The sequence below is a fragment of the Pongo abelii genome, chromosome 2 (assembly GCF_028885655.2).
Source record: "Pongo abelii isolate AG06213 chromosome 2, NHGRI_mPonAbe1-v2.0_pri, whole genome shotgun sequence".
Lineage (NCBI taxonomy): Eukaryota > Metazoa > Chordata > Mammalia > Primates > Hominidae > Pongo > Pongo abelii.
In genome coordinates, this window is record NC_085928.1 from 195,989,356 (window position 1) to 196,119,714 (window position 130,359).

The 130,359-nt window shown below is 42.4% G+C and overlaps 1 protein-coding gene across 3 annotated transcripts; it reads right to left on the bottom strand.

The window, feature by feature from the left end:
* Window positions 1-53,670: 53,670 nt before the first annotated feature.
* On the bottom strand, window positions 53,671-116,271 carry ETV5 (ETS variant transcription factor 5). Of its 3 annotated transcripts, none has more exons than XM_002814376.5 (13): window positions 116,112-116,271; window positions 113,005-113,123; window positions 112,782-112,869; window positions 112,605-112,652; window positions 112,461-112,511; window positions 88,215-88,344; window positions 86,985-87,272; window positions 72,984-73,243; window positions 71,585-71,644; window positions 64,756-64,824; window positions 64,408-64,577; window positions 59,371-59,472; window positions 53,671-56,205 (listed from the first exon to the last, which is right to left on the bottom strand). In XM_002814376.5, exons 2-13 carry the CDS (start codon window positions 113,047-113,049, stop codon window positions 55,984-55,986), a joined length of 1,533 nt encoding a protein of 510 aa, XP_002814422.1. In that variant the 5' UTR covers window positions 113,050-113,123; window positions 116,112-116,271; the 3' UTR covers window positions 53,671-55,983. The 3 variants fall into 3 exon arrangements, with proteins under 3 accessions (XP_002814422.1, XP_063578448.1, XP_002814421.4); XM_063722378.1 differs by having other exon boundaries at window positions 116,000-116,113; XM_002814375.6 differs by lacking the exon at window positions 116,112-116,271 and adding an exon at window positions 115,629-115,934.
* Between the last annotated feature and the right edge of the window lie 14,088 nt (window positions 116,272-130,359).

A 130,359-nucleotide genomic window follows, 5' to 3' on the forward strand; every position in this document is an offset into this window, starting at 1 on the left:
CTAGCCCAGAGCCTTCCCCTGGGCTGGGCTCCCTATAGACTCTTCCTGCCTCTATCATTCTACTCCATTCATCTATTCCTTCATTCATCAGAAGAGCATCTGTGGAGCACTTAGTGCCAGACACTGCGCTAGACACTAGATGCACCCGTAACACAGACATGGTCCAGCTGGGGAGGCAGGTAATTGACAGGCAACTACAGTGTCTTGGGGTGAGTGTGATGATTCAGGAAGCCCTTAGCTGGGACCGTAATCCAGATGGGGAGATGTGTTGGGGGGTGGCCTACACACTCCTACTGGTTTCATTGTCCTAAACACTTTTATCCTGTTTCAACTAAAATTGGCCTTCTCTTATTTTTGTTCCTTTGGGTTCAAACTTTGTAACCTGAGATTCTAAGGCCTTTCTTGTCAACCCAGCCCCATTCTCAGGACCCTCTAGCAGAAGAGGTAGTAGTAACTATGATAGTAATAATAGCACACCTTCATTAAGCTTATTTATCTTAAATAACAGGCCCTCTTCTAAGTACTTTTCTTAATGTTAACTCTTTACAACTTTCTCTATGAAGGAGGTACAGGTGCTATGATTAGCACTACTGACAGAAGGGGAAACTGAGGCATGAGTGCTAAAAGGCAGAATCTGGGTTCAAATCCAGGTGGTATGGCTCCCAGGCTGGCATGTGACGATGACACCATTGTGTGCCAGTGTAACCTGGCCGTGTGGACCTCAGACTCTACCATACACCCTAAGTTCTCCCCAAAGACCTTTTTTTTCCTGGTCCCCTCTCCCCTGAGAATGCCCTTCTCTTTCTTATCAAACGCTGTAGAAGGCTTTGTTTACATATAAAAACAGAGCCTTCTTCTATGGAAAAGGAACTGGGTCTGGACTCAGTTCGATGTTCAAATTTTGTTTCTGGCTGCCAAATCCCTTCTTCTCCCTGACTCTCAATTCTTCTATCTCTGCAATGGGAATATTGCTATTCTCCTCACACAGCCATTCTGAGTATGATGTGAAAGTAATGCATGTGAGTGTGCTTGGAAAACTGCAGTCCCATACAAATGTACAGGAATCAACATCATTTTTTTCCTCTGGCTTCTCAAAATAAGAATGTTATACAGTCTGAACTTCACTACAGCAAAGTTTGCTTACACATTCCACTGGGCATAGGACTATCTTTCTATACCTCAGCTTCATCATCTGGGAAATGGGCATAATACCAGCTGCTTTATAGAAAAATTTTGGGAATTCAATGAATTTTTTTTTTTTTTTTTTTTTTTTTTTTTTTTTTTTTTGAGACAGAGTCTCACTCTGTTGCCCAGACTGGAGTGCAATGGTATGATCTTGGCTCACTGCAGCCTCTGCCTCCTGGGTTCAAGTGATTCCCTTGCCTCAGCCTCCTGAGTAGCTGGGATTACAGATAGGAGCCACCATGCCTGACTAATTTTTGTATTTTTAGTGGACATGAGGCTTCACCATGTTGGCCAGGCTGGTCTCAAACTCCTGGCCTCAAGAGATCCGCCTGCCTCAGCCTCCCAAGTGCTGGGATTACAGGCTTAAGCCACTGCGCCCCGCCAACAGTAGTGTTTTAAAAGAATTAGATGCATAACAGACATTGAAGAATGTGTGTTGCCTGTCTCCCCCAAACCTTGGTTTTTCTCTAGCTGCTGGGGATGAATCAGTTTTGATTCTCATTAGAAGGGGCCAGTCCAGAATTATGCCTTCTCTCTTCTTCCATTCTTTTAATAAATGAATGACACCTGTATTCTTGGAGCTTCTGATTTAATTCAGCATCAACACTGAAATATTTGTTTACCAAAGAAAAATACTTTCCATGCTCCTCTGACTGTGTCATCCACACGCGCCACCACCAGCAGCCCAAAGCCAGTTCTGAAGCAGCAGAACATTTTTCGAGCATAACAGCACTCTGTGACCCTCGGAGTGCTTGTTCAGCTGAAATTACTTGTGTCTGGCACAGACCTTCTCTTTTGATTTTGGCAGGACTTCAGGGAGTGAAAAAGCTGGGTTAGTGTTAGGGCTGGGATTAGAATTTGGTACTCAACAGATCATACTGTTAACACTTCTCCTCTTTGCTAACTTTATGAAGTTCAAGAAAAGCTTTCTGGGGAATGGCACCAATTTATTTGCCAAAAGCTGAGATGGGCCAAGGAAGATGTAGTCAGCATTTGGAATCTCCTTGCCTTAGGGTTTAACAGCCAAGGAGGGAAGAAGGATGTGCTGGGGAGCGGGGGAATAGGGGCCATGTGGGTAGTGCTGGAAGGATTTGGGATGCCGAACAGGCTTGGCTCCTTGCGGTTCCACCCCCACAACATCTCTCAAGCCATGCGCCGTCCTCTCCTTTAGCACAGCACCCTGTCCTAATCCTTATCATCCTCACCAACTATAGCAATACTCTCTGATATGCCTCCTTGCCCCTCTTGTCTGTCCTAAGCACTGCTGCCAGTTTTTATTCTTATGCTTAGAAACATTCAAGGCTCCCCAGTGCTTGTCAGATAAGAGCCTCATCTTTTAGCACAGTGCTCAAGGCTCCCCACAAGCAGGTCCCAAGCTCCACTTCTGCCCTTGTTTCTTCCTTCACCTTCCACGAAGACTCTGGCACCTACGAGCTAGATATGTGCCATCCTCCAGATGTGCCATGTCCATGCCAGCCTGTGAGCTTTTGCACGGACTGGTCCCTTAGCCTAGATTGTCCTCCGCTAGTTCCCATCTTTGCCTAGTAGATTCCTCCTCATCCTCGAGGACCCAGGTCAAATTTCACTTCTTCTGTGAGGCCTCTCTTAACTGTTCCAAGCAAAGCCGATGCCTCAAGCTCATCCATGTACTGCACTCTTTTGTGTCTGCCACGAGGGGACCTTGGGGACAGAACAATGCCTTATTTATAATTATGTGTCTTCTACACCACATCGAGTGCCTTGTTCAGTGTCTGTTACTTTATTTGAATTTTTGAAAGCAGATGGCACAATCTCTCTTGATACCAGGGAGAAACCAAAGCAGTAAACTCAGTTTTTGGCTGTGTCAGGCTGACTGGTTCTGCTTTCTTTATTTTTATTTTTTATTTTTTTGAGACAGGGTCTCTCTCTGTTGCCCAGGCTGGAGTACACTGGTGCAATCTCAGCTTACTGCAACCTCCACATCCCAGGCTCAAGTGATCCTCCCACCTCAGCCTCTGGAGTAGCTGGGACCGCAGGCGTGCACCACCACACTTGGCTGGCTGATTTTATTTACTTTTAGTAAAGAAGGGGTTTCACCATGTTGCCCAGGCTTTCTTTCTTTTCTTTTCTTTTCTTTTTTTTTTTTTTTTGAGACAAAGTATGGGTCTGTAGCCCAGGCTGGAGTGCAGTGGTGCAATCTCGGCTCACTGTAACCTCCGCCTCCTGGGTTCAAGCAATTCTTCTGCCTCAGCCTCCTGAGTAGCTGGGATTACAGACGGGCACCACCATGCCTGGCTAATTTTTGTATTTTTAGTAGAGATGGGGTTTCACCATATTGGTCAGGCTAGTCTTGAACTCCTGACCTGAGGTGCTCCACCTGCCTCGGCCTCCCAAAGTGCTGGGATTACAAGGGTGAGCCACCATGTCCGGCCTCAGGCTTGCTTTCTTTAACCTCCAGAATAATGCAGTGCACTGGGTAATGGGTACTGGGTAAACATCTCCTTGTTGGCCACAGGTAACTGCTGCCTGCAAATATGTCATCTCTGAGAAGATGTCCCAACTGGCAAGGATTTTTGGCTCAATTAAGCTCCCAAGAGTTATCCGCATTATGTTAGGTTCTGGAGAGATATGTATAATTGTGACTCTGTCCCTGCCATGGATGTCCTCACAGCTTAGTGAGGAAGACACACACACACACGGCATGAAGCTTGATGGGGTTCTCCGCTAAGCCTGGGAGCAACATGGTAAGTTTCTTGGAGGAGGTGAAAACTGAACTGAATATTAAAGGTTGTATAGGATGGACAAACGCAGTGAGTATAACCAATATAGCCTCAAGCTACCATTAGCATTCAGAACTGACAGATTATGGTGGTGTAGGGAAGGGGATCAGTTGAAGAAAGAGAGATATTGATAGAGAAGATGATATATGAGCTGCGCTTTGAAAGATGACAGGGTTTTGGATACATAGAGATAGGAATAGGATACAGGTTGAAAGACAATCTGGGAAAGGAACAGTGTAAACAAAGGCATAGAGGAGGGATGTAGCTTGCTTTAAATGATCAGCTCCAAGAAGGTTATCACTGGAATATTATTTGAGAGATGAATCATGATGAGAGATGGGGCTGGAGAGAGGAAGGGTCTAGGTTATGAAGGGTCTAAATGTCTCCAGAGTAACTTAGGGTGATGTGATGAGCATACTTTTTAGCTAGCTTCTGATGATCTCCTATTAACAGTGGCATCTGCAGAACTGGGAGACAGAGGGCCTGAGGAATTGGTCAGCTCTAATATTAACCAGCAAGACTGCTGCAGGTAAATCACTTCTTCTTTCATCGTCTCTGTTCTTACATTGATATCATTAAGCTGACTCACTTGTTTGTAGCGGAGTCAAAATTAAAGCAACCCAGGGCTCTGCAATGCTGCAATGCTGTTCAAGGACAAAGCATGAACCTCTCTCTAAAAAACAATCAGTTAAATATCTCTCCCCTGAAAGAACAGCCCCAGCATTCCCTTCCAGGCTAGTTTGTTCTTAGAAAGTAAAATTCCCTATGTCAAGCATTTCTGATGGGTCAGAGACATGTTGGGAATCGAGAGGGCCCCTAGCCTCCTAAAATTGGGCTGCAGGAGTCTTAGGCCAGAGCCCAAAGGAGAGGGATGTGATATTGTCCATTGGTTTTGGAGGGAACTCAAGTTGTTCCAGGAATTCTCTCTCTGCTCTAAGCCCCAGGCTCTGCCAGAAATGAAGATCTATCGGAATGTGGGAATCCTGACAGAGTCTGGCAAACAAGGTGCATGGCAGTCGTGGGGTCCTTGACTTTGGGTTTAATATTGAGCTCCTATGCAAAACATACAAGAAAGTCCTTCTGCTTAGCTGCAAAATAAATAGCTCTTGTGAAAACTGCTGCATTTCAAGGCCTATTTTCGGTGAGTGTGAGAATTTAGATGGGTGAACCTGGCCTCTATAGGTCCAACTGGAATTTTCAAGTGTAACAGTCATTGATAACCCACACTGAGCTTCCCTCATTACCAAAACCTGAGCATCTCTGATGATGACCCAGAGCAAGGGTCCTGGCCTTGCATCGGTAACTGCCCAGGGAAGGGACAAAGGTTCTCCTAGCTACCCCAGCTCTGGGGCCTGATTAGAAATGCCTTCTGGAGGCCGCCTCAAGCTCATCCAAGAAATTCTGCTTCAGTACTTACTGTATGCTGAGCACCAATACGACTGTGGAGAAATGCAACTGCAGACAAGATCTAGTCTCTGCTTTCAAAAAGCATACCATCTAATTGCCACAAGAGAGATGGGGAAAAGGACTTCTCAGTTGTAACTCTTGTCTTTGTACATGCTGAAAATTCTGCCTCATATGACTTAAGCAAAGAAAGAGGCATCAATAGGCACAACAGGGGCCAGTGGCCAGGGGCTAGGGGCTCAGGACCGAGGTCTTCTCTTTCTAGGTTGATGCTGTTCTCAGAAAGGCTTTACCCTTGTAGTTGCAAGATGATTCCTAGCAGCTACTGCGCTACCTCTCTGGCTCACATCTAACGGGAAATAGAGAATTTCTGACTGGCTCTGATTGGTCTGGCAGAATAGCTTTCCCAGTTTCTTTCCTGGGATTATTGGCAAAAACTTAATAATGCATCACTAGCTGTAACCAGGCCATATGCCCATTTCTCAACCAAACATTGCAGTGGTTGGGGAGAGAAGATGATGTGCTGATGAGCTTAGGTCTAGGTTACATGCTCCATCTTTGAACCAAGGATAGGATCCCAGCTGAAGCCATGGGCTGAAGATTGGGAAGGAGAATAGGGTTGTGGTTAACTAAAGGGTGAATGGAAACTGGTGGCAAAAAATGAGATACTCCAAGGTATACTATGATATTGGGACTCTGATGACAATGAACAGCAACCCAAAGCAAGCAGAGAGACAGACAGAATAAAAGGAAAGATACTAGAGGAGTCATAGGATCAAGTGAAGAGGTGAACGACAGATTTTCCAGGACAGTCCCTGGATTCCATGGAGATCTTTGTCAATGATTCTGTAACACAGCTTGGGGCTGTGTTGGTTATACTCACTGTCTTTACCTGTTTAACTCTTGCATGTCTATTAATGTTCTACCCCACTGATTAGACTAAACCAATCATAATGTCCAAATATAAGGGCAGAGTGATGGGAAAAATCCCAGGTCTTTTGTGACGTCCTTCAGTGGCTGTATTAGACAGCCCTGGAGCCCAGCTTATCTCAGGTTGTGTGAGGCATTTAATTTTCTTAGAATTTTATTTTCATTTTATTCATGGTTTGAGTTCAATATCTGCTACTTTCATCTCAAAGATTCCAAATTGGTACAGGCTCAAACAAACACCTTTGGGCTCTGTATTTTATCTGAGTTTCTTTCTACCTGCTGGCTTCATTCCACTACAGAAAGGCTCATAAGTGGCCAGCTCCATGCATATATCTTTTTTTTTTTTGAGACAGAGTCTTGCACTGTCACCCAGGCTGGAGGGCAGTGGCCCGATCTTGGTTCACTGCAACCTCTGCTTCCCGGGTTCAAGTGATTCTTGTGTCTCAGCCTCCCAGGTAGCTGGGATTACAGGGCAATTTTTGTATTTTTAGTAGAGATGGGGTTTCGCCACGTTGGCCAGGCTGGTCTCGAACTCCTGGCCTCAAGTGATCCACCTACCTCGGCCTCCCAAAGTGCTGGGATTATAGGCGTGAGTAACTGTGCCCAGCCCCATGCATATATCTTAATGGCTCTGAAAGATCATGGGAAAGGGCTCTGTTTGGTCTGGGAGCGTTGGACCTTTGGACCAACTGTGTGCCCAGCGGCATGATACATTTGGAATGGTACATTTTAGGTTAATTATCTCTACTCTTGGACTAATTGACCATGGACAAGGGTTAAAGGAGGAAGATAATAGACATTAGTCCTGGGGTGAGTATCCTACTGCATAGTATGCTCCCCAGACTAGCAATGTCTGCATCACTAGGGAAATTGTTAGAAATGCAAATTATTGGACCCTACCCTGGATCTCCTGAATCACAGACTCTGGAGGTGAGGCCCAGCAAACACCTCCACGTGTTTCAATGCACACTAAAGTTTGAGAACCATTGCATCATCATCATACGACAACTAAAACCAGATACCACGGTGGTTCAAAGAAGCAATAATGTCTGGTCAGAAGATGAGGAAAGTCTTAAAAAAAGAGGAATTCTTTGAGACAGCTTTTCAAGATTGGGTAGATGACCTGAAACGAATATTATTTCACGAACAATATTGTAATTGCAATGAAGAATTTTCAAAAATCCTTCACACAGACAAATCAACTGTTTCCTTTTACCTAGGTCTTTTTCATTCTTGGTCAAATATATATATTTATTTGTAACTAACACAGATAACATTTTCTATTTTACTTTTTTTACCTAATATTTTTCTGCATAATACTCCATGGTTTCCATTACATATGCATTTTAACTATTTATAATAAATTTGAGGAAACTAATTAATGAAGATTTTAGAAGTTATCTGTGGACCCACCACCCTAGCCCAATAATTATTATCATTTCCTTCTTGTCTTTTTCTTATGGAGATTATTTATATAATTAGGATAATAGCAGACATGTATTATGCATATATACTTAACGTTATAGTACAAGCAATCCTCTTCATTACTGAACAGTTTTCATGGCCATAAATTTCATTGTGTATAAGAAATCAGCAAATAAACATCATGATTTATTTCACCAATCTCTTATTATTAATCATTTTGGTTGTTTCTAGTTTCTGCTGTGATAAACATCTTTGTGTACGAAGTGTTTTCTCCCACATTTTGAGTGATTTCTGTAGAATAGATTTCCAGAAGAGGAATTACAGGGTCACAGGATACACACTTTTTTATAATTCTTGATACATTTTGCCAGATTTCTTCCAAAAGGTTTGTACCAATTTACATCGCCACCAGCAATGTGTGAGAGTGCCAGCTTTCCCACACCCTTGGCAGTTTTGGGTCTTTTAATAAAAAAAATTTTTTTTTGGCCAATTTAACAGGAGAAGAACTTTCTTATAATTTGCATTTTTATTACTTTACCTAATATTACTTAATAAATTTTTTCCCCGCATTTCTTCAAAGTTCTTAATAAACCCTTTTATGATTGCCAAGCCTTTTTATGGTTGAGATTTGATGAGTGAACATTAAAGCAAGGGCAGTCCAGTAAGAGATCACCAGGCCGGGCACGGTGGCTCACGCATGTAATCCTAGCACTTTGGGAGGCTGAGGCGGGCGGATCACGAGGTCAGGAGGAGCTCAAGACCATCCCGGCTAACATGGTGAAACCCTGTCTCTACTAAAAATATAAAAAATTAGCCGAGCGTGGCCGGAGGCAGTGGTTCACGCCTGTAATCCCAGCACTTTGGGAGGCCGAGGCGGGAGGATTACCTGATGTCAGGAGTTCGACATCAGCCTAGGCAACACGGTGAACCCCGTCTCTACTAAAAATACAAAATTAGCCGGGCGTGGTGACACATGCCTGTAATCCCAGCTACTCGGGAGGCTAAGGCGGGAGAATCGCTTGAACCTGGGAGGCGGAGGATGCGGTGAGCCGAGATGGCGCCATTGCACTCCAGCCTGGGCAACAAGAGTAAATCTCCGTCTCCCTCCACCTAAAAAAAAAGAAAAAGAAAAAGAAAAATTAGCCGAGGGTGGTGGCACCTGCCTGTAGTCCCAGATACTCAGGAGGCTGAGGCAGGAGAATCGCTTGAACCCAGGAGAAGGAGGTTGCAGTGAGCCGAGATCGCGCCACTGCACTCCAGCCTGGGAGACAGAGCAAGACTCCGTCTCAAAAAAAAAAAAAAAAAAAAAAAAAAAAAAAGAGAGACCACCATGAGCAGCAGCACACGGTCAGGAAAGTCCAAACACAGCCTGTGAGGAGCTGAACTCATTGTTTCCAGCAGCCTCCTCCTCCTGGGCCTCCCACCCTAGGAAATAGCACCACTAGCCATCTAATAGTTCACCCCCAAACCTGGGTGTCACTGTGGACCCCTCCCTGCTCTTCATCACCTATAGCCAATCCATAACCAAGCCTCCTAAGCTGCTCTTGAAGCTATATCTCCATCTTTACTGCTACAACCTTAGTTCAGGCCGTATCAGCTTTTCCCTAAACAATTGCACGTGCCTCTTGCTGGGTCTTGTTTTCCTCCAAATCATGCTCCACATTGCAGGCAGACCTATCTTTAAAAAACCCAAATATGACTCAATTTTTTTTTTTAAACAACTTTCAACAGCTTTTAAGATGAAGTCCCCAAATTCCTTAATCCATTTTGCAAGCCCTCTATGATCTGAACCCTTCCCTACTCTTTTCTGAGTAGTGCAGTCGGAAGGTTGTGTATTTCTGTTTTCCCATGAACCATACGGTGACCGTGCCCCACACCTTTGGGGACTACAACCGCATTTTCAAAATGGCCGTCTAGGGCTGGGGTTAAATGATGGGAAACACTACCCAGTTATATGAATGGCGGTACTAAACTTCCCTGTATCCAGACCAACCATCTGGGTGGTGCTTTGGTAGCTGGTTAGTCTGTGAAATGCTTGTTACTGGTACAAGATGGGGTGAATACAGGAATAGGAAGCAGGCATTTAGAAATGGTTATAGCAACTTGATAAAGTAATTTGGTGATTAATATCTAATAAAATGAATTTGTATTTTCTATCTTTTAAAATTTCATTTGTTGGCTGGGTGCGGTGGCTCATGCCTGTAATCCCAGCACTTTGGGAGGCCAAGGCAGGCAGATAACCTGAGGTCAGGAGTTTGAGACCAGCCTGGCCAACGTGGTGAAACCTCATCTCTACTAAAAATACAAAAATTAGCCAGGTGTGGTGGCGGGCACCTGTAATTCCAGCTACTCGGGAGACTGAGGCAGGAGAATAGCTTGAACCTGGGAGGTGGAGGTTGCAGTGAGTTGAGATTGTGCCACTACACTCCAGCCTGGCTGACAGAGTGAGACTCCATCTCAAAACAAAATTAATTAATTAAAAAATAAAAATAAAAATAAAATTTTATTTGTCAAATAATTAAAAAAATTTTCTAATATTTAATTTTGTGGGTACATAAAATATTTAATTTTGTGAGTATATATATTTATGGGGTACATGAGATATTTTGATATAAGTGTACAATACATAATCACATCATGGAAAATGGGGTATTAATCCCCTCAAATATTTATCCTTGTATTACAAACAATCCAATTATGCTCTTCTAGTTATTTAAAAATGTACAATTAAATGGGTATTGATTATAGTCACCCTGATGTGCTATGAAATACTAGGTCTTATTCATTCTTTCTATTATTTGGTGCCCATTAACCATCCACCCCAACCCCCACTACCATTGCCAGCCTCTGGCAACCTTTGTTCTATTCTCTATCTCCATGAGTTCAATTGTTTTGATTTTTAGATCCCACACATTTGTGAGAACAAGCCATGTTTTTCTTTTTGTACCTGTGTCTAATAATTTGATTCTATTGTATTTTATCAAAGTATTGGTATACAATGCAATGAATTGGAAATTTTAACATAAAAGCTCTTTGACCACAGAAGTTTGACTTGAGTTCTCTTGAAAAAGTTCAGTCTGGAATATCTTCCCATAAGTTTATAAATGCACTTTCTGGAGTAAAAAGATGTTTGAATCCCCAGCTGAGAATGTGTGCTTCAAAAATGGAAGAGAATCATAAAAAGAAATCACAACTTTAATTTATATCTTAACGGTTCATGATTTTCATGGAGTAACTGGTTAAAATAGAAATTTCTGGCTTCTGACCACCAAGTCCAGATGTAACAGTATGTACTTGATATACTGAACAGGACGGTAACTTGGAACATTTAAGAAGGGGAATTGGTTTCAAGCACTTCCTCATTTTCTTGGTCTGTAAAATGAAGAGGTGAGACAAAAAAAAACTTTCAATGTTCCTTTCAGATCAGTATAAAACTGCGTACTTTTATAATTTTATAATTGACTATTAAGTTTAAACTTTTCTAATAAAGATATCTACTGGTATATGATAAGGAAAAACAACAGGTCTTCGAAAGAAGTAGATGGATAGTCATTATTGTTAGTCATTGTTATTATTTTTTACTTTCTACAAATGCAACAAATTTTTAGTGGATGGAATTGCCAAATACTGTTATTTATCAGAGACTACGTTTCTTTACCGTTAACTAGCGTGTGACTGAGGATAGATGGCTTCACTTGTTTGTGCCCTCTACTTTGGACGAGGGGATTAAATTCCGTTGCCAGCATCCCTGAAATGTCAAGCAGTGCTGGGGAGAAGGATGGAGGGCCAAGCAGGTTGGGTACTTCTTGGGAGTTACCCCATCCTCAGCCAAAAGAACTTTGTGTTTAGAGATGGGCGATATGGTTTGCCTCTGTGTCCCCACCCAAATCTCATCTCAAATTGTAATCTCCATGTGTTGAGGGAGGAACCTGTAATCCCCATGTGTTGAGGGAGGAAGGCAATTGGATCATGGGAGTGGTTTCCCCCATGCTGTTCTCGTGATAGTGAGTGAGTTCTCACGAGATCTGATGGTTTAATAAGTGTGCAAGTTCCTCCTTCATTCTCTCTCCTGCTGCCATGTGAAAAAGGTCTTTGCTTTCCCTTCACTTTCTGCCATGATTGTAAGTTTCCGGAGGTCTCCCCAGCTATGTGGAACTGTGAGTCAATTAAACCTCTTTCCTTTATAAATTACCCTGTCTTAGGTATTTCTTTACAGCAGTGTGAAAGTGGACTAATACAATGGACTTTTGAGTAACATTTTATTAGAAGGAATACTCGACTCCCATAAAAAGTCTGGGAAAACTGTTAGGCCATATGATTGCCAATGTCCCTACTAGCCTTATGCCTGCCTATTGGCATTGTACCATTTAGTGGCAGATGCCTGAATTGCAGGTATATTGTCTAGGTTTGGGGGTTGAAAACTCAAACATATAGAAGATAGGCAAACTATGTAAGTGAGTGAAGAGGGCTGGATATAAGCCCGACAGGGAGCAGTGGGGATGTGGTGAATTAGGAAGCACATGCCCTGTCTAAAGGGAACCTCAAAATTCAGCTCCTGCCTATTGTTGCCATGAGGGGGCGTGAGCACTGCCTTAGGGGCCATGCATCCAATATGTATTCTGGGAGCTAAATATGACTCATCTGCCTCCAAACTGTGGCTGACCTGAAATTCTTAGATTTTTTTCTATTTTTTTTTTATGCTAAGTAACTAACACACATGATAGCAGGCTGCTAGACCTAATCTTCTTCCCAACTGCTTAGCATGGTATTTGGTGCATGGTAAACAGACTATGGATGTTAGCTGTCATTATTATCATCATCATCATTATTACCTAATAATGATGTAGCAGACTTGGATCTGCTAATAATTGCAATGGAATTGTAAGATAATTATACAATTTTGTGCTATTCAAATTTAATTCCCTTAAAAGCCATATCATAAAACTGGAACATTTTGGAGAATTACTGACAACAGAATAAAAGAAATAAATGAAGCCTCAGTGTGAACTTGAGTCCTAGCCAAGGTAGGTCCTCTGCTACCCTGCCAAGTGTGACCCTTCAGACTCACTGTAGCTCACAATGAAAAATGTGTGGGTGTCCAGCACTACCGCACACTTCAGCATGCTTGCTCTGTGTCTGACAGTCAGACCTACTCCAGTGATAATAAAACAACAGTCACACTGAGTGTGAAGGTGTCTGAATGTTTGGCTTCTTTCTCACTCACAAGATTATTGCAACTTCAAAAGTTAGAATATCTACAGAATAAGGTCTCTTTTCTTACTTTTTTCTAAAAATGTTTTATCTTGTCTTAATGCCAGATAAACTTGCTTACTTATATGCAATGTAAATGCCCAGAGACTGATTTCAGATACCACCGTGAAATCCTGTCTGAGAATTGACTCTACCTTAAAAAACGCCTGTAAAACAAAACATAAAAGGAAATTTTAAAAATGCTCTCTCAGTTCCACCAGCCTAATCATTTCTGATTAGATGCAGAGAAAGCATGATCATTTCTCTGCATTCTCTCTCATACATGCTTTTACATTAAATAAACTAAATAAATCCTGACTTTATTGAACTTGTTAGAGGCTGGTTAAGGGGTGGGTGGTTACAAAAATGAGTTTTCTTATTTTCTCATAGTTTCATAGTTCTCATAGTTTCTACTCTCTGGGGGGTAGGGAGACACTGAGAGGTAAAGGAGAATCTTAAAATGGAATAAAGAGAGCACAGGATGACAAGTGGGGGTGTCTAGGAAGAAGGAAGCATGAAGGGGAAGGCCTGATTAATACCGACTGTGGAATTCTCCAGCCTCGAGGTTCCAAAACCCCTTTGAAACCTGTTCTCACTGTGGGTTTCTTTTTTAAAGCAGATTTTCTTTCCTTCTTTTCTTTTAACTTTTATTTTAGGTTCAGGGGTACATGTGCAGGCGTGTTATGTAGGTAAATTTATGTCACGGGGGTTTGTTGTACAGATTATTTCACCACCCAGGAACTAAGTTTAGCACCCAATAGTTATTTTTTTCTGTTCCTCTCCCTCCTCCCAACCTTCACCCTCAAGGATGCCCTAGTGTCTGTTGTTCCCCTCTGTGTGTCCATGTGTTCTCATTATTTATAATATATTTATCTCCCACTTATAAGTGATAACATGTGGTATTTGGTTTTCTGTTCCTGCGTTAGTTTGCTAAGGATAATGGCCTCCAGCTCCATACATGTTCCTGCAAAGGGCATGATCTCGTGCTTTTTATGGCTGCATAGTATTCCATGGTGTATATGTACCACATTTCCTTTGCCTAATCTGTCATTGATGGGCATTTAGGCTGATTCCATGTCTTTGCTATTGTGAATAGTGCTGCGAATATTCACGTGCGTGTGTTTATGGCCGAATGATTTATATTCCTTTGGGTATATACCCAATAATGAGATTGCTGGGTGGAATAGTAGTTCTGTTTTTAGCTCTTTGAAGAATTGTCACACTGCTTTCTACAATGGTTGAACTAATTTACACTCCTACCAACAGTATATAAGTGTTCCCTTTTCTTCACAATCTTGCCAGCATCTGTTATTTTCTGACTTTTAAATAATTTGCTAAGGGCTTCTAATGCTGGAGACCCTACTAGATCTGAGGGCTTGAGTTATATGTATATACATTTCTGTTTTCCTTTGATGAAATTTTATATTAAGAAGTAGACCATTTATTGTGTTGCTACAGAGAGCCCTCATAATTATTTTTCGTAATCTACTGAAATGTTTTCCTTGTATTAGGTATGTATGTTAGATCCAGTTTATCACAAATATAAATAACACTGTGACCAATATCTTTATACATACAATTTGTTTTCTTCACTGCAATTATTTCTTTAGGATAAATTCTTTGAATTTGGGAATGTTGAGTTTAAAGAGATTATTATTGTGACTCCTGTCATATTGACCAATTGTCTTCCTACAGGTCGTACAAATTTATATTGCTACCAGATTAAGTGGAGTTTTAGTTTTCCTGCAGACTTCTGAGAACTGGATTTTATAGATTTTTGTTTTCATTGTTTTAATTTTTGTTTTAACGTTGGAAGGTTAATAGAGTAGAAGATCTTTAAAAACTGCTTGTGGATTATTATTATTATTACTACTTTTTTTTTTTTTTTTTTTTTTGAGACAGAGTCTTGCTCTGTCACCTAGGCTGGAGTTCAGTGGCGTGATCTTGGCCCACCGCAACCTCTGTCTCCTGGGTTCAAGTAATTCTCCTGCCTCAGCCCTCCAAGTAGCTGGGATTACAGGTGCCCACCGCCATGCCTGGCTAATTTTTGTATTTTTAGTAGAGACAGGGTTTCACCATGTTGTCCAGGCTGGTCTTGAACTCCTGACCTCAGGTGATCCACCTGCCTCGGCCTCCCAAAGTGCTGGGATTATAGGCATGAGCCACCGTGCCCGGCCTGATTATGATTATTTTTTAGTAACGACAGAGTCTCGCTTGCCCAGCTTGCAGTGCACTTGTGCCATCATTGACTCACTTGCAGTCTCAACCTCCCAGGCTCAAGCAATCCTCCTGACTCAGCCTCCCGAGTAGCTGTGACCACAAGCGAACGCCGCCACAAATAAAAGATAAATTTGATGTATGTATAGAAATATATCAAACTAATTTTTTTATTATTATTTTTTATTTTTGTAGAGACAGGATCTTGTCATTTTGCCCAGGCTGGTTGGTCTCAAACTCCTAGGTTCAAGCAGTCCTCCTGCCTTGGTCTCCCAAAATGTTGGGATTACAGATGTGAGCCATCGCACCCAGCTTAGTTTATTATTTTCATTTTTTCTTGTGTTAATTGCCTACTTATGTCTTTCACCATTTTGTTTCATGGGACTGAGGTAATGCTCTCATATATATATTTACCTACTTTTATATGGTATGAGTAGTAACTTTTTGACAATGAAAAAAATAGTCTTACTGGTCAGGTGTTTCTCCTTTTAAATCTTGGTTTAGTTAGGTTTGTGCTAATCTGAATCGGGCTGTCATGTACTTTGTTCGTATCTCACTATGCTACTGACAAGGTTGTGCTGTAATTACTGGTTTACTTGTCCTCTCCTATTGAGCCATGAGCTCCTTTCCACATACCCAGCATCTCCCATAGGGTCTGCTGCATAATATTTGCTCAAAATTGCTTGTTGAGGTTTTAGAGAAAAAAAGAAAAACACATTTGAGCGAAAGAATGAAATGAAGGAGTGTGCTGCAGTGATACCACCATTTTCGATTTCAAGAACTGGAGGGAGACCTGAATTTTCTTCCTTCAACCAGGAAGCCATAGGAAAAACCTCTGGCTGACCCTGTAGGGAAGTTGGAGAGCAGGACTTCCTCTCTCCCCTAGGGCCTCACCTAGGACTCCGAGGCCCTACTTAGAGAGCCCCTGGGGGTCTGGGTGGGTAGCTGCTTTCCTTTGGCGCCACTTTCTGGGCAAAAGGTTCCAGTGTTTGGATTTTATTAGCCAATAAAATTAGGGGAAAATGCTGGAAAAAAATCACAGCACACTGTTGTTACTCTTGTGAATGAATAACATAACTGGCAACTACACTATTAATGTCTAAATGGATTTTCTGTGCTCCAAGCCAAAACACATTTCATAAAGTTACACAGAGATGGATAGTATCCCAGTTAATAAAAACAGTTGTGGGTGAAGGATGCATGGTCCAACAGAAGGGGCACCGATTGATACTAGGTTGCTGGAATTTTTGCATTTAGCTGTGATTTTATTTTATTTTATTTTATTTATTTATTTTTTGAGGTGGAGTCTCACTCTGTCACCAGACTGGAATGCAAATGGCACAATCTTGGCTCACTGCAACCTCTGCCTCCCGGGTTCAAGCGATTCTCCTGCCTCAGCCTCCCCAGTAGCTGGGACTACAGGCGCGAGCCACCATGCCCAGCTCATTTTTGTATTTTTAGTAGAGACAGGGTTTCACCATGTTGGCCAGGATGGTCTTGATCTCTCGACCTCATGATCCGCCCGCCTCAGCCTCCCAAAGTGCTGGGATTACAGGCGTGAGCCATCATGCCCAGCCAATTTTATTTTTAAAAAGTAAACATTCTATTAAATAGTTGAACTTAAACATTATTACCAAATCCTAACTTTAAAAAGTATATTTATTGAGCAAGTGTTTGGAGATACAAACATGTAGATGGAACTTTATGAGTTATCTTGGATAATTTTCAACATTGTATTACCAACCAGTTTAACCCAATCCTGGCTTGCCCCAAGTCATAAATAGGGATGTTTCATTTTAAATCACATTTAATTTATTTGTTGGAATAATATCCCTCCCAGATTAATGTACAGTTTTAGAATTTTAAATCAATACTTAAAGCAAAACAATTCTACAGATTCTGATAGCTGAGGATACTACCTTAGCTAAAAGAATTAGTTCTGTGATCACAATCTATTGTGATAATACATTCCAGAGTTTGCCTTCTTTTTTTTTTGAAACGGAGTCTTGCTCTGTTGCCAGGCCGGAGTGCAGTGGTGCAATCTCGGCTCACTGCAACCTCTACAGCGATTCTCCTTTCGGACTCCCCAGTAGCTGGGATTACAGGCGCGTCCTACCAAGCCCAGCTAATTTTTGTATTTTTAGTGGAGATGGGGGTTTCACCATGTTGGCCAGAATGGTCTTGATCTCTTGACCTCATGATCCGCCTGCCTTGGCCTCCCAAAGTGCTGGGATTACAAGCATGAGCCACCAGGCCCGGCCAGAATTTACCTTCTTTAGGGCTGCCATTATATTCATCCAAAGAAGAAAAGAAAGAATGCAAATCACTGTCTTGAAAGCCTGACAGACCCAGGACTTTCATCCGAAAAAGGTAACTTTTCATTTCATTCTTAGAAATCTTCCCAATCCCAATAGATCTGTTTAGTGGGGATCAGTGGCTGGTGGCTGGATATCGCTTGAAATTGCAGCCACCTCTTCCAACAGGGCTATTTGTAACAATGGCTAGGAAATATGTGGCGCAGGACACAACCTGCTTGAACAAAGTAGGTAGCATCCTACATATATTTAATATATATGGGCCGGTCGCAGCGGCTCACACCTGTAATCCCAGCACTTTGGGAGGCCAAGGCAGGTGGATCTTGAGGTCAGGAGTTTGAGACCAGCCTGACCAACATAGTGAAACCCCGTCTCTACTAAAAATACAAAAAATTAGCTGGGTATGGTGGCGCGTGCCTGTAATCCCAGCTACTCGGGAGACTGAGGCAAGAGAATCGCTTGAACCTGGGAGGCAGAGGTTGCAGTGAGTTGAGATCATGCCACTGCACTCCAGCCTGGGTGACAGAGCCAGACTTGGTCTCAAAAAAAAAAAAAAGTATATATATTTAATATATATTTATATATAAATAAATAAATATATATATATGTAAATAGTAGTCCCTTTTATCACACATTAGTACAGACTTGTGTACTGGGTTTCAGATTTGCTTGGGACCCATGACCACTTTGTTTCCTTCTTCTTTCTTTCTTTTGGAATGGAAGTATCTATTATATGCCTGTCCATCATTGTATTTTGGAAGCAGATAATTTGTTTTTGATTTCACAGGTCCACAGATAGAATTTTTCCCAGGATGTACCATACCCCAACTCTCACTCATAACTGATTTAGATGATGAAATTTGGGACTTTTAAAGTTGATTTTTTTTTTTTTTTTTTTGAGGCTGAATCTCACTCTCTATTGCCCAGGCTGGAGTGCAGTGGCACGATCTTGGCTCACTGCAACCTCCGCCTCCCGAGTTCAAGCAATTCTCATGCCTCAGCCTCCTGAGTACCTGGGGTTACAGACGTCTGCCACCACGACCGGATAATTTTTGTATTTTTTAGTAGAGACAGGGTTTCACCATGTTGGCCAGGTTGGTCTCGAACTCCTGACCTCAAGTGATCCTCTTGCCTTGGCTTCCCCAAAGTGCTGGGATTACAGGCGTGAGCCACCTCGCCTGGCCTAAAAGTGGATATTTAGATGAGATTTTGAACTGGGAGTTGACAGTGGAATGGCTTAAAATTTTGGGATCAGGCAGATGTATTTTTGCATGAGATAAACATGAATTTTGTGGTGCCCTGGGGCCAACTATACAGGGTTAGTGAGTGTTCCCGCCCCCAAATTTGTGTCCTTTCTGGAACCTTAGAATGTGATTTACTTGGAAATAGGGTAGTTGTAGATACAGCTAAGATATAAGTTAAGATGAGGTCATATTGGAGTAGTGTGAGCCTTAATCCAATATGATCAGTGTCCTTATAAGAAGAGGAGAATGACTGGGTGCAGTGGCTCATCCCTGTAATCCCAGCAATTTCGGAGGCTGAGGTGGGTGGATCATCTGAGGTCAGGAGTTTGAGACCAGCCTGGCCAACATGGCAAAACCACATCTCTACTAAAAATACAAAAAAATTAGCCAGGCACGGTGATGCATGCCTGTAATTCCAGCTACTCAGGAGGCCGAGGCAGGAGAATTGCTTGAACCTGGGAGGTGGAGGTTGCAGCGAGCCGAGATCAAGCCACCGCACTCCAGCCTGGGCAACAGAGTGAGACTCCATCTCAAAAAAAAAAAAAAAAAAAAAAAAAAAAAAAAAAAAAAGAAGAGGAGAAGGCAAACAGAGAGGGATACCCAGGAGAAGGCTATGTGACAACAAAGCAGAGACTGGAGTGATGTGTCTACAAGCCAAGGAACACCAAGAATTGCTGGCAACACCAGGAGCCAGGAGAAAAGCATGAAACAGATCCTCTCCTAGAGGCTTCAAAGAGAGCATGGCCCTGCTGACACCTTGACTTCGGATTTCAAACTGTGAGACAATAAATTTCTGTTGTTTCAAGCCATGCAGTCTGTGGGGCTTTGTTTTGCAGACTTAAGAGATGAATACAACTTGTATTTGTGCTTTTATATTGATATGTATATTATAAAGCATACACCGAAACTGATATTGAAAAATGCATAAAGATAAATAAACCAATATTTGAAAAATTTTAATCTTGTTTATCCATAGTATATGAAAGAGTTTTGAGTGCAATAATCTTGAATATGTGCTATTTTAAAATAAACTTTTAATTTTGGAATAATTTTCTATTTCTAGAAAAGCTGTAAAGATAGTGCAGAGAGTTCTCCTGAGCCTTTCCTTGTAGCGTGTGCAGGGCGGGGGTGCGGGAAGCAGATGGTGCTTCCCAGATCGATAGCATCTGTGATACCCAGGAGAAAGTATTGACCTACTCTCAACATCAAAGCCTAGCTTTGCTTCCACCATCTTCCTGCCTCAGTTTCCTCATCTGGAAACAGGGATGAAATTGTGACGATGAGTAGATCCTGCTCTGTCCTATGTTAAGTAAATGACCCTGAAGAAGACATTTGACTGTTTAAGGTGCAGTTTCCTCCTCTGTAAGGTGGAGAAAGTCATACCTTCCTCACAAGGGTGTAAGAAGAGGGATAGTTGTTCAGCTCTAGTCCATTGGTCATCTAATCTTCCCTTTCTTTATCCTTCACTCATGTTTTCCAGGTTTCTCCTTAGCTCTGTTCTTGTTTGTGGCTGTAAAAATGCCAAAAGACAGATCAAATATCCACATGGTATGTTCAGATGCACCATGAAAACTTGCTCTAAATACACAGCTCACAACGTGTGCATTTGTGTGACCTTGTCTCTGTGTGTGTGTGTGAGAGAGAGAGAGAGAGAGAAAGAGAGAGAGAGAGAGAAAGAGAGAGAGAGAGATTGGTGACCCCTTACAGACCTTCCAGTCTTGAGATTATTTGTATCAAGATAGGCAGAATCTAGGCTGGATGCTTTTTATGCTGGAAGTTGTCTTCAGCTCCGTAGTCCTCTGGAAAATTCCAGGAGGAGGCTTCTTCAGTACATATGTCTGAGAAGCGCTGATTTGTTCTAAAACGAGCAAGTGTGTGGGTTGCTACGCACTGCTCCTCAGCACACTCCCCTCGCCCCCACTTCTGCCAGCACCAGCCTTGCCTTCAGCTCAGGAACCTCTGCTACCACGGCTCCTTTCTCTCCAGACTCCCTGGGGGGGAGGGGACACGCCCCAGGGTCTGGTCCTCAGCCCTTTTCTCCTCTGGTTGCAAAGATCACAGAACACCCGTTTTACAGTCAGCTATTCTTAGATCATTTTGTTAATGTGTCTCAGTCCTGGCTACATTCTGGAATCTCTTGGGGGAGCTTTTAACACATACAGATTTCTGGGTTCCACCCTCGGAGATTTTCACGTAATTGGCCTGGGAAGAGGCCCAGGCATTGGTATGTTTTTAAAGCTCGCCTGAAGAGATCCTAAAGTTCCGCCACGATTGAGAACCATTGGCTCGGTCTAGGATTTTGCAGACCACCTCTTACAGAAAGCAGGGATATCTCTCTTGTTCACCACTGTTTCCCCTAGCAATGCAAATATTTGTTGAATGAATGATCAGACTCACTCCTCAAAGCCCTGGGGAGTCCCAGGCAGGGGCCTCTCGTGCAGGGCTGGGGAGAAGAGGGCCAATTTTCTGGTCTCTGGGCCCTCATTCCTACTTTTACAGGAGCACCTCGGTTTTATCTGTTAATTTTCAAGAATGCTTCCAGGTAAGATAGAGAAACTCCTCACTACTGATAGAGTGTGGTGGTTCTACACAGGAGAACAGGGGCCATGTCTCCTGATGGAGCAGAATGGCCTGAAGAACAAGCATTCCTGTGATAAAATTTCAACACATGATCATTTGTGAGTAAAGTTATGTAGTTTAAGAATAATTTCATTATACAATTATAGAGTTCAATATGTTACAGCCATTTTTCATAATAGCCTTTATTTTTTAGAACGGTTTTAGATTTATAGAATAGTTGAGATGACAGTACAGAGTTTCCGTATACCCTGCACCCTGTTTTTCCCTACTACTAACACCTTATATTAGTAAGGTACATTTGTTAGAGTTAACGAACCAAGGTGGATACATTATCATTAACTAAAGTTCATACTCTGTTCAGATTTCCTTACTTTTTGCCTAATGTTCTTTTTCTGTTTCAGGCTCTCATCCAAAATATCACATTATATTTGTAGTTGCCATGTATCCTTAAGCTCTGCTTGGTTATGGCAATCTCTCAGACTGTCATTTTTTTTTATGATGACCAGTTTTAAGGAGTACTGATCAAGTTTTGAAGAATTCCCCTGTATTGGAATTTGTTTTTCTCATGGTTTAACTGGGGTTATGGGTTTTTGGGAGGAAGTCTGCAGAGGTAAAGTGCCATTTTCTTAACATCATGTCAGTCTATTAATATAGTTTGTCACCGTTAATGTTGACCTTGATCTGCTGGTTGAAGTAACGTTTGTCAGGTTTCTCCACTGTAAAGCTACTTTTCCCATCTCCCCTTGACCTAACTGTGCTCTTTGGAATGAAGTTACTGTGCACAGCCCACACTTAAGGAGTGAGGAGTTACATAACCCTCCTCGAGTGGGCAGCATCTATGTACATTATTTGAAATTCTTCTCCGTGGAAGATCCTTTCTTCCTTCCTTCCTTACTCCCTCTCTCCCTCTTTCCTTCCTTCCTTCCTTCCTTCCTTCCTTCCTTCCTTCCTTCCTTCCTTCCTTCCTTCCATCATTTATGTCAATGTGAACTCTGCATATTTATTTTATGTTTTGGTTTACAATCCAATACAGGAATACCTCAAAGATATTGTGAGTTCAGTTCCAGACCACTGCAATAAAATAAATATCACAATAAAGCAAGTCACATAATTTTTTTTGGTTTCCTGGAGTGTATAAAGTTATGTTTACACTATACAAGTTTATAGTCTATTAGGTGTGCAATACCATTAGGCCTAAAAAATGTACATACTTTAATTAAAATGACTTTGTTGCTAAAAATGTCAATGATCACCCAAGTCTTCAGTAAGTCATAATATTTGTGCTGGTGAGAGTCTTACCTTGATATTGATGGCTGTGATTAGTCAAGGTGGTGGTTGCTGCAGGTTGAGGAAGTTGTGGCGATCTTGGGTCACTGCAGCTTCAACCTTCTGGGCTCAGGTGATCCTCCCACCTCAGCCTCCCAAGTAGCTGAGACTACAGGCATGCACCACCATGCCTGGTTAATTTTTTGTATTTTTAATAGAGATAGGGTTTCATCATGTTGCCCAGGCTGGTCTTGAATTCCGGGAATTAAGCAATCCACCCACTTCAGCCTCTCAAAGTGCTCGGATTACAGGCATGAACCACTGCTCCCGGCTGACAATTTCTTAAAATAAAACAACAGTGAAGTTTGCTGCATCGATGGACTCTTCCTTCCATGGAAGATTTCTCTACAGCACCCAATGCTGTTTGATAACATTTTACCCAGAGTAAAATGTTAAATGCCTTCAAAACTGGAGACAAATCCTCTCAAACCCTGCTGCTGCTTCACCAACTACGTTTATGTAATATTCTAAGGCCTTTGTTGTCATTTCAACAATGTTCATAACATCTTCATCGGGAGTAGTTTCCGTCTCAAGAAACCACTTTCTTTGCTCATCCATAAAAAGCAACTCCTCATCTGTTCAAGTTTGATCATGAGATTGCAGCAACTCAGTCACATCTTCAGGCTCCTCTTCTAATTCTAGTTCTCTTGCTATTTCTACCAGTAACCATAGATTACTTTCTCCACTGAAGTCTTGAACTCCTCAAAGTCATCCATGAGAGTTGGAATCAACTTCTTCCAAATACCTGTTAATGTAGATATTCTGAAATCCTTCCATGAATCATGAATGTTATTAATGGCATCTAAAATGGTGAATCCTTTCCAGAAGGTTTTCAATTGACTTTGCCCAGATCCATCAGAGGAATCATTATCTATGGCAGCTATAGCCTTCACAAGATTTATTTTTTTAGATAATAAGACTTAAAAGTTGAAATTTCTCTTTGATCCATGGATGCAGAATGGATATTGTGTCAGCAGGCATGGATACAACATTAACCTCCTTGTACATCTCCATCAGAGCTCTTGGGTTACCAGGTGCATTGTCAATGAGCAGTAATATTTTGAAAAGAAATCTTTTTTTATGAGCAGTAGGTCTCAACAGTGGGCTTAAAATATTCCATAAACCCTGCTGTAAACAGATGTGCTGTCATCCAGCTTTTGTTGTTCCATTTCTAGAGCACAGGTAGAGTAGATTTAGCATCATTCTAAAGGGCTCTAGGATTTTTGGAATTGTAAATGAGTGTTGGCTTCAATTTAAAGTCATCAGCTGCATTAACCCCTAACAAGAGAATCTGTCTTTCCTTTGAAGCTTTGAAGACAGGCATTGACTTCTCTCAGTTGTTAAAGTTCTAGGCCAGGCTTGGCGGCTCATGCCTGTAATCCCAGCACTTGGGGTGTCTGAGGCAGGAGGACTGCTTGAGCCCAGAAGTCAGAGACCAGCCTGAGCAACATAGTGAGGCTTCATCTCTTAAAAAAAAACATTAGCCAGGTGGTGGCTTGCGCCAGGAGTCCCTGCTGCTAGGGAGGCTCCTAGGTGACAGGATCGCTTGTGCCAGTAGACCCAGCTACTAGGGAGCTACTAGGTGAGAGGTTGACTTGAGCCTGGGAGGTGGAAGTTGCTGAGAGCCAAAATCGCACCACTGCACTACAGCCTAGGTGACAGAGCAAGACTCTGTTAAAAAAAAAAAAGAAAAGAAAAGAAAAGAAAAGAAGAGATGGCATCTTCTTCCAATAGGAGGCTTGGGAGGCCGAGGCAGGTGAATCATCTGACGTCAGGAGTTCGAGACCAGTCTAGCCAACATGGTGAAACCCCTGTCTCTACTAAAAATACAAAAATTAGCCGAGCATGGTGGCAGGTGCCTGTAGTCCCAGCTACTTGGGAGGCTAAGGCAGGAGAATCTCTTGAGCCCGGGATGGGGAGGTTGTAGTGAGCAGAGATCATGCCACTGCACTCCAGCCTGGGCGATAGAGTGAGACTCCATTTCGGAAAAAAAAAGAAATTCTGTTGTTTAGTGTAGCCACCTTCACCAACAATCTTAGCTAGATCTTCTGGATAACTTGCTGTAGCTTCTCCATCAGCACTTACTTCTTTGTCTTGCGCTTGTATGTTATAGAGATGGCTTCTTTCCTTAAACCTCATGAACCAACCTCTGCCAGCGTCCAAATTTTCTTTTGCAGCTTCCTCACCTCTCCTAGCCTTCATAGAACTGAAGAGAGTTAATCCAGTTGCTCTGGATTAGACTTTGGCTTAAGGAAATGTTGTGACTGGTTTTGATCTTCTAACCAGACCATCCAAACTTTGTCCATATCAGCAAAAAGGCTGTTTTGCTTTCTTACCATTCATGTGTTCTCTGGAGGAGCACTTTTAATTTCCTTCAAGAACTTTTCCTTTGCGTTTATGACTTGGCTAACTCTTTGGTGCAAGAGCTTTTGGCCTATCTTGCCTTTCAATATGCCTTCCTCACTAAATTTACTTATTTCTAGCTTTCGATTTAAAGTGAGAGATATGCGATTCTTCCTTTCACTTCAACACTCAGAGGCCATCGTAGGGTTTTTAATCGGCTTAATTTCAATGTTGTTGTGTCTTAGGGAATAAGGAGGAGAGAGAGAGAGACAGGGAACAACAAGCTGGTGGAGCAGTAAGAACACACACAACATTTATTGATTAAGTTTGCCCTATGATGCCCCAAAACAATTACAATAGTAGCATCAAAAATCACTGATCACATGGCCGGGCACGGTGGCTTACGCCTATAATCCCGGCACTTTGGGAGGCTGAGGCGGGTGGATCATCTGAGGCCAGGAGCTCGAGACCAGCCTGATCAACATGGTGAAACCCCGTCTCTACTAAAAATACAAAAATAGCCAGGCATAGTGGTGGGCACCTGTAGTCTCAGCTATTAGGGAGGCTGAGGCAGGAGAATCGCTTGTACCTAGGAGGCAGATGTTGCAGTGAGCCGAGATTGCACCATTGCACTCCAGCCTGGGCAACAGAGTGAGACTCCATCTAAAAAAATATCACTGATCACAGAACACTGTAATAGATATAAAAATAATGAAAAAGAATTGAGTATTAAAATATTCTGAGAATCACCAAAATGCAACACAGAGACACAAAGTGAGCAAATGCTATTAGAAAAATGGCACCAATAGACTTGTTTGATGCAGGTTTGTCACAACTCTTGAATTTGTAAAAAACAAAACAAAACAAAAAACAAAACACACACACACATACACAATGTCTGTGAAGCACCATAAAGTGAAGCGCATGGGATAACTAGCTACCCATATGCATAAGATTGAAACTGGATCCATTCCTCACAACTTATACAAAAATCAATTCAAGATGATTTAAAGACTTAAATGTAAAACACAAAACTATAAAACCCTAGAAGAAAACCTAGGCAACACCATACCATTTAGGAGCTAGGCACGGGCAAAGATTTCATGAGAAAGGTGCCAAAAGCAACTGCAACAAAAGCAAAAATTGACAAATGGGATCTAATTAAACTAAAGAGCTTCTGCACAGCGTAAGAAACTAGCAACGGAGTAAACAGACAACCTACAGAATGGAAGAAAATTTTTGCAAGCTATGCATCTGACAAAGGTCTAAAATCCACCATCTATAAGGAAGTTAAACAAATTTGTAAGAAAAAAACAACCCCATTAAAAAGTGGGCAGAGAACAAGAACAGACGCTTCTCAGAAGAAGACATACGTGTGCCCAACAAACATCTGAGAAAAAACTCAACATCACTGATCATTAGAGAAATGCAAATTAAAACCACAATGAGATACTGTCTCACACCAGCCAGAATGGCTATTATTAAAAAGTTTAAAAAAAAAAAAGATTCTGGTGAGGTTGTGGAGAGAAAGAAACACTTTTACACTGTTGGTAGGAGTGTAAATTAAACCATTGTGGAAGACAGTGTGGCAGTTCCTCAAAGACTAGAGACAGAAGTACTTTCCACCCAGCAATTTCATTACTGGGTAAATACCCAAAGGAATATAAATTGTTCTACCATAAAGACACATGCACACATATTTTCATTGCAGCACTATTCACAATAGCAAAGACACAGAATCAATCAAAATGCCCATCAATGATAGACTGGATAAAGAAAATGTGGTACATATACACCATGGAATACTATGCATCCATAAAAAAATGAGATCATGTCCTTTGTGGGCACATGGATGGAGCTGGAGGCCATTATCCTTAGCAAACTAATGTGGCACAGAAAAGCAAATACTGCATGTTCTCATTTATAGGTGGGAGCTAAATGATAAAACACATGGACACATAGAGGGGAACAACACAGACTGGGCCCACTGAAGTGCGAAAGGTGGGAGGAGGGAAAGGATCAGGAAAAATAACTAATGGGTACTAGGCTTATTGCCTGGATGATGAAATAATAGGTACTACAACCCCCTGTGACACACATTTACCTATGTAACAAACCTGCACATCCTGCACATGTACCCATGAACTTAAAAGTTAAAAAAAATTAAGTGAGGCACAATACGATGAGATATTCCTGTACTTGTTAATTTTGTTGCTTAAGTTGTTCCAGCTTCGGCCATTGGGAGTTCTTTCACCTAGTTCTTGTTCCTTTGAAATATGACCACCAATTTTTAAAAATTTATTTATTTTTTAGCGTTTCCTTACTTTCTGGCACTACAAGATGCTACAGTCTCGTGTTTATTTCCTACCCCAGATTGTAGCCATTTATTTGTGTTGTTCTTTTGTACTCCTTAATTTCAGATTAATGTTGTATTTTTTCCCTCAGAATAGCTGAAAAATTAAAAAAATATTAGAATGGTGTGTCAGATAGGGTCTTGTGATATGGGCCAGCTTTAAAGATTTGTAAGTTGTTTTGATTTCTTGGTTGAAGTAAACTTTTTTTTTTTTGAGATGGAGTCTCTCTCTGTTGCCAGGATGGAGTGCAGTGGCATGATCTCGGCTCACTGCAACCTCCACCTCCTGGTTCAAGCGATTCTCCTGCCTCAGCCTCCTGAGTAGCTAGGATTACAGGCACGTGCCACCATGCCCAGCTAATTTCTGTATTTTTAGTAGATATTGGATTTCACCATGCTGGGCAGACTGGTCTCGAACTCCTAACCTCGTGATCTGCCTGCCTCAGCCTCCCAAAGTGTTGGGATTACAGGCGTGAGCCACTGCACCCAGCCGAAATAAACATTTTAACACAAATTTGGTATTTATGATTTTATATATATTTTCATTTGTTTATTTTTGAGACAGAGTCTTGCTCTTGTTGCCCAGGCTGGAGTGCAGTGGCGTAATCTCTGCTTACCGCAACCTCCGTCTCCCAGGTTCAAGTGATTCTCCTGCCTCAGCCTCTCGAGTAGCTGGGATTACAGTTGCCCGCCGCCACGCCTGGCTAATTTTTTTTATTTTTAGTAGAGACGGGGTTTCACCATGTTGGCCAGGCTGGTCTCAAACTCCTGACCTCAGGTGATCTGCTTGCCTTGGCCTCTCAAAGTGCTGGGATTACAGGCATGAGACACCGCACCCGGCCATATATATGTTCCTTTAAAAGAGACCTTTCTGGCCAGGCTCGGTGGCTCATGCCTGTAATCCCAGCACTTTGGGAGGTCAAGGCAGGTGGATCACCTGAGGTCAGGAGTTCGAGACCAGCCTGGCCAATATGGTGAAACCCCGTCTCTACTAAAAATATAAAAAATTAGTCAGACATTGTGGTGAGCACCTGTAATCCCAGCTACTCGGGAGGCTGAGGCAGGAGAATTGCTTGAACTCGGGAGGTGGAGGTTGCGGTGAGCCGAGATCACACCACTGCACTCCAGCCTGGGCAATAGAGTGACTCCGTCACATACACACACAAAAATAATAAATAAATAAATAAATAAATAAATAAAAGAGACCTTTCCTTTGTACTTATGACTTGGATGTTTGTTGCAAGAGGCCTAAAACTTTTATACAGTTATAACTGTATAACTGTATAAACTGTATAACTCTTATAACTGTATAAAAGTTTTAGGCCATAGATATTTCCCTGCTGAGCCTCTGCTGCCCCTTGGCTGCCTAAAGTGAGCCAAGTCACCAAGGAATGAAGTCTAGGCCTTCAACAATCATGGTCAAGAGACAGAGTGACAAAATTGGGACACGGAAAAAAAGCTGATCCAGCCCATAGGCCAGGACAGCTGAGCCATCCCTTAAGCTGGCTGCTGACCACGGGCCTTTGTTAACAGCCCTTCTTTGCCAATAATGTAACTTCAGTTGTTGTATTTATTATTTTACTAACCATGTGGTACTGGTGATTCACTCAATAAGTGTTCAGCGAGAACATCTGCTATGTGTTAGGCATGTCGCTGGGCACGGCTGGAGATAATAAGCAAGACAGGAAACTAGGAAGCTAGGAACCAACTCCTAGAAACTTAAAGTGCAGAGGAAGAGATAAGATAGGAAAGTGTATGGATAATTACAAATGGAATGTAACAGGTACTCTGGGGCCATATAATTCTCTAGGAGAGTCTTATTCTCTTTTGGGGTATCAGGGAAAGCGCCATAGAGCAGGAGATATTTGCATTGGGTCTTGACAAATGAGTAGAAGTTTGCCAGGCAGAGAAAGGGTCACTTCAAGTTGGGAAATGAAGTCAGGCTCTATGAATACAGCTTAGGGTTGTGAAAAGTCCCGCCAGGCACATTAGGAACCCTAGAGAGGTCAGCGAACCCAAAATGTAATAACGATTTAGTATTCTTTCCTAGATTAACAGTTCCTGTGCCAGATTCTTCTTCGTAACTCTAGCACCCAGACAGCTCATGGAGAATAGCAGGTGCTCCACAGCATTTGTCGAGTGAATAAAAGAAAACATGCAACACACATTCTAAATTGACTTCTTCAATGTATGCGAATATTTGACCATGAAGACGTGCAGCATAACGTTAAATACAACAATAAAAACCTCAAAAGAACTTACATTTTCAGGTTGGTTAGAAAAAGCGTGGTATGTTCACGAATACGACAGAATTTGATGTAGCCAATAACAATAAATATTATATTTATGAATATGGAAGAGTATTTAAATATATTGTTGAGTGGGAGTAAAAGGTTACAAAACCAAAAGGTACAATATGAACAAGTTTTGTAAATTATATATTGTGTATGTAGACACATACACACACATAGAAGTATATATATATGTACACAGACACGTATATGTATATATATGAACTACCTGAAAGGATTTTTTGCAAATTTATGGATTATTTTGGTTTTCTATTTTTGGTTTATTACTTTTCCTAATTTTTCTATAATGCATATACATTAAATGTGTAATAAGAAAAATGCTTTTAGAAAACTAAAAATTTTGAGAAAAAGTGTTTACTGAAAGTGTTTGGTTCCTAAATGATGGTTTCCTAACCATTGTCTCATTTAATTCTCACTACAGCCCTGGGTTAGAGGTGAAGCTGGCTTTACTATGAGTGAGAAGTGTTAGTATTGGGAACTGAGGCTCAGAGCCTAAATTCGGCCTTGCCTAAATTCTCACATCTGGTAACTGGCTGAGCTGGAAGTCATCCACAGACCTCTCAACTCCAAGGGCCAGCACATTCTTCTTTTCTATTTCGGAGATTATCCTGGGGGAGGCAGAAAACAGCCACAGCGATATTCCAGGGCTTTTTCCAGACATTGCAGCTTTTGAAGATGATACTGTGGAAGAATATTTGAAAATACGCAAAGAGGTCCACAAACAATTTTTAAGTAAAAAAAAAAAGCAAGTTACAGAAGTATGATCCCATTTCAGTAAAAACTAATGTTTGCATAAACATGGAAAATAAAAAGCGATAGAATATATTGTCAAGTCAAAAAGCTGAATGCAATGTATGCGATATGCTACCTTTTGTAGTAAGACAGGGGTAAAATAAGAATTTATGTTTGTTCTTGTATTTACATTAGACAACATTAGAAGGATGTAAAAACAATCAGAGTTTACCTGAGAAGGTGGGAGTGGGTGGGAAACATGATGGAGGGGGAAGGGGAGGGGCAATACTTCTCAAGGAATATCTCTTTAATGCCACTTTGATTTTGAACCATGCCAAAACCAAAAATTAAAACCATTTTAAACGTGGTAGACATAGCAAAATGCTTATTTTTGGCTAGTAGAGAAACAGAGAATATGTATTCCCTTCTCTTGGTGCATCTATATTTTCTCAATGTTTTACATGTGTAAGAAAGGAGTTATTTTGAAACCTTTTTTTCGAAACTTATTAAAGTCTTTGTACCCATGGTTGAAAAGAAGAGTTAAAGGAGATTTCAAAACGATTTCAGGAAAAAAAAGGCATCCCGTAGGATACTGTAAAAAGGAATCCTTTTTTTTTTCACCTGAATCTGTTTATCCCTTCAGCCTGCCAGGCTGCAAAGATGCATTCTAGACCTGGTTTCCATTTTAGGAATAGTCCCTAGAGTTCCCTCTGGAATTGCATTCAGGATACTGCTTGGCTAAAAGGTGATTTCTCACTACAAGGCTAGTCCTCCCCAACCCCAATGTTGATTCAGATAATGCTCAAAAAAGAATCCCACACCACCTACTTTCAGGGAAATGGAAGACATCCAGTCCAAATATATTCTCTGGGCCTTTAGCATTTTTGATTGATTGTGAATTTAAAGTATTTTTAACTCAATTCAAGTGCTTCTCTCTCCAGAGACTGCTCCTCCTCTGCTCCTCGGCTGTGTTGCCGGAGTTGTATTCGGTGAAGTTTGGCTGGGTGTTTGTTGACACGTTTTCTGGGCAAGGCTATTTGAGAAACATTGACATTTCCCCTAACTTCCTCTCCAGGCATCAACCCAGTTTGTCTCCTCATCCCTGTTGGTGCTCCAAGTCTCTTTCTTGGAAGCAAAGAATCTGCTTTCGTCTTCACAATCACTTTCAGATTTTTTCTTCTCTCTTTCTTTATTTCCTTCTCCAGACTTGTCTCTATTCCCTCAGCTTGGGCCTCTGCCCAGTCAGCTTCCGAAACATGCTGTCTCCCTAAGCACACAGTCCTCTGCTCTCAAATTTGGAAAGGTCCTCGGAAACCTTTTTACTTTTGCAAAATAATCAGGAATCTCCTCTACCACATCTTGGCCAGATGGTCATCCAATGTCTTCTTGAACGCCCCTGATGACAGAGAGCTCACTCTCTTTCAAACCGTTGTTGGTGTTTCCTAAGGAAGCCGAGAGCAAGCTGGAGGTCCCCTTGCTTGCTCTTTAGTTAGTTTTCATCCGAGTGAAAAGAATGGCCCGAGGGAAGGAGGATGGAAAGGAGAAGAGATCATTGCCCAGTCTGGACTAAAGGGGGCAGGTCTGAGACTGGAATTTCCCCCAAAGGCAATGAGGTAGCCTAGAAAGAGCTCTGCATTTGGCCTCAGAAGACAGGACCTCATCCCGGCTCCATCTTTCACTTACTGACCCAGTAATCTGGGTCATTTGTACTGAGTCTAGCTTCTCTTATTTATAAAATTGGAGGTGTAATTACTTCTTAGGACTAATGGGAGTGTTGAATGAAATAATGCAGGTGGAAATGCTTTGTAACTAGAAAGAGTCTTACAAACAAGAGCATAGTTATCTAAGATGCTAGATGCTTAGCTTGGTAAATCTGTGAACTAGCTTAGCCCAAGGAGGTTACAAAGTGGAGAGTTTGTGGATTTACTCTGCCTGTACCTATGTGTCATTGGCAGAGTCAGCTTCTGGCCACCATGGCCTCCTCTGAGGGGAAAACTGCAATGTGATGACAGAATCTGGGCAAGTCGGAGGCTGAGGATGTGAGTTCTCATCTGGAATAAAATGCTCATTTTCAAGATGAATAAGATGGGTTGGCGACTTGCCCAGTCCCGTGGCTCACTACGGTGGGCTGGACTGTGACCCTAGAAGCCTGATTTCTAGGCACAGCTGCTGTGAGGTTTCTGACACAGGCGCAGTTGTTATGTCGGATAGTATAATCTTCATTGTGCAGGACTTCCTGGATCACTGTTGCAAGTTTAACATCTCTGGTCCTCATCCACTAAATGGCAGTTCCTGCCCCTTGTCTTAAGGCTATTAAAAAGGCCCCCACACATCTGCCATTTCTTTTGGGGGCAGTACTTCCCCTGGTTGACAACCACTGGGAACTTCAGTGATACATCCTGTAAAGTGGAAAGAATATTGGATCAGGAGTTAGAAAATAATGTCTGTCCTTAGCCAGCTATGTGATCTAAAGAAAATGATTTCATGTCTCTAAGCATTAGCTTCCCCATCTATGGAAGGAGGGAGCACATCCAGAGGCTCTCTGAGGTCTCCTCCACACCTGTATGCCCCAGGCCTCCCTCTCTGGCCTGCCTGCACCCAAAATGCCTCTATCAGTGAGCTTTCATGTTAGGTCTTGATATGATAGGTGATTTGGGTTCTTTTATATACACCTTTCTATATTATCTAAATGTTATACATTGAACATATATTGTTTTTCATAGTCACAAATTGATATGGTTTGACCGTGTCCCCACCCAAATTTAATCTTGAACTGTAGTTCCCATAATTCCCATGTGTTGTGGGAGGGACCTGGTGGGAGGTAATTGAATCATGGGGGCAGGTTTTTATTTTGCTGTTCTCATGATGGTGAATCAGTCTCACGAGATCTGATGGTTTTATAAAGGGCAGTTCCCCTGCACATGCTCTCTTTGCCCGCTGCCATGTAAGACATGCCTTTGCTCCTCCTTTGCCTCTTGCCATGATTATGAGGCCTCTCCAGCCATGTGGAACTGTGAGTCCATTAAACCTCTTTCCTTTATGAATTACCCAGTCTCTGGTACGTCTTATTAGCAGTGTGAAAACTGACTGATACACAAATACTTCCTCATCTGTATATTCTCTCACTCTAGTTCTCATTCTCTTGTGGACTAGCCTCCCCCCAGCCCCTGTCATTCCTCACCCTCTCCCTTCTACCAGTGGGGATTGTTCCATGGGTATTCAAGCTTCTTTCACTAAAGAAACAAAACCAAAAACCTTTGACCAATATATCTCTCTTTTCCTCATTACAATTGCAGCTGTTTTAAAAATTATGTGCTATTTTTTCTTTTTAATTTTTAATTTTTCCATAATTTCATACTTACAGAAATTTGAAAGACTAGTACAAAGAATTCCCACATAACTTTCACCTAGATTTCCCCAACATTTACATTCTACCATATTTGCTTTAACTATCTCCCTATCTCTCTCCCCATTTTTTTTTTTTTTTTGGAGACAGTCTTGCTCTGTCACCCAGGCTGGAGTGCAGTGGCACAATGTTGGCTCACTGCAACCTCCACCTCCTGGATTCAAGCAATTCTCCTGCCTCAGCCTCCTGAGTAGCTGGGATTACAGGCACCTGCCACCATTGCCCACCTAATTTTTATATTTTTAGTAGAGACGGGGTTTCACCATGTTGGCCAGGCTGGTCTTGAACTCCTGACCTCAGGTGATCTGCCCACCTTGGCCTCCCAAAGTGCTGGGATTACAGGCGTGAGCCCCTGTGCCTGGCCCCTATCTATCTATATCTATATAGTTTAATATAAATATATTAAATATATTAAATATAATTAATTAATTATAATATAAATTATATAATATAAATATAATTAAATTATATTTAATATAAATATATAAAAAATATATATTTTCCTGGACTGTTGCAAAAAGGTTTCACCTTTATCCCTAAGTACTTCAGTATGTGTTTCCTATAAACATAAGTACAATGATTAAAATCAGGAAGCTAACATTAATATAATATTATCCGGTCTACAGACCTTTCTGACTTGTCATTTGTTCCAATAATGTTCTTTATAGCAAAGAAGCATTCGGGATCATGCTTTACTTTCAGTTGTCACATTTCCTTAGCTGTTTTTGATCTGGAACCGTTCCTCAGTTTTTTTCTTTGTGTTTCATGACATTGACTTTTTTTTTTTTTTTTTTTTTTGAGACAGAGTCTCGCTCTGTCACCCAGGCTGGAGTGCAGTGGCGCAATCTCGGCTCACTGCAAGCTCCGCCTCCCGGGTTCACACCATTCTCCTGCCTCAGCCTCCCGAGTAGCTGAGACTACAGGCGCCCGCCACCGCGCCTGGCTAATTTTTTGTACTTTTAATAGAGATGGGTTTCACCGTGTTAACCAGGATGGTCTCAATCTCCTGACCTTGTGATCCGCCTGCCTCGGCCTCCCAAAGTGCTGGGATTACAGGCGTGAGCCACTGCGCCCGGCCGACATTGACACTTTTTAAAGAGTAGAGGCTGTTTTTTCTTTTTTCTTTTTTTGTAGAAAATTCCTCAATTTTAATTTGTCTTATGTTTCCTCATGATTAGAATAAAGTTATGCTTCTTCGGCAGGAACACCACAGAAGCGATGCTGTTTCTGTCAATGTCACATCAGCAGCACGTAATGTTGATCTGTCCTGCCACTAGTGTTATAGACTGAATGTTTTTGTCCCCCCCACAGTTCATATGTTGAAACCCTAACCCCCAGTGCGTGGGGCCTTCAGGAGGTGATTAGGTCATGAGAGTAGAGCCCTCATGCATGGGATTAATGCCCTTATTAAAGAGACCCCAGGGAGCTCTCTCATCTTCTTTCCATCACATGAGAATACAAGGAGAAGATGGCAATCTCAACCCAGCAGATAGTCCTGGCCAGAACCTGATCATGCTGGCATTCTGATCTCAGACTTCCTGCCTCCAGAACTGTAAGACATCAATTTCTGTTGTTTGTAAGCTACCCAGTCAATGGCATTTTTTTTGTAGCAGCCTGAACTAAGACAACCAGTCATGTTAATTGAGATCACTCTGTGGTGTTAGCCAGGTTCTTCCACTGTGAAGTTACTATTGCTTCCATTGCAATTAATAAGTATCTGTAAGGAGGTACTCTGAGATTATGCAAATATCCTGTTAGTCCTCAAATTTTTCACCTACTAATTTCCATTAATAATGCTTAGCTTGAATGAATTATATTATTGTGATGGTTGAATTATAAATGAATTCTATTATATTATAAATGAATTCTATTATTATTTTATTATGACTTACTAATTCCTTCTACATTTATTGATGACTTACATACATGCCCTTTTTATTTTGTCAACTGCCTTTTCAGTATCATAAAAATGGTCATTTTTTCTTTTAGATCTATTAATATGGATTCTACTGATAGAATTGCTAATATTGGACCATCCCTGCATTCTTAAACTTCAAAGTCATTACTTTTTTTTTCTTGTTTCTTTTTTTGAAATTTTTACTTTTTGTAGGGATGGGGTCTGGCTATGTTGTCCAGGTTGGTCTTGAACTCCTGGGCTCAAGCAATCCTCCTGCCTCAGCCTCCCAAAGTGCTAGGATTGCAGGTGTGAACCACCATGCCTGGCCTCTTTTTTTTTTAAGTTGAAGTCTCTCTATGTTGGAGTACAGTGGCTATTCACAGGCAGAATTATAGTGCGCTGCAGCCTTGAACTCCTGGTCTCAAGCAATATTTCAGCCTTAGTCTCCTGAGTAGCTGAGACTACAGTCATGTGCTGCCATGCCTGGTTTATTATTATTATTAATATCTTTTAATGCAGCTGAGGTCTATTTTTGTTAGGATTAAAAAATAGGATTTATTAGAATTTTTTGCATCCATGTTTATAAATTAGATTGATTTATAGTTTTTGTATGTGAAATCTTTGTTATTTATCAGTATCAATGCTATATTCTCTTTATAAAAAGATTTTGCGGGGTTACCTTTTTTCTTTTTTTTTTTTTTTTTTTATTGAGACGGAGGCTCACTCTGTCGCCCAGGCTGGAGTGCAGTGGCGCGGTCTTGGCTCACTACAAGTTCCACAACCCGGGTTCACACCATCCTCCTGCCTCAGCCTCCCGAATAGCTGGGACTACAGGCGCCTGCCACCACGCCTGGCTAATTTTTTGTATTTTTAGTAGAGACGGGGTTTCACTGTGTTAGCCAGGATGGTCTCGATCTCCTGACCTCAGGTGATCCGCCCGCCTTGGCCTCCCAAAGTGCTGGGATTACAGGCATGAGCCACCGCGTCCGGCCGAGGTTACCTTTTTTTCTAAGCTGTGGAACAATTTAAATGGCATTGGCATTATCACATCTCGAAATTATGATTAAAAAAAATCCCTGTGACATTGTCTGAGCCTGCTGCTTTTGGGGTGCCTCTGATAAATTTTTTAACTTTCTTTTTTAAATAGAAACTGGTCTATTTTTATTTTTCTACCTATTTTGGGTTTGGTTTGGGGGACTTATATTTTCCTAGAAACTCACCCATTTCATTCAGGTTTTCTTTTTTGTTTGTTTGTATTCTGGTAACTGGTATGCAGCTAGCATTCAGGTTTTCAAAGTTGCTTGCATATAATTAGTAAAGTAACATAATGATTTTTTATTTTCTCTAATTCTAGGTTTGCTTCTTCCTTGTCATTTCTTATTCTGTAAGGTTAATCCTTGTATTAATTTTCTATTGCCGTGGCTTATTCTTAGTAGCTTAAACAATACGCATTTATTATCTCACATTTCCTTAGGTCAGAAGTCTAACCAGGTGTCCCCAGGGTAAAGTCAAAGCGTTGGCGGTGCTGTGTTCCTTTCTGGAGGCTCTAGGACAGTATCTTTCCTTGCCTTTTCTAGTTTCTGAAGGCCGTCTGTGTTCCCTGGCTTATGGCCTTCTGTTTTTCATCTTCAAGCCAGCCATGGCAAGTCAGATTCTCACATCACATCTCTCTAACCTCAGCCAGGAAAGATCCCCTAATTTTAAGGGCTCACGTGATTAGATTGAGCCCACATGGATAATCCAGGATACTCTCCCCATCTCAAGATCTTGTATCTTAATCACATCTGCAGAGTCCTTTGGCCATATAAGGTAGTGTACTCACAGATTCCAGGGATGAGAGTGTGGACATCTTTGCAGGTGCCACTATTCTGCCCTTTTTTTCTTGATAAAGTTAGCAGTTAGCTAATTTTTTTTTTTTTGAGATGGAATTTCACTCTTCCTTCCCAGGCTGGAGTGCAATGGTTCAGTCTCAGCTCACTGCAGTCTCTGCCTCCCGGGTTCAAGCAATTCTCCTGTCTCAGCCTCCTAAGTAGCTTAGATTACAGGCACGCGCCACCATGCCTGGCTAATTTTTGTATTTTTGGTAGAGACGGGGTTTCACCACGTTGGCCAGGCTGGTCTCGAACTCCTGACCTCAAGTGATCCACCTGCCTCAGCCTCCCAAAGTGCTGGGATTACAGGCATGAACCACTGTGCCCAGCCTTAAGGTTAGCTAAAATCGTATTTCTACTATTTTTCTGCTTTCTAATGCATTAATTTATGCTTTTCTTTCTACTTCAGTTAATTTTGTTGTTCTTTTTCTGAGTTTGGAGTTAGACAATTTGTTTTTCTTCCTTCTTCTTTATTAGTATAAAGATAAAATTTTCTCTGTACACTGCTTTAGTTCCTTGTTGTTGTCTTTATTATGATTGTTTCGAGATAGACTACAATTTGTTTTATTTTCTAAACCCAAGAAGAGTTTAAGACAGAATTTTAATATTCTTTTTATTTTCTGAAGGTAGAAGCGTCTCTTTATTTTCTAATTTTCTTATTATTACTGGTTTAATTGTATGTTGGTCTGAGAATGCTTTTCTGTGACCTAATATTTGGTTAAGTTTCATGAATGTTTTATGAGCCCTTGGGGTGTGGGGAATGTAGTCTATATTTTCACAGTACAGGATTGAAATTTCATCTATCAGAACTTCCTTGCTAATAATTTACCTAGCCTTGCTTATTTGTTTGTCCACTTCACCTGTCATGGACTGAAGGAGGTGAATTAATCTCTTACTAACGTGTTTCTATTTCTTGTTGTATTTTGTATAACTTATAGTATATAATGGTTATTGTTATATTACTTGGTGTATAGATTTCCATAATTATTATATGTTTATTGTAGATCTTTCTTATCTCATTTGGTATGTTTTTTTTTTTTTTTAGAATGGAGTCTTGCTCTGTCGCCCAGGCTGGAGTGCAGTGGCATGATCTCGGCTCACTGCAAGCTCTGCCTCCCGGGTTCATGCCATTCTCCTGCCTCAGCCTCCGGAGTAGCCTGGATGACAGGCACCCGCCACCACGCCCGGCTAATTTTTTGTATTTTTTTTTTTTAGTAGAGATGGGGTTTCACCTTGGTCTCAATCTCCTGACCTTGTGATCCACCCACCTCGGCCTCCCAAAGTTGGTATGGTATTTTCTAATGTACAAAAGCTTTTAGGCCAGGAGTGGTGGCTCATGCCTGTAATCCTAGCACTCTGAGGTGGGCAGGTCACCTAAGGTCAGGAGTTCAAGACCAGACTGACCAACATGGCAAAACCCCATCTCTACTAAGGCTACAAAAACTAGCTGAGCGTGGTGGCAGGCACCTGTAATCCTAGCTACTCAGGAGGCTGAGGCAGGAGAATCGTTTGAACCTGGGTGGCAGAGGTTGCAGTGAGCCAAGATGCGCCATTGCACTCCAGCCTGGGCGACAGTGCTAGACTCTGTATCAAAAAAAAAAAAAACTTTTAAAGTTTTATGTGGCCAAATTTTATCAATATTATCCTTTACGGTTTCTGCGTTTTGTTTAAAGAGGCTTTCTCTACTCTCAGCTTTTTAAAATTATTCAGTCATGCTTCCTTCCAGTACTTTCGTGGTTTTGTTTTTTACATTAAAAACTTTTAAATCATCTGGAATTAATTTTGATGTAAAGAATGAGTAGGTGCTCACCTTCATTACCCATTCCCCAACCTCAGTCGTTTCAAATAGCTTATCAGGTGTCTAAACATCTTTACCGAGTAATTAGTCACAGGAGACATCTGTTGTTTTTGCCTCCTGCCCAGCATCCCTTGTCTCTTCTTTTAATAGTAGCTCCTCTATTTCCCTTGGGGAACCACCTCTCATTATATGTGGTTTGTTTGGAACTAACAATAGTTTCTGCTCCAGGCTTGGGTATGTAAATCAACCTTGGTATCATCTCCCTGGCCACAGGGATAGGGCATGACCCAAGCTAAACCAATCAGAGTCAAGGAGACTAAGTTCTAAGACCTTTATTGGGATTATTTCAGAAGAGATAGTCTTTTCCTGTTGGACTTGAAGCTGTAAAAGTATAAGTGTGGGCTTCCAGAGGCCACTACCATGTGTTCCCAAGAATAAAGCCAACACAGCGAAAAGCAGAGCCTTGTATGATAAAACGAGACTAGGTGCCGGTAAAAGATTACTTGAGCCCCTGGATCCAACTATGTCCTGCCCCTGGATATATTGGTAATGTGTGCCAATTTATCTATCAATCATCTATCTACATAATGTCAGGGGTCCCCAACCCTCGGGCTGCAGACTGGTACTGGTTCACTGGCCTGTTAGGAACTGGGCCGCACAGCAGGAGGTGAGCTTCAGGCAAGCGAGCTAATTCCTGCCTGAGCTCCGCCTCCTGTCAGATCAGCGGTGGCATTCGATTCTCACAGAAGCTCTAACCCTAATGTGAACAGTGCATGTGAGGGATCTAGGTTGCACACTCCTTATGAGAATCTAATGCCTGATGATCTGAGGTGGAACAGTTTCATCCTGAAACCATCTGTGCCCCCACAATTTCACATGTCTGTGGAAAGATTGTCTTCCACAATACCAGCCCCTGATGCCAAAAAGGTTGGGAACTGTTGATAGAGTTTTTTACTTGCAAGCAAAACACCCTTGACTTAAAATAATCCATTGATTTGAAATAATGCTTTTATCATATATAAAATTCTGATATGAATTTGTCCCTCTAATCTGTTCCATTGATCCATTTATCTATTACAAGGGTCATAAACTAGAGGAATTTGTTTTTCAGATGTCTTTTGTTTGGTTAGCTCACTTAAAAACATTCTGAATTTGAATGTTGCTGTGAGTAATGGTGGGTAACGGTTCCCAGTTATCCCCCTTCTTCAGGGAATTGCTCTTGGTGAAACAGGAGCCCTCCCACTGGGGAGGCTGTGCCCTCCAGCCACCCCCAAACTCTGCTAGCAACTGAATTCCATGGGGTCCAAAAAGGCCAGTCCTCTTGTCTTCAAGGGAGACTAACTGTGTTCCAGAGCATTCTCGCTTTGCTTTTCCCCCTTGCTGGAGTACCGCTTTTACTCCCTGTCTCCTAAGAGCACTTCCCAATAAGCCATTTGAGGAAGAATCCCAGCCTCAGGTTCTTCTTCTAAGGAATCTAAAGGAATCTAAAGAAAGGAATTCTTTTCAGGTTGTCATAAAACTCATGCCTAAGAACTGTCACTAACTGGAAGACGTAGCCCCCCTAACAACAGAAGCAATGTAGATTAAGGATGTTGATTCTTTTAAATGTATACACTTAGTTTCCTGGATCCAAGATATATCAGATAATCAACACTGGGCAACCATCAATGTGTAGCTTTCTTTGGGTAAGAAGATCATCAGTGGGTGCTAAGACCATTGGGTGAAATTTAGTTGGGAAATTGGTTATTATTAATCACATAGGGAAAAATACGCTTTTATAATTAAAAGAATTGGCATTACCACCTTAACAAAGTGATCAAACTCAGCATCAGTGATATTGGAGCAAGCCAACATTACGTGCCTCTCAGAGGGATGATAGGAAATACACAATAACACTTAAGTAGCATTCCTGCCAGAAATATTTAACCTGAATCCAATCATTAGAAAATATCAAACAAATTCAGCTTGTGAGACATTCTACTAGGCAACGGGCCTAGAGAATGTCCTTGTGTTTGGGAGCTGAAGTTCATTAAAAAGTATATAAATAGGGCCGGGTGCGGCGGCTCGCGCCTGTAATCCCAGCACTTTGGGAGGCCAAGGCGGGTGGATCACAAGGTCAGGAGCTCAAGACCAGTCTAGCCAAGATGGTGAAACACTGTCTCTACTAAAAATACAACAACAAAAAAAAATTAGCCGGGCATGGTGGCGGGTGCCTATAATCCCAGCTACTCAAGAGGCTGAGGCAGAGAATTGCTTGAACCTGGGAGGTGGAGGTTGCAGTGAGCCAAGATGGCGCCACTGCACTCCAACCCGGGTGACAGAGCGAGACTGTCTCAAAAGAAAAAAAAAAAAGTGCATAAATAGACAGGATAGATGAGTTTAAGTATTTACATGTGTTCATCATACTATTCTTTCTACTTTTCATAATTTTGAAATTTTTCAAAAACAAATTTGCAAACAAAATATTCTTTATAAAGGTACACAAAATATATGCTATATAAAACTCTCATGTGCTTTCAAATTTGGTGTGTGTCATTCAGTTAAAACCTATTTTATCAAATCATATTATGAAATGTGCATTACAATTACAGTCAATACTCCTCTTATTTCAGCTTATAATAAGGTTTCATACCTCCTATTAACAAAAAATAAAATTATATGCTAGCTGCTGGACCAATTGATTTCTTTTTCATTAAATACATGGAAAATTTAATTTTAAGGTCTAATGAAATTAATGGAGCTGTTTTGGCTTTTTTAATGCATTACTTAATTACATTATCCCCAAAAGCTGTCTACCAGAATTCAATACCTACATGAATACACATTTACTAAAGGAGTACCTTGTCTTCTGTAATACTCATCACATTAATAATAATAATTTTAGCCACACATCACACTAGATAATTATAAAATAATCAGAACTTACGTTATCTTCTTGTTTAGGTAACTTGGATATGACTACTTACATGAGATCTGCATCAATTTAATCTTGACCTGGCTGCTTTAGTAATATTTCTTACAATATATGCTCCAAAATGCATCTTTTCAAGTTTTAAAAACATTATTCCTTAAAATTTGTGTTTAACACATTTTTTTTTTTTTTGAGACACATCTTACTCTGTCACCCAGGCTGGAGTGCAGTGGCGCAATCATGACTCACTAGCAGCCTACACCTCCTAGGCTCAAGCGATCCTCCCACCTCAGCCTTCAAAGTAGCTGGGACTATGGGCGCATGCCACCACACCCAGATAATTTGTATTTTTTGTAGGAGAGGGTTTTGCCATGTTGCCCAGGCTGGTCTTGAACTCCTGGGCTCAAGCAATCCCTCTGCCTTGGCCTCCCAAAGTGTTAGAATTACAGGCATGAGCCCCCGCACCCAGCTAACACATTTATTTGAATTGAAAAATGACATCAGACTCTTTCTGACAGAAATTAAGTCAGAGTCCGATTTGGCTGATTGGTTTGATAATGAGGCCCAGCTTTGCCAAAAATGTTCTAGTAAACATTTTGCAGAATGCTTATTACTGAACGATCTAAATGGAATCTCTGAAGTTTTGATAAAATAAAGGATGCAATAAAACAAAAGCGTTTAAATAAAAAATATTGGGTGATATGGCAAAAGGATTCTAAACTGGCTCCCATAATCCTTGCTTCCTGGTATTCTTGCCTTTGTGTAATCCCCTCCCTTTGAGTGTGGATGGGACTTTGGACTTGCTTCTAACCAAGGGAACACAGCAAGAATGATGGAATGAATGTGATAATGTGATATGAGATTGTAATGCCAGTTTTGTTAGGAGAGACTCCCTTGCTGTCTTCGAAAAAGCATGGCCATGCTGTGAAGACCCACGTGGCAAGGAGCTGAAGATGCCCTTCAGCTGACAGCCAGCAGAGAACTGAATACTGCCAACAGCCATGTGAACTTAGATGAATCCACTCCCAGCCATGCCTCAGAGGAGACTGCCGTCCCAGCCAACACCTTGACTGCAGCCTCGTGAGACCCTGAAGGAGAGGACTCAGCCAAGTCATGCCTGGACTCCTGACCTACAGAAATGTATGTTGTTTTAAGCCACTAGTAATATTAGCACTAATGGATACTAATTAGTAATATTGTGAACTAATGGATGACTAATACAAAATGGTAAAAGTAGGCTGAAATTAATATTTCAATATTTGAACCTCTTTGGAACCTAGCCCTGTTAAACAGGAGTCCAGGTGAAAGATTTGCAGGTGTAACATACAGCAGTGGTTCACAGACGAGCAGGCACCAGAATCACATACAAGGCATGTTGGCAAAACACCGATTGCTGGGTCCCACCCCCAGAGTTTCTCATTCAGTAGGTCTGGGGTGGGTTCTGAGAATCTGCATTATTTTTTCTTCTCTTGTTTTTTGAGACGGAGTCTCGCTCTGTTGCCCGGGCTGGAGTGCAATGGCGCGATCTTGGCTTACTACAACCTCCTCTTTCCGGGCTCAAGAGATTTTCCTGCGTCAGCCTTCTGAGTAGCTGGGATTATAGGCACACGCCACCACGCCCAGCTAATTTTTGTATTTTTAGTAGAGACAGGTGAAACCCCGTCTCCACTAAAAGAGATCACAGGGTCTCGATCTCCTGACCTCGTGATCCACCTGCCTTGGCCTCCCAAAGTGCTGGGATTACATGCATGAGCCACCACGCCAAGCCAAGAATTTGCATTTCTAACAATCTGACAGGGGATGCCGATGCTGCTTGTCTGGAATTCACACTTTGAGAGCCACTGTGTGGAGTCATCTGGTAGCTAAGTTTTAGTAAAGGCTTTCTGGTGTACTAAGTCATTGAGAAAATGATTAGATTGTAATAACTGGTAACAAATCCTTTTACAAGTTAAATTGTTTTCAATCTTTTATTTTCAATAAAATTAAAGGGGGACCTAATAGAGTTGTCAATTGATAAATCATTACAAATAATTTTTGATGAAAGAATATGTGAATTTTAACAAGTAAACTTGTTGAAAGTTGGAAAGACTTTCAAGAATGGAGTGGCATTTCCATTCAAAACTCTCACACGCAACTCCTTCTATTCCTAAGTGCTTATTTAAGTGAACAAGATATATTAGAGTAGGTTAAACTGCTGTTACAAATAGACCCAAACATGGTTCAAACATAAAGTTTATTTCCTAATTGGCAAGTGTTCTCCTGCATGTGGTGAATCAGACACCCAGGTTTCTTCCATCTGTGGCTCCACCATCCGCCAAGGGTCTTGCCATCATCTACATCCAACTAGAAGAATGCACAGAAGAGCACCTGCTCTCTTAATAGTCCTAGCCCAGAAAGAGCATGTTTTATTTCTGCTTACCTTTAATTAGATTGTATCTATCTGGGTCCAATCAGCAGAGAGAAACCATAGAGTAATTTGAATAGGGGAAGTTTAATAGGGAGAATTATTAACTGTAAGAGGGGATTGGAGTCACAAGGGATTGGCAGTTCAGAAGTAAAGGGATAACATTTATAAAAAGCAGATACTATCCCTAAAGCTGAGAAAGAGCACTCCCACCTCCTTCTCTTTCATCAGGGCTGAGATTCATATTTCATTGAAGAGGTGTATTTGAGGGCCTCAATATTATCCTTAGGTTCAGTGATATGTGAGGACTCAGAATTCAAAAAAAGCTTTTATACTCAGGGTTATGGTTTGTCATAATGAAAAGAGAGTTAAAATCAGCAAAAAGAAAAGGCACATAGGGCAGAGGCTGGGACAGACCAGGTGCAAGCTTCCAGTTGTCTTTTCTCAGTGGAGTCATATGGACAGTACTTAATTCTTTCAGCAATGATGTGTGAAAACACTCATAAAGTATTGCCAGCTAGGGAAGCTCACCCAAGCCTTGGCGTCCAGGGTTTGTACTGGGGGTTGATCGCATAGGCATGGCTGATTGTACTCACAGCTGACCTTAGTTATTCAAGTCTTCAGCTCCTCCAGAGGCCAGTTGATACCAAGACCTCCACCATAAATCACACCATTAGCATAGACTACCTGGCGTGGCCTAAGGTCCTAGATAAACAAAGACACTCTTATCAGGCAGGATATTCCAATACTTTTCTTTTTTCCTTTTTTTTGAAGGTATGGGGCTTGGACAATGTGAACTGAGTTAATCCTTTACTGCACAGCAGGGCATGCTGTTGTTCACTGAAGGGTAGAGAAGTGCCTTGCTGGTTGCACTTGCTGGAAATCTACCCTATTGGGTGCCAGGGAAAGTTGCTCAACCCACTCTGCTACAAAACTGACTGGAAGGGTGGGGGCCAACGGAAGCTGCCGGCTGCTAGGCGCTGCTGACTACTGTGCACTGCAGTAGCTGGGTACTGGAGAAGCTGTGATCCTTGGAGGAGGCTGCACACGGGAACTAGGAAGTAAAATGCTTTTCTCTTTCAGTATCACTCTAGCACCCCAAAGCTTCAGTGCCAGCCACCAAAGGAAAAATGTTTAAAGGGCCCAGATCAAGTTTACAGAGGAAACAGACAAGGGTGAATTTGAGCTGAGAGGCAATGTATAGATAATGGGCACAGCCACACTGCAAGGAACGCTGGGAAATATAGCCCACCCACATATTTACCTAACAATCTTATTACTGAAAGAGAAGAAAAATGATTTTGGTGGACAGGTACCACTCTCTGCCACATGATATTTCTTAGACTTAACTTAAAATGGAAAAATACGAATAGAATTGATGCTCAATCCATCTCATTCTTGCAGTGAACTAGTGGAAAAAAACAATAACACTCCCGTCTAGCTCATTCAGAGATTCAATTCAGACAGATTTTTACTTTTTATGTTTAATAAGTATATATCAGATTTGGTGATATATTTATGTTTTTTGATCAATTGTGAACTAATACGTGTAATCACTAAATACAGAATAATTTTTAACATATATAGCTTTATTGTCAAAGGAAATTATCTAAAATAATTTGTTGTATACAAGTGTGATACAGTAAAAAAAAATTTTTTTTTTTGGGATGGAGTTTCTCTGTCGTCGCCCAGGCTGGAATGCAATGGCACAATCTCAGCTCACTGCAACCTCCACATTCCGGGTTCAAGCAGTTCTCCAGCCTTGCCTCCTGAGTAGCTGGGATTACAGGCGCCTGCCACCACGCCCAGCTAATTTTGCATTTTTAATAACTAAATTGTGATAATATTTTTAAATGTCAGAATTTATAATAAATGGGAAATTATTTTTACAATATGGTGGAAATTATTAAGGGTCAACTTAAAATAGTGCTAAAGGATACCTAGATTTTCAAAATTCTTTTAGAGAGAATGGAAGGAAAAAATGCGAAAACTACTGATCTAATTCATCATTTCATCCTCAACATCTGGCTCGGAATGCAGTACATAATAAGTGCTCAATAAATATTATTTGAATAAAGATAAGAAAGAATGAATGGTAAACAGAGGGGTACATACAAATAATGCCCAATGTAGACAAAGGTTGTACGATCCTAGGCAAAAGAAGTTGCAGGATACTAGTAAAGGTACAAATCCTCACAATCTTTCTTTTTGCAGTCTATATAAATAGCTTTAAAATTTGCCTCCCTTTTGACCAAATCATATATCTTCTAGGAATTTATCCTGGAAGTCATAAGTGAACAGAGATGCTCATAACTGCATTCAGTCAGTCAATACATATTTCTTAATCACCTACTCTTTATCGTAGATAAAGCAGTTAGGTATGGTCCTGCCTTCATAAAATGTACCGTCTATTGGGGGAGGCCAAGTAACTAATCTTGCAAATGAAAGATTAAAAATTGTGAGAAGTTCTATAAAAAATAGGCAGCAAGCACTGAAAGAGTATTAAAATGGTGTTGGAGGGGAATGACAGCAAATCTAGGAAGGCTTGGAAAATGAAATTATTCATTTATTTGAAAGATAAACTGATTGTTTTCCCTGGGGTGCTCTTAGAAATGAGAGTAAAGAATGGGTGGAGGGTAAGCTGCTTGGAGGCCAGGGATGGATTCAGGGGCGGTATAACATTTCACCTCCAGGGAATAGCTCATGTCAAGGCTGGAACAGGAGGGATCAAGATATGGTTGAGACACTGGAAGAAGGCGAGGGGCTGTGGAACATATAGGGGAGAGGATGGTGCATGGTGAGGCTGAAGAGGTATTGGCTTGGTAAGGCCAAGTTCAGGAGTTTGGTTTTATCTCAAACAAATGACTATAAATACTTTCAGAGGAATAATTAACATAAAATAAAATGCACAGGCCGGGCTTGGTGGCTCACGCCTGTAATCCCAGCACTTTGGGAGGCTGAGGTGAGCAGATCACGAGGTCAAGAGATCGAGACCATCCTGGCTAACACGGTGAAACCCCGTCTCTACTAAAAATACAAAAAATTAGCTGGCCGTGGTGGCGGGCGCCTTAGTCCCAGCTACTCAGGAGGCTGAGGCAGGAGAATGGCGTGAACCCAGGAGGTGGAGCTTGCAGTGAGCCGAGATCGCGCCACTGCACTGCAGCCTGGGCGAAAGAGCGAGACTCCATCTCAAAAAAAAAAAAAAAAGCACAGACTTCAGGTGTTCAGTTCAATGAATGTTAACAAACATACATATAACAACCACCCAAACCAAGATATAGACAATTTCTATCAATCACCCCAGCATGTTCCCTCTACCCCTTTCCCGCCAATACCTGTCCACCCATCCCTTGCTACCGCTTTCTATCACCATAGGTTAGTTTTGGCTATTCTAGAATTTCATACATTATAGAATCACACAGTATGTACTCTTTTGTGTTATTATTTAGTTTAACATAATGTTTTTGAGATTCATCCATACTGCTGTGTGTATCTGTAGTTCATTTTCTTTTATTGCTGAGTAGTATTCTGTTGTATGGATACCATGACTTGTTTATTTGTTTTCCGGTTGATGGGCATTTGGGTTGTTTTGAGTGGCTGTTGTAAATAAAGCTTCTATAAATGTTCTTGCATACGTCTTTTTGTAATACATGGTTATATCTCTTTTTGGCAAATACTTAGAATTGGAATTGCTGGATCATAGAGTAGATGTATGTTTACCTTTGTAATAAACTGCCAAATAGTTTTCCAGAGTTGGTTGTACCATTTGACACTCCTGCCTGCATTGTATACTTGCGAACATTTGGTGTTGCTGGTCTTTTTTATTTTAGCCACTCCAGTGGGTATCACTGGAAAGTCTCAAGTGGGGGAATAACTTGTGCTTAAAAACAAATCACTCTGACTACATCATGCAGAAAGGGCGGGGATGGGGCAAGAGTAGGTGTGGTGAGACCTGTTAGGTGGTGACTGCAACAGTCCAGGTGAGAGATATTGGGAGATTTATGGTACTGATGATGGAGATGGATTTTAGAGATATTTAGAAGGTAAAATTAATAGGAGTTGGTTACTAATTAAAACAATAGAAAAGACCCAAATTATTATTTGTCATTTGTTTGATTTTGGGCTGCAGGGAGTGTAGACTACTTGGTTTGGTAGGCATGGACATATCATATTTGTGGTCCCTTTATCTCCAGCAAAGGGGACTGCTTAAATATATGATGTTACATATGTACTATGGAATGGCATGCTGTCATTAAAAATGGTGTAAAAGAGTTTTTCTTGAAATGGAAAGATGTTCAAAATACAATGCTTAAAACAAGTTTAAAGACTTTGTAAAGGGTATAGCATGACCATTTTTAATATTTAAAATACAGTATAGAGAAAAGCCATCTGGGAAGATGTAAAGTGTTAACTGTGATCTCTAGGTTGAGTTTTCAGAATAGTTTTTAATTTGGGCTAGGATTTTTTTCTGGTTTTCTACAAAGAACATATGCTAATTGTGTAATATGAAAAAAGTTATTTAAAAACACTTAACATTTCAAAAATAGAAATTTATTTTAAGAGCACAAAATGAGAATAAATAGAGCCCCAAGGGGATGGGAAAGGTAGTGATAACAGGATCTTGATCCTTCTTCGTTTATCCTCAGATACTCTTTCCCACCGTGTATCTTCCAGTCTGGCTACCTGGCAGGGTTCCTAGGCCTTTTTCAGCCTTTGAAGGTCTGAGAGTAGAAGGGCTAGTGAGAGAGGCTGAGCTGAACTCAAATCCAGGATTTTGAAATCCATGGAAACTTCTCTGATCCCTGTCCCCAACTGAGGGTACATTCAAACCTCCTTTGGATTCTAGTAGTACTAATCAGTTCCATTGCTTCTGCCACTCTGGAAATGGCATCACAAGTCATACATGGCTTCCACATTGCTAATCCAGCCACAGTCCTCACCGTACTGGTCACATCAGAAGCACTGGCCATTGTCGCTCTCTCCTTCCTCCTGGAGACACCCTCCCGGTTTTCCCCTATTTCACTGGCCACTCTTTTTCAGCCTCCTTTGCAGGTTCTTCTTTGTCTCTCCAGCCTCTTAATCTTGGAGTGTCCAAGGGCTCAGTCCTTGGAACTTTTCTTCTATTTATACTTACTCCCTTAGTGATTTCATCCAGTTTTAGCTTTAGATACTCTCTTGCACACTGACAACTCCTAATTGCTATCTCCAGCCTGGATCTCTCCCCTGAACTCCGGACTCGTGTAACCCAATGTGTTCCCATCTGGATTTCTCAAAGGCATCTGAAAGTTAATATGCCCCCTAAAGAATGCCTGTTCTTCTCCCACCTGTCCCCAAATTGTTCCTTCTCAGTCTTCTCCCTCTTGGTGAATGGCAACATCAACCTTCCTTGGGCTCAGGCCACACACCTTGGAGCCATAATTGACTTCTCTTTCGTTTCTCATCTTACAAGTCCAAAGCCTATTGGCTCTATCTTACAAATATATTCATATATGCTTTCCTTATGCCCTGGCCCATGCCACCATCTCACCCCACCTGGATTACTGCAGCCTCCTACAACTTGGTCTTCTTCCTTCCTTCCTTGTTCCCTACAGTCTATATTCAACTTAGCAGTCAGAGTGATCTTTCAAAATACACATCAGATGATGTCACTTCTTAGCTCAAAAAACTCTAACAGCTAAACATAAACAGAGTAAACGCCAGAGTCCTTAAAAAGCCTACACGGCCCCAGATGATACAACCTGTTACTTTTCTTTTAACCATGTTCCGTCTGACTCCTGGATCCAGTTTCACAGTCCTTGTTATTCCATAAATATTCCAAGCATGTTCAAAGCTTCAGGGTCTTGCACTTGCTCTTCCCCCTGCAGGGAAGGCTTTTCCTTCCGATATCCATCTGGCAGCTACTTTTTTGGGTCTTGGCTCAACTGAGACCTTCCCTGACCTCCCTACTTAAAATTGCAACCCTCCACTCCCACTACTCACCATTTCCCTTCCCTGACCCATAGTACTTAATACCCAACAAATTCTATCATTTGTTTTTTTTTTTCCTCCCTTGCCCAGATGTAAGATCCTTGAGAGCAGAGATTTATTTCCCTCCACTAATCCTAGAGCTGTACCTGGCATAGACTATGCACTATTTATCGGATGAGTAATACTCAGTATGTTACACCTTGCATTCTAGTTTCACCTGGAGAAATGTTTCCCCCACTGGATTGTTGGGTGCTGAAGGAGAGGGTGGGCTTCATTGTGACTACCTTATCTCCACCTGCAAAGCGTCTATTACAGTGTCTTACACATCATCGATGATTGGTACATGATAACTCAATGATGAAAGCACAGACTCACCCTTGTTTCACTCCAGGAAACAGGTCATCCAGGAGAGTCTGGCTAATTGTTAAAGGTAGGTGTTACAGACATCACTGATGCCAGCTCCATGTGCCCTCAACTCCCTGAGCTAACTGCATCTGAAAACAGTTCCTAGCACACTGATTATCTGCGTCTACTCTCTTCTCTTCCTGATAGGATATATATTGAAGAGTTAACATCTCTGGGGATAACCTTCAACCAATAGGGGCAGGAGTTGGAGGATAAATGCCTCAGCCTCCCCAGCTTCTGGTCAACATAGTCTGGATAAGATGGTGTCGGTAGTGTTTAAGCATGACCTGGAAAGTGTAGCATTTAAACATGTAAGAGGTTGTCACACAATTACTATACCACGAACAGGGCTTTAGCTTGAAAATGCCATCTAAATCATTTATTTTTAGCATCTAGCAGTGCCTGGCACCTAGCAGGTGCTCAGTGGATGATTGAAAAAGAAGAAACGTGCCCTTAATGGTGGAACTGAGCCGTCTTCAGAGCTTGCTTAAAAATGGTGACTTGAGAATGATGTTTTTAACTGTTAACTCTCCTACACACGCACACACACTCCTTGACTTCCCTAGGAAACTCCTTTCTTTCTCCCTTACTGCCTATGAGATCGGGGAGTAGTACTTCATCAGTGCCCTCAATGAACCTAGGAGGTTAGGCCAGATGGCCCCCTGAGACCATCTAGTTAAACCCAGTCAACCACTGACCTGGGGCCAGAACCCAAATGTCTAGCCTCCAAGGGAGTAGTCCTCTTTCCACAGTAGCCACTGTGAAAATTCCAAAAAAGAAATTAATTTTGGAGGCTAACAGCCATGGTATTTTCAGACTCAATTTCAACAGTATTACTGTTTAAGAAAGCCTGCCAAAAAGATAATGGAGATGAAAAAGTGCTCTGTAAAGCGCTACCCAAAGGTTATCTGAGGTTCACTGCCAAGGTCAACAAACCCAGGCTTGGGTGTACAGCCAGCTCTTAAAGTTGGAGGAGCTAAGGCTGGTCATTCAAAGGGCCCCTTCTGAATGGGACACCAGTGTACTTGCTGGGATCAAAAGGACATAGCCGCTCGCCTGGTACCACCCTCACACCCTCCCCCTATTTTAAGTACAATACACTTATGTTGAATAGAATACTTACACTATGTATTTGTACTAAACAATACTTACACTATGCATTTGTATTAAACTGATGGTCTTCTGGACTTTTTTCCTTTTGCTTGTGTTTCAGAGGCCACACATTGAGCAGCAGCCACCTGCACCGCTGGGCAATGAACTGTCTCTCCAAGTTTCCAACCGTCTGGGTACATTAGTGTTTTTCTTCCACATTAGTTTACATTTGTCCCAGCTGCATTAGAATTTAGATTCTGCACATACTCTGGCTCTCAAAACCACATTCTTCTGCGCTCACACTACCTCTTTGTCATCTAACAACTGAATACGCATTGTTCCCCTGGCTTGGCTCATGAAAGGGACCCTGATGAAGAGTAAACTTCCCATTTTCTGGGCTTCCTTATCCTAGCGCCCAATACTAGAAGGGCGGCAGTGTTTGGTGACCTCCTGTGTTAGGTTAACGATCTGGGTCTGGGCCCAGGCTGGATAACGAGCCCGTGAATAATGGGGAGCGGATTGTTAAAGCCTTATCATGGTGAAGCTGAGAGGCAGAGACGGCTTTTTCCTGCGCACCCCGCCCCTTCTCCCCAAGCATCTTTTCTTAATCTGTTGAAACTAATGGGGTTTATGTGGCAGACATTCATTCCTCACAAGCTCCAATTCAAGCGGCGGTGCACCGATTCGGTCTCGATGTTTCTACGCTTAGAGGCTTGTAAAACAGTAAAGAAAGATAGCAGATAAACCGACAGAAAGCCTTCTGTTCTAGGCTTGAAAAAAGGCTCTACTTTATTTCTCCACTGTAATAGGAGTCTTGAAAAGGCCAAATTAGGGGTGCAGAAAAAGGGTGAAATAAGAACACTAAAAGCGATAATAATACTGCAATACAACCCAGCGAACTTTATTTCCTTCCACATATTTCCCGAGTGATATATATTCACGAGAAAGAGACAAACTTGGAGGAAAGGTTTTTACTGCTGCACGGCCAGAAAAAAACATAGTGGACAAAACCTTCCTGAGCTTTTTTCATTATTTATCAACCATTAATTGATTTTTCACTTGTCAAGAGCAAAACTTATTGGGGAAAAATTAGAAAATGAATGGTCTTACATTCTTATTGGTTTTCAAAGTATCCACATAAGGGGCTGAGAATATTCTGGGACTCGAAAGTCCTAGACTGCTTTGTAATCTTTTCACACAACCCAAAGCCAAACATGGGCTACACTTTGAAATAAAAAAAGAGTTACTAAGAACTGGTGGCTTGGTGGGCTCAAGGGGATGAGGTGATCTCAGCTCACCATTGGCTGGGAAGAGGATCTCTCGACTTTCTACCTTTTTGGATTAAATTTTTAGCTGGAGTTTAAGAGGAGCTGTGCACGTCTATTTCCAGGTAACAGAGTTCCCCAAACTACCTTCAATGCCACTGTCCATTGGTAAGGCTAAATTGTCGAGAGGGCTAGGATGGGGGCAGAGAGAAAGCCAGGGGGCTTTTGCTTGCTTTAAAATTAGACCAATGAGGGCAAGAAAGAGGCAGGTTCGGGTGCTTGGTAAACGAAAAGCAAACTTCTTTATTGTACACAGTACAGAATATAACGCAGCTTGGCAGGATGCATACGGCCCTGCGCAGGGGAAAGTATTTCAAATCAACTGGCAGGTTAAAGCCTTTCTGCACTGTAGACTTTCCACACTCTGGAAAAGAAGCAAACAAACAAACCCCAAAGAACCCCCGAAGAAAACAAAAACCATCCGGGAGGTGCATGAGTCCAATGGGAATGCAACGGTGATGCCGCTGTCCTATGCCTGGTGACAGCACAGGCCACGTAAGTTACAGCAGAGGAGGGGTAGCTCAAGCTACAGAGGATTATCATCATATTCCTAAGACAGCATAAATCCATTCAAAAAAAAATCCAAACCAGGGTAAGTAAAGAAAGGAAAACCAAATCTATACAGCATTTACAACAAATAAATCTCTAGCCAGCTGGGGGTAAAATATGCATCTATGTATAGACTATGTGTAGGTTAAGAAAGCTATAAATATGGTTTAGAAAGAGTCCTTTGATTAGAGTACAATGCTAATTAAGGCCCAATCTACAGGTTTACCACCTTTGTGGGCTAATTAGCTTCCAATAGAGGATAATCTCATGTTTCCATAGCTATAAAGTGCACCCCTTATCCCTGTGAACCTCTTCACAAATGTGCTGTCGGTCATAAGGGGGACAGTTTGAGACTATGGAGTGCTCCATGAATAGAAAAGTAGTTCAAAGCATGTGTCTCACACTCACGGAGTCAGCGCTGCCTCCTTCACATACGAGGAACAGTGTAGTCATTCTTAATGTGCTAAGTGTCGTGGGGAGCACAGAATTCTACCAGCAGAGCAGGCAGCAAGGTACCACCAGTAACTTTTCCTCTACTTTGAGCTCAACTTTCACATAGCTTTAGCTTGGTTGTTTAAAACTTTTCCAATATAATACAGCAATGAGAATAATTTCTTTTTTAAAAAAGGCAGGAATCTAGAATGCTAGCACTGTTGCTTACCTGTCAGTATCACACGTTAAGTCTCAAACCCTACTGAATCATACAGGTAGGGTTTAAAGTCCAAGATTTAAAGAAAAAGGAAAACAAAACAAACTGATGAAATGGAAATTGTCATCAGTCATGCCCAGGGAAGAATCCCAAGGGTTCTCACCAGGTGACCAGGTTTCCAAAGGACATGACACATGTTATATACATATGCTTTCCAGAGAGGGCATGTTAGCGAACACGGGGAACTATACACAGAGAATCTAAGCTTGTGTCCAGGCTGCCCTGTACACTTCAAAAATGTACAACTCAGGTGCAAATGTTCCATCAGGTTGTCTGGTGCAGAAAGCACAAAGCAGGCAACAAGGTGGGCTTTCACATGGCCAAGGGGAAGCCTCAGCAAAGCCCCTCTCAAGCTGCAGTGTCTTCATAAGTTGGCACGGCCCTGGCTAAAGGACACAGTGCACAGTTACCAAAAGGTTTGTTTTTGTTTTTTGTTTTTCGTTTTTTTGCTTTAAATACCAAAACTACAAAAATCAGTTTATAAACTGTTTTTCCAAAACAACCACCAAAACAAAACAATCCCCCAAATCAGGGCAAAACAAAATACTGTCAAAAGTGTTAATCGCCCTTCTCCTAAAATAAAAGTCATCCACACTCAGGCATGTGATTGGGAAGAGAAAGGGTGCTTGCTCTATTTGGCGACCACATGGCCGGGTGGTTCCCAAGAGTAGCCATGGTTTATGATTTTGAGAACCATGGAGTGGGGAACAGCTGTTCTGACTGCCCCCCTTTTTCTAGACAAGGGGTAATATTTCAGATTCAGCTAGAAGAGCTTTCCAATGTTTAATATATATTTTTAACCCTTAATGGTTTGAGCCTCCCCAACTTAGCCTACTTACTTTTCTATGGGTTTGTGATTTTTCAACAAATTGTGCAAATCAGAGCCCTTCTATGTAAAGGCATTTAGTAGTCCATGATCGATGCGGATTGTCACATACTATGTCCCGTTTTGCGGGTACTAACCTGAACAAGATATTGCTTTGCATATATTGTCCATGGTAAGGAGACTCCATTTTGATCTCTTCCCAGAAACCTCATCAGAATCAAGAGTTGAGGCACCGGCCTTTTGGTGGTTTTCTGCCCCTCCCTGTTCCCACTCCCCAGCCAATGTATCTGTCTTTAAGGGTGCCAGTCCAGAGACGGCTTGGGTTCTCCAGATAATACTCAAAGGGCAAGCTTTAGGAACAGCCAAAAACACAAACAAAACCACTGCCCTTGTTTGCCTGAATGGGAACTGCTAGCTCTAAGGTTTGGCCACTCCGCCACTCAGAAACTTAGTAAGCAAAGCCTTCGGCATAGGGGAGGCTGCTGCAGCGGTCCATGTCCAGGAGGTAAGCGGGGCTGTCTTCAAAGTGGGTCAGTGGCAGGGTGTCCTCCTCGCTGAGGTGACACTCGGACTCTGCCTTCAGGAACGGACGCTGGTTATCCGGGAAAGCCATGGAGAAGAGGGCATCTGGGTCACAGACAAATTTGTAGACGTATCGCTCTCCAGCCACCTGCGGGAGAACACACACCTTACAGGGCCCAGTTGGAACAGGGCATGGGATCAGGGGACAAGAACGAGGTATTCCTAAGTCACAAAGCCAGGGACCAAAGGAGCAGCCGATTACCCCAATCACTCAGACTTATTTTGAGAAATCCTGGGAACCTATTATCTGCCAAGTGTTTTACTGACACTACAGCAGTTAAAAAAGAAGATATCTGAATTTCGAATTCACACTAGATGGCCTCCTAAAAGAAAATCTTCATTTTCTGTCTTCCAGTGACAGCTTTGAAAGCATGGTTATGCTGAGCCTGGAGTTTGGTGTTCCAAAAGGTTTAAGGACTGACAGGTGCAAGGCAGAAGCCTGACCACATTTTTGGTTACCTCCAGAGTTTACAGTCTTCACAGTATGGCCTTGTTATTTAGAAAGGTTAGAAATCTGATGAGAGCGAGCCTGCACAGAAGCCTTAAGTATGTTCCAAAGCCGGAAAGAATTGCTTTTGGCTTACCTGCAGCTTTAAATGACTCACCGCATGGCTCTGCTACACTGAGGGAACTGCTAACTACCTTTCTATGGGTTTTCTGCATTATAGTATTAGAACCAGAAGGTCTTGGTTATTCAAGGACCTCATGGTATGTGGCTGATGAGCCATCTGCGTCAATGGGATCACCTTCTCTCTGCTGGTTGTTTAGCAACAGTACAAGAGGCACCTAATACCAAAAATCAAACCCAATAATTGGCTTCTGTCTGGAGACACAGAGGGGCAAGGGAAGGCAGCCAACATTACTGATAAGATAAACATTTTAGATTTAAAAATGCAAACTGTTGAGTTTAATCCTGCCCTTCAGTCATTCTGCTGTGATTGTAAAATCTGTTTTTAATTGAACAAGTATGGCTCTGTTTCCAAATCTCTATCAATCAACCATCTCTAGTTAGTGTTGTATGCTGGTTTTACCTTAAAGCCCAACCCCAAAAATTCATTTGTGTGGAAGAGGGAGGCAAGAGAGCACAGTGGAAATATCCTAGATCACAAGCTGGGAGCTGCACGGCTTCCAGTCCTGGTTTAGTCACTAATGAGTCAACCTCTGTGAACCTCAATTTTCCCTTCAAAAATGGAAGGTATGGGACTACAGCTTTTCTAAGTCTCTCTACACACTGACGGGCTATCATTCACCTTTTAATGAGCTCTCATTTACTCGTGAGTCATGTAACAAATAAAATAATAACCCCTTCCTTACATTGGATGGTACATTATTATTTCCGAAATATTTTCAAATATATTACCCTGTGGGATTAAAGCAAGAATTATTATCTACATTTTTATTAGAAATAGAGGCTTTGGGAGATTAGGTGACTTTCCTCAAATCATACGGCTAACAAATTGAAGTGTTAGGATCTGAGCCCATGAAGCCTCATTCTTGGGCTTTCTTGTACTCTTTGCCTACTTATTCTCAGAAATAAAGTTCTCTTCTACTCCCTTAGAAAACACAGAAGCTAGTCATAAGGACAGCTCATTTCCATTGGTTCAAGTTACTGTGTCCTGGGTTGCATCTCCCCATGTTGGATGTGGAGTTGGGAACAGCAAAGGAATAATGGCTCTCCCACCTGAACTTAGGATTTGGCCTGATGATATCAACTCTAAGGAGGATAGGGGACAATGGGAAGTGGCTGCTGATGGGTATGGTGTTTCTTTTTGGGGTGATAAAATGTTCTAAAATTGATTGTGGTAATGGTTGTACAGCTCTGTGAAACCACTGGACCGTATACTTTAAAAAAAGGAGAGGTAGGGTAGGGGACCACCTATCCTACAGCATTTAACTCTGTATCAAGCACTGAAGTTAAACCTCAATTCCTAACCCAAAGGAGCTTATATACTCTAGTGGGGGGTAGCAATAAGAAAGGAGTTAAGACACAGTGAGAAGAGCAGTGGTAGGAACAAGTACTGGTGCCATCAGAAGCAGCAAAGGGGACCACCTAACCCAATCTGAAATGGAAAGGTGACAGAAAACAAGGAGGGCTGGCCAAGTACTGAGAGCATTAGGAATGTTCTAGGTCTTAAGTAGGATGGCAGTTTAATAGGTGTTTTCCATTTTATGGTATGCTTGATAATGTACATGCATGTAACATGTATTCTTTGGCAAACAAATACTACATCAAATTAAAAGGTGGCTATGCTAGTGAAAGCCGCCAAGTTTGAGTGAAGGAACGAGAGTTAGGTGGTGACCAGACTGGGAATAGCCTCAGAGCCTGTATGAAGCACTGACAAGTCTAGAGTTTATTCAGGAAATCACAACGAGCTGTTGAGTATATTTTAAGGTGGCGAGGAGAATATGGGGTCACATTACCACCTGCCTATGAGAAGATGAATCTGGCTTCTTGTAGACAAGTTCTCAGCAGTTTTGCCCATATGCTTCTGCCACGTTCATCTTATTGGCTACTGCCAGGTAGACTGGCTCAATGTGTAAATGCTAGTATCTGGGCAACAGTACATTACAAATTTGGTAGCTAAGAAAGACTTACCATTCCCATCTTCTACTTATCCATGGGATGTTAAGACTGTGGCCCCTCGCTACCTATCCCACTAAGAATTTTGTACTAATTTCCTCAAAATATGCTTCATCCTCTATTCCACAAAGAGCAACCTGCTACCAGGTGACTCTGCTGCCATTCTACAAACGTTGGGTTTTTAACTTGAGTTCCAGTTTCTGTAAGTCTGAAAGAAAAATCTGATGTTCTTATTCCTCTAACACTTCTGAGCATATCAAACTAACAGATTTGGAGGTCTAGGTGTTTTAACAACTAAAGACTTCAATCAAGCTGTTGAAGTAGAGACCTTCAAGCTGATTCCCTGTAGTCCTTTTTGGATACAACAGTTGGCCTAAGTTTCTGGAAATTTCTATATATAGAGGCAGTTTTGGGAAAGCACAGAAGCCTATTTTTCTATTTTGTGTTCTACATGCAACTTCTAGTTCCCACATAACCAACAGCATCAAATGTACTCTATATCTCACTTGATTCTTGTCTCAAGTTTGTCTTCTCAAGATTGTTTCCTACCACGGAATCACTTAGGGGGCTAACATTTTCTCGTAGTGACGATCACCAGTCTCACTACAGAAGCCCAGAACTTTTTCCTTAAAAGAGACCAGAGTGGGCGAAGGGTCTCGTATAATGGCTCACCTTCTGCATGATGCCCTTTTCATAGTAATAGCGGAGAGAGCGGCTCAGCTTGTCATAGTTCATGGCTGGCCGGTTCTTCTGGATGCCCCAGCGCCGAGCAACCTGAAGAGACAGGAAAGTGAAGAGCAATGGAAACGCATTCCCTGGGCCCCATGTTCTCTCCCAATCCCAGCAGAGCCAGTTCTGTAACCTGACTGCTTTGGTCAATGATCTGCTACTCTGACCTGGAAGGGAAGGCATTTAACTCCCTTAAGACCAAACATTCAACAAAGGCGATGATTCAGTGACAACTACTAGGAGGTGAGACCTAGAGACGGAAGAATCCTAGCACTTTAAGATTGCAGAGGGCTTGGCTAACATCCCAGAGGATGCAGGCCCTCTACTGTTTCTCCACGTATGAATTATTGACCAATACCCATAAACCATTAACATGTTGCCATTAAGTGCTATGGTTTCTGTAGCAGTCAATAAGGAATAATTAGAATGGTCATTCCTGAAACATTAGAAACACACTAGTGAGTTGCTAATGGGCCAGCAGAGCAAAAGTTCAATTCTAATAAGATTGGAGGGGGGCTGGGAGATGTTTACTTATTGCAGCTCATGGACTAAGGGGGAATCAGATCATTTCAGCCTGCTGCCATCCAATCCCACGCTCCCAGCAGACTTGCAGAATGGACATGAAAGCATGTAGCACCATTATCCACTTAATGAAAAATTAACAGGGCTTTCCGAACAGTTCTGAAATGCATTATATCCAACCCAGTCCACCTGAGGTGCACTGATAGGGCAATATAATTGGAGCTCTGGGCAAAGAAGCCTTATAGCAGGAAAACTTCCTAGTAGAGTTTACCCAATTATCACGGCAGCCAAGCAATTTCTGTTCTCAAGTATATCAGCTTCCAAAACCCCACTTATGAGAATGACTGTCAACGTAGCAGAATAACCCCGGAAATGTGAGTTTTACTCAGAGGTTTTCAAATGTATGCAAACCAGGGGTCAGGGGTCATATTTTGAGCATTTAGGTCGGTTTTGGAAACTTAAAAAAAAAAAAAAAACTATATTCCTTTGATTATTTTATTTTTATTTTCTGAGATGGAGTCTCACTCTATCACCCAGGCTGGAGTGCAGTGGCACGATCATGGCTCACTGCAACCTCTGCCTCCCAGGCTCAAGCGATTCTCTTGCCTCAGCCTCCCAAGCAGCTGGGATTACAGGTGTCCATCATCATGCCCAGCTAATTTTTATATTTTTAATGGAGACGGGGTTTCACCACGTTGGCCAGGCTGGTCACAAACTCCTGACCTCAAGTGACCCACCTGCCTTGGCCTCCCAAAGTCCTGGGATTATAGGCATGAGCCACTGCACCCGGCCCCTTCGATATTTTAAAAGTCAAATGTTAAACACGGAGTAGGAAGCAGAGAGAAAACAACATTTCACATAAACCTTTTCCTTAAAATATCTAGGCAGAATGAAAGCAACATCTTCTAAATTCAGGATTCTAAAATGATCTTTAATAAAAACCAAAAATGATCTGATAAGAATGCATCTCTCTTAATTACAGTAATAGCAATGATTCTACTCTGCCTTGCAAGAAACCCTGTGAAAGTCCAATTTCCGTTCAACTGCTTCATGTCCCCACAGCAGACACGATGTCCTGGGTCTCCTCTTTTCTCCATATGGTACTCACTCAACTCTACCTTTGAAACAGCTCAAAAGGCAAAATTAACCAAAAATTACATCCTGGTTGGAGAAGATAAACATTTAAAACCAATAGAAATAATGGTAAGAAGAGAAATCTGCTAACCTAATAATATACATCATTGTACCCTGTTCAAAGAAATGATGCTTTATAAAACTAATCTTTAACTGCTGTCTGCCACAAGTGACATAGGGAAATTTCAAAGAAGCCCAGCCTCATCATTTTACTATGTTAAGGGGTGGAAAACAATCCTTGAATATTCTTCAACTTCAGCGGCCACCTCTCAGCTGTCACTTGCATATGCAATTGCTTACTGGAGAAAGGTTTGGTATATGCACAGATTTCAAAGCAGCTCTGGTAGCCATAGTTACTGACTCATCCTCTCGGGCCAGAGCCCTGTGATTCTGTAGCCCTCACCACGGCTGTTCCTTCTACAGTAACGCATGAGGCGGCTCAGCTCCAGAGCAGCTGGGAATTAGGGCTGCCCCTCTTCTGGGACTGGGGAGGCAGGCAATAGCTTGTCATCAGATCTTTCTTCTCTCTCATTAGTTACTTTGGTAGCACGTATCTTGAGGACTGAGGCTGAAGGAGTTAACGGATCTACCTATTCCTCCTCCCCTTTAAAGAGAGAGCAGCCACAGCCCAGGGAGTGGCTCTTTCTAGCAGCCCATCCCTTCAAACCTCCCAGCAGCAGTTATCTGCCACATGTTCAACAAACAACCCTACCCCCCAAAATATTCATTAATGCAGATTCACAGTTAAAATGGCTCCAGATTAAAGCCGAGTCAGTCATAATTGAGAGGGTGCTAAGCTGGATGACTATCAAAAGACATTTGATTAGGGGGCCTGCCAAAACGCAGTTCTAAAACCACAATTTCCATGCACAGTGTAATGGATATTATGGATAATTACCCAGAGTGCACTACTCAGCCACACAGCTGCCTACAATTACGTCCCCAACAGCTTCCTCCTCCGCTTCACCCTTCAAGCTCCCCCATGACGACTTCTTACAGCTTTTTCCAGAAGCTGGTATCTTCCTGACATTAACAAGAACAGGGCCCTTACAGGTATACAAGGAGGGGCGGGGGGAGCTCAGCAAATGTCACCTGTCCTGAGGCTAACGTGCACATGTGGCACCCAACTGATCCTGGGTGAAGACAATGGAACATTTTTGGAGCTTAGGGAAAGCTTGGGGACTTCAAGGTGGGGTGGAAAGCACCATTTCCTGAAGAAACAAAGCTGCCTGGTCAACCGAGGGAGGCTCAAGGACACCACAGGCTTCTCACATGACTTGGCTGCCTGGCATTTATGAGCATTCTGTATTAATATTAGTTTCTTTATTAAGTAAGAAAGCAGGGGCCCTTTGCCATCTGTTCATCATTCTCTATGCCACTGGTAGGAGTGCAGAAGATTCAATAACAGCTTTACGAAGGATCATAACCAGGTTTACCTGCAGCTGGACGGCCTGTGCTTAGGCCCGAGGCAGTGGCAATAAAATAATAAAAGCTCCTGTTTGTGAAACAAGATAAATCAATAAGGGCTGCCCGCATGACAGAACTACTTTCAGAAAGCCTCAGTGAACCTAGGTGACATGCTTTTCTCAAACTTCACATAAACCAGGCCACGTTATTCAGAAAGCAGTGAGGACAGGCATGGGTCCGCGTGGGGTGGATGGCTCTGTAGGGATGCTAGCAGCCTAAACCATGGCTCTATTTCTACATAGCCAGAAAAAAACACGTAGGCACTAAACTAACACAGTGGCACTCAACTCCAGCTCTGAAGGTAGACTGAACCGAATAGAAGCTGTTTAATTAGTCCATCTAGAGATGCTGACACATTTCCATTCTCGTGAGTGAATATAAAACAGGGAACACATATGCATATCTTGTTTTCTAATTGCCTTGAATGAAGTCTGCCTTCTTCTCCTATCAATCAGGATTCTTCGTAAATTTCCAATCCATACATTCTCCTCCTTTTCCCATTTGAATCTTTAGACCACTTTCTTCTTCCAAACCAAGTCCCCGGTTGCTACCTCCTCCTGTTAACCCCATGCCAGCGTATTTCTTTGGTGTGCTAAAGCGAGCCCTAGAGTTAACTGAACACTGAAAACAGCAATTCTCGTTCAAATGCTTTCTAAGAGTGTCTAAGAGTGTTGTTCCCAATTTAATTATACCCAACCCAAAGATGCCTTTTGATCTGCTGGTTTAATTTATATGCCTAAGAACATGCTACTAAAAGAAGCATATGTCAGTTTTTTTGGGCAGTTATTTCTGTTCCATTTATAATCTCTCTAGATTCTAAATCAAACAGAAATTAAAAATCAACCCCTTTAGAATATGCTATACTGAGAGCCTGATTTAATTTACTTTGTTATGTGATATTCAGGAAAGGGATTCTAGGGTGTGTCTTCTCCACTGAAGGAATGGTACTGGTTCTGTCAACAGTGTATTTCTGTTCTGGGGACAAAAACAGTAACAATGTTTTTTTCCTATTAAAATAACTGAGGTTTGTATCATCTCTCAACTACTCTATTGTGATGTTACATAACACACTTTTATTTTATTTTTTTGGACACAGGGTCTTGCTCTGTCACCCAGGCTCAATCGATCCTCCCTGCCTCAGTCTCCCAAGTAGTTGGGACTATATAGGCACACACCACCATGCCTAGCTAATTTTTTATTATTTTTTGTAGAGATAAGGTTTTGCCATATTACCCACGCTGGTCTCAAAATCCTGGGCTCAAGCAATACACCTGCTTCAGCCTCCCAAAATGTTGGGATTACAGGTGTGAGGCACTGCACCCGGCCATAACACACCTTTAAAAAAAAAAAATCTAAGCTCATTAAGATTGAGCCACCTCTGATAATTTTATTTCTCCAGGCTATAGCCATTTGAAATACACAGTGGGTAGTTGTATCCTGTAATATATTGTCAAAATGTCATACAGTATGTTCATGTAGCCTCAGAGATAGACTATGGCCTACACAGGCTAAGACCAAAACAAGTCTGTATCATTGAAACAACACCTGAAAAAGACTTTCCAAGAGGGAGAGCATATCCTATTTGAATGTAAGTCTTCATGATCCTGCTCCCTAGATTTTGCAGAAGTGTTACAAATACTTTTAATGTATTCTACAGTGGAGAACTCTGCCTGTCCATGTATTAGAAACTGTCCCATTAATAGGAGGGATACAGCCAAGCCCACTGGCCAGGCCAGAATATGAATGAGAAGGAAGAGCAGACTTGACACAAAAAGCCTCAATGGAAATCTAAACAAAAAACATCATCATCAACAACAACAAATCAAAACCCATCTGAGTCCAGCATCCAGTGCATACCTCTTCCGGTTCTATCAGCTTGAACTCCATGCCTCGGCCTGTCCAGGCAATGAAGTGAGCATTGGCTGGGTCATCAAGAAGGGTGACCAGGAACTGCCATAGCTGAAGGGAACCTCGTCTCTGGTAAGGGGGCCCCTCTCGATACATGGTAGGCTCCTGTTTGACTTTGCCTGTTTGGGACAAGGACACATCACACAATAGCTTAGTCCTAAGTTTCTCAAGTGGTTGGGACAAAAAGTAGTTGTTCATGCTGATTTAATCACTGGACTTGGGAAGAGAGTCATGGCTGAGGTGTTCTGACACCTCCAAACCTCTACCTGGCAACAAACCTCGGATGGGGCTACTTACCTTCCAGTCTCTCAGGCACAACACAAGTGTCGTCAAAGTATAATCGGGGATCTTTTTCATATGAAAATCCTGAAAGAGAATTTAAAAAGAAAGACTACATTGCTTAACAAATTCTGTGTTGTACTAAAACTATGGATTTAAGGACTAGAGTGCGACCCTATCATTTCAGATCCTAAGTCCTACTGCTGTATCTATGACAGACTGAATTTTCAGGGACTTCAAGAGGGCTTAGGCGTTCCAATTCTGATGTAATCACCTGCGCCTCAGTCAGAGCAGCATCAATTCCTGCTTTTACAGCTAAGACTGCAGGAAGTGCTGAGTCACCAGTACGTTCCTTCACATTGTGCTTCTGAGGTCTGCATGGATCAATGTTGCTCTGACTAAGCCTTTACATCTGAAAACACATCTCTATTTCAGTTGGCCTAGCTGGATGGATTTGGTTGATCTGTACATAGACCTGCCATTTTCCTTTTAGCTAAAATTAATTTCAACCTTTTCTATAAACTCATCCAAGCTACTCACATACCTCATTCAATTACAAAGGAGCTTGAAGGGTAAAGAATGTTGCCAAAATGAATAAAGACTTGGGCCTGTAGAGGATTTCGAAAGCAGTATTGGAGGTATTATTACCAAACAGTGGAAAGGATCTGAAAAGACTTTCTAGCAATGAAACAAATTCATTGTATAGATGACAAAACAGAGGTCAAGGAGGAACTGGCCCAACACCACATGCGAGGAAATAAAAGAAGGGAAGGCACAAAGTTAAAGGGCTCAAGAAGGAAGGATGGCCTGACAGTCTTCATCCACAAACCCCTAATATACGTTCAGTGCTAACCACCATGTCGCTAGGCACCTTGTCAAGATTGGTGGTTCAAATCAAAGCCAGGGAACAGATAACTTTGATGGGGGTCACATCCCTCCTTGTAGTTCAGCCTGTCTCAAGGTGTAAGGTCTCCGTGCATATTCCTTTACCAGGGCTCCTGTCTGATAAGCGGTGCTTCCCTGTGCTCCGTTTTCCTGTTAGTTCACCTGGCTCATACTACAGGTCTGTGTGTGTTGGATAGGCAGTGGGGGCAGGCAGGTGAAAAGGCTCTGCAATGAAGGATTTCCATTAGAGTCTGAGGAGGATTCACTGTGACTTGAAAAATCCACGAGGCCAGGCACAGTGGTGAGCAATTTATAATTCCATGAGCAATTGTAAAGGTGACTGCACCTGTAAAGCTTCAAGGTTCTGAATGAGGATAACCATAATAACAAGTGCTATGTGGCTTATGAAGGAGAAGGCAATAAGTGATTTTAGATCGATCTGTTGAAGACAAATAGCCTGTAATCCCAGCACTTTGGGAGGCCGAGGTGGGTGGATCATCTGAGGTCAGGAGTTCGAGACCAGCCTGGCCAACATGGTGAAACCCCGTCTCTACTAAAAATACAAAAAAATTAGCTGGGCATAGTGGTGGGCGCCTGTAATCCCAGCTACCTGGGAAGCTGAGGCAGGAGAACTGCTTGAATCCAGGAGGCGGAGGTTGCAGTAGGTGGAGATCACGCTATTGTACTCCAGCCTGGGCAACAGAGAGAGGCTCTGGCTCAAAAAAAAAAAAAAAAGAAAAAGAAAAAGAAGGAAAAATCCATGAGTAAAGGTAAAGGTGCCAAGATATAATTTTGCCATTCTTTGTTTCTTCAGTCAACCCAGATCAAGTAGCTTCTTGGCAGGACCAGCACCATTTTTAAGAGGCCTGAGACTGAGGAAACTCTGCACAACTGAGACTGCTTTGAGGTTTGTATTATTCATTTTTGTTTTCTCAGCCCTAAGCATTCGTTCTCTGTTGCTTAACGACATCAAAGGAAGTCTATTTCATTGACATTTATATATTATTTAATCCACTAAGTATTTATGCCAGGCATTGTGCTAGAAGGGAGTAGGTAGCCAGGCGAATATAGACTTGGTCCTTGTTCTCATGGAGCCTGCATCTCAACTGGGGGAGACAGACAATAGAGGAGAAAAAGAAACGAGAGGTGGCATAGTACTAATGGACTCCAGTCAGCTGTGCGATCTTGAATAAATTAATCTCTGTGCTCCAGTGTCCTCATTGCAGCAGATAATAATTCCTACCTTATGGTGTTGTTATGAGAGTTTAATTGAGTTAGTATCATTCAACTGATCTATTTCTCTATCTTTATACCAGAGTGCCAAGAGGAGCTCCTGGTACATAAGTGTGTAATAAATGGTAGTTAAAAAAATAAACATAGTCGTTGTACACTGTGGTAAGTCCTATTAAGAAATTAACTGAATAATGTCAGAGCTTGATCTTATATCCTCCACCAAAGATTCTAAATTACTTGAGGATAAGGATCATAACTTGGTATCTTAGTGTCCTCATGGCACCTTACACATAAGTACTAAATAAATATTTGAATAAATGAGAGGTTTTATAGTCTTCATTAAAAAATATTTAAGAATATAATGCTAACTTTTAAGTCAGGGATTCAATGACTCCTGAGAAATTTATTTTCCAATTTGGCACTAAACTGACTTTTATGACAAACTGGTATACTCTGTATTACCAACAAGACTTTCATAATCCACTGTGCTTCAAACATTTTGCCTTGCCTGCCAGGAAGCTACATATTTCCCGACCTTCTATATGTGTTTTGATATTCCGGTGATGTTTTGATGGTCTTATTATAAAGTTATTACAAGTGAACTACTTCAAAGTTTACATAACTGTCAAACTTGCCATGTTATTTTCAGAGTTCTTCTCCTCTAAGGTAAGAAAAATACATTCACAGTACGCAGAAAAAAACACAACCACCTACATCTAGATGAAATTCTCAGTTTGGTTTTCAAAACTAATCAGATGAAGGTCTGCCTATAAGAAGTATCACTGTGGTGTATCTTGTGGTTTCTAATCATCGCCATATGTGGTCCTCTACACCATCTGGAAGATACTATTGGTTTAAGTGAAATTTAAGTCAGTTGAATTTGAGCCAGCAGTTATATCAGTTGTGGCCACAATCATCTAATCACTCAAATAAAGGTGGCAGGAAGGAAGACCTGTTTGAGGGGCAAACTAGAAACAAAAGACTCAAAGCATTATACAAGGACTCCAGGTGAACACTTAAGGCAGGATGGCTATCTTAGCAATCACAGATGCCAATCAGAAACACTTTTTTCCTTAACTGTTTCACAGGCACCTGTGGTCAAGGATAGGAAAAGCATGTCAGGGTAATTTAGAACAATTAAAAAAGCTGGATTCTTTGAAACTGACTTCTTTGATGTGTGTGAAGTCAGGGAAAGGAATGGGAAAGGGTGGAGGGAAAACACACACAAATGCACCAGATAGTCTGTGTGTAGTAAGCAACCCAATGCCTTGCTAAAAATATTTCCCTTAAGAGCATGCTCTTTCCTAAGTGTTGTAATTATGCAAAATGTTTTCCTCCCTCTCTTCCCCCACTCCCTCCTAGTTTGCCTGCTGCAGACATCAACTGCTTCTGTAGAAACATTCAGGAACCTCAAAGAGCCCCATGCAGCTGTGCCCATCACAGCCAGTGTCCGGGAGACAGCCCTTCCTTTCCAGGGCTGGACACTCACTCAGAACATCACAGGGTACCCAGTGAAACAACACTGGGTCGCCCATCTAACCAAGTGAGTGCGAAGCAGCTACCCATAAAAACCGCTCTTATGAACTAATCACTTATAAAAGCCACCCAATGCTTCATGAGTATCAGCTCTTTTGACTTTCATTTAAAATGACAGAGACCAGTGGTTCTCAACCTCGGATGCACACTGGAATCACCTGGGGAGCTTTAGAAACTACTAAAGCCTGGGTCCCATCGCAGAATTTCTGATTTAATTGCTCTGGAGGAAACCTGGAAATCAACATTTTTAGAAGCTCCTCAGGTAATTCCAATGTTTGACCAAACTTGAGAACCGTTACTACTCAGTAGTTTTCAAACTTGAAGGTGCATCAGAATCTCCTGCAAGACTTGTTAAAACACAGACTGCTGGGCCCCACCGCTGGGGTTCTGATTCAGTAGGCCTGGGATGGGTCCTGAGAATGTACATTTCTAAAAAGTCCCAGGTGAAGCTGTTGCCACAGATTTTGGGAATCACACTGCTTTAAATCTTTAGGGAGAAATACATTTGAGAAAAAGAAGACATACATCTGGGGAAGGTGTTCTAAAAAAACTTGCCTATTTCAATGTTTAGAAGGGAACTCCTCAATCCACCATCCCAAGTTAGCCTCTGCTCAGAAGGGTAACTTTAAGCTCTGAGCCCACCTCTCCAGGCCTTTCATGCCCCCCAAGCATGATCTCAGTCCCTACCAGGGCTCCTTTCCATCAAATGAGCCCATGATTTGCTACTGTCATTCATTTATGCAGGAGCTTAAAAGACCAATTATCCTCCCCCAACAAAAGGATCCCTTCTTCCTTTTGATTCACATCTAATTACTTAGCTTCAAGAATCAAGAGAACAAGAAAACATTTAGCTAGATGAATGTTCACGGAATTTGAGAATAATCTGGAAGTACCCACTTTTCAGCAACAGGTGATTAGCTAAAAGCATACCCATGCAATGAGTAGTACTGTGCAGCCATTAATGAGGAAATCATAGTGTAATGTTGGGTGCTATAGAGATGACATTGGCTGTGGAGTATGGAAGGAGATGAAGCGTATGGGCTCTGGAGCCACAGGGCTTGGCTTAGAGTTCTGGCTCTACTCTTACAGCCACGTGCCCTTGGGCACATCTTTTCTCCTCTCTGAGTCTCGGTTTCATTACCCTATGGGGCAAATAGAAATATCTATCCCTTGGGAGGCCGAGGCGGGCGGATCACGAGGTCAAGAGACTGAGACCAACCTGGCCAACATGGTGAAACCCCGTCTCTACTAAAAGTACAAAAAATTAGCTGGGCGTGGTGGCGCGCGCCTGTAATTCCAGCTACTCGGGAGACTGAGGCAGGAGAATTGCTTGAACCCAGGAGGCAGAGGTTACAATGAGCTGAGATCGCACCACTGCACTCCAGCCTGGCGACAGAGCAAGACTCCGTCTCAAAAAGACAAAACAAAACAAAACAAAACCAAACCCAGAAATATCTATCCTATAGGGCTGCTATGAGAATTAAACAACTGAATTTATGCATCTAAAGAACACATAACAGTGTCTGAAACATAGTAAGTGTTCAATTTGAGTTAATGACTATTGTTTAAAAAGACTATAAAACAATGAGTCCTATATGATCTATATAATCCTATATTTACATATGCATAGCAAAGATTGAAAGACTATGTAGCAAGTTAATGGTTATCTCTGGGCAGTGAGATTTAATTTTCATCTTTTTGCCTGTTGGTATTTTCTGAATTTTGTGTAATCAGTATTTATTGCTTGTGCTAAGAATAAGCTACAAAAGTTTATATTTTAAAGAAAACTAGGCTGGGCGCGGTAGTTCACGCCTGTAATCCCAGCACTTTGGGAGGCCGAGGTGGGTGGAACACGAGGTCAGGAGATCGAGACCATCCTGGCTAACACAGTGAAACCCCGTCTCTACTAAAAATACAAAAACTTAGGCGGGCGCCTGTAGTCCCAGCTACTTGGGAGGCTGAGGCAGGAGAATGGCATGAACCCGGGAGGCAGAGCTTGCAGTGAGCGGAGATCACGCCACTGCACTCCAGCCTGGGCAACAGAGCGAGACTCCGTCTCAAAAAAAAAAAGAAAAAAGCAAGCTCCTCCAAGAAACTGACATTCTAGCTCCATTCTGACCACTTCCTTGAAGCCATATGCTATGGAACACTTATGCATCTTATTTGTTCCCAATTACTTTCACCCTAATTAGTAGGTCAGCACTAATGAAGGCAAAGTCACAGGCTCAACCTTGCCTACTGCTCCTGCTCCTAATTAATGAGTGAGATGATCTCAGAGACTTACTGAATTAAGTTGGTCCCAAAGGGATAGGGCACAAGAACTTGAGCAGACAGCATACACCCTTGATATAAAACGATCATCTTCACATAAAAATAAATGTTAGGATATGTGATAATGCAGGCTTGTGGGTAAACTGCTTTATATCTGTTCTCATGTTTCTCCTTTGAGGTATTTTTAAAAAATCCAATGAGTAAACATTTGTGTCCTTCAATAATGCATTTTGTACATAACATACCTCTCCACTCCCATCCCCAATACTCCCTACCCGCTGCTAGCTCACTTCCCCACCAGCCCCCTCAAGGTTGGTGAAGAATACCTTCAATTTCCCTCCCATGTTAAAAATGGCAACCATTTATCATATAATAATAATTACAATGAAGAGTTACCCACCCAAGCACTCGAACTAAGTAAAAAACCTAGAGACACATTTTTAAAACTCTAAAACATCCTTGGACCCTCACTGACATAACTATAAAACATATAAAAACCACCCTCACTGACATAACTCCTAAATTCCAGTTTCAGCTGATAGTGTTATATAAACATAACCTCCATTTCTGGAAATGTGGAAATAAGGTGTGTTTGTTTTTCCTCCAAATTGTCCTATACTCTTAAAAAGTTGGGGTCATTGCTAATGAAAATGGCAGCCCTCACAGGGCTTAGGGGCATGCCTTAAACCCTGTGTACAAAATAATTGAAGATTACAATCAATTAGCTCTCATATTCATGAGCTAAGCCAGGTTTAAACTATGATCTCAAATCTTAGCCTGGAAACTGAGCAATTTTTAGCTTGGGTATTAGTCAAGAAAAGAAAGAGGAAGGAAGGAAGGTAGGAGAAAGAAAGACAGAGAGAAAGGAAGGAAGAAAGGAGAGGAGAGAGTAGAGGAGAGGAAAGAAAAGCAGGCTCCTTACCTTCATGGCTGCTGGAGAAATAACCCCCTCTCATGTAGGATGACTGGCAGTTAGGCACTTCTGAAAGGAAAACAAAGGTGGACACAATCCTGTCAATAGTTTCTGCAGCAGAAGCAGCACATCGGTCAACTGCAGCTCTGTGGTAAAGCCCCTAAACCTCCTGCTCTGGGGTCATGTCTTTTTGGCTTTGTCCTGGGAAAGAGGTGCCACACCAATAAGCAAGATGGCAAACACCACAACCCACCATCTGAAAGGCAGGCTCTCCTAATCAAGAGTCACGGGAGGAAAAAAAAAGATGTTTGACTCTCATTGTTCACTCATTTTAGAAATGAGTTGACACTAACTCTGGTGGAAGAGCCAATGGCAGGGGAAAAAATACTGGCTTTCAAAAGGCCAAGCCTGGCCTCTTGCCCACGCCGACTCCTGGGTGTTGGGTGGGAAGGGGAAGAGGACTGCTTTAGATCTTTTCTAATTTGCTCCCTTTACTGCTGGTGGTCACATCCAATTCTGCTCCAAGAGGTGCGAGTATTTTTAGGCCAAAGGGATTAGGGGACCTGAAGTTGGGAAGCCAGGACCAGCATTGGAAGGGGTAGAGGATTGCAGTTTGGTCCATTTTTGCCATGCTGGGGCTGTCACACTGAAACCAAATCACACTCAAGTGATCTCTTCTTCAGCCATCATGTTATCAGTGTCCATCGAGAGGAAAGACAGTAATTTGAGTTGTGTCCATGTGGGATGAGCCATCACTCTTGCAATACAACTCAGATCAAAGAATTACAGATATGGTAACATCTGTTGAGTGTCTTGCTTTAAGGGAGTGGAGTGGGGTGCAAAACCCATCAGGACAGATCAAAATGTCAGTCTTAAAGGAAAAAAATGTTGCTGTTCATGCTACTCCTGAGAAAAATACATCAAAGCTTTCCAGGGGAATGCTGATGGAAATGTTTACACACGATCATTACCTCACACTTGGTAACTTTTCTGTCATAAAACAACAGGTCTCTCCCTTCTGACTATTTCCTCAGCATTTCCCATAACCAACTGGTGGCTGAATAGATCAATCTATGTATTATCTCAGAGAAAGTCAAGAGCAAATTCTATCCAAAACTGAACCCCAACACTCTCCAGACTTGGACTCAGAGATGTACTTCACACCACTTCTGAATGCCTACTGCACCTCCTACCACTGACATAGCTTTTCTGTTTTGTTTTGTATTCCATTGTGCATAAACATGTCAGCTCCACCAGCTCCTAAGTTATTTGAGGGCAATTCTTATAAAAATTATAAAAAAATTCTTATAAAAACTCCTGTCCCCAAGGCCCTGCATGCATAAAACACTGAATAACGAGACAGAAGAATGCAAGAATGAAGCAACGAATAGCCCAATTTGATGCTGACCTGAATCGACGCAGTAATCCCGAGGCTCCTGCTTGATTCCCATTGGTGACTGGAACCTGTGTGCTGGGGGCGCTGGCATGCCCGGGACCCCGTGTTCATAGAGCGGGTCATGGTATTCTTGCTTGAATCCCTGAGGGGGCGGGGGAGCTGCAGGGACAATAGGTTCTGACATTTGCCGATGGTAACTGGGGCGATTATCTCCAGGAACTCCTGGCTGAGGAGGGAAGGGGTGGCAGGGTTCAGACAGTTGTCTCTGAAATCTGTAAGAAGAAAGAGGTTTTCATGTTGAACAAAGACTTGATGAATACCTACTATGATCGAGCACTGGGGACTAGAAGTTCCAATTAATGAAATTATTTGCAAAGTACTTAATAATGCTTATTTCTGGACATTTTACCCTCTTCCCAAAATTACATTGTGTATTTTGAAGCTCTTGAGTCAGGAAGTGGCACAAACAAACAAACAAACAAACAAACAAACAAACAAAGCAATGATGTGGTAGCCTCTTATCTTCCATGTATGTATATTTTATGCAGTCTATCTGTATAGATGGGCCCGATTATGTATCTGAATATATGAGACCAATTATTTGCAAATAGCACTAACATATACATAAGTGTTTGTTCACTAGTTCATCCGTTCTCTCACCTATAGATAGAAGGAATTTTTAAAGACTGAATACAAACTAACCAGTTAGAAAATGTAGTTAAAAAGAAAAAAGAGAGAGAATCTCATTCATAGTAGCAATAAAAAACATAACATTCCAGGAATAATCAGAAAACCTATAGGCCATATAAGAATAAAATCTTAAAATTGTTTTCTGAGGAAAAGAAAGAAAAAAGATTTAAGAGAATATATTTAGGACTTTGAAGCTATTGATTCACTGAAAATTAATCTATAAAAGCAAATGCCTTCCCAACTAACTTGACAAAATGATTCTAAACTTTATTTTGAAAAGACATAAGGAACCACTAGCTATTGACGTATGTCATAAAACTACAATAATTAAAAAAGTAATACAACAAATTGAGAGACTGGCAGATGAAAGGAATTTAATGGCAAGCCAAAAACTGTCAAGTATATTCCAAAATTTACTACTTGTTAAGGTTAGCATTTCAAATTAGTTGGGGAAAAAAGTTAGACCCCATTTTATACAGACACCAAAATAAATTTCATATGGATTAAAGGTTCCAATATAAAAAGTGAAACCAGGCCAGGCATTGTGGCTCATGCCAGTAATCCCAGCACTTTTGGAGGCTGAGGCAGGCAGATCGCTTGAGGTCAGGAGTTCAAGACCAACCTGGCCAACATGCCAAAACCCCAACTCTACTAAAAATACAAAAAAATTGGCCCGGCACGGTGGTGGCTCATGCCTGTAATCCCAGCACTTTGGGAGGCTAAGGCCGGGGGATCACGAAGTCAAGAGATTGAGACCATCCTGGCCAACATGGTGAAACCCGTCTCTACTAAAAATACAAAAATTAGCTGGGTGTGGTTGTGCACGCCTGTAGTCCCAACTACTCTGGAGGCTGAGGCAGGAGAATCGCTTGAACCCGGGAGGCGGAGTTTGCTGTGAGCTGATATAGCGCCACTGCACACCAGCCTTGTGACAGACCGAGACTCCGTCTCAAAATAAACAACAACAACAACAAAAAACCTAAAAAAATTAGCCAGGCGTGGTTGTGTGCTATTCAGGAGACTGCGGCATCAGAATCACTTGAACCCGGGAGGTGAAGGTTGCAGTGAGCCGAGATTGCGCCACTGTACTCTATGTAGCCTGGGCGACAGAGCAAGACTGTCTCAAAAAAAAAAAAAAGGTGAAACCATAATATGAAAGTAAATATATATGAAAACTTACAAAACTTAGGAGTGAGGGAAAACCTAAGTATCATACCAACAGCTGAAATCATCAAGATAAACCTGGATATACCTCACTGTATAGATTTCTATAACTTAAAGACATCAGAAACAAAACCAAAAGCAACACATCAAACCAGGGGGAAAGAATCTGTAGTAGTCAGAAAACACCAGAAACAAAACCAAAAGTAAAACTGAGGAAAAATCTCCACAGATACAGGAATCTCATTGTTGGCATAAAGAGCTTTTAGAAATTAACAAAAGATGAATATCTCAAGAGGAAAAAAATGGGCAAAGGACAAAAACAGGAATATCCTTACAGAATAGGAATGGTCATAAACAAAAAGTTTAACTCATTAGTAATTAAAAAAGTAACAAAGTCAAAAGAGAAGTATTTTTCCTTTTAGCTTGGAAGATGAGCAAGCAGTTAATAATTCTGTGCCAGGTACCTGAACAGCACTTCAGTCACAGATGATCAGGTATAACTACAAAGATGGTCACGAATGCAGCTGTCTAACAAGGAAACTGGCTATACATATTGTGATACAGTCATTTGGTTGAAAGCAACCATTAGAAATTACATAATATGTAAATATATAAGGTCTTGGAAAGGTATTTTTGACATATTAAGGAAGGTTGCTAAACAGAACGTACAGTATCAAAGCTTAGCAAAAATAAAAGTAGTAGTATGGTGTCATATAAAACCACAGAAAGATTGACATTTAGATATTAACACTGCGTATCTGTGGGGTGGTTATAATTTTAGGTGATTTTCTTTTTTTGCGCATCTATAGTTTGATAATAAATATGCACTGTTTTTATAACAAGATAGAATAAAAACCTGTTGCTATTAGTCGAGTTTCCTTAACACTCTTCAGCTGTCAGATAAATCCAGATGTGTGCCAGCTGCCCTTTCCCTGTTGGGTGTGCAGTGTAGAAGGGAAAGCCTGCCATCCCTTAGTAGTGACCAAAGGCAAAGTTTCTTGGCTTTGTTTGCTTATCTGTGACATGGGGATGTATTATCCTCCAAATGCTTCTGAAATGGTGAAATACAATCATGTCTGTAAAGTATGGTTTCTGCCACAGCCATAATTGACAGACTATAGAGTTTAGGAAGGTGGTTGTGGAAGGTTGGAGATGTGTGACCCTCAGTCAATGAAACAGACAGGAAGCACTAATCTATGTATATAAAGAAAAGCATTTGTGAATATATACCCTCAGGTAGAAAGTAGGAGCCAAGGTTCAAGGAAAAATAATACAATCCTGTAATATTAAGGTCTTATTCTCTACTTTTAGCTTGAATTCTATTAATTCAAAGAATTCTTGAATAGCTTTAATAAAATAGTTTGAATTTGATTTGAATCAATCTGTGGGAACAGGTGGCCAGCAGATTTCTAGAACATCAAGATTTACAATCTTAAACTGAAGAGATCTGTGTGCAGATAGAACACTGTTTACATCAGGGTATAGCACAGCACAACATACTGTCTTTACTACTCTACCTAAAGCAGCACGGTAAGATCATTTTATAATATGAAAACTACTGGGCAATTTACATGTACTTATCCTTTTATCCCAGACATCAAAAGCCTCAGAATCCACCTAGCCAATGTGTTAAACAAGTTTTACCAACTATTGAAGGTTCAGCGGGCTGATAGCCTTTCATGGGGCACTGAATGCCTTACGGCAGAACTTCTTCAAGAAACCTTTCAATGGTCTTTGAAGAAGTGTAAATTCCCATCTCAGGTTTACACTTGACATTTAGAACACAGGCACAGGCAGCATGCCGCAAACCTAAAGGGAATTCTTTCAGAAAAGAGAGACAAAGTTGTTTTTAAAAAAAAAAACAAAAACAAAAAACAAAACAGTCTTGCTCTGTCACCCAGGCTGGAGTGCAGTGACTCGAGTGACTCGATCTCAGCTCACTGCAACCTCCGCCTCCCGGGATCAAGTGGTTCTCCTGCCGCAGCCTCCCAAGTAGCTGGGAATTTTAGTAGAAACGGGGTTTCACCATGTTGGCCAGGCTGGTCTTGAACTCCAGGACTCAGTGATCTGCCTGTTTCAGCCTCTCAAAAGTTTGCTGGGATTACAGGCGAAAGCCACGGTACCCGGCTGATGAAGATATTCTTTTAATTTTTTGTTGAGATGGAGTCTCACTCTTGTCCAGGTTGGAGTGCAGTGGCACAATCTCAGCTCACTGCAACCTCCATCTCTCGGGTTCAAGCAATTCTCCTGTCTCAGCCTCTCAGGTAGCTAGGATTACAGGTGCCTGCCATCATGCCTGGCTAATTTTTTTTGTATTTTTAGTAGAGACGGGGTTTCACCACATTGGCCAGGCTGGTTTCGAACTCCTGACCTCAAGTGCTCTGCTTGCCTCGGCCTCCCAAAGTGCTAGGATTACAGGTGTGAGCCACCGCGCCCGGCCGAAGATATTCTTAAGGCCTTATTTTTGTAAAGTGCCCACATCTTGTGCTACTTGAAAGGAATGGTAGTAACGCCTTCCATTTTCTCTCCCTTTCCCCTCTGCCACCATCCCAGCACCTTCGAAGGTGACCTCCAGAAATCAGTTCCTTTGATAGCTCCGAGATGGCATGTGCCGCTCAGTTCTGTAACCAGAGCCTCTGCAGCTGGCAGGCCGGTGGCCTCACTTCCGCTTAGCGCTCATCTTCTCCCCTTCCAGAATGAAACTCTAGAGTTGGCCTGGTATGGCCTCCTCAGGAAAAGGTACTTCCACATGGGCACTAGCCAGCAACCTCATTCGCTCCCCGCGGCATAACTTTAAGGATGCGCAAAGCTTAGAGGCCTGTGATCTGCAGAACGGATTCTATAATTGGGATTGTTCCGTACTGGTTTGTTTTGAGAGAGCAGGAGTGGCCAAGGGGGATCTCAGGGATAGGTCACAAAGCCAACATATTTGGAAGAAAGATTCTCAGAGCTTGCTGCTGATAATGTCTTTTATGTGCAGAGATTAGTAAAGTCATTCAGTCCTTGTCCTCAAAATACATCCTGTGAACTTTACTCACTGACCTTCACTTGTACCACCCTCCCTTCTCCAGTCCTTTTGAAGTATCTAAGAATGTGTTGTATACATAATACAGCTACAACAAAGATGCCTCTAATTTACCAAGGCAGGCAATCACTTTCAGTGAAGGCACAGCCTGGTTCCTACCAAACCTCTTCTTCCTCCCCTTCACCTCCTCCCTTCCCTCCACTCCCACCATTAGCCCAACAGAGTGCACGTGTAAGCAACTCACATTTGGCGAGCAAAGGGAGACTTCTGACTCCGAGTAAGCCTAAATTCAATAGGTCACAGTTTAAGGCTTTTTCGGTGCCAGTTTATTTAAAGAACTAGTTATTTATTTATTTGTCAGATTTATATAGCGCCTTCCCTCCCACGAGCTCACCCACACTCCCAACATTTGGTTTACGTTATGAAAACCGTTAGATGCTTTTTCTGCATTTCCTTTCTGGTTTCTGCTGCCAGCACGCAGAGTAAACACAATGCTTACAGGAAAAAAAAAAGGAGAAAAGGATCTGACAGAGCCTATATGGTGATTATGGGTGCCAGGTGAAGCAGTGACCGTTTAAAGGCCAGCTGAGAGATGATACATAAAATCTACCAAGAAATCAACGTCATGCACTTAGTACTTCCATTAAGGCTCAGGGAAGAAGATGGAAAATCGAGAAGCAGCATAGCTGGGTAAGAGGCTGTGGCTGTGAAGTCAGAACATCCTGGGCTGAAATCCAACCTTTACCACTTAGTAGCTGTGTGACCTTGGATGAGTTATCTAACTGCTCTGAAGCCTCAGTTTCCTCTCCAAAAAAATAAGTACAGCCAGGATACCTTGTAAAGATGATGTAAGATAATGTATGTTATAAGGCCCAGCCCTGTTATAACACTGGTAAGTTCTCAATAAACATTATCTTCAACTGCCTCACCTTCTCCCCACAACTCCCAAGCTAAAATCAGAAGATATGCAAATATGGCTGGGCACAGTGGCTCAGGCCTGTAATCCTAGCACTTTGGGAGGTCGAGGCGGGCAAACCTTGTCAGTTCCTTACATGAGGTCGGGAGTTTGAGAGCAGCCTGACCAACACGGTGAAACCTGTAACCGTTTCACTGTTGACATGGAGTCTCGCTCTGTCGTCCAGGCTGGAGTTCAGTGGCGTGATCTCGGCTCACTGCAACCTCCGCCTCTCAGGTTCAAGCAATTCTACTGACTCAGCCTCCCAAGTAGCTGGGATTACAGGTGCCTGCCATCACACATGGCTAATTTTTTTGTATTGTTAGTAGAGACAGGGTTTCACCACGTTGGCCAGGCTGGTTTCGAACTCCTGACCTCAAGTGATCCACACACCTCGGCCTCCCAAAGTGCTAGGATTACAGGCGTCAGCCTGTAGCAGTGGCTCAGGCCTGTAATCCCAGCACTTTGGGAGGCCGAGGCAGGCAGATCACCATGTGAGTTCCCTATATGAGGTCAGGAGTTTGAGACCAGCCTGGCCAACACGGTGAAACCCTGTCTCTACTAAAAACACAAAAAAATTAGCCAGGTTCAGTGTCGAATGCCTGTAAACCCAGGTACTCGGGAGGCTGAGGCAGGAGAACTGCTTGAACCCAAGAGGCGGAGGCCAAGATCACGCCACTGCACTCCAGCCTGGGTGACAGAACGAGACTCCATCTAAAAAAAAAAAAAAAAAAAAAACAAACAACATAGGCAAATAAAAGAGAAGATCTTAAGGAACTGGGAGACTATGACACACACAAGCCACGCACAAATCAAAGGAGCCCACTGGTTGCCTTTTCAATATCCATTCTCCTTTTTCAGAAAGAGAATGCTGATTTTTATTGGAGGTGGCAATGTGCCAACTTCACAATGATGTTTATTTTCCTGCAATATAACGAAGGGCCAGACACTGTCCCTAAACGTACACCAAAGAACTCTGAAACAACTCCATAAGGCCTGCCAACATTGCTGAGACTCAAATGGGCCCATTTAAACTTTAAGAAGACATTGAAAGATAAGGAACAAAAAGGCATGTCCTTTCTAGGCCTACCTGTTTGTCTGACTTCTCAAGATCAAATATGGGAGAGGGATGGTGATGAAACTAAGACATGTCCCCAGGATATCAGATGGTGAAAGTATTAGTTGTAGATATAACATTAATAACTTTGGCTGGGTGTGGTGGCACACACCTGTAATCCCAGCACTTTGGGAGGCCAAGGCAGGCAGATCACCTGTCAGGAGTTCAAGACCAACCTGGTCAACATGGTGATACCCCACCTCTACTGAAAATACAAAAATTAGCTGGGCGTGGTGGTGTGCCCCTGTAATCTCAGCTACTAGGGAGGCTAAGGCAGGAGAATCGTTTGAACCTGGGAGGGGGAGGTTTTAGTAAGCCGAGACTGCACCACTGCACTCCAGCCTGTGCGATGGAGTGAGACTCCGTCTCAAAACAAAACAAAACAAAAAATATTAGTGTAATGATGAAAAGATTAGGGATAAAGGCAGCATTACATTTTAAAAACTTAACATTAAACAATGAAGTTTCTCAGTTTGTGATACCTACATTATTTAAGGAAGTGTCCTTTAGTATAGTTTGTGTAAAATAAAAGTGATTTTCAAAAAGTAAAATTGTCATAGAAGCTAACATTTACTGAACACCTTCTCTGTCCAAGCGTGATTTTATTTAATCTACCCAATGCTTCTATGTGGTATCTATTATCCTATTTTCAGACGAAGAAACCAAAGTTTGGAGAAGTTGAGTGCCTGCCTGAGGTCACACAGCAGCAGAGCAGTGATTCAACCCCAGATCTGTCAGTCTGTCCAACTCCAGAGCCACTGGCCTATGCTGTTTCTACAATCATTTTAAAATACTCTCTGGATGAGAGTTAAATAAAAATCATATAGTCCAGGCAACCAGAAAAATCCCATATGTTTAGAAATTAAGAAACATATCTATAAAGAACTCCAAGGTTGAAAGAAATAATAGAAAATACTTGGAGCTGAATTTTTAAAATACTGCAAATCAGAACCTATGCGATGTATCTAAAGCAGAACTTGGGTAGGGAGATCAAATAACTGATTGTCCAAACCAGGATCCTTTGGAGAGTGCAAGAAGCTATTAGCAATCACTTCTAAACAAGGCATAGACAGACCATAAGTGACCTGGCAAACTTCCATGTACAGTCACCCCAGCCTTAAGAGAAATTTTATATGGTTTTGTGCTTACGTATTATAAAGAAAAAGGGCTAAAAATTAGTGAGCTAATCATACAACCAAAGAAGTTGGATAAACAGAATAAACCCAAAGAAAACAAAGAATAAAGTATTTTAGTGAGAGCAGAAATCAATGAAACAGAAAACACCCGAGAGAGAATAAGTAAGGCCAAAAGTAGATTTGTTGAAGACAATATCGTTTGCCAAGACTAAGGAAAAAAAAAGGTCTATATAAATAATATCAAAAATGAAAAAGACAATTACAGATGCTACAGAGATTTTAGAAAGGGCACCATGAATAACTTTATGTCAATTAATTTGAAAACTCACACAAAATGGACAACTTCTTAGAAAAATTTATTTACTAAATTTATTCAACTAAATAGAAATCCAGGGCAAAACTGTAAAATGTGAAGACACTGAGCCAGTAATTAAAAATCTTCCTACAAAGAAAATGCCAGGCCCAAATAGTGTTACCAGTAAATTCTTCAAAAAGTTCAAGGAATAAAGACTTCCAATTTCACATGAGATATTCTAAAATACAGAAAAGGGAAAACACCCTCTACTCATTTGATGAGTATAACCTTAATGCTAAAACCTAGCAAGGACAATATAAGAAAGAAAAATTATGTACTTTCTCAATCATGAAGACAGGTGTGGAAGTCTTACATATTTATATTAGAAAACCCAAACTCAGCAATGTACAAAATATAATACAGAATAAACAAGTTAGGGCCGGGTGTGGTGGCTCATGCCTGTAATCCCAGCACTTTGGGAGGACAAGATGGGTGGATCACCTGAGGTCAGGAGTTTGACAGCAGCCTGGCCAACATGGCGAAACCTTGTCTCTACTAAAAATATAAAAATTAGCTGGGCGTGGTGGCGCCTGCCTATAATCCCAGCTATGCGCCCAGATGGCGCCACTGCACTCCAGCCTGGCTGACAGTTAGACTCTGTCTCCAAAAAAAAAAAAAAAAAAGAATAAACAAGTTAGGTTTCTCACAAGAATGCAAGGTTGGTTTCATATAAATCAGTGTAACTCACCATATTAAGAAATTAAAGGAGAAAATTATTTGATCATCCCAAAAGAGGCAGTATAAATGTTTAATGAATTTCAACCTCTATTCATGTTAAAAAACTTTCAGTAAACTGGGGATAAAAGGAAATGTCCTTTAGCTTGTTAAAAGGTAACAAGAAGCCTACAGTAAACATGATGAAATGCTAAAAACAAACCCTCTTAAGACTCAGAACTAAAAAAAACCTCTGCACTCTAACCATTACAAGAACATCATTCAGTCTGTCAAAGAAGGTTCCATTAAGCATCCATGAAACTCAGTTTCAGATCCCAAAGTGAATCTGTGCTGCCATACACAACATGTTATTAACAGGCACTTGGAGAAGAGATGCATCAGGCACATTCACTTTATTCCAGGCCAGGCTACAAATGTGACTTACAGTCAAGTTCATTCCTCTCTAAAAATTATTGTACTACAAAATCTGAAGGACAAAAAATGAATAGCAATTTACTTTAAGGGTAATGAACTTTAAGAGAGGAAGAAAAAACAAGAGGAAAAACGAGTATATAAAATCTCTTAATTTATCTAGCATCCTTAAGGAATTGGTAGTTTTTGTTAAATCAAAATTCCAGAAAACTTAGCCCATCCCTTTAAGCTTTGAATCCTCAATAATAAGCACTGAAGGAGACGTTCTTGACATTCTCAAACAGCTTAGGCTGTTTCCTCCTTCAGAAGACACTACGCAGTTGACCTTTTCCTGATGACTCCAGCACGACACATTATGTTCTGCCAATTACAGCATGCTAGCCTACCACAATACTGATGCCCTTAGGGGCTATCCAGAAGCAGAGGATTCTTCTAGTACAGAAGCATTTTCTTAAATGTTGCTGCTTCTTGGGTTTTAACCTCTTTGGTTGATGTCAAGTAAGTGAGAAAGCAGTGTATTCCAAAATTCTTAGAGATACATTTTTTCTTAGTGGAGCTTCTTCAGTTGAATTGTAGGGCTTTCCTCAACTCAAGATATAATGAAATACGGTTTAATAAAAGCCAAAAATATATATGGCCAGTACTATAGGAATATTTTTCTAAGTTCCTCCACCCAGCACATGTAAACATCATAAATAACACAATGAGAAAACTCACAAGATTGGGAAGGCTGAAGGAAAAAACATTTCTCCTCTTCCAGAAGCAGCTGGTCTTTCAGGATAAGTGGCACATGTCTGAACATGTCAAATTACATGTCTTTTCCCCTCTCCTTGCGGGGAGGAAATCACCGGTATAAATCATGGCTTTCAAACACAGTATTTATCTTCTAAAAATAAACTGAGTTGTGAAGAATTACATGCTAAGACTATATAAAACATTAAGAATGTACTTTTTTCTTTCTTCATTATTTTCTTAGAGATGGGGGGTCTCACTATATTGTCCAGGCTGGAGAGCAGTGGCACAATGAGATCATGAGAGTTTTGACCCGCTCTGTTTCTGACCCCTGGGCCAGCTCACCTCTGCTTAGACAATTTGGTGGTCCCCACTCCCAGGAGGTCACCGTATTGATGCTAAACTTAGTGTGGACACCTGATAGATCGGCATAGTGTACTACAGAGCCTAGGACTCCTGAGGTCAAGTGATCTTCCCGCCTCAGCCTCTCAAGTAACTGGGACTACAGGTGTGTACCGCCATGTCTGGCAAGGGTGTACTTTTGACTAGATTACATTTTAGTTATTTACGGTATAATTTTAGCAAACTTTTATCACTATCAATAAACATATGCCGAGGACTAGTAAGATACAGGGCTAAACGTGGTCTAAAGAAAGGAGCCTAAATCACAGGTTTTTATCTTCAAAGAGCTTACTCTATTCAACTGAACAGATACGGCATACCCAGCAAAACAAAAAAGACACACGTTAAGCACATGGGTTTGGATTAAATGATGTAGGAATTTATTAAGATTTTGTAGTTGAAGAGATAGATAGAACTTAAAAGTATAATAAAAAAACAGATAATGTTCAAGGTCAAAACAAATTTATCAAGGTCAATTACGCAGTTTTTATAGTAGACATTAGTGGATGTTAGCAGCCCAAATAAAATCATAACTGAAACAAATGGCGTAATTACACGTCATGAAAGTTTTTGGTTGCTGAATGTAGGACCCTGTATTTGGCTATGTGAGTTTTAGAAAGTCCTTTAACTGTGCTGAGGCTTGATTTCTAACCTGTAAAATGGGTTTTTTTCACTCTGCCTATGTCACAGGGCTGTTAAAAGTTTCAAATGAGACTCTCTTTACTTCTATCATGCAAAATACCATATATTTGTATTAGGGATTTGTTTTGAAGTAATAGTCCCTCTAATTTTAATAAAAAGTTCTAAGCCGAGAGACAACCTATAGTCACCAATAAAAGTAATCTGCCCCACTTTTGGGCAGGCATAAAAGTTATTAAATATATGATTATGAAGCTTGATATTATCCACGACTGTAATTTCTATTACTTTTACAAAAATCAAACCAGGGATTTTGGTCTGTCTCATTTTCTGTGTACTATCCAGTATCTAGAAGAAAAATCACTGTCATGTTTTTGATGCATTTTATGTCACACTGATATCACGTGGATGACCATATTAATAGACAAAGACAGTAGGAACAGAATTTGGTAATATGTGCTTTAAATAAAGGTGGGGTGGAATAAGGATGAGGGTAGAGAGAGCTGGATCACAATTTCTCAAAGTGTGACAAGACTATATCCAGGCCCCACCCCAGGCCCACACACTCTATCTCTGAATGTTAACAAGGACTCTGCATTGAAAATCCCCGCTCCACACTCCTGTGGGGACTCCTGTGCACTTTCAACTTTGAGAGGACAGCACTCTTGAGTGGAAACCCAAGTGCCCAGTGTTGTTTGTAATCGATTTGGTCACCTACAGAATACTTCCCCCTTCACCTCAATTACCTCAAGGATGTCTTTATCACCCCAGTGTGTGTGTGAGAGCTTTGAATTTTAGACCCATCAGTCCTAAAGGCAGAGTATAACAAGAAGTAAGTCCAAAATGCACAGGCAGACTTCAAGGAGGAATCACCCAAGAAAAGAAATACCTGCATTCTGGTTCCCTCCCCTCTTCCTTTCAACACCCACGGGCAAGTAACTCATCAATCCCAGGAATCCAAACCTCCTTCCTTCTCAGGGGGCTGGGTGGACTGGAGACAGGCTTATTTTACAGCTGAGACTGGGGCTACCCATCTCCCAATTCTCCAGGAGAACTAGGATATTTGTCTCCCAACTCAGTTAACTGTTAATACAGTATATTACATAAGCCCCTTGGATAAAAAACAAGGATTGAGGGGGAAGTATTAGATAAAGGAATTTTCTTTTACACTTCATGGTATAACAAATAGAAGTTTGCTAAGAATTTCAAATACTGAATATATACTCGACCCCACCCTTCCTCCCCAGTTTCCCCATAACCCTTGCAGAAAATCAGCAAGATGCTGTTTAAAAACACCAAAAAACCATTGAAATAAAAATGATATCTAGGCCAGAGTTCACAAATTGGCAGGCCTGCAGGGTGATTTTGCCCAGAGAAGTTTTGTTTAGTCTGCAGAGTGGTGTTGTTTTTAATTTGAATTAGTTGCCAACTTAAAAAAAAATCTACAATTTTTACATAAAAAACCAAGTAACCAAATTCTTCTGCACAAGTACAGGTTGTTAGTACAAGGTAACAATTGCCAAAAGCTCAGTGGCAGCTGTGTCCTCCAGATGAGCCCCCGGTGGCAATAGAGGCCCACTCCCGAGCCAGCCCCTGCCAACCCCGTCAGTGCTCACCCCTTGAGCCCTGTGTAACACAGGTGTTTGTGTTCCTTGGCCTAACCAAGGAATAAACCGCAACCAGCCATATTTTGCCGTTCTTAATGGTGACTTTCAGAGCAAAACGGGAAGGGGATCAGAACCAGAAAAAGGGACCTTATTTTTTCCCCTGCATTTCATCTAGAAATAAAATGACCTCCAAGTAAATACTGGTAGGCATCTGGAATGGACCAGGCCTGGGAAAGGTATACTCATATATTCTTCCTACTCCTGCCCCATTGCGGCCCCCACACCGATCCACCTAACGCAAGATAGATAGATATGAAATACCATGGCCACCATCTTGCATCCTTTGGTAATACTGTTGACAACTACCCCCTGTGGTCATCTCCTTATCCCAGAGAAACTTGAAATAAAAAAGGCAGGCCCCCAGCACATCTTCTGTAAAAGAAGGCCACAAGCATCTGAGATTCTACAATACCACAGATAAAGAGGTCAGGTTTGGAGTGTGCAGAGAAGGTTCCCTTCACACACTTTTTTGATAAATGAATGACTCTGGACAAGTTACTCCTGATGCCTCAATGTCTGTAGAAATGTAAAAACCGCCTGCAGTATAACCAGGAGATTTCTATCTCAAAAGCAGATGTACAAATAAGGTCCTTAGCTAATCTCCTACTGTTAAAACATGTTAAAATCGGATAAGTAATATTACCTTGTATAAATCAGCAATTGTCCCTTATATGTAAGTGAAATGGTAATAACCAAAGTTCAATTCTATTAATAGTAGGCAGCATCCAATGAGGAGTCAGGAACCTGCCCTCAGTGAGGGACAAGACTATCCTGGCAAGTTCTGTGAGAGGGGCGAATACCAGTTACCTCTCCCACCTACTTTATAAGGATGTCGTAGTCCATCAACCGTCTGGAGTACCTTGGGAACAGGGTGGAATATGAACAGTCACATTCGTATTATTATTAGTCTTGCCTCACAAGCTGCCTCAGTGTAATGATAACTTTTTAGGAACCTGGTAAATAGGACAAACTGCTTCCCCTCTCCCAGTGAGAAAGGATAGGGGTAAGACAGGCAATTAATGAAGAAGCCCAGATCAACACCCACCTCTGTTCTGATGGATACTGGTTTTCAGGCATCATCTTTGGCATCTGCAGGGGCTGATGTGGTGGTCGGGGGACCGCAAATGTTTGCTGCTGTGGTCCAGGCTCTGGAAGCGAATGGGGGGCGGGGGCGGGGCCCACACCTTGAACTGGGCCAGCTGCAGGGGCGTGCGCTGAGGTGGGCAGAGTTGCCTGAGGTGGGGGAAATAGGGGATTCTGATGGGTGGGTGAGAGGGGGGTTGTAGGAGGGGTTAATGGCTTGAACCCAGAGGGAGGCTTCCTATCATAGGCACTGTAAACAGAAAAAGAGAAGGAACCATTAAGCTGAAATGAAGCCATTAGCATGGTTACCAGGTCCAGCAGAAAGCTAGTTTGCAGCCCATTGTTGCCAGGAAATAACAGCATTAACATAGTTAAATCGCTCGTAACCCCGAGGGGATATTTGTACCTCTGAAAAGTGACAAACACACTGCGTCACAGGGACTTGTTTAACACTTCTAGCGATTTTTCTCAAGGATAATTTTAGCCTCTGCTTCCGGTTTCCTTTTTCCCTCCTTCTAAAAGAATTCTCCGTGTATGCCCGTGTAGGGTGGGTGGGTGAGGGGAGAATTTACGCTTTGCCAGGTGTTCTCTGGTCCCCTCTCCCAACTATTTCCAGGGTTCCCAGGAATTAGTCAGAATACGTGTTGAAGGTCCGTTTGTGCTGTGACATCATTTGAATTAACAACTCTTCTCCTCCCCCTTTCAGGCAAATCTATGTTTATCTTCTAGAGCAAAGAATGATTTAAAATTAAAGCTTCATTCCTGGGGCCTGGATATTCTTAAGTAAAGGGCACAAGCTTCAAGACTGTTTCATATATTCTGATTTGGAGATTACTTCTCTGGTGCTTAAAGTTCACATTAACATATGATAGACATGAAGAATTATATATTACCTGCCTCAGAGCCACAGATCAAATATCCCAGGATTGAGACTCTTTCCCTAGAAGGACTGGGTACCCTATGAACTTAGTGCTCTGCGGAGCCACAAGGCTTTTAACGGTTTTCTTTCGTGTGCAGTACAATGATCCCAAGGGGACTAGACTACACCCGGAGGATGACACTGCCATGAAAGAAGGATGTGTTCTACCCCAGGGTCTGCTGGGTAAGTAACATTGGGAAGGAACATTTAGCTTGATGGCTACTTCCAGAGCCTTTCTGGGCAGCCTTTCTTCGACTCCTCTTGCCCACTTACCAATAGTTGTAGAGGCACTTTTCTCCATAGTTAGCACCGAGAGCCTGCTCATGGCTACAAGACGACAGCTCAGAGGAGGGGCTGTGCAGCTCCCGTTTGATCTTGGTTGGAGGTGAGGCATGAAGCACCACTGAAATCAGAAGAGGGATGAGGGGGGAATAGAGAGAGAACAGCTGATTAACAGGGAGCACAATGCTTCCTTCTGCAAACCTTTTAACTAGCTGATTGTTCTTGGAACTCATGTCAAGTCACATGTCAGAAAAAGCAAAACGCTTAAACACACAACCTCCCATCTAAAGCCAATTAAATTCTTCAAAGTCAGAAAAAGTATCATCATCTGATACTTTTAATTAGCCAAGTCTTTTTTCCCAAATTTCTTTGGTCATGGGTCTTGCTTTCCAGAAGCTGCAAAATCCTTAAAAACCTTGCAGGTAACGGGTCTCCACCAAAAATGTAAGTGGCTGCAGACATGAAGAATTTTGTTTCCGAAAAGGACAAAACGACCAAAAATGTGTTGGTAGACATTACCAACACATTTAAGCTTATCAAAGGCTTAAAATTGCTGTGGCAAATATATTTCTTATTCAGATGCATATTTACAAATTAAATATAGAATTTTTAAAAAGTCCTTTCTCAAGGAACTTTAAATATCAGCTCTCAGCAAGAAATACTCAACTTTAGAGGCATTCCAAAAATTTTAAAAGCAAAGGAATAAAACAACAGACCAATCCACCACCTACGAAAGGCTAATGAATACAGAAAGCAGAAAGCCTGGCTACCTTTGTGCTTACAACATCTGCTCCAGGCCTGTCTCAGTGACTGACCAGCAAGAGTGGGTTTGCGTAACCAGTCCTTTCATAGATGGTGCAGTGAATTTTGCTGAATTCATGGAATAAATACATGGAGCTACTGCTTTTGGCTTGGAAGCCAACTACATATACCACATAGGATTCTGAGAGGGCAGAGTAACAAGAATTTTTCAAATCAAGGTGATTTACATGTAGTGGCCAAAATAAACCCAAAGAACAAAAAACCGAGTTTGCCTTTTCTGTCTTCTCTAGGAGCTAAATTGTTGCAGAAACAGCATTTTATCCAAAGTGGAAAGATGCATTTTGCGCTATAAGGGCTGCCTTCTAGTTCAGTTAGAATGGTTACTCCTTGTCTAGCTACCTTGGAAGGTGGGGAAGGAGAGCAAGTTAAGCTTCTGTGCTGGCCATTGGCCACTGTATCAAAGGTTTCATTAAATAGCTAACTACAGTCAGTGCTCTGGTGACCCAGTAACATCTTCAGTTTGACTCAATGTTTACTCCTAAAACATCTTTAGGAGTTAATTCTTAGTAATTATACTAGGTAGAACTAGCTAAACAAATCATCACCTTTCTCTCTCTGTCTCTTTTTTTTTTTGAGACGGAGTCTTACTCTGTCACCTAGGCTGGCGTGCAATGGCGCGATCACTGCAACCTCCGCCTCCTGGGTTCAAACGATTCTCCTGCCGCAGCCTGCTGAGTAGCTGGGATTACAGGTGCCCGCCACCACGCCCAGCTAATTTTTGTATTTTTAGTAAAGACAGGGTTTCACCATGTTGGCCAGGCTGGTCTCAAACTACTGACCTCGTGATCCGCCCACCTCGGCCTCCCGAAGTGCTGGGATTACAGGCGTGAGTCACCGCGCCTGGCCTAAACAATCATCTCTTTTCTATTAATATCTGATAAGACCGAACTATCTTCCAGCCAACTGGCCTCTCAGGTGCCTCTATAATCCCAAATTCTGAACTCGGGAGTGAATACGAGACAGATAACTCTATCACAGATGACAAGGTTATAAAGCAATGTTGCTGCAAAGTCTTGCCAGTGACTGACTGGAAAGGACAGGTTTTCATAATTCTTTTCTTATATAATGCCAACTGCTTTTCCTGAATACATAAAATAAGTTGAGAACTAGCAGATTATATTTAGAAGTCATTAGAGTTTCTCTCGTGATTTTTTGATGGTGACATCATGGCAGCCAACACTCAATTGTTATCAACTGTTTCAGATATTCAGACACAGAAAATAGCGAAGCTTGTTTGAATGTTGCTAGTAAATGAGAATTTGACACAGAAATCCCTTCCTCCAACACAGTAGATAGTCTGGCAGTTCTCAGCACTGCCCTGTGGTCACTGCCCTTCCTCTCACCAGTCTTCTGCTATAAAAGTTTTGGCAAAACAGTGAGGAAAGGTGATGATGACCCAATTTAAACAAAAGCTACGTGTCCTTGAAACGTCTACTTTTCTTGCTTTATCTAAAGATAATCATTTGCAATCACCACTTTACCTAAGTTTGGAAAGAAAACAATTAGGGTATTATTCAATGGTCTGATTTCAGGTTTTAGAAGTGTCTTGACATTGTCACATTATTATTATAACAGTTACCAATTTTGCTGACAAGTCTAACACCAGAGGGTAGGCCAAAGTTGCCCAGAAAGAAACATTTTGTGTTTGTTTCAGGAACTGCACGTATCTAAAAGGATCTAAGCTGCCAGCGAATTCTGATGTCTTGATTTCTTCAAATCCAGACAGTACTTGGTGTGTACCACATCATTTTGGCTCTAAATTATATAGTACCTTCTACCCCAAAACGTCTTATATGTGGAATAGTATATTCTTTATACAAAGGGGGAGTTCAAAAAGTATTTGCGTGAACAAATGGATTATATTTCCAATTTGTTCTTAACCGTGAAGGCAGGGACCACATCTACCCTACAAGGCAGGGTACAATGTTAGTTACATATACTGTCCCCGCAGGATAAAACATGGCAGGAACGAGAATGGAAAGTTTCACAGATCTACACTGACAGGAAAGCCACGAGGGGCCCTGTGAGTGGTGAGGAACAAGGCTCAGCTCCTCAAAGGTCTGTGGGACTAGAGGATGTGTGAAGGAGCCTAATTCTGGCATGTGTTAGTCAGAGATAGTGGTGTATTTAAAGCAGGAACTCAGAAGCCCAAGGAATGCTCCTTGCTTTCAGTCGGTTTCTTCATTTGTAAAATGAGGTATGCGATGCAGCCTTGAGAAATAAAGAAAAGGGCACAGCACCTTGCAGATGGTGCTATGATGTTGTGTAATTATACCCTGTGCTTTCAAAAATAGTATTTACCTTTGCACAGCTGACTTGCTAAATGATGACAGAGAGCCAGGACTATAAAGGATGGCAACAAATTGGAATTGAAAAGGGATCATGAACTCTTGAGGAAGTTTGAAAAGAAATGCTAAAAAAAAAAAAAAAAAAAAAGTTGACATTTGAGCTAATAAACATCTTCTGCAATTAGAAACTTTGAGTTTAAACTCAGAATTGTAGAAGAGGGGCCCACAAAGTCAATGGTGCCCTGACAATAATTCCTGCTGAATGTGGACTACCTTCTTTGTCATGAAGATCTTTCTTTCCTTCCTTCCTTCCTTCATTCATTCACAGTGTATCTTCGATGGGCCAGGTATTCTGGATGTCGGGGGTGTATGATGCTAAGCAAAACAGACATGGTTGGCCTGCATAATTTAGTGAGGCATCTGACTTTTAGCATCTTCTCAACGATGCAATTAGAGATAGATTAGGGCCTCAGTATGCTGAATTCAAGCCTTTACATTTATAGATAAGGATCCTGAGGCCCAATGGAACTAAAGGTCTTAGGGGTGCTGCTATTCGAAGGGAGAAGAGGCAAGAGCCTCCGCACTGTCATTTTAGTCATCTTCTACCACACTGACAGAAATAGGAGATACTCCACTCGCTCACTTTGTACATTAAAAATAGAAGGCATAAACCTTTTTTTCAACTAAACAAAAATACCACTTACACCTGTTTAAGCGAAAATGCTCTAGAACAAAGGAAAAATGGATGAGAAGAACTAATACCTCTGGAAAAGAACAAAGAAGGCCGACCAAGAAAGAGGCAGCCAGCCAGACCCCTTACCATTTCCTTTATGCCTAGTTGCTCTTACATACCTCATTTCATTCAATCTTCCCAATTCAGTGAGAATGCTATTAATGCTTCCATTGTCTTCATTTTACGAACATGAAAACAAGGCTCAAAGTCACTTGCCACAGTCTCACAGCCGGTCAGTGGCCAGGATTCCTACCTATGCAGTTCTTAGTCTTTTCATTGTATTGGCTCCCAGAAGGAATCTGAGAGAAAAAAGACCAATCAAAGAGGGAATAAAAGAGAAAGGGAAAGACAGAAGGAAGACAATATGGGAGAAGACAACAGAAGGATACTTTTTTCCAGCTCTCAGGGCTGTATCCTCATGTTTACCCTACACTCCCCAGTGCGAGCCACACCTCATACCCCTAAATCCACTCAAGGATTTACGCCTTTGTCTGGCTCTAGGATACCAAAATTAACCAGGATCTCTATTTCACCTCCATTGTCACAAGCAATGCCAACTCTGACTCCAGTAGCCTTCATTTTTTTTTTTTTTTTTTTTTTTGAGACAGAGTTTTGCCCTTGTTGCCCAGGCTGGAGTGCAATGGCGCAATCTCGGCTCACTGCAACCTCCGCCTCTCGGGTTCAAGCAATTCTACTGTCTCAGCCTCCCAAGTAGCTGGGATTACAGGCATGTACCACCACACCCGGCTAATTTTTTGTATTTTTAGTAGAGACGGGGTTTCACCATGTTGGTCAGGCTGGTCTCGAACTCCTGACCTCAGGTGATCCGCCTGCCTCGGCCTCCCAAAGTGCTGGGATTACAGGCGTGAGCCACCGTACCTGGCAGCCTTCACTTTTTGTAATCCTTGCCTCCCATTCTAGCATTCCAACTAAAAGATCTCACTCTCCCTTCTATAGTCAAGCTGATCAAAACGTTCTGCTCATTCAGACAGCTGCCAGCACTTCAGAAGACCTGGTATCTTCTACAGCCAGTCACTACTACCCAGACTCCGCACTGCAGCCATGGATGCCATCTCTCTCCCCAGAAGCCCTGCCCCGCCCTGCAACTGCTTCTAGACAATTGTCTTACTACCACCACTGAGGCAGGAAGATCTTGAGTGAGCTGTCTGGACCCCTATTTGACTATAAGAACTCTGCTAAGGATCTATGCACAAATATATATGACAGTCTTAGCTCGTCAGGGGTAGAAAAAAGAAGGACAGCTAGCTGATAAGATTTAATTAAGTCCATATCTGTGGGTATGCACAATCAAGTACATGTATTGCCTTGCAGACAACCATAACACTATTTTAAATTTAGATGTGATGCTCACAAGTCAACCAATTTCATAGTTGCTTTTCTTATTAGACTACCGAATTCCTTAGATTTTTCTATCTGACACAGGGATCAAAATCCAAGCCTGGTCCTAGTCAATGCAATAAGGCAAGAAGAATAAACACAAGGCAAATTAGAAAGAAGGAAAGAAAGCTGCCATTATTAACAGATGGCCTGGTTCGGTACACAGAAAATATAAAAATATCCACAAAGTATAAGAATCAGTAAGCAAGGTCATTGGCTATGAGGTCAACATGTAAAAAAACTTTCAATATACAGTAACTAAAACAATGTGAAATTAAAAGCATACACAATATCAACAAAATCATCAAATACCTAGGAAAACATCTAATAAAAGACATATAAGATGTCTACACTGGGCCAGGCATGGTGGCTCATGCCTGTAATCCCAGCACTTTGGGAGGCTAAGGCAGGGAAGATCGCTTGAGCCCAGGAGTTTGAGCCCAGCCTGGGCAACATAACAAAATCCCATCTCTACAAAAAGATACAAGAACAACAACAAAAATCAGCCAGCACTGTGGTGTGCACCTGGGGTCCCAGCTATGAGGTAGGGTGAGGTGGGAGGGTCACCTGAGCCTGGGAGGCTGAGGCTACTGTGAGCCGTGATCATGCTACTGCACTCCAGACTGGGCAACAGAGTGGGACCCTGTCTCAAGAAAAAACAAAGAAAAAAGATGCCTACACTGAAAACCACAAAACACTAAGAAAAATTAAAGAACTCTCAATAAATGGAAAGACAGATCATGCTCGTGGCTTGGAAAGCTTAACATTATAAAGATATCAATTCTTCTCAAATTTATCTATAGGTTCAATGTAACCCCCAACAAAATCTTAGCGTTACACAGAAGGGAGAACGAAGAAATTGCAATTATGCTTAACAACATGGATGAATCTCACAAATATGCTGAGCTAAAAGAAGCCAGACACAAAAGGGTACATGCCATGTAAGTCCATTTATATAAAGTTCAAAAAAAAGACAAAACTAATCTATGGTGTTTGAAAGTCAGGAGGGAGGTTACTCTCGAGGGGGTGGTGCCTGTTAAGGGGGCACAGGAGCCTTCTTATAGCCTGATAAGTTCCGTTTTCTGATCTAAATGCTTATACCGTTTGTGAGAATTCATCATGCAGCTGTACTCCTGTGATTTCTGTATGTTACTTCAATTAAATTTCTACTTTTTAAAAAAGCAGCCTGGTCGTCATCAAATAGCAGCACAGAGTTAATACTAAGATATATCACACTTTAGAAAATCTTTCTTCTGTGATGGTCTAGAAACAGTCTTCCAAAGAAACAACTCAGTTGTTTTAAAATAGAAAAAATAAACTGGTCCATTCAAGAGAAATAATAATTCCCTCTGCTGACAAAATCTGTTTACTGCCCATAAGTACAGGTCTGTGAACTGTTCAAGGCGGCCACCCCATGCCCATGCTAACGGTAAACTTCACTATTACAGCCCCAAGGATCAAGACGTAGGAAAACACTTTTGTTGAATGTTATGACGAGCGACAGTTCCATTCAAAAGGATTTTTTTTTTTTTTTTTTTTTTAGAAAGATGAAACCCATCTTGTCTAATAAGGCTTTCTTTGGTGTTTCATAATCATCAAAGTTTCAATTTGCCACAGACTTTGTTGTGAATACATAAAACATTTATGTAGCTGCTGAGTGTTAAAGAAATTGCCAATTAGTTACCCTGCGGTCTGAAGGGGAGAAGGACTAAGCCCATCCGGATATCTCCTACTTCACACACAGGCTTTGACCACCTTCCACCAGTTGCCATCCTTCAGGTTCTGTTTTGGGGTTTTCCTTCTCTCTTCTTCAGTTTCATTTACCTTCATCTGGGCCAGACTCATCTTTCCCAAATCAGCTGTGCAGGCCTGACCTCCAGGGAAGACCTTATTTGGTCACACTCAATAGTCATTATCCTCTTACTTCACATGGAAAGTTGTGTCTCACGACAGAAGCTGATCAGAGCACTGACACGTGCTTCTGAATGGCGTGTCCATGAGGCTGCAGCTCAGGGGGCTGGCCTAGGTCTCCAGAGGCTCCCATTACACTTGAACAAATGTGAAGTGGAATGTACACAAATAGTAATGGCCATATACTGCTCAGGGTTCATCATCCTGAAATGAAGGCCTTCTCCTAAGTCTCCTGGCCACCAGCTTTGGGTCACTGCTCCTCTCTGTGACCACTGCCATCTCACTTCCTTTCCCTCTAGAGGAACAATTACATACTGCATAGTCCAAGAATGGGGGTGGGAGGGGAGAGATGTCCGAGACACCTGCCCATACTATTAATATTCTATGGTTGTGGGAGTGAATAGAACACAGGGAAAGAAGGCAGAGGAAAAGATGATCAAGAAGAGGGACCTGGAAATATAACAAGGACACTGGTAAAGCAGAACCGAAAAACCCACCAGGGAAGAGCAGGTATGACCTCTTTTTCCCTGATTTACCCTTAACTTGTCTGAGTACTCCACTGGCAAAGACCAGAGGGCTTTAAGTCACAGGAGGGAGTGTACCTTGTGCTTCCAACATAGCGCTGCCTACTCTTAGCTCTTGCCTTTTTTGATGAATTTTGAGACAAAGCTCAAATACCTAGTTAGCAGGAAAAAAGATGTAGTTAGGGTAAGACTTATTTTTTAAGTTCTACAATATTACCAGAGAGGGTCAGAAATATTTATTTTAGGACTGAGCAGATTAAAAACTCATTTCACACATAAAATCTATTATACCTCAATATTCTTTGTAATTGCTCTAACAGCACTAGTGAATGACTCTAATAGTAGATAATACTCTGTTCTGGGAAACAAGAAGGTTCACAAGGAGATAAGGTTAAGTGGACAGGTTCTGGCACTTAAAAAAGAATATCTGGAAAAGGAGATGTCTGGATTTCCAAACCAAATAAGAGGCATGCTCAAACTTGTTTAACATTGATCCTGCCTGGCAAGAGTTTCCAAAAATAAAAATCGACAATGTTATCAAATTTAGTTAGGGGATACAAGTTCTAAAAGCGGAATTGGTGTAGGTATGGAAGAATGTGCCATTTTTCTTTAATATCTCACACAGCTCACCTGCTGTGTAAGGATAAATTCTCGAATTTAATAGGTGAAAAATCAGCCACAAATAGTAAAATCAACTATCGAGCAAGCCGTGCTAAAAACTGTTTAATGAGCCCCCAAAAGCCCTCTCCTTAAACATGCACAAACCATCTCTGACCCAATTATCTCCATCTGTGTCACTCTGTTCTTTCACCACTGTTTTAAGGTCAACACAAATACATGAATGTGAGAAGTGAGAGAATCAACAATATTAGAGATTTCTAAGTCTGAGGGCAGCATTTCTGGATGCTGTTTGCACTTCTATATATTCTTTAAAAATGGACCCTAAAAAAGTCGACAACTGGCCAAGACTTCAAAAAAGTCACTGTTACAGGGAAAATAAAAAAGCTAGGGAGACTGTTGCATATTAAAGAAGATAAATGAAGCATAAACATAAATGCAATGTGTGATTTTAAATTGAATCCTAGATCAAAACCATTATCAACATTGCTAGAAAGATATCTGGAGACAACTGGGGAATTCTAAATATCACCAAATAAAAGTTAATTTTCTTAGGCTATGTAGGAGAATGTCAATCTGTGGAGAAGCGCACCAGAGTATTTGGGGTGAAATGTTCTAATGCCTGAAACTTGCTTTCAAATGGTTAAGAAAAAACTATATATACACAGAGATGAAGCAAATGTAGCAATATGTTTTAAAAATATATCAATAAAACAGCTATTATGTCCCATTTCCTCTGAGATATTTGGAGGAAAAAAAATCCTTTATCTTATAGTTGACTAACAGGTCAAAAGTAGAAATGCTAAGAACTTCAAAACCACACATCGACAAATGAAGAAAGCCACCCTTGGCCTGTTACTGAATTGGAAGGATAATACAGCCCTGGGAATCTAGCCTTACACAAGGATAAATGCTGGTCACACCTAATGTCTATGCCAGTGGTTCTCAAACACATTTTATTGGCTTTGGCCCACTTAGAAAGGACAAGGGAACACTCCAGAGATGGCAAAATAAAAACAGCCACTGCTGTCACTGTGACTACTGCCTGTTGCTAATACTTCCATCAAACTGTCTGGGTAAAAAGACAGCAGTTACACAAATGCAAAATGATCAACAAAAATAACACCTATCAGTAACTCTATATTCATATTAATGCATATATAACAGGAACTAAAATATATGCCCAAGTCAACCACAAACGATTCTTGAGAAAAAATGGAGAATTTCCATTCCTTGTGAATTTATATGTAAAACAGGTTTAGGACAATAGGTTGTCCAGAACAGCTGGACAACTCATTCGATTTCATCCCCAGGGTCCTCCAGAGAGCGCAAGGCAGCTATCACCAACCTGGGAAGGTTGGCAGAATTAAAGTTCTCTTTCTTATGGTTCTCCTTCATTTTCTTCCCTCATAAGCAGCTCGGGTTAGCCCTTTTTACCCCTAAACGCTGAGCAGGGCTGGGATCAGGATGAGAGGAAGCTGGAAATAGGTGGCCTATGCTTTTGCTGCTCTGAGCCTGGGGGCTCCAACTGTTCAGCCTAGTTTACCAGGCTAATAAAAAGGAACATGGGGCTGAAGACCTAAACTGTGTTAAAGTAAGTACACTGGCTTGGAAAATCCCCTGTGCATTTATGTCTTAGGAACCAAGAATGGCAGCTGGACCTTAGTGTGGACTCAAGGCCCTCCATACGACTCATGGGGGACATGACAAACACCTGGTAAGCCAACAACTGGCTGGCCATACCACATGCCGGGGCTGAGATTTCAGGGCAGGCTCATTCTGCAAGAACAGCTGCATTTGTCCTGGGCAAAGTCCCACATGAAGAAAGTAAGGCTTGTGCTTTGTGCCTGTGCTTTGGGATAGGGTTTGCTATTAGCAGGTACAGGGAAAGAAGCTTCAGAACTGGCACAGCTGTATAGTATTCAGGACTTTAGATTAGCAATTAATCATGGTGGTGGAAGGGAGTTATGATGTTGATGACTCTGGGGTATTTTTGCTATTTGTCCTATTTCTCAGCAAGAACCAAAGAACTGACTGTCACCCTGGTGGTATATTTCAGGGCTCCAGGGTCTCAGATCAACCATGAGATAGCAGAATTCATCAATGAACAGTTACAGAATAGAATCCTTTCCTATAAGGCCAATTATCATCTTCTGTACAATAAATAACACAAGAGCCAAATTAGGGAGTGGTAAAGCTAGTTCCTGGAACACTTGGCTTCAGGAATCAGATTTCTCCCATGCAGTGGGAAAAAAAACTACAGTCAGCAGAAGAGAGGCTTCAGGAACTGGTGTGTGGACAAAAAACAAACACAAAAACAAAAAACACTCAATTCTTCCTGATTTAGACCTAGAAACTTGGGGTAATACAATCAGCGCAAGATAAAAGGCTTTGAATGTATTATCATGACATGGACTATGGGAAAGACATATCCAAAAAACAGGGTTAGGGTTACATTGGTATAGGAATAAGACCAACCTAAGATCCAGATTCAAGTTTTTGAAGTTTTGATGGCCTTGCATGAAAATGGCTAGAAATAGCAGGATGTAATAGTAGCCAATGAAATTAGAGCCAAGTCTTGCCACAGTGGGAAAGGAAGTGAGGGAAGGAGACAACTTTCTTGCTCATGAGAGTAGATGAGGTTGTATCCAGTGTCCGGAAATTCAAGAGCCAAGACCTTTTGGAGAAGATTTTTGAAATGCAAGCTGAGGAATTTTGTTGGTGAGTGCCATGTTAAAAAATGCTAGGCACCTTGCTTGAAAGACAGCGTAGAGACTATCTCCAGAAAGCCCACTCTCAGTTCCTAAGTGTGGTGGCAGACACACAATTATTAAGGACACTGGAAAATTACTCTAGAATTCTGAAAATGGAAATCCAAAGGCCTTGAATATAACAGTTAGAAACTAAAGGGAAGAAAAGGAGCTCAGAAAAGAACTGAACCAACTTTGAAAATGTATAAATAGCATTAGCAGACAATGGTATCTGAAACATCTCTAAGAGGTTGCCTGCAAAGACAGTGGAATTTCTCCCAGAATACAGGAATTAAGAGTTATTGATAAAATTTTCCTCACCTGGGTTTCATTTTACCTCTTTTTGTTTGTTTGTTTTTTTAGAGATAGGGTCTTGCTCTGTGACCCAGGCTAGAGAGCAATGGCGCAATCATAGCTCACTGTAGTCTCAACTACTGGGCTCAAGCGAGCTTCTTGCCTCAGCCTCCTGAGTAGGTGGGACCACAGGCGCCTGCCACCACATCCAGCTCAATTTTTTTTTTTTTTTTTTAAAGAGACAGGGTATCACTATGTTGCCCAGGCTGGTCTCAATCTCCTGGCCTCATGTGATCCTCTAGTCTCAGCCCCGCAAAGTGTTGGGATTACAGGCTTGAGCCGCTGCACCCAGCCTCAAACCTGGGTTTTAAAATAGGTGACAGAACTGGTACCGAGAAGCAGTTAAGACCATGAGGCCATTCTCTGCAAGTCTCTCCTCCATTGCTTGTTTACCTCAGATAACCCTAAGTCTCTGCTATGCACTCGAGCTGACGACAGCAACATGGGTCTAGGTTGTGACACATATCATGTACTGGGCTTGTAGAGCATTGCTTTCTCTGGGGGAAATGCTGGCTGTATATAGAATTGGTGCTTTGAAGACAAGATCTTGCAGAGTTCTGGAGAGTCAAGTGTTTGTATAAGACCAGTGTTATGATATTTTATGCCCTTACTGCTCCCTGGAATGTGGGCTATATGAGATACAGGATAGATTCAACAATGGAGAAATCCAGCATATCAGCAATTCCAGCTTAGGGGACCCCCAGGTTGTAGCAGTAGACCCCAGAACAAAGCCCATCTGACTAGGGGTAAAAGCAGGGAAAGATGAGAACGGTGATTTTATACTTACAAAGGAATTTTAATTTCTTTGTGGGAAGGGGGAATGACTTGACAAGGAGGTTACACTTTACAGAAAAGGGCTTTAGTTGGGAGCATTCTCACACGTTAAAAATCTCATTATTTGAACTATAAGGTTTATATTACCTAGTGGCTTCATATAACCTGGGGAAGGGGAGGTGGTTTAAAGGTTTGCTTCTGCTAATCCTGGCTCAATGATTGCAACATTCAGCAAACAATTGCCTCCCTCCCATCCCCCGTTTCCCAGGGCCGCTTACAGCAATGGTAGCAGCTAGAGAGCAGAACCAGCACAGGGTATCTGGCAATCAAATCCCCAACTGAAATACAATTGGTTAGAAGACAAAAACTAAATTCTGCCCATGGAAGTCAGCTTGGGAGGTTACTGTCTAAATATAATTGTAACCCACAGGTTGGACAGTACAACTCAGGCTGACCGGCCCAAGTGTGGGGGGCACTCCAAACTCCAGGGGGAGCTCAAGACTTGCCCTACCTCTTTACTCCTTCCAGAGAGAAGAAATGTGATCAAGTCTAAGATGACACCCAGGTCCTCAAGGACAGACAGGGGGAAAGATGGGGTGGGGCAATAGCTTTGGCTAGGAAGAGCGAATGTGGTCCTGAACACTGTCTACCTTTTCTGCTGCATAAGGCTGAAAGCTGCTCCCACTCTCCAAAGGCTGAGAAGGCCCAGGGAAGAGCTCAAGCCAATGGACCTGTTGCAGGCCTTTGGAGTAAAAGAGTCATCAAAGGTGACCTATGGGGCACTAGCAAGTTTGCAAGGGTAGAGAAGTTGGCAAGGCATGCCTTTGGTCATCAACTAGGAGGGCTGGCTTTTGGGATACTGGTCTTGTCCTTTCTTCACTTCTATCAGTGAATGACATGGGTGATTTGTAAAAATTTCTATTCTAACTCTGGCTAAAATACAAGGAAAGAAACTCTTTGTATTAATGCTTCGTCACTGCTCCTCCTCCCAAAAGAAGTGGTAATGGATGGGAGGAGAGCCTTCCATCCTTGGGTGTAAAGTACTAAATCAGCAACGTCCTGATTCATAGATGGTGACCTGTGGGTAAGAACGATTATCTATCACTGAATAACTGCATCTTATTCTCGGGACAAAATTGCCTCTTTCAGACAGTCATTTCCAAACAGAAAACCTCTGTTATCAAATAAGGAAGAAAACTGAATGCCAATGGTAGTAGAGTGATTTTTTTTGACCCAAATGAACTAGTTTCAGATTTACTTCCTTTAAGTTCATATTCTTTCTACACTTCAGCATTTTTCTTGAAACAGCTTGGATTTGTACAGTTCCCTTTCTTCGAAGGACTCATTTAGCCTAACAATTTAGGATTGTTACTTTAGAACTCCAAAATTGGAAACCTAGATGCCTTGAATTTCAGCGTTAGAAATTAAAGGTCAGGAGACGAGAAAAGAAATTAGACCAACTTCGATTGAGGTAGGGCTCAAGTATTAGAAGATAGGGGGCTCTTCCATTAAAAATATTTTGTACAGGATGAATATTTCTAATTGCATAAGAGTGTCGCATCTCAGAACTTGTGGGATGTGGAGAAACCAAAGCATTTAACAGTCAAGTAACATGCTTGTGAGTACAGAACTGACTCCGGGAGATTCAAGATAAAAACAAGAGGTTCTTCTGACTTCTAATGCACCGCCCCCTTTCGACTACCATAGGCTGGGTTCTTTTAGACCTACAGCCACAGAGCTGGCATGTTGGTTACTTTCATGCTTAAGAGACCAGCAGCATACAAACGTGAGGGACTGGCCGGATTACACCAAAGGAGGATCTGAGCATTATTTGAACCAGTGTTTTACTACTTTCTTGGGCAGCTTAGCTGTTCAAAGAATTTTAATACTCAACCTGTAGAAATATGATAGACAACTATTGGTTTTATTTTCAAGATTGAGAAAGAGGTCTAAGGAAACCCTTGTTCTCCCAACTCATTGGAGATGACAGGGCGGCTTCCTCTACTGTGACCTTACATCAACCACAGTGGATTTTATCATGAAGGGCTGCGCACAGTGGATCACGCAATCAGGATAAGGGGAAACAGGACATTTTTCCTCAAAGGAAAAAAAATTGCAAAACTAAACCTTAAGCTTTAACATCCCTTCTATAATTTACTCCCAACTTACATAATTCTCATCTACACTGGCACTAAAGTGAAATGTTAACAGTACTTGAAATAGGATTTAAGCACTGTGGAAAATCTTATCTTTAATTTCAAATGGAAAATTCATCCTTAAAATCTGACAGGAGAAAATCCAAACCCTAGGGAAATGAGTTTCTTCCCCCAGAACCATTCCCTTCTATCTATAGCCCCACTTCTCCTAAAAGCAGAAACTCAGCAAGTACGTCAAGGGTGCCTAAACTGTGACTTGCTCTCTAGCACATGCAGTCTTACTGGGAAACATAGCATTAGCTGCTCAAAGTCTAAATGCAGCCTAGCAACACTTGGCTAGTGTATGTGTTTAAAAGAGGAAACAGAAAATGAGAAATAGCCCTAACTAGCTTTTGTTCTATTTATCTAGAAGGTCATCCCAAGGACTCAGAACTCTGGGTTTGAGACCCTTTACAGTGTTACTTCCCCACCAGCTGGAGGCTGGGGCAGCTGGGATGGGAAGGGCATGTGGTAGGGAATGCGGTGGTGTGCGGGCTGTATGCGCCAGGTGTCCACAGTGTGCAGAGCAGGCGCTGTGGCCAAGGCGGGACATAAACACGTGACAGGGCTCCTCTGCTTCTGCAGACACTTGGAGCCTAAGAAACGTGATTTGTTTCCTGTTTCAATAGAAATAAAAATGAGGAAGCAGGGACTATGATTATTAGTTGTCAAAATACTAAATACCTCCCAAAACCCTATGCTGTTTCCACCTTCTTCCGCAAGAAACAAAATTTCATGGCTGCTGGGGAAGAAAAAAAATGAAGAGGGAGTTGAGGAGAAGCAGAAATTTTCTGAGTCAAGATATCCCTCAGCACAGCAAAGTTATCCCCCCTCAATTATTCTCTATTAAAATTCAGATGAGGAAACTAGGGGTAGGCTCCAGGATCCGACCTTTACTGTGGGTGACCATGTGAAAGAGACATCCCCCCTCTTCTAGTCTACCTTTTCTATGGGAAAAGTATAAAAGACCCTCATTAAGTGCTCTTGCAGGCCATTACAAAGCATTTCCAGGCACTCAGCTGAAAGTGTTTATGTAAGCGAAGTCCTTCTCAGCCCCTCCGGAGAAACACAGATATCAGCAACCTCCTACACAGCTGATATCTAGGGTTACCTCCTGAGAGGTTTCAAACTCTCTCACAAAAGGACAATCTGCCCAGGCCTGTTCTTTTTTTAATAGGGAAGGGAAGGCATGCTTGCAAGGCCAATTTACAGCAAGGGAAAAAAAATCCTTGAGGCAAAACACAAGTGCAAACTGCCTTATTAAGGTTGTGAGGATGAAGAGTAGGAACTAAGAAGAGCTCTTTAAAATCCTGAGGAAGTTGCTCTGGATCACTACTATTAAGTTTTGTTTTGCCTTTTAACTGATTGTCCTTTTTATGCTCATCATACATCCCTGGGCTATCCCACAGAGCACACCGGACACCGGACGTGTGTCTGTGAGCTGCCGGTGAGCTACCGGGTAAGATGTTGGAGGATGTTTAAGTGTGGAAGCAGCTAGGTGTGGTGGCTCGAACCTGTAATGCCAGCTATGTGGGAGGACTGCTTGAGGCCAAGAGTTCCAGACCACAGGAGTTCCAGACCAGCCTGGGCAACACAGCAAGACCACCCCCACCACGCCCCCTTGGCCAATCAATCAATCAATCAATCAAGGGTGGATGCTATTTTGAGGCACGTGCACCCTTAAAACCTGGCCTAGTTTTGGCATGATGAGGCTACTTTGGTTTGGGGGTTGCTCAGAGGCTAGGTTTTTCTGGTACTTCCAAGGATGTTCATTTTGGGAGGCAATGCATTTGATTAGTGTCCAGTGGAAGGGTTTACAGCCATAGTGAGGTTCCCCCATTGCTCAGTACCAGAGTTTGAGTACGGTCATTTAAAAAATACTTACCTGACCACAGTGGAAAATTAAACAGGAGTGAAGGCAAAGGAGTAGAGAAACTACAACTTTGTCTCCCCCCGTGTTAAAATTGTAAGCCTAAGCAAGGAGTGTCTGTATCGTGGCAGGCAAACACCTGGGCTATTCAGGCCTGGAGTAGAGGGGAGGTCAGAGAAGAGCAGGCAAGAATCCTCAATGGGGAGCTAAAGCCACAACCTCACGAGAAGGAGATAAAAGGGTAACAGCCTCAGATCAAGTCTCAACACCTCCCTCTCCAGGGGAAGCTAAACCACCCTCTCCTCTATTATCACTCCCTTTAGACAGCTACAGTCTAAAATGAGAGACAAAGAAAGGGGAGTGGGCTTCACTGGCTTTGTGGGTCAGCAGCAGCTCTTCCCCAGAATCCCAGGCCATCAGCCCGGCAGTTTAAGGGTTAAAGTGAGCACTTAAAAGAAAACTCAAACCCCATTAAGCCCAGGCTTGGAGAACAGGGAGCAGCAGGGAAGCCAAAGGAAACTAATTTTGGAGGCTCTCCAAGCTGCCAATCACAAGCATATTTCTAACAGTCCCAGTGTTGTTTGAGTTGGTTGTTTTTCCACGGGCTGCACAATGGGGTCTGGTTATTCATTGAAAAAGTCTGCAAGTGAGCCCCGCCCTCCATTCACAACCAATTTGGAATGCTCCATTCAGGCAAGAGGGGGAATCTGTAGCTCTGCTAGCTGGGGCAGACCTAATAGTGCTCAGCGCCCAGCTGTCGCCGCAGGGACGCTTGCTCGCTCTGTACGCTGTGTTTATGTAAGAAATTCAGACACGGCAGGGGATCTTGCCTGCTGTGCACCCTTCCTAGGATTCAAATGGCCAAGACCCTCGTGGAAATCTGCAAGAGTGTGCAAAAGTCCGCTAGAAGTAAGGTCAGAAAGTGCCTTCTGGCAAAAGGGGAAAGGCAAAAGAAAAACTATCATGTGCCCCTCGGTTCAGAATCTGGCTGTAGCTAGCAGCTGAGAGAAACAGACTTCAGTGGTATTTCTCCTGCCCCAGGGTGAGCTGGTTCGCATCAGGGCACAGCTCTCTCTGGAAGCCCGCCTCTCCAGACTTTCCTTCCTATTCACTGCTGGTAGCTACATCGGGAGCCACCTGGCTTCCTCCCTAGGGGAGGAGGGCTCTGGAGACACTACTAGATTTTCTGGCTGCAGAGGAGGGGCCAAGCTACCTATTAAGACAATTTCACAGTTCCTTTTTTGGCTTTGGATCCAGCCTGAAGAGTTCGGAATACCCTCCTGAATGCTCATGAGACATCAAAAAGGAAGAACGTGGAGATCTAAGGTTGGAGGGTGAAATCTATGCTGAGACTTTGCAAAGTACAAGGCAAAAAAACTGGTTTCGCTTCTTAGATATTTTTTCCAAACCTTCAATAATCACCCTGAGGGAAAGCGGATGGAGCCGGTCTGACAACCAGACTTTATTTCAAGGAAAAGCATTCTTCTTTATGGAAAGCAAATCCAGGAGATAGATTTTAGCTCATGGTTGTTTCCTTTTTTTCATCACATATTTGGCTATTTTCAAATGTCTTATGTATACTTCTTCTCACTGCCTGCCCTCATGTCCCCTCCAGCGAACTCAGTGCCACTGGAAGCATTTCTCTGAAGTCCTGACCACAGAATCCCCATTCCATGCCTCGGCTGTTCACATCAGCCTCAAACTCCCGGCCTTTTAATAACTAGATCTTATCCTGCTCCCTGGAGTCTTGCACTCTCTGCTTCAATTTTCCCCTACATGCTTCTTTCTTTTTAAACAAGGGAGCCCCCTTTATTTTCTATGCAGAGTCCTCTTACGGGGAATTCTTTTCCCTTTAACATCTGAGTTGCCAACCCACTGTCTTTTGCCTGCCAGGCCCAAAGGTGTACTTACATTATGGTTATAATTTATACATACACACTCTAACTAGTGCGGGCACATACTAGGGGCCTGGTATATTGCCACTCCTTTAAGCCAAGCCTAGAGGGATAGGACAATGATAGAAACTGACGACCAAAGCCTCTGTTAAATGAGCTTGATGAGTTCACAAAATGAATTTTTAAAAAAGCAACCTAATCCGGTAATGGCATCAGCATGCCTGGCACTTGTCCAAGAGCTGGGAGCTGCAACATGACAAGCCTCTGAGCTCCTTGGATTCCAAGTGGAGAAGCACTGTGTGCCAGGGCACAGATGGGGCCCAAGCTGCCTCAAGGGCAGCCGTATGCCCGAGAGGGGGCTGTCAGCCTCTGAGGCTGGATGTACTTTACCACCACTAAAACCCAAGAAATGTGTGGAGGGAACAGTTTCTCGGCAGAGAATCACACACCCCACCCCACCACCAAGAAACATTTTTTTCTAGGGCTGAAATTAAAACAATGATACTACTAGATGGTAGAAATGGGAGACAGTACAAATTTTCGGCTTCATTATGCTACCCATGCCTTACTCTTGTAAAACTGAAGAATGCTGAAAGAGGAGGGGATAAATGGTAATTTCTTCATGGATGCCAGGATTTTGTTACTTCTGGCACCTACACAAGTGATCTTGACACAGATGTAACTCCCCGTCCCAAATCTTTCTCACCAAATACAAAGGACCGGTAAGCCTACTGGGTTTTGTTAGACGACTAACAGCACAGAGACACAGAAGGGTAAGAGAAAAATTCAGTTTTAAATAAGCCTAACTGAATTAAAGGTACACGAAAGCAGATTTTGTAAAACAGATGGCTCCTTTAAGTAAATGCGTACTGTAGGTCTTGGGTCCTTGAGAATACTGAGTCTAAGAATCTTTGAGGCTATCAAAACAGGAAGGATTTCAAATCATTTAGCACCCTCCCAGCAGTAAGGTACTGGGCTAACTAACAAACACTTTGAAAGTAACACTGTAAAACCTGGAGTCAAAGAATCTCTCCTCCATGTTTTCCTCACGCTTTCGTCAGCATTCTTTTCTACCTTCAGAACTACTGACTCCTGAAAAGTATAAACCAATGGCCTTGTTTTCCCTCAAACCTCTTATTTTTAAAGTGCCCACTGTTTTCTTTCTTACCTTGCCAAACAAAAAGACCTTAGGGTGATCCTTTCGAATAGAGGTGGCCCAACCAAGAAAACGTGGTTTTGCTACACCACACCTAGGACCAAAGACCAAAATGATGTACCCTCTCCAAAGGAAAGGCACTGCCTTTACTGTACTAACCTCACACATTAATAAAGAAATCCAGCTGAATAATCTCATCGTGAAACAGGATTGAGATCAATGTGTTTTAGGCTCAAAGGCTGTCATAACAGTTAATCCTATTTCCCCAGCCGTCTATTGCAATGTATTTATGAAAAGTCGATTTTATCAGTTAATTAGCTGGTCCTTAGGAAATTACTTGTACTTCCTCCAGTTGTTCCATTCTTTTTGAAACACAGATCTAAAAAGAACACTTCAAGGGGAAAATGGGGTCATTTGGATCTGAAAACAATTGTCTAGGCTGTATTTGGTATGGAGGCCATGATTTTGAAATAAGATTTTTATCATGCTGTCTACTCAGCATAAAATATCTTAGTTATTCAAGATGCTAACAGGTATATATTTATAACAGCATAACTGAAATTAATGAGTGAGATTAAAAATCAGACCCAAAAGGTATATTTAAAAAACTGCTATTTATATACGCTAAAATCTAGTAACACACTCTTTAAGTACCCAAACGGTCAGTTCAGAAAAATGAATGGAACACATCACCTTACCCCAACTTTGAAACACTCTTGAGTTCCAATCTTATCCATGGCATAGTTAGTTCTATGAAAATGTGTAGTAAAGATGTACATACATCTATGCACTGACCCAGATTCCCTGGTTTAGTAGCTCTATGTGTTAAGGTACACATTTAGCTACATACACACTTACATAGATATATACACATGCACAAACACTTCTTCATATATAGGAAATATGAACACAGTTTTATCTGTATACACACGAAAGGTGTCTTCTAGGAAACATGGCATTTTTTTTCTTTTTGTTTTTTAGAGATAGGGTCTTGCTCTGGTACCTAGGCTGGGGTACAGTGGTGTGATCACTACTCGCTGCAACTGTAACCTTGAACTCCTAGGCTCAAGTGATCCTCCCGACTTGGCCTCCTAAAGCACTGAGGTTACAGGTGTGAGCCTAAATATGTCAGTTTTTTATAATTTTTTTTCTTTTATAATTACTCTGTCTCTTCCAAATCCTAGATGGAAAAACTCAAAGCATCAAGGTATTAACTTTCTCAGGATCATAGAAGGAAGAGAAGTGAGTGCTGAATTGGACAGCCAGAGGTCTCCCAGATGCTTTCCTGAACGCCATCTCCAGGTATCTGAAATAATGGAGAGCCCTGAATACACTTGAATATGCCACTACTCCCTGACTCTGCAGCTTTGTGAGAGCTTCTTTAAGAATATTATTTGATAAATCTCTCTCTTACTTCACCTAAACCTTCCCATTTGCCCCCACTACTGGTCAGTCTCTCCAGCTATTTGGGAATAGCTGTGAAAGGAGGGGGCTGGGCAAGCCTGTCTCTACAAGGGACATCCAACTCAAGCAATCTGAGATCTTCAGGGTTACTTCTTAGGACCAAGGGACAATGAGGCCCACTGGTAGAATCTCTGTGACCTATAGATTTCTATTCCCTTGAATTTGACCTTTCAGAATCTCCATGCTTTACTGATATCTATATGTGTGAGGTAGAGGTGAGATCTGTACAGCTAGAAGTAAGCTGGGCATTTCTGTTAGATATAAAAGCAATGGTTTCATTCACTCAAATCAGACTTAAAGATGCATCCCTATGGGCAGGAAACCCAATTCTAAGAAACTTACAAAATATAATCTCTTTAGAAGTTGAACTTTTAGTGTTTAGAGGAAAAAAAAAGCCATAATCTTTAAAACTGACATTCCAAAATAAAAATATTACCTACATTTCTTAGTATTTCTCTTTCTTTCATGTATACAATAAATTTACACATATACAATGGAAAATTATCAAATCATTATTAATACGAAAGTGTATTACCAGTGGCCACTGGCAAGAATATTTGTTACAGGCCGGGCACAGTGGCTCACGCCTGTAATTCCACCACTCTGGGAGGCTAAGGTGGGCGGATCACCTGAGGTCAGGAGTTCAAGACCAGCCTGGCAAACATGGTGAAGCCCCGTCTCTACTAAAAATATAAAAATTAGCCAGGTGTGGTGGCAGGTGCCTGTAATCCCAGCTACTTGGGAGGCTGAGGCAGGAGAATTGCTCTAACCCGGGAGGCGGACATCCCAGTGAGTGAGCCGAGATTGCGCCACTGCACTCTGGCCTGGGCGACAAGAGCAAAACTCTGTCTCGAGGGAAAAAAAAAAAAAAAAAAAAAAAGGTTTGCTTTCCCCTGGCAAATCTAAGTTTGGCTTATATTCATTGGTTAAGTGAGTCAAACCAACTCGTAAGTTTTTTTCCCTTCCCTGAAAAACATCACGGGCTCTTCCAGAAAATGACTGGAGTGAAGCTGGTCCTGAACTCGAGGCTGTGGAAAGTGCTCATGGAAAAGTAAGTGCATGCAGCCGGCTGTGGGCTCTGCCAGCTCCTCCTCATGCTTCTGGCTGTCAGTCTGAACTGCAGGCAAACATAAAAGCAAGAATGAATGGCTCAAAGATGCACCACCCACATTTGTGTTCTTGCCTTGCTTCTTAGGCAAGTTATTCTATTTGAATCTATCTCTTCTTGAAGCTCTACCTCAAGAAATAAAGTCAGAGGGAAAGAATCATTAGAAGACCTTTTCTAGGCTAGTCAACCATCTCTTTTATCCTTAAAAGACAGAAAGGCTCAACCTTAGGCAGTTAAAACAAAAAGTAAGCAAAGTAAAAAAAAATCATACTTGCTAAGCAGAAACATCTCACAAATTACCTCCACTTGAGGTATGGAATTTTAATTAAAGAACTTAGCACATTCTACTTGCTGAGCAGAAATTATTTCTAAAGAGCCAAAACACATTTATTGATTTCTTCACTTTAGCCTATTCCCACAGATAAATATCTCTCCAAATATAAATCCTGCTTGCTGACAAAGAACATACCCTTGCTTCAGCACATGCAATCAATTTGAATGCAGCCATCTCATCTCCCTTTTAACTCTTTTGGGTTACAGAGAAACAAACAAAAGTGTCATAAAAGCATTTCAAAGAACCTCTGCCAAGAAAGCCACCTCCCAAACAGACTGCAGTTTATGCTGCTCTGAGCAAGAACTGGAAAGGCTGGGCCAAACTGTCAACACAGAACAAAGTTGGATTACAAACCCTGTCTTTCATCTTGCAAACACACACACACACACACACACACACACACACACACACACACAAATTTGGGTTATCTTTATTTAGTCTTTCAATGGCAAGCTTCCCAATCACTTGAAAGCAATCAAAGGGCAATAATTAACACGCATTTACTCTCCCATAGAACACATCCACAGCAAGCTGTGACAAAGCTAAGGTAACCATGCATGTGTGTGTTACAGTTTATTCCCTTTTACAGTTTCATGGCATTGTGCCTTGGACATGAGGCCTATCATTAAGGAATGTTTAGCTGCTACCTCTGCTCTTACATTTAAAAGATTTGGAATACCCAACTTTTTACTTAGAGAGAGACCTAAGATACTCTCTCTCCAGTGGCATTTTTACACACATACACCCACCTACCCAGAGATAAAACAAAGCTGGGAAGAATCTGTTGGTCCAAAATGAGAAATTGAGTCCTTGCATGGCTCAGGTGCTTGCTATTATAAACTATGACTAAGAGACATGAATTTCTCTATGATGCAACTCTCAAGAGAGGCAGCATTTTCTCCAGGCCTCTCTTAAACCTGCTCATTCGCCAGTGACTAATGCTCTCTAGAGCAGCCCTGTGCTGCTCAAATTTCATCAGCCAGCTTTGTCCTTGATAACTCCGCCTAGACCATAAAAGCTCCCAAACCTGTTGAGGACAGCCCCAAAAGATCAGTGCAAAGTAACCATGCCCCTGCCAGTGTTGAAAGCCATCTTTTGAGCTTCCCACTGCATTTTCTCTGTAGTAATGAGCACTTAGTGGCCATTTTAAGAAAAAGTTTCTCTTCTCTGAAAATCCACAGCAACTACATGAAAAGTAAGAGTAAATCAGGCCACTCTGTGACCACTCCTTGTCAGCTTAGGAGTAGAGACAAAATTGACAACATGTTGGATGAAGCCAAAGTTAACTGGAGTTTTCCATTAACTATTTTCTGCACCTTTAAGAAAAAGAGAAATATCAGGTTCATGATTCACATCAAGGACTTAATTTATAAAACAAACCCCAAAAAAGCCATAAAACAATGTGTGATTAATAGATGCTTGGCCGAACACCAAATATATTATGTCAGTTAATTTATAATTTTGAGCTTAAAGCTTTGCAATTTTTTTTTTTTTTTTGAGAGGGAGCCTTGCTCTGTTGTCCAGGCTGGAGTGCAGTAACGCAATCTCAGCTCACTGCAACCTCTGCCTTCTGGATTTAAGTGATTCTCCTGCCTCAGCCTCCTGAGTAGCTTGGATTACAGGCACCCACCACCACGCCTGGCTAATTTTTGTATTTTTAGTAGAGACGGGGTTTCACCATGTTGGCCAGGCTGGTCTTGAATGCCTGACCTCAAGTGATCTGCCCGCCTCAGCCTCCCAAAGTCCTGGGATTATAGGCGTGAGCCACTGCGCCCAGTCAGCTTTACAATATTTTTAAGGTAAAAAGAAATTTAGGATAAAATTATGTTCAGTAAGTCTTACCTGCAATACAGTAGAAATACTTTAGAAATAATTTTATTAAGAAATAAAAGTTTTCAGGATTAATTCTGAATTATTAGAAGAAACTAAATGCATACTACTGTCTAAATCTGGTCATAGCTGAAAAAAAGCATATTCTAGACATGGATGATCCAAGACCAAACAATTTCAGAACAAATGTGCCATCACCAGAAAGGTACTTACAGTTATCAGACTGAAAATCTGGGACAAACTGTTCATCATCAGGAACTTGTGCTGGAAAATAGATTTTTATTTTAGACCTTTAAGTTTTATTAAAAAGCACAGTAAAATGTTTTATATGGAAAATAGGACATCCATGAAACTTGCCTTCAGCTAACCAAGCCTCTTGAAGTTGACTGAGATCCTGAAACAGCTCTGAAATTGAAAACAGAAGACCCCAGAATGAGGATATTTCTTTTGCTAGGGAGAAGACAGGGAAGAATCTACACGCTACTGTCACTGGGAGCAGGGAAGCCACAACATAGGCAGGGAAAGCTTTACTACCTTCAGAATCGTGAGCCAGATCTGTGTCCAAAAACTTCCTCTTTCTGTCAATCACAGGCCGCCCTCTACATTCCTCAGATCGAGATTTCTGAAAGAGGCCAACAGAAAGTGAAGGCTCAAGTGTAGTAAAGAGGTCCAAAGGGGGTCGACTCACTAAACCAACAGGGGGAAGACTCATATTGGAGAGGGAGGACAAAACAAACCAAAAGCCACATAAACTTACCCCTGGGACCATAAAAGGGACTTGCTGATCATAAAACCCATCCATGGTGCTTTCAGCGTCTTTAATACCACTTTGAGAGGTTTCAGCATTGAGTAATTTCTGGGGGAAAAGGGATCCTCCTGTAATATGAATTTGGGAGATTTTAACTAAGAGGGGGGGGAAAAAGAAATGAAACAATTTTTAGACTGCCTTTTTTTTTTTAGGGCTTGTACAAAATTATTATCCTTTTGTAAAGTACTTAAAACCTACTCAAGGTGCAAGCTTTACAGACCAACGCCGGGCTTGATTAATGGTATCAGAGGTACACGATGTACTCCGTGCCAAATCCATTTACCCAGTTATCATTTTTTCTTTCTTTGGTAAATCATTAAAATTACAGATTTGCTACTGTCTGTCCTCTACCAAAATAAATAAATAAAATAAAATAAAATAAAAGGGTGATTTCAAGATTCTCTCATATACTCCAGGGCATTTGTAGTAGGGTTTTTAAAAAAGATATAATTTAATTTTTGACAGTACAGTGTCAGGAAGCAGAGAAACTGGGTTTAAGTATTCCAAATTATTGGCAATTAAAGATCTGACATACATGGTGTTTCTAAAAGCATTTTGTAGGTCACTGTTAAAACACTATATATAGTTCCTGGAATAAATCGATCAGAGGTATACTTATCTTCACACACAACTCTTTATTTAAAAGAGGTCTAAACAGATGTAGCATCTGTAATGTCACAAATATCTCCCTGGTTACTTACAGAGATATTTGTGACATCTCCAACTTCTAAAAGAATAAAATGTCTATGAAAAGTAATGGATTAAAAAAACTAATTCCATTGCATGTGGTACAATGCATCTCTACCAAAGGTCTTTTAAAACTTAGGCTGTTTCTTATAGCGGAGTCATTTTTTTCTAGACATAACCCCCACCCCCAAATGAAACTCATTTCAGGACTGGTAAGTGTTGAGTCTGGGGAAAAAGGGTGGGGTTAGAAGGGAGAAAACTTCTCCTAACGTGAGTGGAATAAAGTAACAATTTTAGGGAGGTAGCATCTTCCTAAACACTTTTATTCTCCAAATAAAAACACCGTTAAGTCAACAAAAGGTGGAAAAACATTAATTTCACTCACTCCAGCTCTAAGCAATTCAAAATGCTTAAAGGTCAACTTCTTTTGTTTAACATATACACAATTTTAAACAGGAAACTTTTCCCCCGTGAGCAATTCCATCCAATTTTTCACACTGTGTGTAGCATATCAAATTTTTCATAAGTGAGCAGGATACAAGGAAACCCTTCACAGCCAGGATCCTCCTCAGCACTTTGGCCCAAGGAATCAGATATTTTCAAAGTCAAAGGAAAAAGAGGAGCAAAATAGCACACAGTTCATAACTTCCTAGAAAAACACTCGCGCCAGCCTGCCTGCGTGCCCCGTCCAAACACCACAAGAAACGTTCAGAATAATGCCTCTCTCAAATGCCACCAAACCGTATACAAAATCTGAGAAACCTCAGCAGCGAGTTGAGGGGCATGAAAGAGAGTGCTCTGTCGCTTAGGAAAATCTGTCAGATTAAATCGTGGCCTTAGACATTTTGTGAACGTGTTAGGAGGAAGGGGACAACCAGTAGGAGACGGGAGGGGGAGATATTTTTCAGTCTCCTGATGAAATACTTCACCCGGAAGAGCAAAAAAAATTCTAAAAAATTAAAGAAATAAACTGCCATAAACGAACCGAAAAGAGGCATTCCAGGATTAGAAAAATTGTATTCCAAGTATAATTTTTTTAAAAGCTTGAATGAAAAGCTCGAGTTCATCCAGGAGTTTAAACCACTTCCTTTGCGCCCCCCCCACCCGCGCCCCGGGCGCCCCCAGGAAAACTTTAGCACAGCGCAGCAGCGCGATCCAGGCCCCTCCCCTGTGGCGCGCAGCGGGCCCGGTTTTATGAATGGGAGAGCGAGCCGCGGCCGCCACATCAGGTAGAGGCTGTAACTGGATCTCTAGCGCTGGGCCCCATTCACAAAACAAGACACACTTCCACCCAATTCCCAGCCTTCCCCATTCATGAAAACTCCTTCAGCTGCGCCCCCGCCCCCATTTCCAACGCACGCCCAGCCTCCGACGCAGGCCCCTCACCCCAGCGTTTTAGGAAGAAAGCTCAATGCTTCATTCACAAAAAGGGAAGAAAAAAAAAGCCGCAGGGAGCAGCGAGCCAACGAAAGAAACCCGCTTCATTCATAAAGTCACCCACATTCATAAAAACGAGGTGCGGCGCCCGGCGCTACCAACCGCTTCCAATCCCCCCACCCCCAGCATCTCTCCCTGGCACCCCCTCCTCGACCAGGAGTTCGGTTCCCCCCCGAGTTTTCTCCACCCTCTGAAAATGCGGCCGGAACCCTAATCCGCTGCGAGGCTCCAGCATCTTTCGGTGCTGTCCCCTCCACACCCGTGTTACCCCCACCATCCCCAGGCCGCTGTTCCGGTGCGCCCCGATTTTTCTCGAGTCGCCGCACAGCCCGACGCCCTCATCCTGCTGGGTGGGAGCAGAGCGACTGGATGTCCCCTTTCCACCACCTGAAACTTGCAAGGCCTGAGTAAGTTCCTGGTCGACCCCCGCCCCCGCAGGCTGCACTTGCCTGTGTCATTTACCCCCTCCCGGTGCTCTGGGGGGCAGCGCCTCTCAGACATTCCCCTCGAACTGCTTCCCGCCCCCTCCTCCCAACTGCGGAGCTCCGCCAAGCGTCTCTTCTCGCGAGCCTCCAAGTCCCCTCGGGGCTCTCGAATCTCCAGAGACCGTGAAAGCCTTGCAACTCCGCGATCCCCCATCCACTCGGGAGCCCCCGCAGTCACGCTCCGGCGCGCCTCCCCCACGACGGGTGGAAAGCCGCTCTCCCCGCGCTCCGGAACCGTTAGCCGCACCCGCCCGACGCCTCCCAGGAACCAAACCGGACCGGGCCGCGGGGGGAGGGGGCGGTCAACTCGGGGGGGGTCACCCCAGGTACTGCACCCCGACTTTGAAGATTCTGAATCAGCCCGTGAACTCTGGCCGGCTGGGCCTGTCGGACCAGTGGCCGGACGCCCCTTCCGATGTCCCCCCTGCCCCCGCAAAACCTCCTCACCTGAGGCTGCCGCTCTCCTCCCCTTGCAGCGGCCCCGGCGGCGCAGGCGCGCTCACGCACGCGCGCACCGGGCCTGGGCGCCTGGGCAGAAGGCTGGGCCGAACCGCTCCGAAGACGGTGAACCGCTCCGCGCACCAGCGGCTGGACTCTGCGCCGCAGCTGCCAACCAGGCTGGAGCGCTGGCCCGGCCCCCCGCAGCTTCTGCTCCGCCCGCCGCCATTGGCCCGCGGCCCTAGGCCAGCCTTGTTCCCATTGGCCACAGGCCGTTCCCGCGGCTGTCCATCACCTCTTGTTTACCCTGTCTGCGGGCAAATCCAACCAAGCCGCCCCATCAACTCCGGCCCCCATTGGCCAGCGGTGCATCTCTCTCCACCCCTTCAGGGGTCTGTTTTACATAATTTATGCACCGGGGGCCATTGGCCAATCAGCACAGGCTTGTTTATGTAATGAATGTAAGGACGTTTTTCATTCATAAAAAACGCGACCTGAGGGGGAAGCTTAGCTGAGTCAGTGAAGCACTTAAAGGGGCCGAGACCAGGAGGAGCCGCCGTTACTTCCCTTCTCGCCGCTCTCCCGACTTTTCACCGAGGCACGACTCTTCCCCCTTACCCACTCACCCCCACGTCTTCATCCAGCAAAGCCCCGACCAGAATTGGGTCGCTTGGCGCCAGACGTTCGCAGCTGCAGCACCAAGCAAAGTTATCATTTTAGAATTCAGGGGAGAGGAATTCGTCATTCCACACAAACTCGCTGACCGACCTGGGCGTTTAGCCCACAGAAACACAGAAAACGGAAACCAAGCCCTCTAATCTTAGCTACCTTTAAGAGAGGCCTTAATTTCTTTTAACCAGGTTTCCAGTAGGAAGAATAGGCAGCATCTCCTTTTAAAATCTCAGCTCTCAAACAGATTTTAGTTACTATTTTGTACTGGCAAGGCCTAACGCCCAACCAAATCCCGTTTTCTCTTTAACTGCGGCTCGTAACCTCCGCCAGAGTGGGTTCTGTAGTCGAAGTGAGACCGGGTTCGGGCTCAAAGAAATCCTCTCCGGGGACAGCAGCAGCAAGTCCACCGACCCGGAAACCTAAATCCCTCCGAAACGGGCATGCAGACTCAGACTTTTTGCCTCCCTCCCCGGGCTGCTTGTTTTCCATTTAAGTATTGAATGCAAGATGGTGTATTTGCGAATTAGATCCCGTGCAGCTGGGAACGACGAGAAGCGGCTCTGCTTGCCAAACGATAGGGCACTAACTGCAATTGCTGAGATTCTTAACAGGGTGTTCCAGGAAACAAATAAACAAACAATCCTCTCCCCTCTCCGCCCCCTTACCCCCTCCTGTGAAGGCCGTGGGGCGGCTCTATCTTCTCCCCGGGGATGCTGGGGGCCTGTGACGGAGCTCTGTTCTCGTCCTGCTGGAGTGCCCTGCCATTCACGCCGCGTGCCAGCGGTGGGGAGGAAAGATGCTAAGTGACAGGAGAGAGCCCCTATCAATGGGGGTCCCAGGGTGGCCAACTGTGGGGCAGTTCCTGCCCCTGCCACCCCCACACTTAAGTCAAAGGTTGCCTACCTTCTTTCCTATCTCCACTTATGTCTCTTAAACAGAGCAGACACTTGGTCTGTCGTTTATAGCCCTTGAAATGTTGGCGTGCACCTAAGCAACCTGCAGCACCCGTGTTGAGTCCTGGGCTCAGCACTGACCAGGCACGCTGGAGCTGTTGACTTTGAAAGACTGAAATGGGCATGAGTTGATGAATGGAAAGTGCTCTGAACATGTAACAAGCAGTTCCTTGAGATCTAGTTTCCTGGTAGAACATTTTGCTTCCGACTCCAGTTTTCCCTTAGTGCCCTTTTTCTTTCTCCAGGTGGTACCATTTCTGTTTGGTGGCTGGAGATCTTACACTAGTACCGTTGTGCTCCGAGCTTATTGCTGACATTCCTGAGAGCTCTATCTCCCTAGCTAGATGAAGGGCCCACGTAAGCTCCCAGATCCTCCTCCTCCCCAATTTTGTCTACCCCCACTCCCGCTCCTCCCCTATCCCATCCCATGACATCCTGCTCTCTAAACTCATTTTTCCAAAGGAGCTTTCTCACTCCTCTTCCCTTAAGTCTCTCAGGCCCCAGCCCTCCGGAAGGCTTACAGCCCACAGAGCCACCTATCCTCACCATCTAAACCGTAGCACATCAATCACACTTTATAACTTTGGCTACAGGAAAACAGTGCAGCACGCTTCACAGCAACTTCCTCACAGGGTTGGACCTGATGCCTGGAGTTTGGCTCTTGTGACCTTTGCCTCAAGCCAAGTCTCTCCATTCTACTTTGGAAAAAGAAGTGGGATAGTTCTGGGTTGAGTAGTAACAAATAGCGGCTCAGCTGGGGGCAGGGGAGGATTGGGTGATAGATTTTTTTCAAAAATGCTTGTCTTGAACACGTGATCATGTGCAGGGATTTACACTAGAATAATTGCCAATTAATTATTGTGATTATTTAGTTATCCAGTAAACATGTATTTTGTACCAAATATTCAGCCAGACTTCGTGCTAGGCAAAAAAGTTGCAGAGATGAATAAGACCCAGTCTTTGCGTTGGAGGAGCCCACAGTCTGCTGTGTAACTTCAGTATCTGAAGTTTACTCAGCACTTTATATATGACTTGTTCATGCCATATATAATTCTTCACAGATTATCTCATTTAATCCTCATAATAATAGTACCAAAGTGGTCAGACTATTAATATCTCCATTCTATAATATATAGTTGAGAAACTGAGGCACAGAGATTAAGTAGTTTGCCAGTGGTCACAGAGCTTGAAAGTCAGTTGCTGAACTTGGATAGGAACCAAGGTGGTCACATCCCAGAGCCCATATGTGGGAGACCTAGCATGTGCCTCTCTTGTTCAGCGACTACCGGGAAACATCATTTCAACCCAGAGTGGTAAAGGACAGAGCTGGCCAAAGTCAAAGGAGGCAAATTTTGGCTCTGAATGGGGTTAGGAAGGAGTCTGGGATGTTTGGAGTGGTCCAACAAAGGAACATTGTATCTGGCCATGAGTCTCCCATCACAGGAGGCATTTATGCAGAAAGATTTAGGGATAGGGTAGAGGGACTAATGCATTTTCCAGGATAGAAGAACTCTGAGGATTGTCCCATCTCTCAGAGTCTCTGATTCTGGGAATTTGGAGGTTTGTGCTGGACAAGGGGTACAGCTCTTGGCACAGCCATCTTGGCTGCAGCATTAAAAGTCAGAGTACAGCCTGCGATGACCTGAGCCAGCTCCTGGGCCCAGGGTGGGCTCCTTGTTGTTAAATATTTACTGATATCTTCTCTCCACTCTTCTTCCTTCTTCTCTTTATGATTTACCTCCCTGGCTCCTCTTCTTTTGTTATCTTTGCCTTTATAAGAGTTAAAGGTAGTATTTAAAAGCTCTTTGTCTATTACATTGAGTCTTCCCTCTTAGGAACATTACTTACATGGGAAGTTTTGTCGAACAAGCATGTGTTCTAATTATCATTCCCTCTCCTCCAGGAGAGAAACAGGCTTGGAAAAGAAAACAAAAAGAGAGACCAATCCTCTGGCACATTCATCTAATGTCAATCTAGCCTTTGTCCTCTGGCAGTAGCAAAACTCAATCACAGCATGGATAACTAGACCCTTGTTGTTTAAACTCAATTTGCAGTGTGTCTAGAGGGAGACAGTGTAGAAGAATAGAAAAGAAAGTACCTTGCCCCAAGCCTGAGAACTGTTACCCTTTAGAGAACTGCTTTTAGAATTTTCCCCTAAAATGCTGGGCAACCCTGTCTTGAGCTGATCACCAAAATGATGGTGGGAGATATGGAAGCATCATGATCCTGGTCTCTCATACTGGGAAAATGCCTCCTCTTTCTCTGTTAGAAATGCCGGGGTGAGTGTAGGCCTGCCTAGAGTTTGGGGTGTGGGCTACAATGCTCCTGGAGTCCTTTCCTATTCTTGTATGGAGGGAAGGAAGGGATTTGAGGGAAGTGTCAAAAAGGTACTGAAATGTTGGCCATGCGTGGTGGTTCACACCTGTAATCCCAGCACTTTGGGAGGCCCAGGTAGGTGGATCACCTGAGGTCAGGATTTCGAGACCAGCCTGGCCAACATGGTGAAACACTGTCTCTACTAAAAATACAAAAATTGGCCGGGCATGGTGGTGCATGTCTGTAATCCCAGCTACTTGGAAGACTGAGGCAGAAGAATCGCTTGAACTTGGGAGATGGAGGTCGCAGTGAACTGAGATCGTGCCACTGCATTCCAGCCTGGGAGACACAGTGAGATTTCGTTTCAAAAAAAAAAAAAAGGTACTGAAATGTGTTTTTATTTAAGGGAGAGATAAAGAATCCTATCTTCCTTTCTAAAATTCAGAAATAAAGGCCCTAAAAACTTAAGGGAGAAAAGAACATCTGTTAGCTTCAGTGTCTCCTTAAAGAATAGGGGGCATATTGTCTTTAGGGTTCCTTCTAGCCAGGGAATAGTAATAGCTGACATTTACTGAGTACTTAATATGAGCCAGACACTTTGCTAAACACTCCACATGACTTGGCACAGTTAGTCCCAACAACAGCCCTCTGAGGGAGGTACTATTATCATTATCTCCACTTTTCATAGATAAGAAAGCTTAGGTACGGAAAGGTTCAATCAATTGCTCCAGGCCACATAGCTAGCACATAGTAAAAAAGGGAGTGTGCCCAAGCAACAGAGCCTGCTCCCCTAGTGCCTGCCCAGGAGCCACTCTGCTGCCTTGTGGAAGCTGTGTGTGCTTAATGACAGCAGCCAGCACTGCAAGAACACTTCCCTGTGCCAGACTCTGTTTAGGGGCTTTGCTTATATTAACCACTTGATCATCTTAATAACCCTGTGATACAGATATCATTATTCTCCCCATTTTGTAGTTGAGGAAAGTGAGGCACAGAGAGGTTAGGTAACTTGCCCAAGGTCACACAGCTAGTAAGAGCTGGAGTCAGGCACCGAATGTAGATCTTGAATAGAGTCCTTGCTCTTATTCACTCTGCTCTGCTGCCTTAGTTCCTGCAATCTCTCACTTTGTCGTCTTGCCTCTCACCTTGTCCTCAGGGCTTTGGCTGCTTGCTTGCCACGCCAATGAGAGCTGCTGTCCTTCCTTAGGAACCTGCTTCAGCAACTCCAACCAGACTTCTGAATTATTGTCCTGGGCTGGCAAGGATTTGTCTTCATGAAAGCCACTTTAGGAGGAGAATGGAAATGATGTTTACTGAGCATCTCCAACATGCCAGGCTCTGTGCTAGACACTTTACATACTACAGTGTTTCATTTAATACGCCCAATCTCTCTTAGAGGTGGTAATAATACCCAATTTGCTGATATGAAAACTGAGTTTCAAAGTGAAAGGTTTAAAACCATGTCTGAGTTTTCTCAGTTAGGAAGGAGCAAGTCAGGTCTCTGACAGAACACAGAATGCATGTTCTTGATCCTCTGATCCAGCCAGTCTGGGGGACGTTATTCCTCTCCTGGTTCTTGACTGAGCTTGAAGACACCCTTTCTCCTGTCTCCTTCTGACTTTCAATTCTTATGAAACAGCCACTATCAAGAAAACCTGGAAGAGCATGTCCTATTTAGATTTCTGATGGCTGACAGGTTTATTTCTTCAGCCCACAACTTTAAAAAGAAACAACTAGCCTGGTGCGTTGGCTCACGCCTGTAATCCCAGCACTTTGGAAGGCTGAGGCAGGCCGATCACTTGAGGTCAGGAGTTTGAGACCAGCCTGGCCAACATGGTGAAACCCCATCTCTACTAAAAATACAAAAATTGGCCAGGCATGATGGCGTGTGCCTGTAATCCCAGCTACTCAGGAGGCTGAGGCAGGAGAATCACTTGAACCTGGGAGGCGGAGGTTGCAGTGGGCCGAGATCACGCCACTGCACTCCAGCCTGGGATACAGAGCGAGACTCCATCTCAAAAAAAAAAAAAAAAAAAGAAAAGAAAAGAAGGTGGAAATCTTAGGAAACTTCCCATGGCTTCTCCTTGACTTCAAAACTGAGTCCAGCTCTGCAGCAGAATCTGCGCAGCAGCCATGAGACCCTGCAATCTCTCCCAAGCCTCCTGAGTCCTTTGGTCTCGCCATGCAGGGAAGAGCTCCTAGAGCCAGACACACGCCTGCATCCTTCCCTACCCCTGAGAAATCTGGGGGACTGCCTGTTCCCCGTGAAAGAGCCTCGGGCTACTGGACTTTTGGTGGATCCTGTGTTGGATCTTCCGAGTTTTCCTGCCCCCTTTTCAATGTCAGGTTGTTAATCAGAACATCACGAGGCATTCAGCACATGCTTCTCTAGCCCCTCACATCTGTTGTAATTTTCTGCCTCTGATCTGCCATAGGCGTGGAAACCAGCAAACCAAGTGTGTTTACAATGGGCATAGAGAAAGAGCCCAGAGGTTCTGAGTAGCAGCAAAAGCATCCCCTCCAATGAGGAAGTGGACAAACTTGGATGTGTAGACTTGGCAAAATCTATTTTGACCGCTCAGAGTCCTCTTTTTGCTTCCTTTTATGCCCGTGGTGGTGAGTTTTATGTGACCAGGGGTTAACCCCTTCTGTGCCCTCCTTGGACTTCAGCTCCTACAGCAGGAGCAGGCTGACTCAGAACTTGCCCTTCTCAAGCTACAAAAGGCCTTGCTTCAGCCTCTCCCGCAGCTCCACTGGAAGAGACTAAGGGGCTGGCAGGGCTGGAGCGGGGCTTCTTCATAGGCCTGCTTCAACGTGGCAGCTGGAGAGCGGGTGGTAAGGCGGGCGGTTCTTTCAGCTCTTGGCTCGGTCTGTAGACGCCCACCTCCGCTGAGGCTCTGCTGGGCCTGTGGAGTGGGCTGTATTTATTTTGAGTTGGACAAAGGGAAGATCAACCATGGCCAACTGACAATTGAGCCCCCAGAACAAATGTCTTGTCAGTGGATTTGATCGCTTGGCTTCAAATGCGGGGTCCAGTCTGCCCTTTTAGCCTGAGGCATCTTCCCACTCATGGCCATGTCAAACCAAATAACCACAGTGAGTGTTTAAAAAGAAGTACACATCCTCTTCCCTCCTCTCCCCATCATGTTTCTTGCTAATAGTCTGTCTTGCCTGCCTCTTGGCTCTGGGGCAGGAGGCAGTCTCAATTTAAACCAGACCCATCTGAAAACCTCTTCTCATCCCCGCTCCTCTCCCTCCTCTGCCTTCTCTCTTATCAAGAGGCCAAGCTATATGCCTAAAGATGTAAAATATGAGAAAAGCATCCCATCCCAGGAGAGCCCTGAAGGCACCCTCAGACAGGTTCTCTGTCTGTTCCTTCCTGCCCTAAGGCTCTACTTGGGTACAAGACACTAGTGCTCATGAAATGATCAGGGGGCACAGTTTCACTCCCATCTCCACGCTGACCTGTATTTATTTCTAGGAGGCTGGAAGATCGTGATCCAACTCTCAAGAGGGATTATCAGCTTGATGTAAGGGAATGTTCAGGTGTCTCAATTTGGGCCTGTTTTGCTTGTTTGTTTACTTTTTAATTGAAGTATAACACACATACAAGAAAATACGCAAATCATAATTATATAACTCTATGAGTTTTCACAAAGTAAGCACCTCTGTGCATTCAATACCAATATTAAGAAACAGAACACTCCCGGCTCCCCTCCTCATCCCACCAAAAACCGCCTTCATAGCCCTTACCAATTGTTAAATCCCCTTCCCCACCAGGGTAGCCACCATCTTGGCTTCTGACATCACCACTCAGTTTTGCCTGATTTTGTAGTTTATATACATGGAATCGTACCGTGTATAATGTGGTATCTGGCTTCTTTTCTTCAACATTATGTTTGGGATATTCATTCATTTTGTAGTATGTAGTTTCATTTCACTTGTTCTCATTGCTGTATAGTATTCCATTGTATGAGTATATTACAACTCATTTACCCATTTTACTGTTAGTGAACATTTGGGCAGTTTCCAGTTTTAGCTATTTTTAATGATGCTGCTATGAACATTGTAGTGAGACTCTAGCACATCTTTTGGTAAACATCAACCTAATTTTAGTTGGTTCACTTAGGATGCAGTCACAGGAATTGTTTTAATCTCTTATTTCTTCAAAAAGTGACAGAGATCTATGACAAAAATTTCAACATCACAGAAAGGTGTAGAATGAAAAATCAAAGCCTGTATATAACCTCCTAGCCTGTATCCATTTTCATGCATGATTAACAGTTTCTTGTGTATCATTCTGTTTTCTATTGCCTAAACAACTATATCTATGTGTTACAGCCTTTTAAAAATATAAATTAAATTTTATTATACTGTATTTCTGCTCTTAGATCCCCTCCACCCCACCCCATAACACTATAGAGTCCCAGCAATAAGTGGGTGAGCGTATCTGACCATGGAAAGTGACTGGTCCTTCTGTCAGATAAGGCTGGGCAATCACTTTTTTTTTTGAGATGGAGTCTCACATTGTCATCCAGGCTGGGGTGCAATGGCGTGATCATGGCTTACTGCAACTTCTGTCTCCCCGATGCAAGCAATTCTCCTGCCTCAGCCTTCCGAGTAGCTGGGATTACAGGTCCCCGCCACCACACCGTGCTCATTTTTGTATCTTTAGTGGAGACAGGGTTTCACCATGTTGGCCAGGCTGGTCTTGAACTCCTGACCTCAGGTGATCTGCCTGCCTTGGCCTCCCAAAGTGCTAGGATTACAGGCATGAGCCACCGCGCCTGGCCTGGGCAATCACCTCTAATGGGTTCTTATTAAGGTAAGACACATAGGAGTTTGCACAGCAGTAAATTTCATTTTCACTTCTAGAAGCATTTGTTGAGTTGCTGGTGTCCTCAGCTTAGGACTTGTCTGAGAAAAGGTCACAGTCTAGTGGGAGGTGGAATAAGGGTACAGGAACAAATAGCTATTGTACAATGTTTACAGGTGTCGTAATAGAGCCCTGTAAATGGGTTCTGGGAGTACAAATGAAGGAGCAGTGAGTACTTCCTGTGAGGGTCAAAGAAGGCTTTGGAGAGGGTTGACATTTGGGACAGCCCTTGAATGATTAATTACTCAACTTTGCTTTGCAGAGCAAGTAGCTTTCCAGGCAGAGGGAACAGCACACACAAACATGGGGGGTTGGCAATAGCTGGCACATCTAGGGACTGTCAGTTCCTCATGTGTGTCTAAACTGTAGAATGTTAGGTCAGGGCGGAGATATGACTGAGAAAGGGCTAGAATGGATATTTTAGGGACAGGACATCAAGGGTCTTAGATAATCATTAGAGGGGTGACAGTTCACATTTTGGAATCATTGAATACATCTCTTAGGTACTTAAAAACAATCAACCAGGCTGAGCGTGGTGGCTCACACCTGTAATCCCAGCATTCTGGAAGACCTTGAGCCCAGGAGTTCAAGACCAGCCTGAGCAACATGGCGACACCTCATCTCTACAAAAAAATGCAAAAATTAGCCAGGTATGGTGGTGCACGCCTGTAGTCCCAGCTACTTAGGGGGGCTGAGGTGGGAGGATCACTTGATCTAAGGAAGTGGTGGCTGCAGCACTTCTAAGGAAGTGGTGGCTCAGTGAGCTGAGATTGTGCACCACTGCACTCCACCCTGGACGACAGAGCAAGACCCTGACTCAAAAAACAAACAAACAAATACCCAACCAACCAACCAAACAAAAAACAAAACAAAGCAAAAACTCAATCAACCAAAAGATAAAAACCTCTTCAAACATCACAGCGTTTGTGATGTCTTCAATTAAAGCACAGAGCACATTATTTGTGCATCTGTATTTCCTGTGACACAAATTCCTCTTACAGGGAACCTCTCAGACTCTTGTCTGAATCCTTCAGCCTCAAACACAGCACCTGGCACTTAGGAGGTGGTCACCAAAAGATGAATGAAAATGTGAATGAACACGTGATTTCTACCGCACAGCAAAACACTGTGCCTGAGAAAGGGGGCGGCTGGGTTACCTTCTCTTTGTGGACTTAAGTTTTACAGGTGCGCAGCTTCTGCCTTGCTCACATGGTGGGAGAAGAACGAGGAACTGGTAATCTGGCCTCTGCAATAGCTCAGAGTGTGTGCTGGGGGAAGCACCGCATTTCCTTAGCAGCAGTACCTGGACCCTGGGACACCGAATTTCATTTTGGTCAGATTAGGAATGGCATGAAGCTCAATGGGGCCCTAGGGCCTCATCTTAGCATTTAGCAACCCAGAAGGAGTTCATATTGCATCCAAATTCCCAAGTCTCCCATTTGCATGTCCTTATTTAAGTCTTGTTCAGAATGAGGACTTCTACCTCCTCATTGACTCATTCCACCTAGGTCCCTTTCCCTCCCCGACAGGTGTCCCTGGGGCTGGGCAATAGTGATCAGGTTGGAAGAACCACTTTCCACTTCTCCTCTGGTCTGGGAAGATTGGGAGGCTTCAGTGTCCCCCCGAAAGAGAGTGTCTTACTTACCCCTGGTGTTGCTGGTCCTCACCATTTTTGCCAGTTTCCCTGGGATACAATCCATCCCATGCATCTGGAGGGTCTTTAGGCAGCCAAGAAAAATCAACATTCCAAGGCTTTCCTTTCTGCCTGAGCATCAAGGAATTTTCTTCATCAAGTAGCATCCTGGTTGGGAGAATTTTGTATACCTTTGACTTGAACTACCTTTGAAATCTTTCCTCACTCTTCTTGCCCCTTGCTCCATAACCTAATTGCTTTGTATATTTATCTGAGTTTCATCTAGATCTTCCCACCTAGGAATGTTCGTCTTGAACCTGTGAGCTGACCTTAGGGCCTGCTCCGACAGGGTCTGTCTCCATCACAGGGGAATATACCAGCTAAATATGGACTTCCCCTTCCTCCCTTTTAGTTAAACTGCTTTCGATGACAAGATGCAGTTTTTCATTACAGGATCCATGTTTTACCCATTCCAACCCACACATTCCTGACTGGAATGCGAGTAGCATTCATTTACAACTATGTGTACACCTTGTAAATGTAAATGGTAACTAGGTAATCCATATGGTAATATGGTAATAGCTCTATAGACTCTTGTCTGAAAGAAGCTCTTTATTTATCCAAAGATCTTTGGTGGCTTAAACCACCTCCCCCTGCTTCCCAGATGTAATATTTTCTCTCAAAGCTACTTAATTATACCTGTGCTTCCTTGTGGCAGCTGGGGTATGGTGAAAAGAGCATGAACTTGGAGCCAAACCCCCATATCCTATCTCAACTCTGTCATCACTGATTAGGGGACTGTTAGTTCAGGCTGTTTTATTTCTCTGCATATCAGTCTCCTATCTGAAAAATGGGAATAATAACTCCTGTCTTATAGGGCTGTTTGACTGTTCAATGAGATAAAGTATGTGAGGATGTCCAGTGCCAGGTAGATGTGGGCAGTGGAAATGGGTTTCCATCGCGAAGTGGATGAATTTGAGCGAATAATTTAATCTGAGCCTCAGTTTTATCATTTGTAAAACAAGGATAATAATGCAAACCTTAAAGTTTCCAAAAGGAATAAATAGAATATTTGAAAAGCATCTAGCAGAATATCTGGAATAGCGTAGAAATGTAATACATTGTGCTCTCTCCCAACTTTTCTGTATGAATCTTGTCGCTAGGAGCTCGCCTTTCATGACCACCAGTGACCTTTTCAGTAAGATCCACAACGCTATTCTCTGGGGTAAATGAAATAGTTCCCACATCTTCCTTCTCAATGTGATATTTCCTCCTTTGTAGATTTCAGTTAGTGTTTTCTTCTTTACTACTTTTCTCTGATGTCTAGTGTTTCTCTGTTCCTCACTGATTTCCGAAGAAATGAAAGGGATTCTGTTGGATCTCAGGACAGGGTTCAGAAAGCCTTCATGGAGGATGGGACCTTGCAGAATGCCCAAGTATTCTTTGGCAGAAAAGGGGTTATGGAGATCATAAGAAGAATGGTATGATGAAGGCTTAAGTGTGTACGAGTCTGGTATGTTGGAAGAAGAAGAGTGTGTCTGAGGCAATACTTTGTAAAGTCACTGAGATGTCCTGGCTCTTAGCAACCACAATTTTCTTAGTAGAATATTATGCCTTTTTTTTGAGATGGAGTCTAGCACTGTTGCCCAGGCTGGAGTACCGTGGCACAATCTTGGCTCACTGCAAGCTCCGCCTCCCAGGTTCACGCCATTCTCCTGCCTCAGCCTCCCGAGTAGCTGGGACTACAGGCGCCCGCCACCACGCCCCGCTAATTTTTTTTGTATTTTTTTTTTTTTTTTTTTTTTTTTTAGTAGAGACGGGGTTTCACCATGTTAGCCAGGATGGTCTAGATCTCCTGACCTTGTGATCCACCCGCCTCGGCCTCTCAAAGTGCTGGGATTACATGTGTGAGCCACCGCGCCCAGCCTGACTTTTTTTTTCTAAAAATAACAAAAAAAAGACTATCAGAAAAGCATGTGGTATATAATTCTATCGTATGAACCAAAACAATTTTATTAGTAGAAAATGGGAATTTATTTTATGTGTACATATAAAATCACAACCATGAGCACGTGTCTGTGAAATAAACAAGCTGTTGAAGGACACGTGATGGGCTGCTCCTGAGGCTTTTCCATGATTATTCACACGGGACTTGTTCCTTCGCCTTGCCATCTGTGGGCTCTCACTAGAGATAGGCAGAGCTGTGAGTGCCAAAGGTTTAACAAAAATTGATGGGAAAAACTTAACATTGAGAAAAATTGTATCTTTGAGCATAATTTGGACAAGCTTCCACTATTCTATTTTAGTGAAGGAACATTTCTTTCCAACTTCGGAGTGCCACTGAAGTTCAGTCTGCAGGGAGAGCTGGGTTGGGTGCTGGGGTTGGGGTGGGAGTAGGTGGGATGGGATGGGGGTAAGGGAGGTGAGTTTGGAGGAAGTTGGGTAGGGGCTGTGTATTGGGGATCTGAGGAATTTGGGTCTGATTCTTCAAGCCATGGTAAGTTGTAGAGTAAAGGAGTGACAAATGGAAGGGGGAAATTTGGGAACGACGAACCTGATGAGGGTGAAGGGTAGGTTGAAGTGCATCATAGCAGAGAGGTGAGAGAAAGAGAGCACAGACCTGGCTGAAGAGATGGGGGATCAGAAAAAGCATTCTTCAGATGCCTTCTTGTCCCGGCTCAGAACACCCCAAAGCTCAGAGGAACAGGACTGGGTTCACAAGGAAGAACAGGGAAGGCTATCTGGGCTATCAACACTCTTCAGTGTCTTGGAATCAACCCAGCAAGTCCTGCTGCTGCTGCTTTCTGCCTCTGCTAGCTTGGATCCGGTAGGAAGAAAAGAGTTTTACATTCCTTCAGTGAGTAATTGACAAAGCTCCACGCCAGGTGTGAGTTGGGGGGTGGGGAGGCTCATATTTGCTCCTCCCCTGACTTCTTCCCCAGCCTCCCTCCCTCTAGGCACACCAGGGATTTGTTCATCAGGGCTCATCTTGAATGGTGAAGATAGATGCAAGCCATTTTGAGCCCAGGTCCAGGGTAAACAAGTAACAGAATCCTGTAGGCTGTTACATTTGTTGTTTTAAAAAGACTTAGTACATTATTTGTAAGGGAGTGCGATGGGAAGTTAAATAGTTCTTTCAGCTGGCAGGCATGCCTATCTGTCATGATACTTAAAAAAAATTAAACTTATGGCCTAATTCCAATCAGAGAGGTTTCAGATATTTAATAATCTCATTTGTTACAGTTTCTCCAAAAGCATTTGTTTTTGTTAAGTTTTAAAATCAATCTTCTCAATTCACCCAAATTGGGAGTTATAAAGACACTTTAAATTGTAAAATCATTCTATATCCATTGTATACAATTAGGGAAATATAAAAAATAATTAAAAATAAACTAAACATCCATCATTCTAGAAATGAATACTGTTAACATTTAAGCATATTTCCTCCCTGTCTTTTTTCCTTGCTGTTTTACATAATGGAGATTTTAAAAGATACAAAGCTTTGTATTTTTTCCTAGTATTATGTCATAGGAGTGGCTCTAGGTTATTAAACATTCTTCAAAAACTCAATTTTTAAAGTTTGCCTAATATGTCTTCTTATAGCTATAATATGATTTGCTTGTTTCCCTAATGTTGAGTATTAGGCTGTTTCCAATTTTTTGAGGTTAAAAAACAACACTACCGTGAATATCTTTGTGTGTGTGTGTGTGTGTGTGTGTGTGTGTTTTAGTATAGGTGTGACAGTAGGCGATCTGGCTACATTCTGTTGCCTATTTTAGATGGGGCTAGGACTGCCCCCTTGCCATTATG

Coding starts and splice junctions, on each gene's coding strand:
- ETV5 (XM_002814375.6), bottom strand. CDS start 115,818: ATGGGGGATCGCGGAGTTGCAAGGCTTTCACGGTCTCTGGAGATTCGA. Junction 112,512..112,604: donor AGAGGCTTGGTTAGCTGAAG/GCAAGTTTCATG, acceptor TCTATTTTCCAG/CACAAGTTCCTGATGATGAA. Junction 73,244..86,984: donor CAGTATCCATCAGAACAGAG/GTGGGTGTTGAT, acceptor TTCTTCTTACAG/ATTTCAGAGACAACTGTCTG.